Source organism: Ornithorhynchus anatinus, chromosome 6 (assembly GCF_004115215.2).
Source record: "Ornithorhynchus anatinus isolate Pmale09 chromosome 6, mOrnAna1.pri.v4, whole genome shotgun sequence".
In the NCBI taxonomy this organism is placed as follows: Eukaryota; Metazoa; Chordata; class Mammalia; order Monotremata; family Ornithorhynchidae; genus Ornithorhynchus; species Ornithorhynchus anatinus.
The window spans coordinates 19,309,080-19,451,967 of NC_041733.1; the positions used below are offsets into that span (position 1 = coordinate 19,309,080).

Sequence of the window (142,888 nt, forward strand, 5' to 3'; positions counted from 1 at the left end):
CAATCAGCTTTTAAGAGTCACTGTCAGAAGCATTGGAGTAGACTGGGTGCTCTAATCCAGATGGCCACTGTGGTTACATTTGCTCTTAATTGTGGTATGTAAATGCCAAGCACTTGTGTTAAACAAGATATATCAGACACTGATCTCACCTCAAATGGAGCTCAGTCTACGGAGGGAAAATAAATACTGAGTTCCCATTCTACACATCAGGAATTTGAGGCGCAGGGAAGGCAAGTGGCAGAGCCAGGATTAATAATGTTGGTATTTGTTAAGCGCTTACTATGTGCAGAGCACTGTTCTAAGCGCTGGGGTAGGTACAGGGTCATCAGGTTGTCCCACGGGGGGCTCACAGTTAATCCCCATTTTACAGATGAGGTCACTGAGGCCCAGAGAAGTGAAGTGACTTGCCCACAGTCACCCAGCTGACGAGTGGCAGAGCAGGGATTCGAACTCATGACCTCTGACTCCCAAGCCCGGGCTCTTTCCACTGAGCCACGCTGCTTCTTAGGATTAGAACACACGTTTGAACACTTCCACTAGGCCACACCTCTTCCATATTATTATTAGTATTTCTTAAATACCTTGGGGTATATTCCCCTCCCCTCTGAAAAAATAGTCCCTTTCAGTTATGCCCCCCTGTAGAGTGCAATCTCCTTCTGGTGAAGGAACAGGTCCTTCTCTAGACTGTAAACTTACTGTGGAAAGGGAACGTCTGTTTATTGTTGTATTGTACTCTTCCAAGGGCTTAGCACAGCACTCCGCACACGGTAAGCACTCAGTGCTGGGGAAGCAGCATGGCACAGTGGATAAGGACCGGCCTGGGAGTCAGAAGGTCATGGATTCTAATTCTGACTCTCATACTTGTCTGCTGTGTGACTTTGGGCAACTCACTTCCCTTCTCTGTGCCCAGGGATTGAGACTGTGAGCCCCACATGGGAAAGGGACTGTGTCCAACCTGATTTTCTTGTATCCACCCCAGCGCTTAGTACAGTGCCTGGCACATAGTGAGCACTTAACAAATACCACAATTATTAATACAATTGAATTAATGGGTCTACCAACTGTACTGTATTGTACTCTTCCAAGCACCTTGGGCTCAGCCCTCAGCAAGTGCGCCGTACCACTGATTGGAAGACAAACCCTGACTTGATAATCTCAATATGTAATTCTGATCTAGTCACCTCAGCTCATTCTACAATGATTTACACTCATTGTCCATTTGTGGTCAACCAGTTATATCCCTTCAAGTGCCCCTTCGCCCCTCAAGGATCCTGTGGGCTTAATTACTAACGATGCTTCTATCCATCTCCTCTGGTGGGCATAAAGCAAGTATTCTTCCAGGCAAGCATGTGGTGCTCTTTCATTTCCAAGAGGAAGCAGATTAACTACAGTGCCATTTGCAGCACGCAGGCTGCCAAATGTGTTCTAAAGGCTGCATCAAGTGACATTTGCCGAAGTGCCCATCCGCTGCAAAGTTATACAAAATAGAAAGGCTCGAAGAGCCAGCTCCTCACTGTTCCTTCAGGGTACTTGTAAAAAGTGACTAAGTACACTCAGTTCTGCTGAGTGGATTTTCACAGCACATATGGGGTAGAATGCAGAATTGGGGAAAATTCTCACAACAAAGAGTGTGTTGAAAATGGTAAAGCCAATGTCTTGAAGGGACCAAATCACAGTGAGTAACTATGGCAAGTTTTCCTTAACACTGGATTCCGGAAGAATGCTATCTGTTATAGAGAAAGTGGGTGGCTGGGACTTTGGCTTTACTTGAAAGATATGGAAACAGGAGGCCAAAGTTCCCAAAGGAGAATTTGGCCCAATGATTTGGAGCATCATGTGCTACGGTCAATTAATCACCTCCAACTGGAACTGTGTACCAATTAGGTCAGGAGTAATAAATGATGTCAACACGTTATAGGCACATTAGTTTATGTTTACCTTGAACCAAGGCTACAAATAAGAGTTACTGGAAAGTTTCAATCTCTGAATTATTAAACATATGTAAATAGTCACAGCAAAAACAAACACGAAATTATGATTTATTTTGGCAGAGTCGATTTCTTTTGCTCCTCACTGTATTATAATGAATTTAGAAGATTTAGCTTGGTCATTTTTTTACAATGAAAGCCTTGAGAACAACTATGAAATTGTCCACAAAACACTATTATTAGCAAACAAGAACTAATTGTTATCTCTTTCCTTACACATACAGAAGGAACACGGGAGGGAGCGCAGTGTATTACACAAACTCTCACCCCTGCTCCATGGCCCCAATATATTAAAACCTGAAAGACAAAGCAAACCTTGGAGGAATGACAGAGGCGACTGCTTAAAGTTAGGATCCAGGAAGCTACAGGTAAGACAAAATGACGTGTCAGTCTGGAATGGGGAGATAAATACTACAGTGTTTTCCAAACTTTGGGGGTTCATATAAATATTTTATGGGTGAGTGCAAATGCTAAACCTTCCATTAAACAGAACTGAAATTGTAAGGGGAGTTTGAGCCTCCCTTTCCCCCCAGAGACAGGTCATTTCTCAAATCTATCAACAAGTTTATTTAGCACAGTTATACTGCATTTGCTGTGAGGTTTCTTAGACTAAGAGCAGGTTCTGTACAGTAATGGAATTTCATCCAGACAATTTTATGGACCCAAAGAGATAGCAGCATTTCTAAGCATAGTCGCATTTTAACAGGAGACCAGGAGCTGCTAAATGGAAATGAAAGTGTTACCTATCCTTAAATAAACGAGTGAGAGGTAATTTAAAGTGATGAATTCACAAATTAGGGCATCAAACAACATAAAGATGCCAACAATATAAGGCCAAAGCAAACACTTTTGTTTTAGCAATTAATTGGCAAAAGTAGATTTCACAGCAGCGGTGATACATTTGGCACTGATACCAAACATGTCCAACAACTCGGTAGGTTTTCCACTTCGGGGTACTCCTGACACTGCCAGCTGATGAACAAGAATACCAGGTTCCCCTGAAACCGCAGCAGACACAGCCTCACCAATTCCACCTACAAAGAGAAGAGTTACCAATGAAAAAGAGCCTCGAGAAATGCTACCTACTTCTGTCTCCCTCTCAAGTTTCTGATCGAGGGATTCCAGGAAACTTTTCAAACACTCAAAGATGAGTTTTCTGACTGTGATTAATGAAACCTTCGGATCTTGGATTATCGCTTAGTGTAAGGAATGGGCTGATTTAATCCTAGGTGGTAGATCTGAAGGGAAGTAGTCATTTTTGCTCAAATGTGATAGGCTCTTGAAAAATAATCTCATGAGGGTGGGGGGAGGGGCAAGGGAGAGGAAAGGGGAAATGATATTGTTAAGTAACAGTGAATTTGATGCTAATTCATATCCTGAAGATTAACCATCATGGCTACCACTTTTCAATACAAATTCCTAGGAAGAAATATGGCGTGGAGAAAACACAGGCCTGGTTCTAATCCCAGCTCTGCCACTTGCCTGCTGGGTTGACCTTGGGCAGTGCCTGTTTCCTCATCTGTCAAATGGAGATTCAATACCCATTCTTCCTCCTGCTTAGACTGGGAGCTCCTTATGGGACAGGGATTGTATCTGACCTGATTAATCTAAATCTACCCCGGGGCTTGACACACAATAAGTGTGTAACAAAAACAATTATTACTGTGATTATTATGTCTACCACTACTTCCAAATAGTTAAATTTGTAAAAATTCAAAGCAGTACAGCATTTCTGTATTGTACAGTAAGGCTGAGGCATTGGAAGGAAAGTATAGCAGTATCGTACCTTAACCGATGCTAAGAGCCCAAGGGCAAACACTTTTCCTTACTATTATTCTCGTGCCAGATTGTGGATTATGCAATATCCAGAACAGACTCGTGAGGTGGGAAAAGTATTCCCTAATGCTTCTGGATTATATCCAAACCATGCAATAAAATACTGTCGTTACAGCAAGACCACCAGGTTTCAAAGGATTAAGAGAGTTCAGCTACATACCCTCTCTGTAATGGTCCTCAACTGTAATAATACGTCCTCCTGTCGCCTTAGCACTGGTGATGATGGTGGTAGCATCCAGTGGTTTAATAGTGAATGGGTCAATCACCCGGATAGGGATTCCTGGAAGACGGAGAAAAGAGACCGTTAGATTATGGGCAGGGAACATGTCTGCTAATTTCTCATTCATTCATTCATTCAATAGTATTTATTGAGCGCTTACTATGTGCAGAGCACTGTACTAAGCGCTTGGGATGAACAAGTCGGCAACAGATAGAGACAGTCCCTGCCGTTTGACGGGCTTACAGTCTAATCGGGGGAGACGGACAGACAAGAACAATGGCACTAAACAGCGTCAAGGGGAAGAACATCTCGTAAAAACAATGGCAACTAAATAGAATCGAGGCGATGTACAATTCATTAACAAAATAAATAGGGTAACGAAAATATACACAGTTGAGCGGACAAGTACAGTGCTGTGGGGATGGGAAGGGAGAGGTGGAGGAGCAGAGGGAAAAGGGGAAAATGAGGCTTAAGCTGCGGAGAGGTAAAGGGGGGATGGCAGAGGGAGTAGAGGGGGAAGAGGAGCTCAGTCTGGGAACGCCTCTTGGAGGAGGTGATTTTTAAGTAAGGTTTTGAAGAGGGAAAGAGAATCAGTTTGGCGGAGGTGAGGAGGGAGGGCGTTCCAGGACCGCAGGAGGACGTGACCCAGGGGTCGACGGCGGGATAGGCGAGACCGAGGGACGGTGAGGAGGTGGGCGGCAGAGGAGCGGAGCGTGCGGGGTGGGCGGTAGAAAGAGAGAAGGGAGGAGAGGTAGGAAGGGGCAAGGTGATGGAGAGCCTTGAAGCCTAGAGTGAGTTTTTGTTTGGAGCGGAGGTCGATAGGCAACCACTGGAGTTGTTTAAGAAGGGGAGTGACATGCCCAGATCATTTCTGCAGGAAGATGAGCCGGCAGCGGAGTGAAGAATAGACCGGAGCGGGGCGAGAGAGGAGGAAGGGAGGTCAGAGAGAAGGCTGACACAGTAGTCAGCACGTTGAGAAGCAGCGTGGCTCAGTGGAAAGAGCCTGGGCTTTGGAGTCAGAGCTCATGAGTTCGAATCCCAGCTCTGCCACCTGTCAGCTGTGTGACTGTGGGCAAGTCACTTAACTTCTCTGTGCCTCAGTTACCTCATCTGTAAAATGAGGATGAAGACTGTGAGCCCTACGTGGGACAACCTGATTCCCCTGTGTCTACCCCAGCGCTTAGAACAGTGCTCTGCACATAGTAAGCGCTTAACAAATACCAACATTATTATTATTATTATTAGTCTAGCCGGGATATAACGAGAGCCCGTAATAGTAAGGTAGCCGTCTGGGTGGAGAGGAAAGGGCGGATCTTGGCGATATTGTAGAGGTGAAACCAGCAGGTCTTGGTAACGGATAGGATGTGTGGGGTGAACGAGAGGGACGAGTCAAGGATGACACCGAGATTGCGGGCCTGCGGGACGGGAAGGATGGTCGTGCCATCCACGGTGATAGAGAAGTCTGGGAGCGGACCGGGTTTGGGAGGGAAGATGAGGAGCTCAGTCTTGCTCATGTTGAGTTTTAGGTGGCGGGCCGACATCCAGGTGGAGACGTCCCGGAGGCAGGAGGAGATGCGAGCCTGAAGGGAGGGGGAGAGGACAGGGGCGGAGATGTAGATCTGCGTGTCATCTGCGTAGAGATGGTAGTCAAAGCCGTGAGAGCGGATGAGTTCACCGAGGGAGTGAGTGTAAATGGAGAACAGAAGAGGGCCAAGAACTGACCCTTGAGGAACTCCATCAGTTAAAGGATGGGAGGGGGAGGAGGCTCCAGCGTAGGAGACCGAGAATGATCGGCCAGAGAGGTAAGAGGAGAACCAGGAGAGGACAGAGTCCGTGAAGCCAAGGTGAGATAAGGTATGGAGGAGGAGGGGATGGTCGACAGTGTCAAAGGCAGCAGAGAGGTCAAGGAGGATCAGAATGGAGTAGGAGCCATTGGATTTGGCAAGAAGGAGGTCATGGGTGACCTTAGAGAGAGCAGTCTCGGTAGAGTGGAGGGGACGGAAGCCAGATTGGAGGGGGTCTAGGAGAGAATGGGAGTTAAGGAATTCTAGGCATCGATTGTAGACGACTCGTTCTAGGATTTTGGAAAGGAAGGGTAGTAGGGAGATAGGACGATAACTGGAGGGGGAAGTGGGGTCAAGAGCGGGTTTTTTTAGGATGGGGGAGACGTGGGCATGTTTGAAGGCATGTTTGAATTCTCTTGGATTGTACTATCCCAAGCACTTTGAACAGTGCTCTGTACATTGTAAGTGCTCGATAAATACCACTGATTGACTGATAAGGCAGATTCACAAGAGGAAATAATGGAAACTGGGCCTAGTGGAAAGAGCACGGTCCTAGGAGTCAGAGGCTAGCTCTGCCAATTGCTTGCTGTGTGACTGGGCAAGGTAAGTAACTTCTCTGTGCCTCAATTTTCCCATTTTCCCTCCTACTTAAACTGTCAATTTATTTTGCAACAGGGACTGTGTCCAACATAATTAAACTGTACCTATCCCAGTGCTTAGAACAGTGTTTGACACATAATAAGCACTTAGTGAATACCATAAAAACAACAGGCCTGTCCCACATGGGATCCACAGTCAAATAGGCTAGAGAACAGGTATTGAATCCCCATTTTACAGTTGAGGTAACTGAGGCACAGAAGTAAAGTGACTTTGTCCAAGCTCACACAGCAGACAGTGGTGGAGTCAAAATCAGAACTCAAGTCTTCCAGCTCCCAAGCCTGTACTTTAATCACTAGGCCATGCTGCTTTTGACCACAGATCTGCTGTACTATTTGCTAACTAACGTCACTCGTGGAATCAGTACATTACCTTCTTTGGATAGTTCATCAGCAGCTGCTAAAGCCTCATGCAGTGTCACTCCAGCTCCAATAACCGTGACTTTGTCCATGTCACTCTGACGGACAATCTGACCAAACAACCGAAAAGAAGATGATGATGATGATGGGTATTTTGAATTCAAGTTACAGCATACCTCTCCACCCAGCCCCAATCCTTTCACCCTACAAATGTGCGCCCAGTGAAAAAGTGGACAATGTGAATAAAGCATAACACGGTATTTCTTTACGGTTCTCTAGGTAAGACAAAGTGAGTTCAATTTTGCATTAGTTGGGTTAGCTCTGACAGGCTCAGACAAAGTAATATTTAAAAGAACTCTCATGCCATCTAGTGGAAAGTAGTGCCCGACTGTGGGAAACTGCTCCTTTATTGACAAGTTTACAATGTCAAGTAGATGGCTCAAAATGTTTCATTTTCCCTACGGCACAGTTACTATGCAGAATATATTTACTGCGATGCACTGTACTAAGCACTTGGGAGAGTACAGTAAGCGACAATCTAATGGGGAATGCAGTCAGACAAATTTACACATAGTGACAGCTGGAGAGAACAAAACGTCTACGTGTTAATACCAGATTACACTACAATCATAAATGCAAAGGGGTGCTGCAGGGTTGGCAAAACCTGAGGGGTTTGAAATAAATAAATATAAAACACCTCAGGGAGTGCTCCTGGAGGTCTAGGATGACACATGTGAAGGGGAGGGAATTAGAGAGAGGGCGTGAACGAAGGGTGAGAGATGAAGGACTCAAAAGTAAGGAACAGTGAGAAGGCAGATGGTTTGCTCAGAAAAATCAATGGTTTTTGAGTGCTTACTATGTTCACAGCACTGTACTAAGCGCTTGGGAGATTACAACAGAATCAGCAGACCTCTCCTGCCCCTAATGAGCTTATAGTTGAGAGGAGACAGACATTAATACGAATAATTTATGCTATAATTTATGCTGTCAGGGGTGTGGGATGCAGGGGGGAGCCAGCAAAAGAGACAGAGAAGGAGCAGTCAGAGAGAAAGAAGGAGAATCAAGAGAGAACAGTTCACTTAGAAGGCGAGAAGAACAGGAGCTAGGACATTCAGAGGGTAAAGACAACTTATAATAATAATGATGGCATTTGTTAAGCGTTTACTATGTGCCGAGCACTGTTCTTAGCACTGGAAGAATGAGATATATTCTCCTGTAGTCTTAGAGTCTGAAGAGGTGAGCTAAATTATAAAGATGAGTATTGGGGGTTGGGAGTGGGGCAAACACCAAATGTCCAAAGGACACAGATCCAAGTGCATACATGATGCAGAAGGGAGAGCGAGCCGAGGAAAAGAGGGCTTAAATAAGAGCAGGCCTCTTGGAGCAGATGTGACCTTATTAATGCTGCGGAAGATGTGGGGAAAGGGGTCAGGGTAGAGACAGACAAGATCGGGGCACAATGAGTAAGCTGGCACTAAGGAACACAGTATGTGGGCTGGGCTGTAGTAGATCAGTGAGGTGAAGTAGGAATGGGGTGAGCTGACTGAGTACTTTAAAGCCAACAATAAGGAGTTTCTGTTTGATGTGCAGATGGATGAGCAATGACTGGAGGTCCTTGAGGAGTAGAGAGACACGGACTGAATGTTTTTGTTAACAGATGATCCGTGCAGCAGAGTGAAGCATGGCCTCAAGTGGGGAAAGACAGGAGGCCGGGAGATCTGCGAGGTGGCAGATGCAGTAGTCAAGGTGGGATACGATAAGTGCTTGGATGGAGAGGAAAGGGCAGATTTTAGCACCATTGTTAAGGTAGAACTGACGTGATTTGGTGATAAACTGAATATGTGGATGGAATGAGCAAGATGAGTTGAGGACAACACCAAGGTTACGGGCTTGCGCGATAAGGGAGGATAATGATATTGTCTACAGTGATGGGAAAGATTCGGGGAGGACAGGGTTTGGGTGAGAAGATAAGGAGTTCAGTTTTGGAAAGATTTAATTTGAGGTGACGGCAGGACATCCAAGGAGAGATGTCCTGAAGCCAGGAGGAAATGTGAGATTGCAGGGAAGGAGAGAGGTCAGGGCTGGAGATGTAGATGTGGGAATCATTTGCATAGAGATGGTAAATGAAGCCATGGAAGCGAATGAGTTCTCCAAGGGAGTGAGGGTAGATGGAGGAATAAAAGGGCACCTAGAACTGAGCCTTAAGGGATATCCTACTGTCAGGGCGGGGGAGGCAGGGAAGGAGTCAGCAAGAGGCAGAAAAGGAGCAGTCAGAGAGACAGGAGGAGAATCACGAGAGAACGGTTCACTTAGAAGGCATGAAGAACAGGGCTAAGACATTCCGAGGGTAGAGTGAGCTGTTAAGTAAGAATGATACACATTGTCCTGTAGTCTCAGAGACTGAAGAGGTGAGCTAAAAATAAACACCTCTAGCTCAGAAAGAAGCTACAAAAATATGTTGAGAATGTCCAAATCCCATATCTGAACTGAGAGAGGGTCTTGGAAAGTATCAGGTAAATTACCCAGTTTACTGTGGTAAAAAAGGCTCCGTATTTACCATTTCTCCTTGCCCCAGGCTGGGTGGAAGCACCTCTCGTGTCCAAGCTAAGTGGCTTTAAACTTTTTCCAATAGGTTAAGCATTTATAGTTCGACCACGTGAGATACACAAAGTCTTTTTTTTTCCCTTTTAAATGATATCTATTAAGCACTTACTATGTGCTAGGCATTGTACTAAGCCCTGGGGTAGATACAAGCTAATCAGGTTGGTTGGACACAGTCCATGTCCCACAGGTGGCTCCTAGACTTTAATCATCATTTTACAGATGAAATAACTGAGGCCCAGAGTACTGATGTGACTTGCCCAAGGTCACACAGCAAATAAGTGGCAGTCGAGATTAGAACCCAGGTCCTGACTCCCAGGCCTGTGTGCTTTCCATTAGGCCATGCTACTTCCCTAGGTTTTGAAGGTCATTCTTTTTCCATGGGAGTTTGGAAAGTATAAAGAGGTCCAGCAGATGCCAAATGTCAATGGAATGCTTATGTGGGTAGCCCTACTCCTGCTCTCCCTGGTATTTGCAAGCACCCTTGCTTCCGCCCACAGCTTCCACCAACATTACAAAGGCTTTTATCTTTTGGTTCAGAGCAGTAGTTGTTGCAGGATTGGAAAAAAAGGGAGAGGAAATGGAAGTGTGCTTTGGGATGGCCCAAAAGCCAGAATGATCCCCCAGGCAGTTGTTCATTTTGCCCAAATATTCAATCAGCTTTCCAAGTGATGAGCTACAGAAATCCTGCTTTCTTACCTTGGCCTGTCCAATCTCAAAGGTTTCCTGTGGGGAGTAAAGAACTGCCGTATCTGGCCTGCTGGTTCGAATGAAGCACATTCCCTAAGAAGAAAAATGAAAACCAGAATCACATTTCTGAAATCAAAATTATCCAGCATGCGTATGTCCATGTTTTTTAAGCCCTTTGCATATTTGGAAGCCTGTATTGTAAACTGAATTGGCAAGCAACAAGCACCTCAAAACCTGAAAAATTGATTTATCAATCCAGATGCCCTTCTATACTGGACAAGAAGCATAGCTGGAATTCTTTTTTGGATGCAGTTTCATATGCCCATTTGAAAAACTGTGGGTGAGTCTAGTAGAGTTAAAAGTCACTTATACTCTACACACTCCATGAAGCAGCATGGCGTAGTGGATAGAGCACGGGCCTGGGAGTCAGAAGGTCATGAGTTCTAATCCCGGCTCTACCATTTTGTCTGCTGTGTGACCTTGGGCAAGTCACTTCACTTCTCTGGGCCTCAATTGCCTCATCTGTAAAAGGGGGATTGAGACTGTGAGCCCCAGGAGGGACAGCGACTCTGTCCAACCCAATTTACTTGTACCCACTCCAGGGCTTAGTACAATGCCTGGCACACAGTAAGCACTTTAAAACACATGCTTGATGCTTGGGGATGAAGACTGTGAGCCCCACGTGGGACAACTTGATTACCTCATATCTATCCCAGTGCTTACAACAGTGCTTGGCACATAGTAAGTACTTAACGATTACCAACATTATTATTATTGTCAGTCTTCTTTGAACATACACTTCTCAGAAGAGGGAATATTTTGGGGAATTACCAAAAAAAAAATAGTGCCAGCCTAATTAAAAAAAGAGGAAAAAAATAGTTTGTTTTTTAAGAAAATGAATTTTTCCAGCAAGCATTTAGGAATTTGGTATATTCTATTTAAATTACTATTAAGAATGACTAACCTAATTCCATTTAGACATTCACTTCATGTATGGGGAAAAGGAACGATGAGGTTCTAGCAGAGGAAACAGGTGAACTGTCTGAAAGTGGCCTTTGAAGCTACCTATTTAGTCATGGGTAATAGTGAAGACATCTCAGCAGGGCTAAAAGTGCATGCCCCCTTTAATCTCTCCAGTCTGTCAGTGTTGACTGCTGAGCAACCTACTGTGTAAAGAGTGTACCAGAATCAAAAGTCCCTCAGGGGGCTTCAATCTAATGGAAGAGATAAGCAGACAGAAATTATTATTTATAGAGGGAGCAGGAGGAAGAAGATACAATGGATCATATCTAGCAAGAGTGTGAGGATGAAATAGCTGTGTGAAGATGAAATACCTGAATAAATTTCATTCATTCAATTGAATTTTTTGAGCACTTATGGTATGCTCGGCACTGTACTAAGCAATTGGGAGAGTACAATACAACAACAAATTCACTGCCCACAACCAGCTTACAACCTTGGGGTAAAGGGGAGACAGACATTTATATTTAATGTATAACTGATGGAACATACACAAGTAAACGCTAAGGCTAGGTGGTTGCAGGGCTAATGTGATTTGGAGGCATTGGATCACTGGAGAAAGTGGGATTTTAGAAGTACTTTAAATTTGGGGAGAACTGCTGTCTGGTGGATTTGAATGACAGGACTGGGGGCTGGGGGGGCATTCTAGGTGCACGTGAGGGGGTGTTTGGGAGTGAGGTCAGTGCAAGAGGGACTGGAAGAAGAACGGTCAAGAGTGATAGGCTAGCAAGTGTGCTCCAGAGGAATGAGGAACGTGAGCAGGTATGTAAGATGGTGGAGACCTTTGAAGTCAATGGTACGGGGTTCTGGCTTGATGCGGAGGGAGTAGGTGGTCACTGAGGTTTTTAGCGAGTGGAGAGATGTGTTTTACACAGCAGTATAAAGCACAGACTGAAACAAGAAGAGGCCCTGGTCCTCTCCGTAATGATCAGGATCGATTCCACCAAGTAAATTATACGCACCCACCTTGGAATACCATTTTATACATAAGCGCTCAAATGTTTTTCTAAGCATTTGATGATTTGCCCCAACTGGCCTCAACAGTACTTCTTGAAATATACCTTGGTATTGGCGGCCAGAGTAACCGCGTGCTCCGTAGAGACGGCATCACTAGGATAGAAGATTGTGCAGTCAGGAACTGTTCGGAACATGGCTAGATCCTCCAGGGCCATTTGAGAGGGCCCATCTTCGCCTGAAAAAGCAATTAAGAAGAGTCTGCCTTAACAGGGAGGTGATCATTAAAATATCTGCCGCACTCCTAACTTTCCCTCAACTTTAGCCTTTTTGCCACTAGAATGGAAAGCGAGGTGAAAGAGAGTTCGGCCCCAGCACTATTAAAGAAGTATTGACTGCTTATCACTCGCCTCAAGACGGGATTGGGGACTGGAGGGAAATGGCAAAGATACATCTAGAATCACTTGCTTCAGAAGAATGGGGGCCACCAATTTGCAAGGCTGAACTGGTGCCACAAAAAATCAATTGTATTTATTGAGCTGAGTGTGCAGTACACTGTACTAAGCACTTGGGAGAGTACAATGTAATGGAGTTGGAAGTCATGTTCCCTGCCCACGAAGAGCTTGCAGTCTAGAGGGGAAAACAGACAATAAAACCCAGACAGCACAGTGAAATATGGACTTGAGGCAGGGAGGTCAGCGAGGAGGCTGATGCAATAGAATAATACTTTATGCTCTACCCATGATATGTGGAACTGCCACACATCCTGTTATTTAGGAGTTTGATTTAAAGGCCGGCTGAATTCAGAGTTTAGTGTGGGAGGTGGGGGGAAGAAGGCTGCAAAATACTGAACAGCTTTAAGATCACACATACCAATGGAGACGCCACTGTGGGAGCCACAGAGGTTGATGTTGGTCTGAGAGATAGCCCCCATCCGAATGTGATCAAAGGCTCTGGTCAAGAAAGCAGCGAAGGTGCTAGCAAAAGCAATGGTCCGGTCACGGGTGGCACACCCCAGTGCCACGCTGACCTGCGATACAACAACATCCATCAGACTTAGTTGCCATTGTTTTTACGAGATGTTCTTCCCCTTGACGCTGTTTAGTGCCATTGTTCTTGTCTGTCCGTCTCCCCCGATTAGACTGTAAGCCCGTCAAACGGCAGGGACTGTCTCTATCTGTTGCTGACTTGTTCATCCCAAGCGCTTAGTACAGTGCTCTGCACATAGTAAGCGCTCAATAAATACTATTGAATGAACCTGCACCGCTAGCCAAAGCGTTTCCTGTAAATGTCCCATTCATTGTTGGGCTTGGCCAGAAGTGGAGAGAGCCCGGGCACTCACCATGTTCTGCTCAGCAATAAAGCACTCGATGAAGCGGTTGGGGTGCTCCTTCCTGAATAAGTCAGAAAAGGTGGAGTTTTTCGTGTCACCGTCCAGGGCAACCACTCGGTTATTTGCGTGACCCAGTTTAGCCAGGGCCAGGCCGTATGCTTTCCGTGTAGCTACCTGGAAGAAAGAAGCGGGTTCTGAGTCATAAAAGAAACAAAAAGGTTAAAATTTGGAATTGCTCCAAAATACTCAAGAGTGGGGAAGTGTAAAAAGCCACACTGCACAAAAATTCATGATTGTCCACAGTTAGCTTTCAGCATGGGGGGGAAGGGAGTGGGAAGGAAAGATACTTTTGGTACATAGTTTTAAGCAGTTCATTTTTGCCTACCTTGTCACCAATTTTGTAATTTGGTGGAGAGGACATCTTTACATTGGCAACACTGATCTGAGGTGCATCTTCTGTAGGCGGCTTGGGAGACAGATTCGTATTAGTTTGAATCTGGCTCTGGATTGTATTGATGATGGATTCTACCTTGTCCTTTGGCATAGGCTTTCCATGCCAATTATCTGCATTCTCAACACCTGGGGGTGGGGAGGGGGGAAGAGAAATTTTGCATAGATAAATCACACTATATTTCAGCTTTCAGAACTAAAATGCCTCAGAAAATTCAGGTGTCAAGGCTAGAAATTTCAAGCAATGGTACCTTGTCTATTTTAGCTCATGGAATCTCTCATACTTAAATCTAAGGGTTGGCTAGAGCTTATTCAGAAATTTCTAGCTGCCTGTGGGAACAGAAGGGGGTGGGAAAAGGGTTTTCTTGAGCAACAATACCATGAATTTTCTACAATTCTCCAGCCACTAAATCTTTCCTATCACCTCTCACTTTATCTTAACATCCTCATGAGCTAGGGAGTATCAGATTAAGATAATAAGACACAAAAAAATACACTGATTTCCCCCAAGGTGACACAGCAAGTCAGTGACAGAGCTGAGGATAGAACCCAAGTCTCCCGATTCCCAGCCCCAAGCTCTATTAGGCCACACTGCCATGTGGTCTGACAATTTTAACTTTGATGGAAAGCTCACTTCACTCACTAGGTCTTTGGCTGGCTTTATCATCCCACATGACTGACTTTTAGGGATTAGGGAGCGCGCATGATCCTGTACAAATCACTAGCACTCTCTCCCATTTTGTATGGTACTTGTTAAGCGCTTACTATGTTTCAGGCACCATATTAAGTACTGGGGTAGATATAGCTAATCAGGCTGGACATTGAGCAAGTTCCACATGGGGCTCACAGTCGTACTCCCCGTTTTACAGATAAGGCAACTGAGGCAGAGAGAAGTGAAGTGACTGGCCCAAGTCAATTCCTCTGCCAGTTGTAGGTCCTGAAGTCTTCCCCTACCCAGGCTGAGTGAAGTTCAGCCATCATTTGTGACAGGAGACTCTTATATCAAAGTCCAATTGTCATTATTTTATCAAGTACGACACAGATTTACTAACCTTTCGCCCACGTCTTGCCTCTGGCCCGGAATGCACTCTCTCTTCATATCCAACTGATGACTCTCCCCACCTTCAAAGTCTTATTTGAAGGCGTATCTCCAAGAGGCCTTCCCTGAGTAAGCCCTTATTTATTCTTCTACCTCTCTCTTCTGCACTGCCCTTCACCTTTATTCATCCCTCCCTCAGCCCCACAACACTTATGTACATATCAATAACTTATTTTTACTAATGTCTGTCTCCCCCTCTAGATTGTAAGCTCATCGTGGGCAGGGAACGTCTACCAACTTTCTTATATTGCACTCTTCCAAGCACTTACTACAGAGTGCCATAAGTCACAATTGGCCCTGTTAACGAATTCTATAGACCCTGGCTACCAACATGTAAGACTACCAAGATCAGAGCCTAGCTATCTTCGGTTTCTTCTGTTGGAGACAAAAATCACTCACCCTCGATGCCTCTGCCTTTGAAGGTCTTGGCAATAATGGCAGAGGGCTTATCCTTCACCTGAGCAGCCTGCCACAGAGCATGACACAGCTCTTCCACATCATGTCCATCCACAACATAGGTGTTCCACCTATCAACAGGAAAACACCAGATTAGCAAAGGCTCGCAATTTGGGTAAGAAAGCCAATGAGTTATGAAATTAAAAAACAGCATTTACCCAAAGGCCTCACAACGCTTCTGATAAACATCAGTGTTGTGCTGCAAAGGAGCTGCTTCACTCTGTCCCAATCGGTTCACGTCAAAGATTGCCACCAGATTGTCCAACTTGTAATGCGAAGCAAAGGCCAGGGCTTCCCAGACGGAGCCTTCTGAGGATTCTCCATCTCCCAGCAGGCAGAACACCCGGTAACTAGAACCAAACCAACACAGGCCACTCTTAAGATGCACTGATTTTGGAAGCCAGAGGCAGCTAGATAGTGACTGCCCACCAGGAAAGCAAACAGGTAAGATGCTTCCAGAAATTTTACCTGGCCTTGTCAAAGTATTTGCCGGTGTAAGCCATCCCACAAGCAGCTCCCAGGCCCTGTCCTAGAGAGCCAGTGGCTACATCAACAAACGCTAATCTCTGTTAGAGTGGAAGGGACAAAGAGAACAACAAAAAGAGAGATTCAACATCAACTGTCACATCACCCTAAAGTCCTCCATCAACTTAACTACTGTTCAGATTCATCTTCTGCAACATCCGACTTACTAAAAATGGGTTGTGAAAGCCAAAATACAGGCAATCCTACCTATAGATGTTACAAAAAGCCTCTGAAGTTCAACAGAGCATTAAATTAAATCTTGACAATACAAGACTTACTATGTCATTCTGAAGACTTGAAGTAGGCTCTGAAATTCATATTCTTATTTACCTACTTTGCCTAATACTGCAAAAGGAAACGCTTGAACTGGAGAAGACAGGATGAGAAGCAAAAAGGTCCATCTAACCTTCACTGAGGGCAGGTATTTTCTGAAAGAAAATGCTGATACTCCAGTGGCCTAAATATTTGGAATGGGTGTGGCTGGCCATTATGAGTTTTACACCCATGCCATTTATGTCTAAGCATAAAGATGCTTTGTCCCTAGATTTACCATAACAATCCTTTCGATTTTTAACAGGATTTCAAGTCAGTGTTAGGATTCCTAATCGGAATATGGAGATATCAGGGATTCCATCATCACCCCTCCCTTTCCACATTGATGATCAGTAGACAATGCAAAATAAGGTTAGAAAAATGCAGTCTAAAGTCTGCACACCCCCAGGCTTACAATATTTATTTTCCATGTGATAACTCAAATCTATGAGCTTAGGGTCAGTTCTCCCTAGAGGGTCTGAAGTTCCCTTTACTATTTCAAGCATGAGAGGTTGAACCTCTTCATTCTATTGCAATTTCACCTGTATTTCTTATTTCCCCCATCTTTCAGGTAGATTTTTACCCCCTCATGCCCTCTCCGGGGGGAGCAGTTTTAAAGAATTTGCTGCTGGTACCCTCCATTTTATTCCTAGCCCAATTTCTTCTCTCCCCTCATGATCATTCAGCCTGGGGTTCCTTTCTATGCCCCCCAGCCTCCCATCAGTGCCTTGGCACCCCAAACACTTACAGGAGTAGGGTGCCCTTCCAAGTCACAGTCAATCTTCCTCAAATTCAGGAGGTCAGATTCCTTGACATAACCAGCCTCGGCCCAAGCGGCATACAGGATCGGCGCAGCGTGACCCTGGCAGAAGGAGAGATTTCAGTTCCAACCATCATTTACGCTTTGTCAACAAAGACTAACCTGAGTCTAAACGCAAGACCAGCCACCATGCAACGGCACTGGGAAGCAGTTGATCAGTCATTATTTATTGTTTACTGGGCAGAATACTGTCCTAACCAACTGGGAGGATATAAGGCAACAACATGTTCCCTGCCCACTGGGAGCTTCAATTTAGAGGGGTGGACAGATGATAACTTTCAAAAGACAGAGAGACCTGTTCCAGAAGTTCTTCTACTTCAGATGACTTGGAAGCAGATCTTATGAATGTGGGCTGGGGAGGGGAAATCAAGCACACCAAAAAGGATATATTGCAGGATCTTTTATTTCTTGCTATCCTCTGATCTTAAACAGGTGACAGGAGGAGTTAAGATTTGAACTGATACTGCCCAGGAAAACAAAAAGCCACTGGATATCATAAAAAGTCATTCATAAATAAGCTCTCACCTTTGACAGGACAAAACGGTCATTGTTTGGATTTCCTGGATCAGCCACTTTATATTTCATGGTTTGGAAGAAGAGCACAGACATGATCTCGGCAGCACTACAGCATGATGTAGGATGACTGGAAAAAAAGGCCAAATGCTGAACTTTAAATTTTTAGATAATGCTATCCAGTGGAGGTTCTTCTGACAGCTGCTGACCCACCTTCAAAGAAACATTTTTCAACCCTTAACTGACATAGATCCCTGTCCAGGATGAATTTAGCCAGAGAGCAGCTATCGAGAGCCACTCCCTGAAAGGCCAGTAACAAACACAGGACAGCACAAAATGATGGTGACTCCTATGTAGAGCTAAAGTGACTGGACCAAACAAGCCAATCACTATGGCCACATTCATTCTGCACAAGCCAGTAGCCTTCAAGCTGTGACAGAATTCTTTCATATCAATCAATGGTATTTATTGAGCACCGAGCGTTGTACTAAGCATTTGGGAAGTACAACAGTTGGAAGGGTTGATTCCTGCCCAAAAGGATCTTACAGATTACAGGGGAAGACAGACATTAAAACAGATTAAAGAGAGGGGAAGTAGTAAAGTATAAGAATATTTACTTAAGTACTGTGGGGCTCGGGTGAGTATCAAAGTGCTTAAGGCGTACAGAGCCAAGTGCATAGTTGATGTAGACAAGAAGGAAGACGGGGGAAGAGAAAGCTTAGTCTGGGAAGACCTTTGGGAGGAGATGTGATTGTACGAGGGTTTTGAAGGTGGGGATAGTGGTGGGCTGTTGAATATGAAGAGGGAGTTCTGGGTCCAAGGGATAAGGCGGGCAAGGGATCAGTGGCAAGTTAGATGAGACTGAGGTACAGAGAGTGGGTTGGTGTTAAAGGAGCAGAGTATGTGTTAGACTGTAGTAGATCAGCAAGGTTAGGTAGGAGGGAGAGCTGACCGAATGCCTAAAAGCTGATGGTGAGGAGTTTGATGTGGAGGTGGATGGACAACAATCAACCATTGGAACTATCAACCATTCACAGTGCTTGAGCGCTCCATTATAACACATCTGGACACAACTCATTTAATAAGCAGCTTCACCAGGATCCTGTCTTGTAGGCAAAATTAACCTCTTTCAGGAGAGTGTGCACCTGAATATTTTGAAGATAAATAAGCACTGGTCCTCTTGTTATAGTATGAAATTGCAGTTTATGAATAGCATGGAATTGCTCTCCTCCTGAAAAACAACCTTCATTTAAAGAGGCAGCTTTTCCTCCAAGTGGGGGAAAAAAACAGCTTCTCCAATGAGTCAGCAGCCCCATCTTCAGCAGCTATTATGAAAGACAGTCTTGGTCTACTGAACCAGAAATCAATCAATCAATGGTATTTACTGAGCAATTACTATGTGCTGAGTACTGAGTGCTTGGGAGACTACAGCACAACAGAGTTGGTAGACAGGTTCCCTGCCCATAATGAGCTTATACTCTAGAGACCATAAAGCCAGAGAACCTTGATTCTAGACTGACTCCCTCTCTACCTTCTTAACTCAGGTTTCGGAGCTCGGCTCACCATCGTTCCTACCTGAAGGACAGGATTTTGAGAAAGCGGTGAGCATGATTAGATGCAGCTGCTCAAATCTCCCCCCCTCCCCAAAATTTAAATTATTCTGGACATTTTTACAATGCTATTTTGGATCAATACAACTTCTCCAGGACCTGCAAAACTGCTCCTCTTCATGTTAGCAATTCCAGTCCTTATACCTCTCATTGTCTGCTATGCTACAATCATGGGACAGGATCTGGGGTCCCGATCCAATGATTTTATGTCTGTCCTAGCACTCGGCACAGAACTGGACACCATATTATGATGGTATATATTAAAGTCAGTGGGGTTTTGGCTACCAACTCACTCAAATACCACTGATTATCACTCTCAGGAAATACCGTGTGCACCTTCTCTGGGGAAAGAGCTGGATTAGACCCCATTAAATAAACCCTAAAAGTTTACACCTTTATACAACAGAATCATAAATTTTTAATCTAGTTTCAGATGATAAACCTGAAAAGTTCTCTTCCTCCTATACTCAAGACCTCAAATACTGGTGGAATGCCAGTGTTTCCATTTCTCTTATGCTGTATGACAGAGGGTCATCTGTGATCGGAAGGTGGGAGTAAGAGAAAATGGTCTCCTAAATAGCCTGGGCAAAAGACAGCTCAGAGAATCACATGGGTGGTGGATAGAGTGAATAGAACAGGACAATTAAAAAGGAATTTTGTGATCTTTTAAAAGCAAATCCAACCGAGTGAGATGAAACAGTTTATAGGTGAAATATGCCTAGGGAAAGGTAATTAAAAGAGGGAAATGGGAATGTTGCAAATGGAAATTTAAATCATCCTAGACTACATGGAAAGAGTGAAACTCACTGTCCAAACAGACCACTAACTTTTCAGTTTTATCTTTATGAACTCTTTTCCAAGTCCCGATTCTTTCCATTTTCCTAAGGGCCCCAGAAAGAAAGTCACCGGAAGGGCACAGACGACCCAGGGCAGAGAACCTCTGCTGTAAATTGCTCAGAGGAAGGATGGCAGGGCATGTGTTTGTGGTGGGGAGTGTATTTGGGGGGAGAAGGAACATGGATGAATTTCACCATGCTCAGCTAAAGCTCCCATCCCACTCCCCTCCCACCTGCCCACCCCCAAAATCCCTAAGCATTCAGAAAAGCCCATTAACCACCAAGGGGAGCGAGTTTAGGATGCTGGTCCAAAATGGAGGGGGGAATCTAGAGGAGCAGGACCCAGGAAGAACTGGGGTTCTGTCACCTCAGGAAGATACTACAAGGCCAAGTCCCCTCCCTTGGGAGCGAGACCCATTTTCCCTAGGTGAAAAATACAATATACAGCAAAATATAGAGAAGTCATGGCCTAGTGGAAAGAGCACAGTCCTTGGGCAGGTTACTTCACTGGGCCTCAGTTTTCTTAACTGTAAAATGAGGATTAAAACTGTGTCTAGCCCAATTATCTTGTATCTGCCACTTGTCTGCTGTGTGATTTGGGCAAGTCACTTAAATTCTCTATGCCTCAGTTACCTCATCTGTAAAATGGGGATTAAGATTGTATTGGATTAAGATTAAGATGTGGGACAGGAACTGGGTCCAAACTGACTTGCTTGTATCCACCCCAGCGCTTAGTACAGTACCTGGCATATAGTAAGTGCTTAACAAATAAACTATTCCCCCAGTGCTTAGTACAGTGCCTGGCACATAGTTGCCATTTAACACAGACCATTAAAAAAGAAAAAAATAATGGAGCAATGCAGCACCCTAGGGTGATGAGGTTCAACGGGACCCAGGAGAGAGAGCAGGAGGTAGTGGAGAGAAAGAGCTTGTGCATAACAGGATACTCATAGAGAACAGTTTAAAATTTTGGTGTGGGAGTGTGTGGGAAAGACTGCTGTGGTCTGTGGGCCTCACTGTGAAGCCTGCAGCTTCCTGAAACGTGCACTTACTGGATGGCAAATTGATCTACTGAGCCACAATCTATAATTAACTGCCTGCTGCATCTGAGTGTTGGGGACAGCTAAGACTCTACCAAGCATTGACTGAAAATGTTTGCTTGGATATATGGCAATTAGCTGGACATTCAGTTAGAAATGCAGCCTCTTCTCTCCCACCGTGGATACTCGAGCTGAAAGGGTTCTCTTCCTCCTAAATTCAAGCCTTCAAATGCATAGACCGGAATCAGTGGCATTTATTGAGCAGTTACTAGGTGCAGAACACTGTAGTAAGTGCTTGGGAGAGCACAATGATAACAGAATTAGCAGACATGTTCCCTAGCCATAAAAGGCTTACAGTCTAGGGGAGTGCCAGAGTTTCCATTTTTCTTATGCTGTATGACAGAGGCCTGAAGGGACAGGACAGAGAATCACATGTCATTTAGCAATGACACCGTAAGTCACTTTGAAAACACAAAAAACTCCACCCCCCTAAAGAAAGAAAATAACCCATTCACAAATAATCCCCCTTCATCCCAAAAACATGATGTTCAGTCTGCAGAGGAAAACAAAAATACAGTACACTGATTTTTAACAAATATGGTTCAGACCAATGTCAAACAAATCACATCCTCTAAGGCTCTGCAGGTGTCAGGTTTCAAAAAGAAAATCTTTGGGATTTCGTATGCCAATCAATGCTCGGGGGGGGGGATTGAATATTATATTATTATTATACTTGGGGGATAAAGCATGGAAGTCTGAGGACCTGGGTTCTAATCCCAACTCCTTACTTTTTAAAAAATATATATATATATTTAAACACTTACTATGTACCATGTACTGTTTTAAGTACTGGGGTAGATATAAGTTAATCAGGAAGGATATGGTTCCTGTTCCACATGGAGCTCACAGTCTAAGAGGGAGAACAAGTCACTAGCCTACTACGGGACTCTGGAAAAGCACTGTGGTCCAGTGGATAGACTGCCAGCCTGGGAATCAGAAGGACCTGGGTTCTAATCCTGGCTCTGTCACTTGTCTGCTATGGGATCTTGAGCAAGTCACTTCTCTGCACCTCAGTTACCTGATCTGTTAAGTGGGGATTAAGACTGTGTGACGCATGTAGGACATGGACTTTGTCCAACCTGATTAGCTTGTATCTACCCCAGCATTTAATATAGTGCCTGGCACATATTACGCACTTAAATACCATTTTTAAAAAGTCACTTATCTTCTCCATGCCTCAGGTTCCTCAACCACAATATGGGGATTCAATAATATGTTCTTCCTCCTATTTAGACTGTGAGCCCCATGTGGGACAGGGACTGTATCCAGCCTGGTTAACTTGTATTTACTCCAGAGCTCAGCACAGTGCTTGACACATAGTAAGTCCTTAAAATTCCAAAAAACCCCCACAGTAGTGGGGATCAGACCTATCACTTTAATTGTCAGCAAAATATTTCTGTGTATGAAGTTTACTACCCCTTTCCTCACTATTCCTGAATGTGAAGATATTCAGTTGTCACATTACCTGCACTGTGAGCCTCTTTCCCATTTCTTTTTTCAAATACCTATTTGTTAATGACTGGATTCCCTTTAACCTTAGCCCAGCCCCTGCAAACCTCTAAGCTGGTTGTGGACAGGGAATGTGTCCGTTTATTTTATACTGTACTCTCCTGTGCTTAGTACAATGCTCGGTACACAGTAAGTGCTCAATAAATTCACTTGACTGATTGACCCCAGGGGCAGGTACCTTATCTAATTCCCAGCTGTATATTTTCTCCCAGTGCTTAGAACTATGCTCTGACTACTGTTCCTGGGCTGTATTGGCTTGACATAATTTTGTAGACTAGTTCCCAAAGTGGAAAAAAAAAAAATAGGCCTCAGTAACTACAAGTTGCCTTTATAATTTTCCTCATATCAGCCTAAGCGTTTATGGAGCATTTACAACGTGCATAATGCTGTAGGAGGCTGAGAAAACTGCTTTAAAAGGCACCTCCTGCTCGGGAGCCGAACGATGGCCTTACATAAGTCCATTTCATTCTCACCTTGTGTGACCCTGGGTGACAAGTAGCAACCCATGGCCAAGATGAGGCTCGTACAAAAAGTTCCTTTTCTCAGCCAACGGTGCACACCTCTCTGGTGTGCAATCATTCAATCTTATTTACTGAGTACTTACTGTGTGCAGCACTGTATTAAGCACTTTGGAGAATAAACTACAACAATATAACAGGCACATTCCCTGCCCAGAACGATCTTATAGTCTAGAGGGAGAAAAGCAGGGCCCAAGGAAGCTGCCATGCTTCACCTTGCGCACACAGTGATCTGGAAAGCAACCCAAGGAGAGCAGGTTAAAGTTCACCCTGGTTATCTAAAATGGCTTCGCCTGATTCAATGCTCCATGAATCAGGCACTTCGTAGAGTGCTCTGCACACAGTAAGTGCTCAATAAATACAATTAACTGACTGACCCAAGGGGCAGGGACCTTATCTAATTCCCAGCTATATATTTTCCTGAGTCCTGGTCTGGGGTTACTGCCCAGGGGGTGGTAGGCTGTCTATCCTGCAAATGAATGAGCGCAGCTATTCATATGTTCCTTTCCATGTTCTCCTCCCTGGAATGCAGGCATTCTCCCTCCTCACTGCCAGATGGCCAGGGGAGGGATCCAGGCTGAACAAGCCTCCTCTCTGGCCATTCATTCATTCAGTGATATTCACTGAGCGCTTACTGGTGCAAAGTACTGTACTAAATGCTTGGTATAATTCGAGCCCCTTCTGTGTTGGCGGGGGAATCCGGCCAAGCCAGGAACCGCGTGCAACTTCCTGCGCTCTCCACTTTCAGGTCCTCTGCAGAAGGGAAAAAGCGGGGAAAAATGGGGAGGGGAGTACAGTACTTTGCACGCTTGTAAGCACTCAATACATTCGGTCGAATGAATGACTGAATTGAGAAGCAGCGTGGCTTGGTGGCAAGCGCACGGGCTTGGGAGTCAAAGGACCTGGGTTGTACTCCCGGCTTCGCTACTTGTCTGCTGTGTGACCTTGGGCAAACCACTTCACTTCTCTGTGCCACAGTTACCTCATCTGTAAAATGGAGGTTAAGACTGTGAGCCCCACGTGGGAACATCTGATTACCTTGTATCTACCCCAGCAGAAAACAGTGCTTGGCATGTTGTAAGCGCTTAAATTCCATTATTATTGTTATCATTGCCTGGGTCAAGCCACTTCACTTCTCTGTGCCACGGTTACCTCATCTGCAAAATGGGGACTAAGCCTGTGAGCCCCACGTGGAACAACCTGATCACCTTGTATCTACCCCTGCGCTTTGAACAGTGCTTGGGACAGAGTAAGGGCTTAACAAACCATCATTATTATTACGATGATAAATGAAATAACAGACGCCCTGCTGCTTAAGGAGGGCGTTGGGCGACGACGGGCCTAGGGACTCGTTGTGGGCAGGGAACGTGCCTACCAATTGTTAGATCGGGCTCTCCCAAGCGCTTAGTAGAGGGCTCCGCACCCAATGCGCGCTCAATAAAAGTCACTAAGACTGAATAATAATGTTGGTATTTGTTAAGCGCTCACTATGTGCCCAGCACTGTTCTAAGCGCTGGGTATTTGTTGAGCACTATGTTCCCAGCACTGTTTTAAACGCTGGGTATTTGTTGAGCACTATGTGCCCAGCACTGTTCTAAGCGCTGGGTATTTGTTGAGCGCTATGTGCCCAGCACTGTTCTAAGAGCTGGGTATTTGTTGAGCGCTATGTGCCCAGCACTGTTCTAAGCGCTGGGTATTTGTTGAGCGCTATGTGCCCAGCACTGTTCTAAGCGCTGGGTATTTATTGAGCGCTTACCATATGCCAAGCACTGTTCTAAGCGCTGGGTATTTGTCGAGCGCTTACCATGTGCCCAGCACTGTTCTAAGCGCTGGGTATTTGTCGAGCGCTTACCATGTGCCCAGCACTGCTCTAAGCGCTGGAGTAGATGGCAAGATAATCAGGTTGTCTCTCTAGGGGCCTCCCAGGAAGCGTCCGAGCCGTGCCCCGGCCAGGCCCCCCGGGGCACCCCAGCAGGGAAGGAGGAGGAGGCGTCGGCCTTACCCTGAATTGGAGGCGCACGTGGCCTTAATGGAGTGGATCCGCAGGCGGTTAGCGGCGTCCCGCAGGGCCTGCAGGGTCTTCTCCTCGGGCTTGGGGTAGCTGGCCATGATGCTGCTGCACCTTTCAACGCTGCTGCACCTTCCAATGCTGCTGCTGCTGCTGCTGCTGCTGCTGCTGCTGCTGCTGCTGCTGCTGCTGCTGCTGCTGCAGCCGCTGGCGCCTGCGCAGTGGCGAGGTGGCCGCGTGCCCACGCCCCGGCGCGCGCCCGGCCGCTCGCTTAACGCCGGCTCCCCCCGCCCCCTCGAGGAAATGACCTCACCGGTCTCGCGCTCAGGGGGCGCCAGGCAGCGCGCGCGTGCGCGCGCGGGAAGAGCCACGCGACCTGAAGGGCGCCTCCCCTCAGGGAGAGGCCCAGGGGAAAACCGACCCCCCCCCCCTTTAGAATATACATATTTTACTATCATATCATATATTAACAAACACCATAATGCGCCATGGTCCTCGGTAAGGACTTGCAGTGTTCCAGGCACTGTGGTAAGCGCTGGAGTAGCAGGTTGGACCCAGTCCCACGTGCCACATGGGGGCCAAACTGGTTAAGACACCATCTGCCCTGAGGGGACACGGTTCACTGAGGCTTTAATAATGTTGGTATTTGTTAAGCGCTTACTATGTGCAGAGCACTGTTCTAAGCGCTGGGGGAGATCCAGGGTCATCAGGTGGTCCCACGTGAGGCTCACAGTCTTCATCCCCATTTAACAGATGGGGTCACTTAGGCACAGAGAAGTGACTTGCCCACAGTCACACAGATGACAAGGGGCGGAGCCGGGATTCGAACCCATGACCTCTTGACTCCCAAGCCTGGGCTCTTTCCACTGAGCTATGCTGCTTTGAAGACACAGGGTCATCAGGTGGTCCCCTGTGAGGCTCACAGTCTTCACCCCCATTTTCCAGACGAGGTCACTGAAGCCCAGAGAAGTGAAGTGACTGGCCCACAGACCCACAGCTGACAAGGGGCAGAGCAGGGATTCGAATCCATGACCTCTGACTCCCAAGCCTGGGCTCTTGGCACTGAGCCACGCTTTAGAGTGAGGGGCAGATGTGGTTTTGGTTGAATGAGGAGCTGCAGGGACTAGTAGAAAGAGCTCAGGACTGAGGGTCAGGAGACCTAGGCCCTAAAACCTGCTCAGGCATCTGCTTGTTGGGTCACCCTGGGCGAGTCACGCAACTTCTCTTTGCCTCATTTTTTTTCATCTGTAAAATAATAATAATAATGGTGTCGGTATTTGTTGATTGTTTTGGAGTGCTTATTATGCATTATTACTCATCATGAGGGACAGGGACTGTGTCCAACCTGATTTACTTGTATCTATTATTATTTTATTGTTGGTATTTGGTAAGAGCTTACTATGTACAGAGCACTGTTCTAAGCGCCGGGGTAGATACAGGGTCATCAGGTTGTCCCACGTGAGGCTCACTGTCTTCGTCCCCATTGTACAGATGAGGTCACTGAGGCGCAGAGAAGTTAAGTGACTTGCCCACAGTCACACAGCTGACAAGTGGCAGAGCCGGGATTCAAACCCATGACCTCTGACTCCTAAGCCCAGGCTCTTTCCACTGAGCCTCACTACTTCTCTGCAGTGCGGGGATTCGATACCTGTCCTCCCTTTCACTTCATGCTGGGTCGGACAGGGATCGGGTCCAACCTGATAATAAGGGCTTAACAAATACCATAATTATTATTATTATGGCTTGGCACAACGCTTGGCATATAGTGTTTAATAAACACCACAATTATTATATGGTAACTGCTGCTCTTGCTGTGCTTTGCTTCACTGGGCTGGGTTTTCCAGAGCTTGTGGAAATTCCCCGATCAGAAAGTGGGTGAATTATCACAGAATTGTTTAGGCAAATTGAGCAACTCTAACCTGAATTCTGGCCTCAAACCCCCCCAACCCTTAGAGACAACCCATTTATAGGGTCAGTAATGAGTTACCTGGACTCCAAAAGAAAGAATAGATTGGTTAAACTTTCATGGTTTATCTGAAAATGGACTGTTGTGGGAAAGAATGGACCCTCACTATTGTAAAGCTATTGTTACATTGTTTTAAGGAGATTATTGTAGCCGTTGAGTGGATTGTTAATGGCACTAGGAGGTCTAGCTTTTTCACAAATGTATACAGAATTTCCAAATTGCTTATATGGTTTTATATTGTCTTTGTAACTCCATCAGACTCTCAATCAGTGATATCTATTGAGTGCTTACTATGTGCAGAGCACTGTAGTGTACATAAATATGAGTTTGAATCAATTTGAATCGATTGGGAAGTACAGAATCGATCTGTCCTGTTTTTGTAAATTATTCAGATTAAGAAGATATTTATGTATTAAACTGTATTAAACTCAGAAAGACCTGAATTAAAACTTCCTATCAGTAATGACATTTAGGAAATGTGGGTTTTTTCCCTAGGATGAAAGCTCATATTTGTACAGCTTCTCATTGGGAATGAGGGTATTTATGATGGTTGAAGTATACATTGGAAATCTAGAAGTCAACAGGGCAAATATGAACACAAGTGGTTCAGAGGTTTTGACCTCTTGAATTATGCAACTATGTACTCAATTGAGAGAAAACAATAGAATGAAAAGACACAATCCTTGTCCTCAATCCTTGTCCTCTACAGTGTAGACATATTTAAATAATTTGCAGATTGGAGAACGGGGAGGGTGTATGTATAAAATAAAAGCCTCATTGGTTGTATTGCGGTAAGACCTGAGCAAAAATCTAGAAGCCTGGGGTGGGAAGTGGAAAATTTGCCTTCCACCTCTGCCTCTGCTGGCTGTTGTCAGTCACGCCTGCTTCTTAACCCAGGCAGCCAATTTTTGAGGTGGTAATTCCCTCAGCTTTGCTTGGTTGGCACTCTCCATAAGGAATCCATTTGCGAACTGTGCCCGTGGTATGATTAGAATGGCAGCTGCTGGCAGGCAGTTCTGGGTATGCACAGTAGCAGGAGTGAGGGGTGTGAATTCTGAAACAGTTATATGGATTAAGTGCCTGTTGAAAGATTCATCTGTATCTTGTCTGGTTTTAGTTCAGTCCCATACTTGTCATTTTGCCCGCAGCTATTCCTTCCAGTCCTTTCCAGGTTCATTATGTATATAGGCTGGGATAATATTAAAGAAATGAGCAAATCTCTCTTCTTAAAGGTACAGAAGGATTTTCTGGATTTAGATGAGGAATACAAATTCAGTTTTGACACCAAATGTTCATATTTATTTAGAGGCGCTGTTTCAACCTCAGCTGCAAAATGTAGTGTTAGAAAATAGGCACCTGAATTCTTCGGTATCTATGATATAAAAACATCTTCCAGTCAGATCAAGTTGAGGTATTCTTCACTACTCTATACTGCTCTCCTCCAAGAGTTTATTGAATGTGATATGGTGACCACATTCATCAGATTGCCAATGCTAAATTATTTCACAGGCATCTTAATCTAAATTATGGCACATTCATACCATACTAAAGTCTTGAATTTCTCTGGCAGAGGCAGTGTCACTTCTGCACCACACTGACTTGCTCCCTCTATCCATCTCCCCTCCCAGTCCCACACCACTTGCATGCATATCTGTAATTTTATTAATTTATATTTATGTCCATCTCTCTCTCTAGACAGTAAACTCATTGTGGGCAGGGAATATGTCTGTTATATTGTCATATTGAACTCTCCCAAGTGCTTGGGACAGTGCTCTGCACATAGTAAGCAATCAAATGTGAATTTCTGAAAATTAGGATTTTTAGTTTATAAATTAAGTACCTTACTTGCCTGCAATCAGATTTCTTATAAACCAAGGCAGATTATTTTTAGGACCTAGGCTTGTTTGTGAGCCTGCCTTTAAGTACCTTTTTCGATAGTAGCCACAGAAGCTCCTGACCATTGGCTCAGGCAAGTCACTTTACTTCTTGGTGCCTCAGTTACTTCATCTGTAAAATGGGGATTAAGACTGAGCCTGATATGGAACAGGGACTGTGTCCCACCCAGTTTGCTTGTATCCCCACCCTTAGCACTTAGTTCAGTGCCTGGCACAAAGTAAGCACTTAACAAATACCACAAATATTATTAGAATCCAGGTCCTTTGGCCCAAGGCCTGTGCTCTTTTCACTAGTTTAAGCTGCTTCTCCAGGCCATGCTGCTTCTCCTCTCAAGTCGATCTATTCACTTTGCCTTATTCTTGCCTCTCTCGTGGCCAACATCATACTACTATCCTCCTTTCTGCCTCACATCCGAAAGACCTCTGCTTTTCCCATCTTCAAGGCCTAACATCTCCTCCAGGAGGCCTTCCCTGATCAATCTCTCATTTCCCCCACTCTATTTCCCTCCTACTGCCTCTTTGCAGTTTGGCTTAGTGAAAAGAGCCCTGGCTTGGGAGTCAGAGGTCATGAGTTCTAATCCCGGCTCCGCCACTTGTCAGCTGTGTGACTTTGGGCAAGTCACTTCACTTCTCTGTGCCTCAGTTACTTCATCAGTAAAATGGGGATTAAGACTGTGAGCCTCATGTGAGACAACCTGATTAACTTGTATCTACCCCAGCACTTAGAACAGTTAGTAAGCGCTTAATAAATACCATCATTATTATTATTATTATTATCACCTAAGCAGTCAGTTGGGAATGCACATCCCCTCTAACTCCCTTAGCATCTGTATATATTTATATTCTATTCCTCCATTTTTGTTTACCCCTACCTCTAATTTATCTTAATATCTGTCATCCCTGTTAGGTTGTAAGGTCTTTGAGGGCAGGGATCATGTCTACTTACCCTATTGTACTCTCCCAGTGCTTAGTACAATGCTCCACACTAAGGAACTCATTAAACACTGTTGATTGAATGACTGATTAATTAGTTTTATTCTAATTTAATAACGCTAATTTGGTTGTCACTTTCTTTTGACTGAAGTACATTTTGAAGATATTCTATTGATATTGTTAATATGTGCATTTCTACAGCTTCCATTTAGAGGAATCCTCCAGGGCTTTTCAAACTGACGGTCTTTCCAGCTTCCGTTCTCTACTGAAATACAGGTAAGATTTGGAGTCTATTTAATAACTGCCTACAACACTCTAAGCATGGAGAAGTGAAGGGAGTTGAAAGGAAAAAAACCGTTAGGATGGCAGTGAGGCAAAAGCAATTTACTGGAATTATATAGACTGTAAGGGATAAAACTTTTTTCCATCTTGACTTACCTAGTTTATCAGCAGCCTCAGTCTGTACCTACTGGAACAGCTTATTGTGCCACTTGCACATTTTGCTGAAGCCACTTAATTCTTTATGGTATTTGTTAAGCACTTGGTATGTGCCAGACACTGTAATAAGCTCTGGGGTAGATACAAGATAATTGGGTTGAACACATCCCTGTCCCACATAGGGCGCACAGTCTTAATTGCCATTTTACAGATGAGGTAACTGAGGCACAGAGTAATTAAGTGACTTGTCCAAGGTCACAGCAGACAAGTGGCAGAGCTGGGATTAGAACCCAGGACCTCTGACTCCCAGGCCCTTGGTCTTTCCACTAGGCAGTGCTAACTATCCAAGAGACAGGCTATGTAGTCCTGACTCCAGCACTTAGAATCACAGAATTAGAGAATACATCCTGGGTAAAGGGAAAACAGAATCTCAGATCCCGAAAAACCTATAACTGATTTTTCTGATTTTCCCAGTGTGTGTCCTTCCAGATCTGAACTACCATTTTCTCAGCCCAACAGTGCTGTTCCACCACTCAATTTGAAATAGGCACTCTTGATCACAGATGACTTAATAATGATGTTATTTTCATTAAGCACTCACTAGTTATCAGTCCTTGATACTGGGGTCGATGCAAAATAATCATATCAGACAAGGGCCTCCCAGTCTAAGAGGGGAAGAGACTCGGCATTTCACCTCCATTTCCCGGAAGAGGAAATTAAGGCACAGAGGCCGAGCGATTTGCAGGTCACACAAGAATCCGGTGGCAGAACTAGGATTAAAACCTGGGAGTCTTCATTCTGAGGCCCATGCTCATTACTCTTGCCCACTGCCTCCCACCATATCCTTTTCCACTTGCAATGCTTCTGGTAATCAATTCTACCTAAATATTGACTGACAAGAGTGAAGGGGGGCCTGCTTAACCTACTCCTTTAGGTCAAGACACAGGGTGATCTGTTAGCGTTATCTTAATTTTAAAAGGTGGCCATGGGGAGAACTGGGAGCATCTTTTTCTTTCCTGTATTCTCCCTGAGTAACTAGCCATTAAAGGCCTACTAAACTTCTAGCGCATACGACAGGCAGGGAAGAAAAAGGCCAAATTTAGCAGAATGAAACATGGAGGCAAAGGTCAGATATTAATGCTGATTTTAAAATAATTTATGAGTGAGTCAGGTTTATCTTTTACTGAGCTTTAACTATGGTGAAGATATTAGGTGCTGGTCGTTCATTCATATCTGTCTATTTCCCTTTTTGTGCAAGGTAAGCATCTAACCTTTTTCCATCATTCAGCAGGGAGGACTTTCTGCCTTAAGCTTTGCCCTCAGCTAACTCAATCAAGTAATTAATCAATAGTATTTATTCCTTTCGCTTCCCTAGGAGGTTGAATATCTATATGACAGGTAACCTAAGAGCACTAGATTGTAAGTTCTGGAGGGCAGGGGTCATGTCTACCAACTTTACTGGCAGAGATTGTCTGTTATACTGTTGTATTGTACTCTCCCAAGCACTTAGTACAGTACTCTGCACACAGTAAGCGCTCAATAAATACTATTGTCTGAACGACTACTCTTCCAATCACTTCTGCACTCAGTAAACACTCAATAAAAAATTTATTTTTTCATCCTTCTTGACACCCATGCCCATTGCCCTTGCTAGTTGTTCCAGATATTTAACTCCCTCCGAGCCTGGGCTTCAGAGTCAGAGGTCATGGGTTTGACTCCCGGCTCTGCCACTTGTCAGCTGTGTGACTGTGGGCAAGTCACTTCACTTCTCTGTGCCTCAGTTACCTCATCTGTAAAATGGGGATTAACTGTGAGCCTCACAAGGGACAACCTGATGACCCTGTATCTACCCCAGCGCTTAGAACAGTGCTCTCCACATAGTAAGCACTTAACAAATACCAACATTATTATTATTATTATTACCCCCCCCACATCCCCCATCTCTTGCTCCTAATGACCCAGCCACTTATTTTATCAAGAAAATTAAAAGCATCAGGCATGATCTCCTAAAAAATCTCCAGTCCCTGCCTCCTCCTGCCCCTTCTTCAACTCTCCCGTCTTTCTCAGCATTATCTCAAGAGGAGGTCTCTTGCATTCTCTCAAAATCCAGCCCCTCCATCTGCACATAGGGCTCACAGTCTTAATCTATATTTTACAAATGAAGTAACTGGGGCACAGAGAAGTGAAGTCACTTGCCTAAAGTCCCACAGCAGACAGTTGCCTAAGCGTCCCTTTTTATGCCTGTCTACAGCCCTGTTGCCTGCCACATGGGCATTTGTTAAACTGCCCAGGCATAGCCAAATTGCCATCTCTGACCCAAGAGACACAAGAGTTGGAAATTATTTTCAAGTTGTCTCTGATCCCATTAAATATTAAAATTTCTGGGACTTTAGGTAGAAGGCTTTGAATAGTAATGAATTCCCTCCACTTGTCCTCAGATAACTGGAAAATACTCAGCTTGCTTCACTACATCATGCTGACACTTGCCAAATTGTTTTCCTGTGAACGGAGAATGTCAGGGAGCTAATATCCTCTGCTGTTCTACAGTCAAGAGTCTCTACTTAGTTAGGTCTCCCTACCTTCCCCAGTACACCCACACAAACAAATGCTAAGACGTTTGCATGTGACTTCCCAAAAGCTTTCACATACTTTTACGGAGCTTTCCTGCCCATTAATTTAGACACATAAATTCCTTCCTTCTTCATGCACACTGATTTATAGCATCATAACCAGGGGTGGAACTTCTGCCCAAGTAACTCTCATAAGAGAACTTGCATAGACTGGAGAATCTTTGGTTTGCCACAGCCCAGCCTGGCGGCTCGAATAGAATCAGAACCACCGAGTCCCATTTGCATTAAAATCCAAGTGGAATTGGAAGTGGGCCCAGGTTGCACTTCCCTAGGGAGTTACTGCCCATGGGTGTCACGTTTGTGTGTGTGTATGTTCAGAGATCACCCCTACTGCTGGAAACTGACCCAGTTCACAATGGTGCCAGCCACGGGGAGTGCTCCACCTTGCTCAGAATTGGGGGAATGGAAGTCCAGATACGAGGCTATTGGATTTGGGACCCATGGGTTGAGCCCCAAAGTTCAGGGCTTGCTCTCTCTATCCACGTGAGGAAGTCCACAAATAAAGATTGCCCCAACTTATTATTTTTGCCCCCTGCTCTTCAAATGTGCTTCAGGCTCCAGTCTTGACCTAGGTTGTAAAACTTGAAAGCATCCCTGCCCCCCTGGGCAGCAGTGGGTGGGGAACAAGTCTACCAACTCTGTTATATCATACCCTCCCAAGTGTTTAGTAGAGTACTCTGCACACAATAAGCACTCTGTAAATGCCACTGAGACTGAGGACTCAGTGGAAAAGTAAGCCCATACTGTTGTTCTGTTCAAGTTTTGAGCCTTGACAGTAAAAACCTGTTCCAGGAGCCCTCAAGTGGAATCACTTAAACAGTGCATCAGGCAGCCAGCCTATCATTCATTCATTTATTCAATTGTATTTATTGAGCACTTACTGTGTACAAAGCACTGTATCGAGAGCTTGGGAGAGTACAATATAACAGACAGACACATTCCTGCCTACAACGAGCTCATAGTCTATCTATGGATTATCCAGAACATCTCACATTCTTATTTACCTGAAAAGGAAAATTTGTCCATGTCAAAATTCATGCCCTTCCTAGCCCAAGCAGGTGAACTGCACCCATTTTACCAATTTTTCCAGACATTTAGTTGTCCTTTGTGCTCAGAGAAGATATCATTAATACCGACTCTGCCACTTGTCTGCCGTGTGACCTTGGGCAAGTCACTGAAGCAGCGTGGTTCAGTGGAAAGAGCCCGGGCTTAGGAGTCAGAGGTCATGGGTTCAAATCCCGGCTCTGCCACTTGTCAGCTGTGTGACTGTGGGCAAGTCACTTAACTTCTCTGGGCCTCAGTTCCCTCATCTGTAAAATGGGGATGAAGACTGTGACCCTCACGTGGAACAACCTGATGACCCTGTATCTACCCCAGCGTTTAGAACAGTGCTCTGCACATAGTAAGCACTGAACAAATACCAACTTTTTTTTGACCTTTCCTATGCCTCAGTTACCTCATCTTTAAAATGGATATTAAGACTATGATTATCTTATATCTACCACAGTGGTTAGTTCAATGCTTGGCACACAGTAAGTGCTTAATGACTTCCATAAAAAAAATAACTCCAACAACAGAGCCTGGAAGGGTTTGAAAGGGTATGAAAGAAAAATCCTAGATTATTTATAAGGTGGAAAGAAAAGAAGCCAGAAACAAAAGCCTTTGGAAGGAAACCAGCGAGATGATGTCACGCATTCTCTTGTAATATTAATGAGTGATGTCACAAAGCTACTGCAGTGAAACAGGGTTTCCTCCTTGATGCTAAGGACTGGACTCTCTAGCAGATGTCCAGGCAGACTGAGAAGAAAACCACTTGGCGTGCAGTGAAGATGAATTCTCTCTAGGCCCTAAAGGCAATCTGTAGGATGCCAGGAAGGCCTTTTCCCTCTGGCCAGCTGGTAGCCACCAGTCTCTCCGGTGATGCTCATCAGAACTGTGAAATCGGCCCAACCGCCTTCTGAATCTTTTAATGCTACCCCGGAGGAGGTGACCGGAGGGATCCGCTTTTGGCAAACAGAGCGTCAAAAGGCTACTTGCATACCTCTTGAGTGGACTGCCTCTTCCAGAGGGAGTTTATACCCAATCAACAGCTGCAAGCTGGGGCACGGGAAGAAGACCTCAGCACACCCTCCGCACCAGCCCAAGAAGTCAGGCCAGCGATCGAATGGTGCCACCTTGCATTCTTTCATCTCCGTCTCTGTGCAGCCCCGAAGGAAACAGAGTTGGCTCATCCGCATAGAACAGTTTCCACCAGCTACGCAGCATGGAAAGTCTGAGAAGTCCCATCTGGTGTTTCCAGCAGAGCAAGGTTCTCTCAAGGAAGTAAGAGCTGGGCCACGTTGGCTTCCAGCTCCAGGGGGCATCCGCCAGGTGTGTCGTTTATCTTCTCTGATGGTCAATCCATTCACTGTGTGAGCCACTCACTAGGTGAGAAGCAGCCTGGCCTAGTGGACAGAACACGGGCCTGGGAGGCAGAAGGACCTGAGTTCTAATCCCAGCTCCCCCAGTTGTCTGCTGTGTGACTTTGGACTAGTCGCTTCACTTCTCTGTGCCTCAGTTACCTCATCTGTAAAATGGGGATTATGACTTTGAGGCCCCATGTGAGACAGGGACCGTGTCCAATCTGATTATCTTGTATCTACCCCAGCGCTTAGTACAGTGTATGGCATATAGTAAGCATTTTATAAATACCACTACTTTTGTTATTTGATCTGTCAAGTGTCAAGTAACTCGTGCTTCTCAAGGTCTGTTTTTCTGCTTTTTGCTGTCTCTGCCAGTACTCCCTGTCATTGATTCAATCATATTTATTGAGCGCTTACTGTGTGCAGAGCACTGTACTATAGCACGTGGGAAAGTATAATACAACAATAAACGGTGACATTCCCTGCCCACAACAAGCTCACAATCTAGAGTGATAATAGCTGTGGTATTTGTTAAGCGCTTACTATATGCTAGACACTATACTAAGTGCTGGGGTGGAGACAAGGAAATCATATTGGACACAGTCCCTGTCCCACCTAGAGCTCTGAGTCCCACGCTAGAGCTTACCGCAGCCCCTACCTTGCTATTTAGTCACTGTAAAAGTCTTTGCTATACGATTTCTGAAACCAATTCCACACTGGCAAATTTTTTATCCTATGCCAAGACAATATCTGCCATAATTAATGGAAAATCATGGAAGTGCCACACCCATTTTTCTTCAAAATTATTTCAGTTTCTGTAAGGAATAACCTTTCACACAAAAGAAACCCCATGTAAAGACAAGAGACAGAATTTCTTTCTGTCTCTCAGCATGTCTTGGAGAGATCTAGATGTGTATATTACCGGTCTCCATCTGGACCGCTTGAGTACTATTCCTCTTCTGGTTTTGCATCCATCTGTTGAGACGCTGGCCTCCTTGTTGCTATATCATTAATTTAGAGTTGGTGCTCTTTTATGGCCTAGTGGAAAGAACATGGGCCTGGGAGTCGGAGGACCTGGGTTCTAATCTTGGCTCCACCACTTGTTTACTGAGGGACTTTGGGCAAGTCACTTAACTTCTCTGTGCCTGTTACCTTATCTGTAAAATGGGGATTAAAACTGTGTGGGACAGGGACTTGTCCGACTTGATGATTTTTTAATCTACCACAGCACTTAACAAATACCATTTAAAAAATAAACAAAAAAAAAGAAAACCTCAAAATCTTTCTGATGATCTTCCTCCCAACATCACCACACATGTTAATTTTTTAGTGAAGATTTACTGAGCCAGTTGTGGAGAGGATTTCTCTACGGAGATAACAATATGCCCAAGGTCTTCTTCGGACCATTCCATGGATGGTATTTATGGAGCACTTATTGTGTGCAGAGCACCATACTAAGCGCTTGAGAGAATACAATATAATGGAGTTGGTAGACATGTTCCCTGCCCAGAAGGAGTTCACAGTCTCGGGGAGGAGCTCACACCTAGTTCTTAGGAAATATTTTAATTGCAATCACTTCTAAACTGCTTTGATCTATTTTTATACCATCGGTCAACAATTTTCCAGTTGACTCTAATGTTTTATTCTCTCTAGCTATAAGGTTTAGTTTTATTCAGTTCTATGCTCTGTTTCTCTATTTTAGTCATTGTCTGTTCTATCCACCTCTCATTTCTCTAGCAATATACACAAATCAATACATCATTCACGTACACTTTTGTGCCTTCCATCTTTTATGGTACCCTTACAACCATGGTATTTTTTCAAAGAGTGGATCGAAGGTGCATGCAAGTTTATTAGGTTCTTTTAATGGTATTGGTCAGACTCTCAAAAATGCATCTGAAAGAGGAAAATATCAGGTCCTTGCTGTTGGATCAAAATGTAATCTCTTACTAGAACTAGAAAATGTTCTCTTTTAATAGAGTTGTTCAGTTCTCTGGGGATCCAATAATAATCTAAATAATTTATCTTTTTTCTTCTAAGAGTACCAAATGAATGTTTTATTCCCAAATTCTGTCCAAGGTATTTGTTGTCCTCGCATATTTAATCTTTTAGGTTCCTCTTTTAATTTTCCCTTTAAAAGTAATAGCTTATTGTTTTGTATGGGTAATACCAGGATTACAATTTACTTAAGCTCTAAATTACAACTAGTACCTACCTGCATAAACCTTCAACTCTTTCTCGATACATTCAAAATTTTCCTTTCTTTCTATACAACTTTAATTAATCTAAATACTAAATCTGTCATCTGCCAATTGCCCTATCATCCCCATTTATGATGATAAATTGTATAATTTCCTTCTAATGCTTAAATTGCTCTGATATTTAAGTATCCATCGTTGAAATATTATTTCTCTTGTACGATCTGAGCATTACCTCTCAGTATTCATAACCTACATCATATTTAATTTGGCAACCTATGTCTCACAAAAATCACTTCAGCTCTATTTAGCATCAGCCTTAATTATATTTCTCATCATCATGTCTGCCTTTAGGAATCATCTGTGGGTCTTCTTGTCCACTGTAAGTTGTTCAAATGGGTCAAGGTCATTTTTAATTGATTGCACACACTGTTGCTTTTGGGTTCCTGAAAGCTAGTGCAAAATAATCATATTAATTGCATCAGAAATGTCCTTTTTCAAATTCAGGAGAGCTTCTCCAGATGTGGTTGATGCCTCCCACCATCTTTTTTGCAAGTTAATGTAATTTCTACCATTGTATGTTCATGTTTTCTCATTCGATCCACCTCTGCCCATCTGTTTGAAGGGTGCTGTCTTCGTACAATGAAAGGAGAGAGAGGGAATAGATAGGAAAAACATTTAATTTCCCGTGAAGTAATATTTTGATTAAACGGAAGACCCAGATATTCCGCGAGCTGCATGAAATATGCAAACGTTTTATGCCCCAGGAGCAAAACCCATTCAGATGGAATGAACAATAATTAAGAGTGTTGTTCGGTACCCACAACTGTAGTGAAAGCTTTGTTTTCGAGTGCAGATAAGAAGGGCGGATGTGCAAAGATGCACACTGGGCATGTCAAGTGTAGCCTCCACGGAGGCTCTGGGCCACCTGCAGGTACTCAGCCCCAGCAGAGAAGAGGAGAGACAAATAAGCAGTGGAGGTATCCCTTTTCACACAGCCCCTGCCCTCCCAACCCTCTGCTGTAACCCCAACTTCTGCTTCAGCCACAAGGGATTAGTTTCTACTTGTCCTGACTCTCCAGGGCTCCAGGGATTTCTTTTTTTTCAATAGTATTTGTTAAATGCTTGTTTAAGGCAGAGCCGTGGTTAGAACCCAGCTCACCTGATGCTCAGTCCTATGCTCTTTCTAGAGCCAGAAGGAGGTAAAACCCTCTCTTTAGGTTTAGCTCACTCAGCCTAGTTAAGAGGAGTGGCCCCTACCTAACCCAAAGGGTAGATTTGGAAACAGACACCCCGTCTCACCTACACAGGAGGCAGCTTGGGTCAGACAGATCTTTGGAAACCACAGGGAATTCCATGAGCTCTCCACTGGGAGGGGGTCAGGAATTGAGAATAAGGCAAAAGAATCAAAATCCCTCCATCCCCCAGAGTGAAGCTTCCCCTCTTCCTAGCCTGAATCTATTCACCAACCATTTCCCCTGAGTCAGCTCTATCCTTTCAGAATCATTTCCTGCTCCCAAGGCATACTCTTCTGAGTTAACCTGTCGGCCAAAGCAGCTGATAAGCATTAAGAACCCCACCACCTCCCCAGCTAAGGGGCAGCCGCCATAAAGCACAGAAGTCAGGCTGCTTTTTGGAGGCTCTGACACTGAATTCACAGAGTAGCAAAAGACTGAGAAGCTAAGCTACTGCTTATTCTGTTAGCTAGGCCTAACCCTGTTGCCTCTTTAGGCCTCCCCTTACTTCTGATTCCTCAGCCTGAAGTCGATGAGAATCTGGTTGGTTCCCCATGTCATTCTATTGATGGAGGAAAAGAGTTTCAGGGATAATTGAGGAGCCAGCAAAACCCCTAGGCACTGTCGTTGAGCCATAGTTTCCGTCCTCTCGGAACATTAGGGCTCTTAGATTTTTCAAGAGCTTTAGGGAAGAGTTGGTGACTTCTCTGCTGGGGTCCCTGGCTTGAGGTTTACCCAAAATGTCAACTGCTCTCTGAGAATGCAGCTGCAGTAAGAGTTTGGTTCATCTGGGAGCTACTGGAAGGTAAGACCCAGGCACCAGCTCTCCTCTTTCTCTGAGAGATTCCAGCCTAACTGTGGCTAGGCCAATTTTATCTGCCACAGATGCAGAGACTGGAAATGCTTCCTCATTTTTTATGGTATTTGTTAGGTGCTTATTATGCACTAAACGCTGGGATAGATACAAGCTATTCAGGTTGGACACAGCCCATGTCCCATAGGGGGCTCACAGACTTAATCCCCACTGAAGATGAAGTAACTGAGTCACAGAGAAGTAAGTGACTTGCCCAAGGTCATACAGCAGACACACAGCAGAGCTGGCATTAGAATTCAGGTTCTTTTGACTCCCAGGTCCATACACAGCTTGGGCTCTTAGAACCTTCAGACACTTCAGATGATGAGGAAAAGTTGGAAAAGGGGTAAAAGAGGGTCACTCAAATGCATAGGAGTGATTACAGTGTGCAGAGAATTGTACTAAATGCTTGGGAGAGTACAATATAACAGTTGGTAGACATATTCCCTGCCAACACGGAACTTACAGTCTAGATGGAGATAGATATCTATAATTGTTCTATTTATATTGATGCTATTGATGCCTATTCACTTGTCTTGATGTCTGTCTCTCCCCTTCTAGACTGCGAGCCCATTGTTGGGTAGGGATTGTCTCTATTTGTTGCTGAATTGTACTTTCCAAATGCTTACTACAGTGCTCTGCACACAGTAAGCGCTCAGTAAATATGATTGAACAAATGAATAGGCATTAAAATAAATTACAGATCTGTATATAAGTGATGTGAGGGGGGAGTGAATAAAGAGTACAAATCCAAGTGCAAGAGCAATTTCTCGAAGGAGCTCAGGGAGGGAGTGCAGGGAAATGTTAGAGCACTTGGGGATAACTTGGAAAAGAAAGCTGGGATGACTTAACAATCTTCAAGTCTACAAAGAGAGATATTATGATAGATCTCTATCAGCATTTCTTCCTTTCAAGAGAAAAGAGCCCAAGAGAAAATGGACTTAGAAAACACTAAAATGGATTTAAATGAGATGTCGCATTATAAGGTAGGTTCATTCATTCAATTGTATTTATTGAGCACTTACTCTGTGCAGAGCACTGTACCAAGAGATTAGAAAGTACAATTTGGCCACAAATGGAGACAATCCCTACCCAACAAAGGACTCACAGACTAGAAGGGGGGAGACAGACAACAAAACAAAACAAGTAAGCATCAATAGCATCAATATAAATAGAATTATAAATACATACACAAACAAATATGCTTCTGTTAGAGGTTTTGAGTATTACAATGAGATACTAAGGGAGTCTGTGGTATGACACTTTGAGAGAGATTCAGTGCAGGCCTATTTGAAGGCAAAGACATTAATCAAAAACCTTCAAGGATGACTTTGCTAATTCTAAATGATGAAAATGATGGTGTATAAGAACATTTCCACAGCTCAGTTGAAATTCCTGCATTACAGGTCACCAAAACAGCTTACATCATCCTTAGCTACACCTTTTCTGGCTGAAGGTGGGGGTGCATGGGAGGCAGGGGTGGGGGCAGTGAGACTCAGCTGAATCCCATCAGTAGATTGCTGCTGATATAGATGGGCAGCACTTGCCCCTTGGTGGCCATTTCTGTTTTACATGGGTAAGGTACCCAAATAGGTGTGAGGACCTGCGGGGGTGCGGGCCATAAAGATGGGGCAGGGTCTCTAGTGAGCAGCACTTCTGCAAAGTAGACAGACCCAGAGGTCTGCCCAAAAAACTGTAGGGACAAGATCATTAAGCAGGGCAGGCAGCCACACATCAGCACTAGTTTTGCCCCCACAGAACCCAATTCCGTGAGCAGGGAAGGTCCCTCAGGTACCCCAGACCCTCCCTCACTCACCCACCTTCCGCCTAGGCAGGGGACAAAAAGTACCCAGTGAGAGAGTGGAAACATGATTAGGGAGGTGTAATTTTGGGGATGCTTGAAAGGAGAGGATCCCAAGAGTCACATTCCTTCAGTGAAAAATATTAAATGAAGTCCACACCAAAGCAGCAGGGAATTAAAGAATTTATCCCCAGCTGGAGGTTCCTCGATTTAGCACTCTTTGCCCCTGCTTCTGGCCAGCGGCTCACTGACACAGGCTTCCTTCAAGAATACCATTTTTTTTTGAGACCTCATGACTGAGGAATTGATTGTAGTGGAGAATTGTGTGTGTGGTGCTACTTGGCCTTTCTTCCATTCGTGTTCTGGCAGGGTTGTGGAATGTAAGGAGCAAGTAGGCGGACGTGGGGCAACACACAGTGAAATACCTGCAGAAGCAGCGTGGCCTAGTGGAAAGGGCACTGACCTGGGCTCTAATCCCGCCTCTGCCACTTGTCTGCTGTGTGACCCTGGGCAAGTCACTTCACCTGTCTGGGCCTCTATTTCCTCATCTGTAAAGTAGGGATTAAAATCCTTGTCCCTCCTATTTAGATTGTGAGCCCTATGTGGGATAAGGACTGTTTCCAACCTGATTATCTTGTATATACCCCAGTGCTTAGTGCAGTGCTGAGCACAAAGTAAGTGCTTAAAAAATACTAAGCATAGTCAGTGCCAGTGCTAAGCCTCAGCACCGTGACTCAGGCAAGTGGACGCCTTGGTAACTCCTGGGGTCTTTGCAAGTCAATAATGTTTATTGAGTGCTTACTGTGTGCAGAACACTGTATGAAGGGCTTGGGAGGGAACAATATAACAGACACATTCCCTGCCCAAAACAAACTTACAGTCTAGAGTGGGAGAAAGACATTAATATACACCTACTTTCCCACACACCTTTTGTCAGGACTCCTTCTGGAACACCCTGGGTGGCTTTTTGAACAGAAAACTTCACCACTGATAGAGTTCACTGTGGGCAGAGAAAATGTCTACCAACTCTGTTATATTGTACTCTCCCAAGTGCTTAGTACAGTGTTTTGTACTCAGTAAGCAATTAGTAAATACAACTGACTGATTCCCAGAACAGTGCTCGCTTCACTGGACCAACAGCAGGACAACCCACCAAGGAAGTTTTTATCTGCAAAGGCTAGAAATCCTATCCTTTTTCTTTAAAATTGTTTCAGTCACTGGTCTGGACTGGAATGTTGGAACAGCCTGACCCTTAGGAGAGCCCAAGAGATCAATCAATGGAATTTATTGAGCATTTATTATGGGTAGGGCACAGAGTTGATAGTTTTACAGAGCCATAATTTATATTAATGCCAGTCCTCCCTCTCTAGACTTTAGGCTCCTTGTAGGCAGGGAACATGCCTACCAACTCTGTTATTTTGTATTCTCCCAAGTGCTTAGTATTGTGCTCTGCACTCAGTGAGTGCTCAAAAAATACAATTGGCTGATGTGATCCCTGCCCACAAAGAGCTTATGGGTTTACTTATGACAAAGAGGAGGAGCCATCAGAAAGTTAGTCACAGAGGGGCTCCTCTATAACCCTTTGGAGAGTTACCCTGAGGAATGGAGTCAAGACTCATGAGCTTACAGTCCGCTAGACCGTAAGCTGGTTGTGGGCAGGGAACCTGTCTACCAACTCTGTTATATCGTTATGTCTGTTACTCTCCCCTCCTTCAAAACCTTATTGAAGGCACATCTCCTCCAAGAGGCCTTCCCTGACTAAGCCCTCCTTTCCTCCTCTCCCTTCTGCCTCACCCTGACGTGCTCCCTTTGTTCATCTTCCCTCCCAGCCCCACAGCACTTACATACACATGTGTCATTCATTTATTTATATTAACATCTGTCTTCCCCTTTAGACTTTCAGCTCATTGTGTACAGGGAATGAGTCTATTGTTATATTGTACTCTCCCAAGGACTTAGTACAGTGCTCTGCACACAGTAAGTGTTCAATAAGTACAATTGAATGAATATTAAATACTATTGACTGAATATCATAGTTTCCCATGCACTTAGTACAGTAAGAGCTCAATAAATACCATGGATTGATTGTGTGTGGAGGCAGCTTTGAAGCCACACAAGTAGGTCATTGGGGCTTCCACAAAGTAGAACCGTCAACCTAAGGGATGCTGTTCTCTGACATCTTTTTTTCCACCTTTGTAGGCAAAACCCATGAAGAGTCCCAGCCCAGGCCTGCCTCCTGATGACCCTTCACTCGTTCCCCGGTCATCCAGGACGAAGACCCCCAGCATCCGCCACCACAGTGCCAACGCGGAGGTCAACCGCATCCTTCAGGACAGCATCAAACATCGGATCTTGTACCTGTCGGAGCAGTTGAAGGTGGAAAAATCTAGCCGGGATGAGAACATGGTGGGCTACCTCAAGCTGGTTTCCAAAGCGGATCGGCATCAAGCTCCTCTCATCAGGCAGGCCTTTGAGAAAGTGAACCAACGCTCCTCTGCTACCATCGGCCAGATAGAACGCAAACTTCAGCAGAACTACCGGCAACTCCAGGAGCTGGAGCTGGCCGTCAGACCCAGGAGCTCGACCTTGAATGCAGATGCTTCCTCTCCAGAGACTGAGCAGCCCACTGAGCGGGTTTTAAGGTGCGAGTACCCCGAGCCCGAGGAGACGGGACCCCCGCCAGCCAACGTCACGTGCCCCTCTCTGGAGGATGACTTTTCTGGTTCCCAGCAGGACCAGACTTCCAAGTCGGGCAGCTTGAACAGACAGGATGACTTGGCCGTCCAGAAAATGAATGACCAGCTGGATGTTGTAAAAATGTTCTATTCTAGCTTGGAAACAGACTTTCAGAATCTAAAGGAAAAGTACCTGTCTGAATTGGAACAGATAGTGGAATGCCTACAGGAAGAAAAATGCAGGTAAGGAGTCCTCTCTGCCTTGGCTTCCTGAGTTCTAGGTTAAAGATGCATTCAAGCATTCCTTCTTTTTGCACCTACACTGGCAAATGGTGCATCTACCAATCAGAGGTATTTACCGAGTGCTGTACTCTGTGCAGGACACAGTACTAAGGGCTTGGGAGAGTAAAGTGCAACCAAATTGTACATAATGAGCTTACATCTATTCTTCTATAATCCTTTCCCCAACCTACTCCCTCTCCTGACTGCAACACCTGGGAATTTAGATCTAGTCCCTAAGCCCTTTGATACTCCCCTTTCCCCCCCACCCGGAGCTCTCATGGACATATCCTTTTACTTTCCTGTTTCCCTTGTCTCTGATTTATTTAAAAGCCTGTCTTCCCTACTAGACTATAAAATCCTAGAGGGCAGAAGTCAAGGCTACTTAGGCTACTGTATTCTCTACCTATCAATGGTATTTATTGAGCGTTCACTGTATGCAGAGCATTGTACTAAACAATTAAGCTTCCAGATACTTAGTACAGCATTCTGCATACAGGCTGGTGCTCAATAAATGCCACTGATGGATTGATTATTCCAGAGACCCATTTCCAAACTGGGTTTGAAACATATTGATCGACTTATTGAAAAAAACTAATTGACCTGAATCTGCTTGGCAGTAATTTGCACCATAAACCCCAGGTGTCTTTCTGATCCAATACACATCCATTTGTAACTACAAATTTCATCAGCAAATGAAACATGGGACTGGAAGTCAGGGGACCTGGGTTCTAATCCTAGCTCTGCCGATTGCTTACAGTGTGACCTCGGGCAAGTCACTAAATTTATCTGTCCCTCAATCATCTCATCTGTAAAATGGGGATTAAATCCTCTTCCCTCCAATTTAGACTGTGTCCAACCTGATAAGCTTGTATTGACCCCAGTGCTTAAAACATCTCCGCCCCGTCCTCTCCCCCTCCCTTCAGGCTCGCATCTCCTCCTGCCTCCGGGACGTCTCCACCTGGATGTCGGCCCGCCACCTAAAACTCAACATGACCAAGACTGAGCTCCTCATCTTCCCTCCCAAACCCGGTCCGCTCCCAGACTTCTCTATCACCGTGGATGGCACGACCATCCTTCCTGTCTCTTGGGCCCGCGATCTCGGTGTCATCCTTGACTCGTCTCTCTCGTTCACCCCACACATCCTATCCCTTACCGAGACCTGCCGGTTTCACCTCTACAATATCGCCAAGATCCGCCCTTTCCTCTCCACCCAAACGGCTACCTTACTGCTACAGGCTCCCGTTATATCCCGGCTAGACTACTGTGTCAGCCTTCTCTCTGACCTCCCTTCCTCCTCTCTCGCCCCGCTCCAGTCTATTCTTCACTCCGCTGCCCGGCTCATCTTCCTGCAGAAACGATCTGGGCATGTCACTCCCCTTCTTAAACAACTCCAGTGGTTGCCTATCGACCTCCGCTCCAAACAAAAACTCCTCACTCTAGGCTTCAAGGCTCTCCATCACCTTGCCCCTTCCTACCTCTCCTCCCTTCTCTCTTTCTACCGCCCACTCCGCTCCTCCGCCGCCCACCTCCTCACCGTCCCTCGGTCTCACCTATCCCGCCGTCGACCCCTGGGTCACGTCCTCCCGCGGTCCTGGAACGCCCTCCCTCCTCACCTCCAACAAACTGATTCTCTTCCCCTCTTCAAAACCCTACTTAAAACTCACCTCCTCCAAGAGGCCTTCCCAGACTGAGCTCCTCTTCCCCCTCTACTCCCTCTATCACCTCTCCACAGCTAAACCCTCTTTCCCCCCCCTTTCCATCTGCTCCTCCCCCTCTCCCTTCCCATCCCCTCAGCACTGTACTCGTCCATTCAACTGTATATATTTTCATTACCCTATTTATTTTGTTAATGAAATGTACATCGCCTTGATTCTATTTAGTTGCCATTGTTTTTACGAGATGTTCTTCCCCTCGACTCTATTTATTGCCATTGTTCTCGTCTGTCCGTCTCCCCCGATTAGACTGTAAGCCCGTCAAACGGCAGGGACTGTCTCTATCTGTTGCTGACTTGTTCATTCCAAGCGCTTAGTACAGTGCTCTGCACATAGTAAGCGCTCAATAAATACTTTTGAATGAATGAATGAATTAACAAATACCATAAAAAAAATCCAGATTCTAGGGTGGTTGCAAGTAAACCAACTGGCTCTGTCAACAAAACCTTTGGGAATATAAACAAGGCCAGTGTGTCCCATTCCAAAGAACACTTGAAGGAGTGGGGAAGGACAAACATTTTGGAGGTGGTTTCTATTTTAGAAGGGAAAGTGCAGAAAGGTCAACTGAAAAGCCTGGTCTTCGGGAGGAGGGGAAATCTGTGATTGGTTCCGAATTTGACCCTGGCCAAGTGTAGTTGAGTGCCAATCAGGAGAATGTCCAGACCCTCTCCTGCCACTATAAAAGTCCTAAGCAGCCTTGGGACCTTTTCTACTGGGTCCTGAAAAGCAAAGCAGCATGGCCTGGTATATAGAGCACAGACCTGGGAGTCAGAAGGACCTGGGTTCTAATCCCAGTTCCATCACATGTCTGCTATGACCGTGGGAAAGTCACTTCTTTGTGCCTCAGTTGCCTCATCTGTGAATTGGGGTTTAAGACTGTAAGCCCCATGTGGGACAAGGACTGTGTCCAACCAGATTAGCTTGTATCTATCCCAGCGATTAGCACAGTGCCTGATACAGAACATAAAATGTACTTCCTGTATCTATGTTTAGGGAATATTCCAGGCATGAGAGAAATGATCCTTTGGGGTTTGCTGCCTCTGTTTCTGCCCAGCAATTTCCTTACATAGCTTCAAAAGCAGCTAAAGACAATTGCAGGCAGGGAGTGGAGGAGTCTCTCCAGTGTGACCTCCTCTTCAGGAGGAGCAGAGGATAGTGTGATACTTATTGTAGGGGGACAAAATTTGAGAGTTTCCAATCAGGGTTGAAAAGCTCCAAAATCATGAATTTCTGGCCAGGTGTACTCTGAGGCTTATCTCTTCCCAGTCCTGTTCCCACCTTCCCCGTCCCTCCCACTCTCCAAATCCATCCTCCTTTAATGTCCACATACTCAAAATGAAAAGTTGGCACCAAATCCAAGTTATTGTTATTCTGCCCCATGGCATTCAGCACATTATGGGGGCTCTGAAAATAGAAGCAGCATGCATGCAGAGAAGCAGCGTGGCTTAGTGGAAAGAGCATGGCTCTGCCACTTGTCTGCTGTGTGACCTTGGGCAAGTCACTTAACTTCTCTGTGTCTCGGTTTCCTCATCTGTAAAATGGGGACTAAAAGTGTGAGCCCCACGTGGGACAACCTGATTACCCTCTATCTACCCCAGCGCTGAGAACAGTGTTTGACATATAGTAAGCGCTTAATAAATACCATAATTATTATTATTACTATTATGTATATGTATTTTATGGTTCTTCAACTAGATAATCCCGTTTCACCCAGCCCATTTATATCTTGAAAATACACCATTTGTACGCATGTATTTATAAGGGAATGAAAGTATCAGCGGAGAGGACTGAAACCACGACTTTGAAACCCCACTTTTCAGTGCCTCAGTAGGTCCTAAGGGTAAAACGATCAGGCAACCAGACTTGCTTCAGCTTTCTATTGGGCATCCTGAGGTTGAGACCTGTATGGAGATCACAGCAGAGAGGAAAAGTTGGGAGCCGTAAATACAGAGACAGTGGGGCGAAGGCTGGAAGGGTCTTAAATTGAAGTTGGGATTTTTTTTCCCTCCTTTCTCCTTCTCAGTAACCAGTCTCCACAGAATGAATGGCCCTGAATTAGGCACTCTGGCCAAGGGGAGAGAGGGAGAGGAAGTCTTAATTCTTGCCCAAACTGAGCTTACCCTCTAGGTAAAGACCAACAAATGAAAATATTCAGTAAAGCTCCATCTAGCACAGCGACAGATGTGTTCTCCAAAACATGACTCATTTCAATTCTGCTAGACTGTAAACTAGACTTTGGGCAGGAAACAGGTCTATCCACTCTTGTTATAGTGAGAGACAGTAAGCCTACTCCCGGCTCAGGATCGCACCCAGAGAGTTTCCAGTACTCTACCAGTCTCAGCTACGGGAGGGAGAGTCAAGCCATTCCTAGCTTGGAGAGTGGCTAGCGAGTGGCAGGCAATCCGCTACAAGTCAACACTCACCTGTGCTGGGCAACAGCAGCACAGGAGAGAGTCGAGGGTGGAGACTCAAGTTGATTGCGCAGAAGAAGACAATGGTAAACCATTTCCGTATTTTTACCAAGAAAACTCTCTGGATGCACTACCAGAATGGTTGCAGATGGAGGTGGAGCGTTCTGGGAGAGATGTGTCCATGGAGTTGCTATGGTTCGGAGATGACTCGACAGCATAAGACAAGTGTGCCCTTGGAAGGAGTCTGGGCCTAGGAGTCAGGTCCTGGGTTCTAATCCCGGCTTCCCCTCTTGTCTGTTCTGTGACCTTGGGCAAGTCACTTCATCTTTCTTGGCCTCAGTTTACTCATCTGTAAAATGGGGATTATGGCTATGAGGTCCATGTGGGACAGGGACTGTGTCCAACCCGATTATCTTGTATCTATCCCAGAACGTAGTAAAGTGCTGGCACACATTAAGCATTTAATAAACACTACAATTATTATTTTTACTATCCCAAGCAGTTGGTACAGTGCTCTGCACACAGTAAACACTCAGTCAATACCATTGATTGATTGTAACTATACCACACCCCAGGATGAAGGCTTGGGCAAAGAACACTCTTTGGGAGTTGAGATTGAAGGCAACAGGAGTAGGAGCTTGAAATTTGGAGAGAAATAGCATTGAGATGCTTCCAAATTCTCCCCTTCATACTTATTTGTACTGAAGTGTCAGTCCATTGCCAATTAAATCAAAAGTAATTTTTTCAAATGAGAAAATCTGAAATCTTGAGAATTAAAATATTTTCCCATTCAAAAGTGATTTCATAAGACTGCTTTCCAGAAACTCAACTGTGGTGCTCTATGGGATTTTACTGAACAGGTTAGTTACAGAGGTGCATGTATATAGTGGGTAAAGAATACTGGCTAAGTTGGACTAATTTGAATTCTCACTTACTTGGTCTGCAAAAGTTCTGTGGAAGAGATAGGTTTTGAACTGCATTTGTAAAGAGGAGAGAGAGGTTATTTCAGACAAGGAGAACTCTTCTCCGAATAAGCTCTTGCTTCTAGACTGAAAGCTCATTGTGGGCAGGAAATATGTTTGCCAAGTCTGTTTTACTGTACTCTCCCAAGCACTTACTACAGTGCTCTGCACACAGTGCTTAATAAATACCATTGATTGACAGCTGTCCTTTTCTCTTTTGCTTCCAAGACGCAGATTAATGGAAGAACAGGTTAATGACCATATGCAGGTACACCTGGATGAGATCTTACGCCTCAAGCAGGACCTGGCAAGCACTGAAGAGAAAATGGTTTATCAGTCCTACGAGAAAGCAAAAGAAATATGGGTGAGACTCTTGAGGGGTGGAAGGTAGGGCTGCTTTGAGGTGACTGGGAGGAATGCAGAAAATATGATCTCCAGTAGTTCAGGGTATGGTAACCAAGTTGGCCCAAGATACCTGGAGAGAAAACCGTTACACGTGTAGGCTTCAGGGTAAAGGTCAAGCTTATTTGTGGGTTGATCTAGTTAACTCCTAGAGGAGTAGTAATAATAATAATGTTGGTATTTGTTAAGTGCTTTCAATGTGCAGAGCACTGTTCTAAGTGCTGGGGTGGATACAGGGTAATCAGGTTGTCCCATGTGAGGCTCACAGTCTTAATCCCCATTTTACAGATGAGGTAACTGAGGCACAGAGAAGTTAAGTGACTTGCCCACAGTCACACAGCTGCCAAGTGGCAGAGCCAGGATTCGAACCCACGACCTGTGACTCCCAAGCCCGTGCTCTTTCCACCAAGCCACACTGCTTCTGCTATCTGGCCTTTGGATTTATGTGCTACTGGGTTGATTCCCTCAGTTCTTCTGCTCTTTTTCTTTTTTAAAGTAGAGGCATACAATAAGAAATTGTCATTTAATGTTAGCTGGACCCAATAAGCACCATGTTTAGCCTCCATCTTAACCTCCTGGCCAACTAAGAGGCAAATTAATGCTTAAGATTCCATGACAGTACGGCAACTTTTATTTCTACTTGTATCTCTACATGCCAAGAAGCAGTGTGGTCTAGTGGACAGAGCACAGGTCTAGTAAGAAGAACCTAGGTTCTAATCCCTGCTCTGCCACTTGTCTGCTGGGTGACCTTGGGCAAGTCACTCGACTTCTCTGTGCTTCGGTTATCTTACCTGTAAAATGGGGATTCAGACTATAAACCTCATGTGGGCTCTGACTGGGTTCCAACCTGATTATCTTGTATCTATCCCAGTGCTTAGTTCAGTGCCTGGCACGTATTAAGCTATTACCAAATACCATAAAATAAATCCTCCACTACTGGCATCCTCAGGTAGTAACCAGGTAAATTCCCTCAACTTCTCCCCAGTCTGGCCTCAACCCCTGTTTTAAAAATTTCCTCCTTCCCACACCATTTTTTTGGTTCCCCTCCCCACCCCACCCAGTACCATTTATTTATTGATGGTTTGATCATCAGGGCTGGTTCCTCCCCTCACTTCTGGCACTGCCAAAGCCTGGGAGACCGGGTTAGGTGGGATGGGGGAGGAGACCCCTGCTGTCCTCCCTGGTCCTGCCTGGCCTTTTCCTGAAACTTTGGCCACCCCAGAAGCAGGGTGGCAAGTCAGGGAAGGGACCAGTCACACCAGCAAAAATGACAAAAGCTAAAAATGTCACTGGGTGAGGGGAGTAGAGGGTGGGGAAACAGATTTGGGGATGTACATGGAGTACAATCAACTGTTCCTTGTTATTCCAGTGATAACCTAAGAACAGAGTAGCAGCATGTCATAGTGGAGAGAGCATGGGCCTGGGAGTCAGAAAGTTGTAGGTTCTAATTCTCCCTCCACCACTTGTCTGCTGGGTGACCTTGGGCAAGTCACTTCTCTGGGTCTCAGTTACCTCCCTTGTAAAATGGGGATTGAGACTGTGAGCCCCACATGGGACAGGGATTTTGTCCAACTTGATTTGCTTGTAATAACCCCATCACTTTGTACAGTGCCTGGCACATACAAAGCTCTTAACAAATGCCATCATTATTATTAACTGCACTTGAGCTGCAGGTGTAGAGATTAAGGATAGAAATGAAGAACATCCTAACTGGAAGAGCTATTAAAAGGGAGACTGTGGAAACACACTCTCTGCAAGACTTTAAAAAAGGGACTGAACTCCCTGAACCCTGTGCCCCAACTCTGTGGAGTTTTGGGGGTCAGTGCTCTTGCTTTGAGGCAGAAGGTTAATTAATCAGCCTTGCAGATAGGATCAAAAAACCATCAGTCAACAGAAATTTCGATATGTTCTTTCCACACTGAGCAATGCTACAGCCATATCGGATTTGACAGCGGTGAGTTCCCATGACCCCAATAAGTGCTGAGCTCCATTCCTACAGTTTTGTTTTAAGTAGAAGTTTTATTACTCAAAGTCTCATTTCTTTCTAAGTTTGAGCCTGTGGACAGGTCTGAAGACTTGGTCCATTCATTTCATTGATCCCATGGATCCTGGAAGGGGACCTTTGTATCCTGATTCCACTCCCCGCCTCCAGGCAGCTGACTTGTCTAAGAAACCAGCAGAGATAGTTAAACCACTTTATTTTTAAAGGTTTCCAGGAGTGGTATTCACAGCCTCCCTTGGTATAGTCTGTTTCAGTGTTTAAATCACACTTAGTCAGGAAGCCCTGGCTCATCTCTAACCTCATCTTTGTAGCTTCGTAGACTGCCTTTTTGGGAAATGGTGTTTAAGACGGAGAGCCCTGTGTGGAACAGCGACTGTATCCAACCTGAATAGTTTTTATCTACCCCAGTGCTTAGTACAGTGCCTGATACATGCCATTTTTTTTAAAAAAAGACTTCCTGTGTCTATCTTTGGGAATATGCCCACTTTCTCCTTCCACTTAATCATGTCGATTCCTTTTCTCTAGATTTGCATTTGAAATGTAATCACCTCACCTCAACATGAACACAGTTCTGACAAAAGTGTGTGTGTGTGTCTCATCCTCAGGAGGTGATGGAAACCTTTCAGACCCGCATTTCCAAACTAGAGGCTCTGCAGCAAACAGCGCAGCCGGAGATGGTGGAGAAATGTAAAACCCAGGCCCAGGTGTTCCTGGACAAGTTCATGAACCTACTCGTCACTTTGACCAACATCCTCCTGGTCTGCATCACTAGCATGTCCTGCTGCCCCTTGTCTTTGATCAGGAGCCCTCCGCGCATTTTAGCCACCCTCATGGTGATTATCCTGGGAGCAGTCGCCTGGCAGAACTGGCAGGCCAGACCAGACATGGACTGGCATGCTTGGCTTTCCTCCAAGTGGAAAGAGTAATGTAAGGAGTCATGGGCGCGGTCAGTTTGAATGTAAAAGGGCCAGGAGGACGAAGCTCAGCAAGGGATCTTCCCTGGTAGCCCCGTCCTTTTTTCGGTACAGCAGGGCACTTCTGCAGCCCCCCTCCCGAGTTTGCCCCGTCTCTGCTCCTCTCAGTTATTTCTTTGCCAGCGAGGTTTCCAAATACCACCGACCCACCCAACAAATGTCTTGCCCATCATTCCTCCCGGCGGTGGCTTGCCTCCTACGTTAAATGACGATCCGCCACTCAGGGCGAGAGAGAGACCAATGCGCTGCCTGTCAGAGTGTTTGTATATTAAAGGGGGAGGTGAGGGTCTCTCTTGGCGCTGCTCCCTAGGGCTGTTCCCACCTCCAACAAGTCAGGCTGGCCTGGGCAGGCAGTGTGCCAGCTGAAGAAAGAAGAGTCCTGTCAGGTGGGCCTTGGGGGAGACTCCCCCGTGCTGTCCCCAGAGAGGGAAGAGCCAGCTGACCTGCGACTCCTAGAAGGCCCAGACTTCTCGTTGTGGGGATCAATACTGAATCTAGAAGGCAGCAGCCGTTAAGCTGGTGGGAACATCCTTCCTCCCTGGCCCCTGTTCTGTGTTTGTGCCTTCCCCTCAGTCTGAGGAAGAATCTGGAAGCAGCAGCTAGATTGGGGGGCACAGAAGAGATAGGGGAGATATCGCTAGAAATGCCGATCTTTCCTTTCAGATTCTGCCCTGGGCCCAGGTTCCAACCTGGCTCAGGCCTGAGGGGAATGGGAGAGGCAGCCCTCTCCTGCAGGGGAGGTTAACTTTGGAATCTGCCTATCTCTCATAGATTCATTCACACACTACCCCCTCCCACCCACCCTGAAACTAGAAAATAGAAAAAAGTCACCTACCCCTGCACAATCTGTTCCACCAGGCAGTTCTCCAGATGCTGGAAGATTAAGGCCACTCTGGCTCCGGAATTAGCTCTGATGGGTGGAGTTGAGTGGAAAGGACAGGGCAAGTTGCATTGGCTAAACCTAAACACCTTATGGAAAGAGGAATGAAAACCGTAAGAAGAGATTCCTCAGGCCCAGGGAAAGAGTGTGGCCTTACTTATAGGATGGTTTTGAGTTTGGCCCCTCTGGAAAACATTCCTTTCAACACACCTCGTACAGAAGTTAGAGAAACGTTTATTGCTATTTGGAACCAGCATCTTAGTGTTCCCCTACTATGTTTCTCGTGAGCTCCTTGCTACCTATTTACAAGTCGAGGGCTCCTCAAGCGTCATTACAGTTCACAATTACCCAGTATCAAACGCTACTCTGCCAAAATGGCTAGTTTTAGTCTAGTCCCTAAGTCTGAACTTCTCAGTGGGACATCACTTCACTGCATCAGAGGTAGCCAGCTGTACCGCTTGCCAGAGAACCTTGACCAGAAGCATGGAGTCTGAGGCCTGGCCTTTCTTCTGGCTTTGGTCCTCGCCTCAGGGTTCAGGTTTTGCTTGCTTGACCTAAGCTAAGAATGAATAAAGAACTTAGGGAGAAGCCGGGCCCTCTTCCTTTTCCCTCCAATGCTGTAGCTTCGTTTCTGGGAAACGGAAGATCCCGAAGTTCAGACTTGGCTAACAAGAAGGGAAGGAAGCCAAAGCCGTGAGTGTTTTTTTCTTTCGGGGCTGAGTGAATTCCAGTTGCCCTGCTGAGGCAGAGGTGAAGCTGGGAGGTCAGGGGCTCTACCCACTACCCAGTGCTCCTCCCTGGAGGGAAACCTTGTGTTCTGCTCAAAAGCAGTTGGCACTCACTGCATTTTCTCACCATCAAAAGGACTAGGTGGCTGAGATGGGGCAATTGGGGAGTGGGGCAAGTGGGCTTTTCCTTAGCTGTGCCCTGGGCAAAAAAGGGTCTCTGGGTCCATCTTGACACACCCCGATGGACATTATATAACCTTGCTTCCACCCCATGGGGGCCACATAAGGTGCAGGGCCCTAGGCCAGCTAAGTGGCAAGGGATATAGGCAAGAGCTCCTCTAATCCTGCTGCACAGTACATGGTTTCTCAGAGAACTTCCTCCTCTTTCTCTTCCTTCTCCACTTCCTTTTTCTTCTCTTCCCCCTCTTCTTTATTCTCCTCTTCTGTTGTTGAGGACCCCGGTCCCCTCTAAAGGAGGGAACTGTGATCCCAGATGACTGGAAAGCAGAAGGCCGAAAAGGAGCCTAAGAAGTCCTACGGTGTGGTTAACTGGGGAGAGGGACCGTGTTCCTTTGAGGTGACCGGGGATTGGAACTACGTTTCCATGGAGGCGGAGGTGGAGGAAAGGAAGGTGATAAAGGCCGGAGGCCAAGATGGCTACGTGGGGACAGGTGACTTGATTTCTTCAGGAGACAGCATTCTTGATTCTCCTGGGCTGGTGACATTTAGGCAGGTGATACAGAGGAGACAGAAGAGACCTCTGTCCTGGAGGTGCTGGAGAGTTCTGAACCATCATCCACCTTCTTCCCAAAAAGCTGCATGATGCAGTTACGAAACTAGAAGAAGAGAAATCATTAGCCAGTGGAGAGGAAGTGACCATTGTGGTATACAGCACTTAATGTCCAAAATTAGAGAAGCAGCATGGTTTAGGGGATAGAGTACGGGCCTGGAGTCAGAAAGATCTTAGTTCTAATTCCAGCTCAGCCACTTGTCTGCTGTGTGACCTTGGGCAAGTCACTTGATTTCTCTGGACCTCAGTTACCTTATTTGTAAAGTGGAGATTAAGTGTGGGAGTCCCGTGTGGGACATGGACTGTGTCCAACCTAATTAGTTTGTAACTACCCCAGTGTTTAGTACAGTGCTTGGCACTTAGTAAGTGCTTAACAAATTCCATAAAAACCCGATTAGATTAGACACAGTACCTGATCCACACATGGCTCACAATCTAAGAGGGAGGGAGAACAGGTGTCTTCTCTCCATTTTACAGCTAATAATAATGGTACTTGTTAATCACTTACTACGTACCAAGCACTGTTCTAAGCACTCTTCTAAGCAGTGGGGTAGATACAAGTTAATCATGTTGGACACAGTCCCTGTCCCACATGGGGCTGACAGTCTTAATCCCCATTTTATAGATGAGGTAACTGAGGCCCTGAGAAGTGAAGCTACTCGCCCAAGGTCACACAGCAGCCAAGTGGCAGCACTGGGATTAAAACCTAGGCCTCCTGACTCCCAGCCAGGTGTTTTTTTCCTCAGTCAGAGTAGCCAGAAATGATGGCAGTCAGGGGGACGAGTTCTAAAATGTATATCTCCAGCTATTAGAGTACATCTGGTTGGAAGAGAGTGTTGCTTAAGGGCCTTCCAAGCATTTCATACAAGTTTTGCTTTCTGTATTCCCATCTCTCCCAGTTACTTGTAAAGGAATGAAAGAGGAAGTAGGCTTGTCTAAGCCAAATAGTTTTTAATGGATCTGTACCTATACCTATACCTATAGATCTCTTTCCTAATCCCTGTGAAGATCTGGGAAGCATTAGTAGTTTTGTTTCTCTAGCTAAGGCCCTTAATTTCACTGAGTAACCCCGATGCATTAAAATAAAAAACCTTAGGTTTCTTCTCTGCTCTTGTGTTTTGATTTTTTTTTCTAATGGTATTTATCAAGTGTTCACTATGTGCCAGGCACGGTTCTAAGCATGGGGCTAGATACAAAATAAGCAAGTTGGACACAGTCCGTCTTACTCCCCATTTTACAGATCAGGTAACTGAAGCTCAGAGGAAGTGAAATGACTTGTCCAAGGTCACCCAGCAGACAAGTGGCAGAGCTGGGACACCCTGCCCCCGGCCCCGACCCATGTGCTTAGGACACCCTCTTGTTTAGATCACCCCCATTGGGTGCTTCTGACATGAGCCCTCCTGGGGAGGGCTCCACTCACCTGCCTGTTCATGAAGACGTAGATGATCGGGTTGTAGATGGTGGCGCTCTTGGCAAAGTAAGCAGGCAGGGCCGCCGCCAAGGGATGAAAGGCGTAGCCAGGGTTGGCTGCTGCAAAGCAGGCAAAGATGGTGTAGGGTCCCCAGCAAAAACAGTATGCCAAGATCATGACCACCACCATGCGGGACACTTCCTTCTCGGCCTTCTGGGTGGACTCGGACTCTTTCTGCTGCTTGGCTACCTAGAGGAGGAAGGCAGAAGGAGATAGTCATTCCCCCGAGGATTTCCAGAGACGGTTGAGATCTTGCTCTCCAGGGCCTCACGGTGAACTCTGCCTCTCAAATCCCAGTCAAGTGACCACTCTATTCAACATTAGCAAGGCCTATTCTGAAGTGCTACAACAGGGTTCCTGTAACCTGAGGTGTAGATCACTTGGGGCAGGAAGAGTAGAGCTGATTAGGCAAGGCGAAGGGAATGAGATTTATTTAGCCTAGAACAGAGAAGATGAAATCGGAGGAGAGTTAATAAGAGCCGGTTGTTTGGAGAGACACCGAAGAGTAGAGAAAAGCTGGTCTGGGTTTCAGCGCGGGGAGAACAAGAGAAAAGGTTCGCAGGAGAAGTTTCCGTAGGGGAGGCTCACCGCTCGGATGGCCAACCACACTTGAAGGTAGCAGAGGACAATGATGCTCAGAGGAAGGATGCAACACGTAGACATGAGGACAATCATGTAGGACTGCACCCCAGGGTCCGAGCTGCCACTGAACACATCGGGACCACAAGACGTCTTCAGGCCATGAGGCCAGTACCTGGAAGGGGAGGAAAGGTAAATGGGAACGGGGACCGGAACTGGGCAGTTATCTCTCTTAGGTCTTCGTCTCCTCCGTGGACAGTAGTTGTTTTTTCAGTATTCACGTCATCCCCGGAAGCTAGCCGTTGCCCATTTCGGAGGAGATCCCATGACTCAAATCCTTCTTGCCACGCAATCCCATTCCCTCTCAGGGAGGCTGGACAAAACTATCCCTGGTGGACCCTGGGCTTAGGCTTGCTTCTGCTATTCTGCAAGTGTTGGGGATGGAAAGGAATATCCACTGGATTGCAAATTCCTGGAAGGCAGGGATCGTGTCTACTAACTCTACTACATTCTCTGAAGCACTAAACGCACAGAGTATTCGGTCAGTAAATCCTACCGATTGTTTGAAAAGAGGGAAAAGGAGGCTTGTCCCTCCAAAAGGGCAGGTTCCCTGGGATGGCATATTCCTCCCTTGGATGCTTGACATAACTCAATGGTGACGGAGTGGCCTGTCAGCCCAGTCCCAAGCCAACTGAACTAGTGTTGTGACCATACGTAAACCCCTGACGAATGCAAGCACTGAACTCAGTCCTAAAGAGCAATGTGGGATGAGAGCTCACAGATGGAGAAGAACAAACACCAGGGAAAGATATGTGGCCTAATGGATAGATCGCAGGCCTGGAAGTCAGAAGGACCAGTGTTCTACTCCTGGCTCTGCCACTTATCTGCTCCGGGGCTTGGGCAACTCACTTCACTTCTCTGTGCCTCATTTCCTTCATCTTGTAAAATGGAGATTGAGATTGTGAGGAGCCCCATGGGGGACATGAACTGTGTCCAACTTGACTGGCTTGTATCTATCCCATTGCTTAGTACCGTGCCTGGTACATAGTAAGTGCTTAACAGATACTTTTTTTTTTTAAAGATTCAGGGACAGCTTGGCTGGGAGTCAGGAAACCTAGGTTCGAGACCGAGTTCTACCCCTGGTCTATAGTGTGACCTTGGACGAGTCACTTAACCTCCCTAGGCCTCAGCTTCCTCACCTGTGAACTGTCGATAAGATAGACTGTTGATGCCTCTGTCGTTCTTGCTTTTGTTTCTTCACGTTTCCGATTTTTGCAAAAGATTAGAAAACCCAACCTTAACTAAGTCCCCGTGAGTGTCTCCTAACAGTTTACAGCATGGGTTAGGACACAGTGGTGTCTGCCAGAGAATGTTTTACTGAGCGCTTACTATGGGCAGAACACTGTACTGAGTGCTTGCCTCCAAGATGTTCTAGTCCATGACTGTAATCTGACTCTGTTCTCTGGCAGCCTGGGCCAGGGGCCCTGGGAAGAAGGCGTGAGAGAGTGCAAGAGACCGATAGATTTTCTCAGTGATGTTCATGGATACAGTCTCATCAGCTGCCTTGCCTTAAAACCCAAGTACAGCTGTACTGTTTATGGCAGAAACACAGACTAGCCCAACTTCTCTTACTTCTTCTTACTAGGGAAATAACATGGCCTAGTAGAGCCCAGGAGTAGGAGTCAAGACCTGGGTTCTAAAACCAGCTATGCCACTTGTCTTCTGTGAGAACTTGGGCAGGTCTCTTCTCTGGACCTCATTTCCCTCATCTGCAAAATGGGTGTACCATACCTGTGCTCCCTCTTTCTTAGAATGTGAGTCCCAAGTGGGCCCTGATTACCTCACATCTACCCCCAGTACTTAGCACATGGTAAGCTCTTAACAAATACCATAATGATTATTATTATCATTTTTATTATTAGTCCTCTCTCCAAAGAGAGGCCAACTCCTTTCCCTCAGCTCTCTCATGGAGGAAACAACTGCTGGAGCCATTGCAGACCTTGATTCATGGCCAGGACAATGGGCTCCAGGTGATCTCTGGAAAGAAACTGAGACCAACTGGAAAGAGCCCAGACCTTGGAGTCAGAGAATGTGGTTTCTAATCCTAGCTCTACCACTTGTCTGCTGTGTGACCTTGGGCAAGTCACTTCACTTCTCTGTTCCTCAGTTTCCTCAACTGTAAAATGTGGATTACATACCTCTCTCCTACTTAAACTGTGAGCCCCATGTGGGACAGGAACTGCGTCAGACCTGATTGACTTGTACCTACCCCAGCCTTTAGAAACAGTGTTTGACCAATAAGAGGCGTTTAACAAATACCATCAAAAAGTCCTCTCCTCTAGCCCTCGGGCACTTACCTGCTCCAACCAAAGATGGGAGGGGCAGTCCAGACAGCAGCCCAGACCCAGGAGAACACAATGCCGACCATGGCCAGTTTGGCATCAAATTTCACATTGCCAAAAGGTTTGCATACCACAATCCATCTCTCCCAGGATATGATGGACAGTGACCAGAGGCCTGTGATACCTGGAAGATGGATGAGATAAAGGGTAGGGTCAACAGGGTCATAAGAAGGAGATGCTGACAAGAGTCACTATCTCCTCGAAAGCCAGAACCTGAAGCTCTGAGGGCTGGGAGTGACCTGAAGAGATCCAGGCCATCTCCCTGCCTCCAGGCAGGTCTCAAAGAGACCTGAAGAGAGGTCGGCCCTCTCCATGCCTCCAGGAAAGTCTCAATTTAAGAGTCCCAACAGATGTCCTTAGAGATCTCAGGGAAGAGACAGTCAGCTCATTGTGAGAAGGGAATATGTCTGTTATATTGTTATATTGTACTCTCCCAAGCGCTTAGTAAAGTGCTCTGCACACAATAAGCACTCAGTAAATACCACTGATTGAAGAGACTGCTCACCCCTCCACCATGGCTTAGGACAAGCTAAATTCTCAAAAGTTTTTCCATTTCCAAATAGCACCTGGACAAGATAGGAAACTCATTTCTATGTTTCTTTCAAGCATGTTTCCTTCTTCTCTGTCTCCTATAATTCTGGTTTTCTTTCTCTCCTCCAACTCCCACCTTCCCTAGGGGTTCTACCTCTCTCTCTTTTAGTTTCCCTCTTGTTTTTCCCCCTTATAGTCTCTGCTTTCTCTCCTTCAGGTCCACTGGAGTCCCCTGCCCAGGCAGTCCCTCACACCTGTAAGTCCCTTTTTCAGTGAGAGGGAAAAGGAAGTGGGATAGTTCGTGTGATATTTCCATTGGAGAAACAGGAGAATGGGAAGACTTACTTTGTCTGTCACCTTTCCCTGCCATTCCCCTACACTATTTCAGGCTTTAAAAAAAAAGATATTTGTTAAGGTCTAAGTGCCAGGCACTGAGGTAGGTTCAACTTAATCAAGCTGGACATAGTCCCTGTCCCAAATGGGGAATCAAAGTTTTTATCCCCATTTTACAGATGAGGAAACTGAGGCATAGAGAAGTGAAGTGACTTGTCTAAGGCCACAGAGTAGACAAATTGGCAAACTGGGATTAGAACCCAGGTCCTCTGGCTCCCAGGTCCATTTTTTATCCACACCTGAAACCCCAGCCTAGTATTAGGGCCCCTTCAGCACCTCACTTAAAAAGGGTAAAATAGACCATGACAGCTGGCTGGGGGGAGCAGGAGCAAATTCCTGTCAGTGATACCTTGCAGAAAAAACGGGCTCTAGAGCAGCTCACTGACCACATCTCCAACTTCTTTCTCTCCCAGTTTCTCCCTTTCTCAAGCATATAAATCCTTCAGCGAAAGGCAGTTTTCAGTATTCACAGCTCCACCCTTCCTTGTGGTTATTGCTGGCTGGTATTATTATTATTATTAACAATAATAATGATAAATGTGGTATTTGTGAAGTGTTTACTATATGCTAAGGCATACAGGGGCAAATACAAGATAATCAGGTCAGATACAATCTCTGACCCACCTAATCCACTGTAGTCTATAAACTCCCTCTAGACTCTAAGCTTTCTGTGGGCAGGGAATGTGGCCTTTTTTTCTTATAATGTACTCTTCCAAACGCTAAATACAGTGCTCTGCACACAGTAAGTGCTCAATAAATACAACTGACTGACTGACACCTGTCAGGGATTTGAACCTACGTCTGCTGACTTCCAGGCCCTTGCTCTTGTGCTCTTTTTATATGATGCAGTGGATAGAGCACAGGCCTGGAAGCCAGAAGGTCATAGGTCCTAAACCCAGCTGCACTACTTGTCTGCTGTGTGAACTCGGTCAAGTCACTTCACTTCTCTGTGCCTCAGTTACCTTATCTGTAAAATGGGGAATAAGACTGTAAGTCCCCATGTGGGACAAAGACTTTGTCCATACTGATTAGTTTATATCCACCCCACCCCACACTTAGTAGTGTGCTTAGCAAATGCCATCTTCATCATTATTATCACTATTATTACACTAGGCCAGGCTGTTTTTCCCTGTGATTCTCTTCCTTCCCCTTTCTCCTAACCCATTGCTTAATACGGTTCTTGGCATATAGTAAGTCCTTAACAAATGCTACAATTATTATTCTAATTTAGTAATAGCAGCCGCGTTTATTGACTGCCCACTCGGTTCAGGACACTGTACTGTGTGTTTGCGAGGCTGAACAACCAAGCATCTATTCCCAGCCACCCAAGGAGTTTCCATTCCAACAGGGAAGATAAAAATAAAACCTGCAGCTTCCCATTCTAAGCATTCCACTTTCACATCAGAATCTAAAGAATATGTTCAAAGTTGGTGTACTGGCAGCTGGGCCGAGTACCACCTCTTTCTTATGTGGGCTACTTTGACTGTTAATACAAACCTGCTGCTAGTCCAGAGGAAAAGAGCAAGGCTCTAGGATTCAGTAGACTCAGGTCCTAGTCCTGGTTTTGCAAGAGGACGTATGCTTGCTGAAGCTATTGGTAAAGCAACGTGGCTTACAGGAACGAGCACAGGCCTGGGAGTCAGAGCACCTGGATTCTAATCCCACCTCTGCCATTTGTCTGCTCTGTGACCCTGGGCAAGTCATGTCACTTCTCTGTGCCTCAGTTGCCTCATTGGTAAAATAAGGATTGACTGCAAACCTTACATGGGATATGGACTGTGTCTATCTTGACTACCTTGTTTACCTTGTATCCCAGCATGTAGTAGAGTGCCTGGCCCATAGTAAGCACTTAATAAATACCGTAAAAAATGTTTCTGGAAGAAGAACCACTGAGGTGCACAGATCCACCAGGGATGTAATAATAATAATGAAGAAAATAATAGTGGGAGTTGTTAAGCACTTACTATGTGTCAAGCACTACACTAAGTCCTGGGGTAGATACAAGATAATCAGGTCCTACGTGGGGCTCACAGTCTAAGTAGGAAGTAGAACAGCATGGGATCCCCATTTTGCAGATGTGGTAACTGAAGTACAGAGAAGCAAAGTTACTTGCCCAAGGTCACACAGCAGACAAGTAGCAGAGCCAGAATTAGACTTCAAGTCCTCTGACTCCAAGACCTGTGCCCTTTCCACTAGGCCACGCCACCTCTCCAGAGATCCCGAAAAAGAGCTGGCTATTGTGGGTGCTGAGGTTTACAGCAGCACCAAGACAACCGCCTGCTGGCTTATGATCCTAAAACAGTGGGCCCATGGGCACCATCCTCCACTCATTTGGGCCATAAATGGGCCCGGCACGTGAAACACCTTCTCTGGGACTTGTATAGAGGTGGTACCCTTCTCTGTTTATTCATTTGCTGCCCCTGCAGGGAACACTATTGGCAGGGACCAGTAGAGAAGCAGCATGGCCTAGTGGAAAGAGCACAAGCCTGGTAGTCAGAGGACCTGGATTCCAACTGTGACTCTGCCAATTGTCTGTTATTTGACCTTAAACAAGTCACGTCTCTGTGCCTCACTTACCTTATCTGTAAAATGGGGATTAAGACCGTGAGCCCCATGTGGGACAGGGACCGTGTCCGACCTGATTACCTTGTGTCTACCCCAGTGCTTAATTCAGCGCCTTGGCACATAGTAAGCACTTAACAAATACCATTTAAAAAAAAAAGACCAGAGAGGGCAAGTGGGGCCGAACAAGTCACTAGTAATAGAACTAATTCCTCCGTGAAAGTTCTCAGTCTTCCCTCCCGACAGAGGATTCTGTCATCATCATCATCTCAGGGTCCTGGCTGGGAATGGGTGGGTGTGAGCTGCTTGTTGTGAGGAAAATGGTGACCAGTAATTCTTCCCCTCAGCTAAAGATGGAACCTGGGGAACAGGCTGAAAATACAGCAGGGAATATTGAGGAGGAACTTCCTGACTGTAAGGATAGCATGAGGGAAACAATACATTTCCACCTCTTGGGATAAACACATCACATGAGACTTAAATACTGGCTTAGACCATAGGTAGGATCCACCCCAGTATTCTACCTGAGAACTGAGACGTTAAGAAGAACCTCATGACTGAGGATGTTTCTTTTTAATAATAATAATAATGTTGGTATTTGTTAAGCGCTTACTATGTGCAGAGCACTATTCTAAGCGCTGGGCTAGATACAAGGTAATCAGGTTGTCCCACTGTGAGGCTCACAGTCTTAATCCCCTTTTACAGATGAGGGAACTGAGGTACAGAGAAGTGAAGTGACTTGCCCACAGTCACACAGCTGACAATATCTCTAACTTTCCTCTCTAATAATTTCTAATATCACTGTCTAAGAATCTGTGTAATCCTTAAGCCTCCCAACTCACCCAACTTTTTCCTCTAATATCTTTAACTTTTCCTCCTAGTTAAACCTATTTTGGACCTCTCCTCTGATTTCATCCTACCCCTTTATAAACCTATGGCTTTATCTGCTTCCCCAACTTCCTGGGCTCAAGAGTTCCATGCATTTCCTATCCCTTATGGGTCATTAAGAGTTTCCTTTTATTTACCTTAAACCCTTCACCTGCAAGCTTCCCTGGTCCCTCCTAATTCTGAAGTGGGATTTGGTGAAAAAACAATCCCTACCCTTGATTTTACCTTCAATTATGTCCTTCTCAACTTTCAGGTTTTTTAAAATAGGACAAATGACCACTTGTACCAGATAAGCTGAAGCTGGCCAAGATGGGTCCTTTGGTTATGTAAACTGATCTGGGAATCTTCCTTGGGGACTTCAAAGTCAGCTCCAGTCAGTCCCTTCCCAGAGAACCTTCCCTAACATTGCTTGAGAGTCTTCCTCCGAGTGAAGAAGGTAAATGAAGGTGGAAGGTAAAATGGGGTGTTTCTCAGGGGAGAGGGGACCATTGTCTGGGGATCCATCAACAGGAAAGGACTCGCACTTCTGGTTGCTGTGCTGCTCTAGTTTCAGATAGCTTCATTCAGGACTCTCAGACCCAGAGCCCATTTCTGCTCCTCAATCCCTTCAGCAGTGCATGAGGGGCCCTCCCAGGAATTCAGAAGGTCAAAATACAGGAATGGAGGCCCATAGGGGCCTGCATCGGGTGGGCTGGGTCTCTTGAGTGGGAAAGGAAAGGTGAGAGCGGGGTGAATGGGAGTAGTACAGGGCCCCTCCTAATCTTTCCTATTGAAATCTGGCTTACCACAGAGTGACACCGTGTAACCTTCCAGTACACACATGGGGTGGCCCAGGATGAAGTAGCCGAAGATCTGGTTGATGACGCTGATAGTGCTGGCAATGAGGGTCTCCCCCAGGTCGGCAACGGCCAAGTTCACCAGGATCCAGTTCAAGGGGTGTCGCAGCTTCTTGAACTTCATGGTGGCCACCAGCACCAGCCCATTGGTGAAGACGGATGCAATTACAACGAAGATCATCCAGAGGCTGGTGACATTGTAGGCCCAGCGGGGCGCAATGTGGTAGTTGGGACCTTCAAAGGGGTCTGAAAGTGGAAGGCAAGAAGGGAAGCGGAGAGCAGAAAACGAAAAGGTCAGCAGGAGGGGAACCCTAGGCTCTACCAGAGGCTTCACTCTCTTCCCCTCCCATGCTGATGGGCCTCCCTGAGAAAGATGGTGCTTCTCTGAGCTTCTCCTTTCACTGGCCCTCACTTTCTGTCCTAATGTATATGTATCGCTTCTTTACTTTCCTCACCTTGCCTTTCTTCTTCGTTTTCTCTCTCTCTGCCTCTCTTTTTCTCTCGCTCTGCCTCTCTTTCTCTCTTTCAATCTCCCCTCCCTCCTTTCCAATTCCTTCTCTTTCTTTCTTCTGTCTTGAGGCACCAGATACAAGATGGAGAAGAGGGTAAACTGACTTGACTGGAAGAGTTCCCTAAGGGAAGGGGGAAAAGGGATCAGTTATGGAAGGGGTGTGAGAATGTGCGAGAATGTACCAGTAAGGGCACAGTAAATCCTAGTGATTGATGGAGAGCGGAGCCTGCCTTGTTGTTGGCCTCCTCCTGCCTGACTCCTCCTCTGGGGTCCGCCCAATAATCATAATAATGATGGTATTTATTTAGCGCTTACTAAGTGCCAGGCACTGTACTAAGAGCTAGAGTGGATACAAGTGAATCAGGTTGGACACAGTCCCTGTCCCATAGTGGGCTCACAGTCTCAATCCCCATTTATAGATGAGGCAACTGAGGCACAGAGGAGTAACCTGACTTGCCCCAGGTCACACAGCTGCAAGTGGCAGAGCCGAGTCACGGCCGACAGGCTCCCCAGCCCGGCCCGCGGGGACTCACCCCTCGTGTTGTTGCTGTTGGTGTACACAAAGACGCTAGTCCTGGTGGTGTCTTCCTCATCCTCAAACCGCCGCCGGGCTGCATACACCCCAGAGTTCCACGCTGGCGTCATGACCCTGCACGGGTCCAACCACAGACCCTCTTTGCCGCCCCCTTTTCCCCTTCTGTGGGCTCTCATATGCCGACTCCCCCTCCCTTATTGTTGGGGGGCCTCCCTTGCCTGCACGCCTACTACCGTTATCTCTTGGGGTCCAAGACGCAGCTTGGTTTTATACCGGCCTTACTGGATTAGCCCCGGCACTCACCATGAGCTCAAAAACCCTTAAACTTTTTATCTCTTAATTGGGACAGGGGCTTAGGTCTCTCCTCCCCCTCCCCTTGGAGCTCCCAAGGAGAACCATAAGTCAATGGCAGCTGCTCAGAGTGACTTTACTGGACACTCCAGGTGACTGAATTGTTGGCCCTCAGAAGTGATTAGGAAAAGAAGGCTGCATAAAGGGAGAGAGAGAGAGTGAGAAAATGAACCCAGAGCTCCAGGAAAAGCCTGGGAAATCTGTAACCTTGTTCTCATCTTCTCAATTTCCTGCCAATTCCTTAATGCTCTCTTTAGTTAAATAGGGCATGATCATTGGCCCAGTTTTTCTCTTTGGGGCAGCTTTCTGTGCCCCAAATCTGCCACTCCCGTCGGCCTCGAGGGAGCCCCTGTCTCTTCTGGGAGGGGATGAGCAGGATTTGGTTTCTGCCAGTTCAGGGACAGAGGGGGCTCTGGGGTTCCATCCTCCTTATTTCCAGACCCCCAAGAGGTTCTGGGACAGCCATCACTGTGGCGATCCAATCCCCATGTCGGGTCTTGTTATAATATGTCCAGGCTCATGGGATCCCCAAACCACAGATCTCCAGCTATGCCATGAACACCCCTAGGGTCTCCCTGCAGCTCTCACACACTCTCAGCCATATCTGTCCACTTTCTCCACAACTAGTCATCCCCCACTGGTGACAGTCTACTCTGCTTCCCCGGCCAGGCCCTGCTCTCCTTCCCCAGATGGTGCCAGCTCTGCATGGGATTTGAGAAGCAGCATGGCATCGTGGATAGAGCACAGGTCTGGGAGTCAGAAGATCATGGGTTCTAATCCTAGGTCCTCCACTTGTCCGCTGTGTGGCCTTGGGCAAATCACTTCACTTCTCTCTTCCTCAGTTACCTTGTCAATAAAATGGGGATTGAGAATGTAAGCCCCACATGGGACAGGGACTGTGTCCAACCCGATTTGCTTGTACCCACCCCAGCGCTTAGTACAGTGCCTGGCACATAATAAGCACTTAACAAATGCCACCATACCACAATTATGGGGTTTCCTCTGAGGGCACCCGTGGGGGTGAAAATATTACCCTTGTCCGCTGCTCCCCACAAGAAAAAGGCCATTTTGGAGAGAAGTCTTCTCTTAGAAAATTCATACTGGTCAGTAGCAGAATTAACACTATTAAACGTATCTATTCAGCACCTACAGAAGGAAGGATACAATTCTGCCTTCAGTCAGTTAATCATATTTACTGAGCACTTACTGTGTGCAGAGCACTGTAAAAAGCACTTGGTAGAGTACAATATAACAATAAACAGACACAGTCCCTGCCCAGAGTGAGCTTACAGAGTGAGCTTATAGGACTGTAAACTCCAAGAAACTTACAGTCTAGTGGGGGAAGATGATAGTCACAGATTGATGGATGACCCATAAATGAGAATGCAGGAGAGCTACAACTAGGCATAGGTGGATAATTAGTAAAATAAATAAATAGTGGGTAAATCCATGAGGGCTCAGGTGGCTAAGGGGATGGCATTCCCAGAGAAGTTGTGGGGATTCATTAGGGAAGGTCTCCCAGAGTCTCTGTACAGGCAGAAATTGCAGGTTTGGACCAAGCTGGGGCTTTTACATGTTTATGGGAATGCTGAGGGAGTTTAAAAATAAATATGTAAAGGCTACAAGTGGCTGAGCTTTCTTTTATTGTGCTCTCCCAGTGCTTAGTACAGTGCTCTGCACACAGTAAGAGCTCAACAAAAATGATTGACAGAATGAATGAATGTGATTTGAAAAGTTGGAAGCCTGAGAAGCAGCGTGGCTTAGTGGAAAGAGCAAGGGCTTGGGAGTCAGAGGCCGTGGGTTCTAATCCCAGCTCTGCTACTCATCAGCTGTGTGACTTTAGGCAAGTCACTTAACTTGTTTTAACTTAACTTGCCGTTTACTTGTTTTGATGTCTGTCTCCCCGCTCTAGACAGTGAGCCAATTGCTGGGCAGGGATTGTCCCTGTTGCTGAATTGTACTTTCTAAGAGCTTAGTACAGTGCTCTGCACACAGTAAGCGCTCAATAAATACTATCGAAGGAATGAATGACTGAACTTCTCTGTGCCTCAGTTACCTCATCTGTAAGATGGGAATTAAGACTGTGAGCCCCAAGTGGTACAGCCTGATTACCTTGTATCTACTTCAGTACTTAGAACAGTGCTTGGCACATAATAACTACTCAAAAAATACCATCATCATTATTAAACGGGGATGTCTCTCAGAAGAGATGGGATTTTAGGAAGACTTTGAAAGTGGGGAGAGCTGAGGTCTGTTCAATCAATCAATAAATTAATCAATAATATTTACTGAGCACTTACTGTGTGCAGACACTGTAGTAAGTGCTTGGGAAAGCACAATTCAATAGGGTTGGTAGACCTGATCCCTGCCCTCAAAGGGTTTTACAGTAATTGGAGAGAAAGGGTGCTTCAGGCTGGGGAAACAGCTCGAGTGAAGGGGTTGTGAGGGGAAGCTGAGAGTGAGGTACAGCTAGAAAGTTAATTTGGAGTAATGAAGGTGAAACTGGTGAAGAAAACTGATATGTAATCAAACAAGTATATTTATTGAGCACTTACTGTGTGTAAAGCACTGTATTAAGTGCTTGGGGGAGTACAATATAACAGTTAGTAGCCATGTTTCCAGCCCACAAGGAGCTCACGGTCTAAAGGGACAAGAAGAGTTGGTGGATGGCTTTGAAGCCAATCATAAGGAGTTTTGGCTTGAAGCAGAGGGAAATGGGAAGGCTTTGGAGAGGTTTGAAGAGTGGAAAGATGTGAGGTGAATGACACTTCAAGGAAATGATCTGTTCAGGAGGGTGTAGTGCAGGTTGGAGGGAGGAGAGGCTGGACCAAGGTGGTAGTGTGTGGATGGTGAGAAATGGGGGATAAGGGAAATATCTAAGAATGTTTGAGAATCAGCATGGCCCGATGGATAGACCCTGGGCATGGGAGTCAGAGGATCTGGATTCTCAGGATCTGTTGTGTAACTTTGGACAAGTCACTTCACTTCTCTGTGCCTGTTACCTCGTCTGTAAAATGGGCATTAAGACTGTTAGTCTTTTGTGGGTCAGGGACGGGGTCCGACCTGAATATCTTGTATCTATCCCAGTTAGTGCAGTGCCTGGCAAATAGTAACCTCTTAAAAAATTCCAGTAAAAACAAAAGCCACATTTCAGTCATTTTCAGTCCCCAACCCTGTTGCTCTGCCACATTTAGGGAGTCCTTTAGCAGTCCACACAGTCCACATAGGTGGCAGTGGGGTGAAAGGAATAGCAGCTATTCTCACAAAGCCGCTGGCAATCTCCCACCCAAAATACGTGGTTATGATTATCATTAACTTCTTGGTGCCTTAGTTATCTCATCTGTAAAATGGGGATTAAGACAGTGAGCCCTATGTGGGACGGACTGTGTCCAACCCGATTATGTTGTATCTACCCCAGCACTTAGGACAGTGCCTGGCACATAGTAAGCACTTAACAAATACTATTATTATTAATATTATAATATTTGTTAGGCACTTATTATGTGTCAAGCAACCAAATGAAAAAAAAATTCAAGTTTCAGCTCAAGTCCTAAATAGTATTCTGGAATTTACTGATTGCCAATCTTCTTTGGGTGAGTGTTAAAAAGAGCAGATCATGGGAGTGTTAAAAAACCCTTGGGTTTGGGATTTTCTGTCACTTATCTTAATGTCTATCATCCCCTTCTGTATATAAGCTCTTTGCGGACAAGGGTGGTGTCTTTCTACTCTATTGTGTTGCACTCTCCCAAGGGCTTAATACAGTGCTCTGCACACAGAAAGCCCTCAATAAATACCACTGATGGATTGATTGATTGATTGATAGGGAAGAAAGTTGTGGGGTCTCACTTGCCTGTTCATTCCCTGGATCCTCCCACTGGACATGATGATGATAATAATAATGTTAATGACATTTGTTAAGTGCTTACTATGTGCCAGGGAGTGTACTAAGTACTTATCTGTCCCAGTGTTTTGAATGGGGCCAGTGTGGAGGGGTGTTGGGGATTTTCCTTGGAGGTAAAATGTGGGGAAGAGAGTGGTTGTGGAGTCTTTACCTCTTCTCAGGAGACACATGTACCCTCATATCAGTATATCATTCAATCAATCCGTATTTATTGAGCACTTGCTGTGTGCAGAGCACTGTACTAAGCACTTGAGAGAGTACAGTATAATAGAGTTGGTAGACACATTCCCTGCCCACAGAAAGCTTACAGTCTAGGGTGGTGAGACAAGATGTGAATATAAATGAATAAATTATGGATAGGGACATAAGTCATATGGGATTGGGGGGGTGGAAAAAGGGAGCAAATCCAAGTGGAAAGGTGATGCAGAAGGGAGTGGGAGAAGAGGAAATGAGGGCTTAGTCAGGGAAGGCCTTTTGGAGGAGATGTACCTCATACTTACAATTCCCACCCATGAGAAGTCTCTAACCCCTTAAGCTGCTCAGGGGTCACAGGATTTCCTGAGGCAGATCAGAGCTATTGGTCATTTACCCCAAATGCCTTCTTCCTAAAATAGACCAGTGGTTCAGCCTTCTTGCCCCTCAGGGCCACTGCCCAGGGCCTCTGCAGCAGCCATCACCCAAAACTTTGGGAAATAGAGACCAGTCTAAAATGGCACTGTCCTTGAGTTCCAAAGGTGATTCAGTCAGTGGTTTCCCTCCCAGGGTACAAACTGAGGCCAGTCAGGCAAAAATATGGTTGGCAGTCCCTTCTGCTTGGATCAAAACACACTTATTCTGCCCCTTACCTAAGAACCGTAACCCCATTTTCCCATCTTTTTTGTGTGCAATTGATTCCCCCAACCATTATGCAACTAGAGAGGTTAAATGATTTGCTCAAGATCACCTAACAGAACCAAAATTAGAACTCATAGTCAAGAATACCAAATTCTGATTAAATGTCCTGGAGTCACGGTGTCACTCTACGAGGCTCTGAGAGAACTTTTTTTTTAAATGGTATTTGTTAAGCACTTACTATATGCCAGGCACTGAACTAAATGCTGGGGTAGATACACTCTAACCAGATAGGACACAGTATGTCCCATATGGAGCTCACAGTCTCAATCCTCGTTTTACAAATGAGGTAACTGAGACACTTAGAAGTGAAGTGACTTGCCCAAAGTCACTGCAGACAAGTGGTGGAGCCGGAATTAGAACCCAGGTCCCTCTGACTCCCAGGACTGTGCTTTACCCATTAGGTTAACCAGCTTCTCACCTTAGCCAGTGAGATCAGGTTATTCATTCATTCATTCAATAGTATTTATTGAGCCCTTGCTATGTGCAGAGCACTGTACTAAGCACTTGTAATGTACAATTTGGCAACAGATAGAGACAATCCCTGCCCATTAATGGGCTGGTTAGGGTTCCAGTCAAGGTAATAGCCTTGATTGGTGGAACAATTTTCGTTTCTAAAGTGTTTTCACATAATTATGTCATTTATTCTCACAACTTCTCTGTGAGGTAGGGAATGGCAAACCTTAGTATCCTCATTTTACTGGTGAGAAAACTGAGGCACAGAGAGGTTAAGTGGCTTTCCTGAGGTCACCCAGCAGACCAGTGGCAAAGCCGGAGCTTAGGCCCCAAATTTCCTGAGTCTCAGACTTTTGCTTGTTCTGCTAGGCCAAGCTAGCTCTAACTTATTTTATCTCAATTCAGTCTAACATTTCTCTTAAACCTACTTTTGTTTCTGCTTCCACTTTTGGGGGGTTGTTCTTTCTATATAAATCCACTGACCACATAGCAAAGCTGCCTTCCCTTCAGGGGTCATTGTGGGAGCAGTAAGTACAAACTCCATCCTCTTTCTCGGACAGAAGAAAAGTTCTGACTAATGGGGGTGAAGCTAAATTTCTTCCCACGCTCTAGAGCTGAATGCTCTGCACATAGTAAGCACTCAATAAATACTATTGAATGAATGAATGAATTTGTGGTGCTCTGCACTCAATAAGTGCTCAATAACGATTATTTAATTGATTGACCTAGCTAGGCTGGGTGGCACCCCTGAGGATGTTAGTAGATGGCAGGTCACCCAAACAGCAGCTGAATGGTGATCTGAAACTGGGCAAATGAAAATGAGGGGGACGCAGGAAAGATTTCAAGGGGGTATTAGAGTGCAAGCTCGGGCAATCGATCAAACAGTGGTATTGCTGAGCACTTACTGTGTATAGAGCACCCTACTAAGCCCCTGGGAGACTACAGTACAACAGATTTGGCAAACGTAGTCCCCGCCCACCAGGAATTTACAGTCTAGAGGGGGAGATGATCCCTGCCCACCAGGAATTTACAGTCTGGAGGGGGAAACAGACATTGAAATAAATTATAGACAGGCCAGATGGCATCCTTGCCAAACACCGAAACTGCTTCAGCAGGCAGACCAGCTAGTTTCACTACAATCAAGAACGGAGCTGCTCTTTTTGAGCCGTAGCTTGGAAAGGATTAGGAGACAAAGGGCAAAAGTGAATGTAGTGCCCAGAGCAACAAACTCAAAAATAGCAACAGAAAAAGCAATCTTTGTGTGTACATGGGAGGCTAAGCTATCAGTCCAGCACTGGCCTTTTCGCTCCTATGCACCTATAAATGAATTTCACTGCGGCAAAATCGGAAAATATCAAGCCAACCAAGTAATAGTAATTATTAAGTGGCTACTGTGTGCAGACCACCATACTTAGCCCTTGGGAGAATACAGTAGAATTGGAAGACACAATCCCTGCCCTCAAGGATTTTACAATCTACTGACAACACGCAGGCCAGGATAGACTGTACTTGTGGCATTTTTTCTATAAATAATAATAATTGTATCTATTAAGCACTTACTTAGTGCCAGATAATCAGGTTGGACACAGTCCCTGTCCCACAAGGAGCTCTTAGTCTTAATCCCCATTTTACAGATGCGGTAACTGAGGCACAAAGAAGTTAAGTGACTCGCCTATGGTCACACAGCGGACAAGTGGCAGAGCCGGGATTAGAACCCAGGACCTTCTGACTCCCAGGTCTATACCCTGTCCACTAGGCCAAAGATGAGACAGCTTAGGTCTCTCATGTCACCCAGGGAAAAGGGAAGCAAGCATGAGTCTGGATAGAATGATGTTGTAGTCGTGGGAGCGGAGAAAATTGAGCCAGAGATGAGTTGCGGAGATGGCCAGCTGAGCTGTCCTCTCACCCAATATAAATAGAAAAGGTATATTGGCAAATGGAATGTTAATTGATGATTAGGGACAGTGGGAGATCATGACCCGCATTAGTGTAAGGCAGATTAGAAACACAGAACAGAAATTTGCTACAGAGAGGAACGCATATATATGGATTTGAGTGCATGTGTGAGAGACAGGGTATTTAAAACTTCCAGTTTTGGAAACAAATTCAATGCTTTCAGAGTAGGGCAGCTCTGTTCAGCTGTAGTCCTCCTCAACTTCCTCATCCTTCTCATCCTGTCCTCCTCATTCTCCTCCTCCTCCTCCTCCGCATACTCCTCCTTCTCCTAGTAGTCCTGCTGTGTGACCTGGGACAAGTCACTTAACTTCTCTGTGCCTCGGTTCTCTCACCTGCAAAATGGGGATTCAATACTTGCTTTCCCTCCTAATTATAAGTAAATAATAAAGGTATTTGTTAAGTGCTTACTACGTGCCAAGTACCCTTCCAAGCGCCGAAGCAATAAAGTCATACCTGGTAGCTTGAACCACCAACCTTTCGGTTGTAATCGAAAGCACACTGAGACCCCCATGAGGGACCTAATTATCATGTATCTACCACAGTGCTTAGTACAGTGCCTGGCACGTAGTAAGCACTGAAGAGCTACCACTATTATTTTTATTACTGTTATTGTTATTACTAGTATTATTATTCCTGGTGGGCCTGTCCACCTCAGTGGTGCTGCCTCCAGAAACTTTTCTATGGTATTTGTTAAGTGCTTCATACGGTACTTGATAGATAGTAAGCGCTTAATAAATACCACAGTTATTATTATTACTTCCAGAGTGGACGTGGGACTAGTAAGTGCAAACTCCATCTTCTTGACTGGAAAGGAAAGATTATTTGGTTAGGAGATTATTTGGTTTGGAGACTGAAACTCGTTTTCTACCCAAAATCTAGGGCCAAATCGGGGTGAACCTGGTAAAATCTGACAAATGAGTATGCTCTGTATGACTGGGGAAGGAGTTTTTTCTGAATCCTCAATCAATCCATCAGTGGTATTTACTGAGCACTTACTGTGTACAGAACACTGTATTAAACTCTTGGGATAGTACAATACAGTAGAGTTGGTAGAAAATCCCTGACCCTCATCTCCATCCAGGCCATTACTCTGCCCTCAACTTGGTTGAATCCAAGTTAGCCCCAACCGAAGTTGAAAAAGAACCAGTTTAAAAACAAAAAACAATAGCTTCTCCTCTCCCCTCCCCTTCCAAGTCAATTCATTTCCCAATCCTCCAAAGTTTCCACACCCTCTTCTTCCAAGGGCATCAAAGAAACAAAGAGAATTCCTGGCCACTCACTAGGAATTGTGACTCCCCCAAGGAAGCAGGGAAATCTGTCATTGTCCAGGTCCAAACCCAGATGTTCTCAAACACCCACCTGACCTCATGCCTGGTAGGGAAGAGCAGTGCATTTCTGTCTTGGTTTTAGATGATGCCACTCAGATCAGTCGATCAATCCGTAATATTTATTAAGTGCTTTCTTGTGCAGAGCACTGTACTGAGCACTTGGAAGAGTACAATCCAACAGGGTTGGTAGAAATGATGCCTGCCCACAACTAGTTGGTTCTTGACCAATGACCTGTACCTCCCTGAAGGCCTTATTGTGGGAGGGGATTAAAAGTAAGTACTTCAGAATGGAGAACTAAATCAGCCAGTCAATAGTGTTTACTGAGCTAAAGCAACATTTACATAGACAAGCTAATCAGGAAGTAAATCTTTCAATGAATGAATTATCAATCTTTAACAAACAAAGGGGCCTTGGCTTCTCCTAGTAAATCATAAACTCTAGCGTCTTGCCCGAGTTCTGCCTCCTGTGCCAGTAAGGACCACTATGACACTGGTATCACTGGTTAAAGATCAGTGGTGAAAAGATCAACAACTGCCATTTGCAAGAAATCTGGCTCACTGGGTGGGCCTCTTCCAATCAGTCAACCACTTGATCGATCAATGCTATTTTTCCAGCAATTACTATGTGCAGAACACTGTACTAAGCAACCAGGAGAGTACATACAGTACAACAGAATTAGCAGACATGTTCCCTGCCCATTTCGATGGGATTGTTGTTATAGACGATTTGCTCTGAGCCCTACCCTTTCTCGGAGCTTGACAAGGGATTTAGGAGCCCACCAGCTGCTCATGCTCAGTCGGGCAAAAGTCCCCATGGAACAGGAGCCATATTCTGGACAAAGGGAGCAACTTCCTCTAATAACAATCATTGCCATATAGGCTAAGCGTTCAGCTAAGCACTGGGATAGATAATATATAACCAGACTAGATAGTCAGTGGGACTTATGAGTCCCATAAGGGGCTCATGGTCTACAGAGAAGGGAGTACTGAAATCCCCATTGTACAGATAAGTGACTCTGAGAAATGAAATGACTTGTCCAAGATCTCATAGCAGTCAAGCGGCCAAGCTAGGTCTAGGAGCCGGGCATCCTGACTACCAAGCCAGTGCTTTTTCCACTGGGCCACTCGGTCGGGAAAGGACTTTGAGAGTTGGTCGTTTCCAGTTAGCTCCTTGTGGGCAGGGAACAGAAGGTGTCTGCCAACTCTGTTCTGTTCTTCCAAGAACTAAGTACAGTGCTCTGCAAACAGTAAGAGCTCAGTAAATTCCATCAATTGATTCAGGAAGACCTCCAAAAAAGAGGACTCCCCAGCCCCTTTTTTAAATGATATTTGTTAAGTGCTAACAGTGTGTCAAACACTGTTCTAAGCACGGGGGTAGATACAAGTTAATCAGGCCAGGGACAGTTCCTGTCCCACATGGACCTCACTTATCAGGTAGGAGGGAGAAGAGGTATTGAATCCCCATTTTGCAGTTGAAGAAGGTGAGGCACAGAGAAGTTAAATGACTCTCCCAAGGTCACACAGACAACTCCTTCTGTTGCTTGTTCCAATGTCTAACAACACATCTATCAGTTAGTCAATCAGTGGTATTTATTGAGTGTTTACCATGTGCAGAGCACTGTACTAAGCCCTTGGGAGGGTACAGTATAACAGACTTAGCAAGCGTGTTTCCTGCTCATAATGAAGGAACAGTGAGCCCAAGTGAATAGATCGAGAGTCTGGAAATCAGAAAGATCCGGGTTCTAATCCCAGCTCTGCCACTTGTCTGCTATGTGACCTTGGGCAAATTACTTAACTTCTCTGTGCCTCAGTTGCCTCATCTGTAAAATGAGGATTAAGACTATGAGCCCCATGTGGGACACAGACTGTGCCCAACCTGACTATCTCATATCTAACCCAGCATTTAATACAGTGCCTGGCATATAGTAAGCGCCGAACAGATATAAAAAAAATGAATTTGCAGTAAGTTCCTCTTTATATCTAATTTCGATCTCTCCTGTTGCTGTATAAATGGAGCCCTCCCCCTGCATGCCCTCCAGCAGTACTCAGTGGCCTCTCCAATGTGTTAGGCGTTGTACCTTCCTGCCTTCTCTGGGTGGGGGCCTTGGAGGTCCAGGCCCACCTCCTCCATGAGTTCTCATGCCTCATCTCCAAAAGAGCCTGGCCTGAAGAGCCCACCACTTAGCAGGATAAAAACAGTCTCTGACAGGTGCCCATCAGCTCATCCCTCAAGCTGCGGCCCAGCCTGTTAATGAGCAGAGCTCTAAAGCAGCTAACTTGCGGGCTGGTGGGGGAGACGCAATTCCTGCCCACCGTTGTCCTGGAAGGCCTTTGGGGGTGGGGGGGGTGCAGCGACTCAAGCCAAGCTTGATGCATAGTGACACCCTGCAGCCCTTGATTTCCTAATCCCCTTTGGGATTTCGGTTCATGCCAGGGTAGGTAGATTAAGGCAAATTTGAAATTTTAATCTCCAAGCCCGGAAAGGGGGAGGGCCCTGGAGGAGAGGTAGTATGGGGGGCTCCAAGACGGAGGTGGGCAGAACACTTCAGAAGGTGCCAACAGAGGTGTTCGGGTGGTGGCTAGAGAGGCCAGGTTGTCTTGGACGGAGGGCCGACTGCTTCTCAGGATCGAGGAGAGGAGATCTAGAGGCGGGCAGAGATGGACAGTCCTGAGCCAGAGCAGGTATTTGGGGGGATCCCCTTCTTTGAAGAGTTCCAGGGGTCCTGGGATGGGGCTCTTCCAGACCCTGTCCCCAGAGGTCTCGTCCTTCAGGAGGAGATGTCCAGCCTGGAACTCGAGCTAATGCCCTGCTCAGCAAGTGGTGGCCTAGAGGAAGGAGAGGGGGTGGGCACAGGGTGGAGAAGGTCTGAGAATTTGAAGAAGAAAAACCATTTCTGTTGAAAGCCTAAAGGCTTCAGGTGAAGAGGGCTAGCCATGGGCTCAGAGGACATCCTAGCAGATCTGCGTACTTGAGGGTGCAAATGAGGAGAAAAGGGGTTGGAGTCCTCCAGTTCCCTGGAGGAGGAAGAGAGAAGCAGGATGGCCTAATGGAAAGAGCGCGGGCCTGGGAGTCAGAAGGACCTGGGATTCTAATCCTGGCTCCGCCTCTTGTCTGCTGTGTGACCTTGAGAGTGTCACTTAACTTCTCTGTGACTCGGTTACCTCATCTATAAAATGGAGGTCAAGACTTTGAGCCCCATGTGGAACAGGGACTGGATCCAACCTGATTATTTTCTATCTATCCCAGTACTTAGTACAGTGCCCAGCACAGAGTAAGCGCTTAATGGATGCCATTAAAAAAAAGAGGAGGGGAAACCCCTCAAACTCTGAAGAAAAGCAATCTGGAGTGCTGGCTAGGTGGGGGCTTGGCTACCCCAGTAGAGGATGGTGCCACTTCTGGGCACTGCCCTAGGTCTTGGGGTGTGGGTTTCACCTGGCTGGGCTAAGCAGGGGTGGTGGGAAGAAGGGAGAGAGGGAGAGTGGGGAGGGGGAATGAGTCTCTGCCTGTATCACTGGTGTGTGGCCCTAATTAGTCCTTGCTCCTTACCAAGCTGGAAACTCTGAAGTCGGTAGCCCTGTCCCTAGGAATCCCTGAACTTCAGTCAATTAACGTGATTTATTGAGCACTTACTAAACTGTACTAAATGCTTGGGAGAGTACAATATAGCCATATAACAGATCTGGTAGACACCCAAGTGTTCAGTCCATCTCTTCCCAACATCAAGCATCCTCTTCACCTGCCACAGGAGAGGGCTGGAAACCAGAGTGGGAGGAGCAGCAGGAATGTTAATAATGTTGGTATTTGTTAAGCGCTTTCTATGTGCCGAGCACTGTTCTAAGCGCTGGGGGAGATACAGGGTTATCGGGTTGTCCCATGTGAGGCTCACAGTTAATCCCCATTTTACAGATGAGGGAACTGAGGCCCAGAAAAGTGAAGTGACTTGCCCACAGTCACACAGCTGACAAGTGGCAGAGTAGGGAGTTGAACTCATGACCTCTGACTCCGAAGCCCAGGCTCTTTTCCAGTGAGCCACGCTGCTTCCCCACTTACTATGTGCAGAGCACTGTTCTAAGCACTGGGGAAGATACAGGGTCATCAGGTTGTCCCATGTGGGGCTCACAGTCTTAATCCCCATTTTACAGATGAGGGAACTGAGGCCCAGAGAAGTGAAGTGACTCGCCCACAGTCAAACAGCTGACAAGGGGCAGAGCGGGGATTCGAACCCATGACCTCTGACTCCCAAGCCCGAGCCCTTTCCACTGAGCCACGCTGAATGTTATCTGTCTTTTGGGGGTGGAACAGAAGGAGAGTGTTCCTCTAAACTGTAAGCTCACCGTAGGCAGGTAATTTGTCTGTTTTATTCTTATATTGTACTCTCCCAAGCACGTAGTACAGTGCTATGCATACAGTAAGTGTTCAAAAAGTATGATCGACTGACTCACCCTACCCCCTGGTTGGTTGGGAGAGGCAGCTTTCTAATAATAATAAAAATGATGATGTTATTTGTTAAGTGCTTACTATGTGCCAGGTGCTGTACTAAGAGCTGGGGTGGATAAAAGAAAATCAACTTGGACACAGTCCCTGACCCACATGAGGCTCAAGTCTCAGCCCCCAGGAGCGGGGCTTGAGAGGAAGCAGGCCGATTCAGGGAAGGGGGCTGGGATAGAGGAAACATCCTGTGAGATGCTGGAGGGAATCTTTCTGTCAAAGTTATGTTTGCAGACTCCCATTCCCAAAATCCTCTGGCCCAGGGTGGGCCTTCTGGATACTCTGGGTGAGGCGGGGGGAGTGTCAGTTTTTCTCTTCCTCCCCTCATCAATCTCATCATTCCCTCTTTCTGCCTTGGTCTCTCTGTTCATCTGTGGTGTTTCTACCCCTGTGTGTGCCTATGTGTTGTGTTTTTCTCTCTCTCATTACCTACAGAGATGCTGATTCCAAGGTTCTTTTCCTTTAGTGGATGAGATGGCTTCCTGTCTGGGTAGGGGAGCAAAGAGCCACAGGAACACCACTGTCGACTGCTATCCCTCCTGTTCTCCAGCTCCACACAAGGTTAGGTACAGGTGCGGGAACCGATAGGGCCTGGTTGACCAGACGGGGCCCGGCCATGTGGCCCTCTGAATGACACCCATTTGAGGGCCCAGGTATTTCTGAAATGAAGTCTGGTCTGCTCTCAAAGCTGGACAGGGTGGAGGCCAAGAGAATGGAAGTCCACCACTCATCCCCCAAACTTCCTGGAGACAGTAATTTCACCCTCCTCCTTCCCCTCCTCCTTCTCAAATCTTTTTCCAGAACAGATGTCAAGCAGGAAAAATATCAGGCTTGCATCGCCCCTTCCCTCTCTCCCTTTCTCTGTTCTGTGCTGTGGAACAGGGAGATGGCTCCAAGATGGACAGCTCGGAGAGGAAACTTCCAGGAGCATACAATCAGATCCTGCAGCGTGGAGAGCCTGGGTGTGGCCAGGTCGGTTAGCAGGAATCTTAGATAAACTGGGTTTCCAGGTGGCTGGGGTGGGAGGGCCTGAAGAGGAGAAGGGGGACTGGGATGGGGAAATTGTTATTTATGCACAGCCAGAGAAGTAAACCTGGATCAAAACCACCATCTCTCTCACCTAAGATGGCCATTTGTTTTTAATGGTATTTGTTAATCAGTGGTATTTATTGAGAGTTTACTCTGTGCAAAACACTGTTCTAAGTGCTTGGGAGAGTACAATACAAGAAAATCAGCAGACACATTCCCTGTTCATAATGAGCTTACAGTCTAGAGGATGAGCTTAGTCTAGAGGCGCTAACTATGTGCTAGGAACTGTACTAAGCACTGGGGTAGATTTGTCTAGGTTTATACTGGGCAATCTGATTTTCAGCTGACGTATCCTCTCTCTCTAGTCCTGACATGGCACAAGTTACTTCTATGTCCCAATTTATTTTAAATGGTATTTAAGAGCGCTCTGGAGTAGACACAAGCTAATCAGGTTGGACTCGGTCCCCGTCTCACATGGCGCTCACAGTCTTAATCCCCATTTTACAGATGAGGTAACTGAGGGCCAGAGAAATGAAGCAACTTGCCCACCGTCACCCAGCAGACAAATGGTGGAGCCAGAATTAGAACCCGGGTCCTCTGACTCCCGGGCCTGGGTTCTATCCACGAGGCCACCCCGCTTCTATGTTTATTTTTAAAAATAGAATCTACTGCCACCTCAGCTCCAACTGCTGAGTCTCCCGGCTCAGTAGCGGAGGCCCTGGCATCTGGGACTGGGAGTGGCCTGAGAGCAGAGCAGGGATGGGGTTAAGGGTTTCCTGGGACCACAGTCTAGGTTCTGTGGATTTCCTTGAAAGGGTTACTCTGCACAACTCACTTAACATGCATGACTTTAGGTATGTCTGTTACTTCCAGGTCGGCAAAGATGTGTCTAATGCCTCTAGTGCCACCAGGGATCACCCCACTTTGTCTCCCACTGCTCATTCCCACCACCCCTACAGACGCAGCTGTAAGAGATGGGAACCTGTGAATGAGACACATAGAGGGGAGCAGAGTTTGTGCAGATGAGAGTAACCTTGGTTAGGGGCTTCCTGAGAAGGAGACATGCACATTGGGTATCCTAGTGGTTAACAGTGGACGAAGGTTTTCCCTGAATGACGAATGTGTGCTGTTGTTGTTTTTTCCCTATGGTATTTAAGTGCTTACTATGTGCCAGGCACAGTTCTGATTGCCGGAGTAGATCCTTTGGCACACACTCCGTGTCCCACATGGGGCTCACAGTCTCAATCCCCATTTTACAGATGAGGTCACTGAGGCACAAAGAAGTGAAGTGACTTGCCCAAGGTCACACAGCAGACATGTGGCGAAGCCAGGATTAAAACCCAGGTCCTTCTGGCTCCCAAGCCAGTGTTCTATTCACTAAGTCACATTGCTGGTTGAAAGAGGAGTCTGGGCATCCTGACCCTCCCAGGTACTCTTTGGGAATTCCACTAGTTCTGAACCCTGCCGAACCCTGTGAGAAGCAGTGTGGCCTCCGAGGCCCGTGCTCTATCCACCAGACCATGCTGCTTCTCAGTTTGGGTGAGTGCTCACTAGCTCCACTGGGTTACTTCCCAAGAACTCTTCAGGTCTGTCACCCCCTTCCCCATCAGGCTTGTCTTCCCTGTCCATCCTCGAGCCAGGGGACAAGGTTAGCAGCACTGTAGGCTCCTAGTAGATCCTTCAGGACTATGATTAATTCTGTGGGTGTCATCATCTCATAGCCTCACAGTGACTGGAGGAAACTTGTTGCAGCCCCGTGATCAGGCTTTGGAGGAGTCCGTGCAAAGCGTGGGATGTGAACCGTTCGATCAGAAATGAAGAATATTGTTCCCGGCTGGACGGACCAACTAGGTGAGCAGCCAAGCGAGAGCAGGCCTCTGGACTGTGATGGCTAAGCAGCGTGGCTCAATGAAAAGAGCCCGGGCTTGGGAGTCAGAGGTCATGGGTTCGAATCCCGGCTCTGCCACTTGTCAGCTGTGTGACTGTGGGCAAGTCACTTAACTTCTCTGTGCCTCAGTTACCTCATCTATCAAATGGGGATTAACTGTGAGCCTCACATGGGACAACCTGATTACCCTGTATCTACCCCAGCACTTAGAACAGTGCTCTGCACATAGTAAGCGCTTAACAAATACCAACATTATTATTATTAGCCCAGGCAGGACCCCTCATTCTACCTCCGCCCCGGTTTCAGCAGGACCATCGCCTTCCTGCCTCCAAATGGGGGCACCAACTCCCGACCTGTTGCTCCCAGGGCGGGCATGAGCTGAAACTAAATCTGGAGCAGACTTAAGAGCAAAGAGATTCCTTAAATCAAGGATGTCAGGGCTTAAGCATCTTTTTTGAGCCTTTCAACTCACTGCACCCCATCCCCACTTATACAGGCAAGAGCACAGGCTTGAGAGTCAGAGGATGTGGGTTCTAATCCCAGCCCTGCCATTTGTCTGCTGTGTGACCTTGGGCAAATCATGTCACTTCTCAGACTCAGTTCCTTCATCTGTAAAATAGGGATTAAGCCTGTGAGCCCCCTGTGGGAAAGGGACTGTATCCAAACTGATTACCTTGGATCTAGCCTAGCACTTAAAACAGTGCTTGGCACACAGTAAGCCCTTAACAAATACCTTAATTACTATTAATTATTATTACTTTTACTTTAAAAGGCTCCACATCCACACTACTGAGCCCAAGACAGACATCTCTAGCCTGTGTCCTCAACAGGGCCTGGCCTGGGGCCAAAGGCAAGAGGGAAGTCCAAGACAGAGGGTAAAGATTGGTAAAATCATAATGAGATTTTCTCTCTCCTTATTCTCATTCCCCTTGAACATTTGTCCCAAATCCCCAGGCAAGAAACAAGCTCTCTCCCCTAAAATACCTCTGCTCTTAGGTAAGTATCTCCTGAAATGCCAAACCCACCCAGAGATGGAAACTACCTCAATTTATCAATCATATTTATTAAGCGCTTACTACATTCAGAGCAATGTACTGTGCACTTGGGAGAGTACAACAGAAATAGCAGACACGTTCCTGCCCATAACGTGTTTACAGTCTAGGGGGAGAGATACAATATGAATAAATAAGTAATTTGTAATATATAATTTAAAAATATGTACATAAGTGCTGTGGGGATGGGTGTGAGGTGAATATCAAATGTCCAAAGGTCACAGATGGAAGGGCGTAGAGGACGCAGTAAGAGAACTCCAGTGAGAGAACCTTGATAGAGTGAGAGAAGAGGAGGAGTTCTGTATTCCCAATTTGGAAGGGTAGTCCTTCCGGCAGACAGGACCTGGACCTGCTCCGCCCAAGAATCCTGGCCTGATGGGACCCAGTTAGAGCCTGCATCTTTGTCAGGTGCCAGAGTAGGTCCATGGGTAACCTTTGGAGGAGCTGCCCGGGTTCTCTCTCACATGAGGCAGGCAGTTGGTTTGGAATCAGGCTAGGTGTCGGCCAGGAGGAACCAGAAGAGTCTGGGGGAAGAACCCTTGACCCATCTGGGCCTAGGGAGGAGCCTCTGAGAATTGGAAGTTAGAAATTCCAGTTGGAGAGCTGACAAAAGCAAATCTGTCCATTTTGCTATAGAGGAGAATTAATTAATTCAATCATATTTTTTGAGTGCTTACTGTGTGCAGACCACTGTACTAAGCGCTTGGGTGAGTACAATACAACAATAGTCAGGCTCCAGCCCTCACCCCAACCCAATTCCTATCTCTTCTCTTTTAAGAAAGGAGATCTCTTCCCTGGCCTCTTCAGGCCTCTCTGACCCAATCACCTCCAACAGGATTTTCTCAAGGACAGCATTCAGGCAAAGGAATTAGCTGACTTGGCCATCAATTATTTCAGCATCATTTGCATAGATCTTCGGATATTCAGTTCAGGCTCAGGGCCAACATTTTCAAGGAAGAAATAGTTTCTTCGATGGTCAGAAGTGTTTACTTTTTTTGTTTTTTCTCTATACTGTTCATTCTCATCCGGGCTTTTTCCCACAGCCGCTCCCTTCACCTTTCATTCATTCAAGCAGCGGTATTTATCGAGCACTTACTGTGTGCCGAGAACTATACTAAGCGCTTGGGAGAGTGCAATATAACAATAAACAGACACATTCCCTGCCCACAGTGAGCTGCACCTGTCCCACTGTGACCCACCTCCCTCAAGAATGGAGAGTAGAGAGCCAGTAGGCACAAATCAGGGGACGTGATGGTGATCAAGATGGTAGTTCAACTTATCTAAGAAGGGGAAAGGACAGTGCAGAGGGGGATCTCTGACGGGAAGAATTTAGGAGAAGCAGCATGGCCTAGTGGATAGAGCACAGTCCTGGGTTCTAATCCCGGCTCCGCCATGTGTCTGCTACGAGACCTTGGGCAAGTCACTTCACTTCTCAGCCTCAGCTTCCTCATCTATAAAATGGCGATTCAATACCCATTCTCCTTCCTTCTTAGACTGGGAAAATTATGTGGGCCTGGAACTGTGTCTGAGCTGGATACCTTCTATCTACCCCTAAGCTTAGTAGAGTCTTGGCACATAGTAAGTACTTACCAAATACCACAGGTAGTATTATTACTAGGTGGTAGCCTTTTCTGCCACAGATCAATTGTGTCTGCTTCTGACCGTTCAAAGGCCAAGAAAGTTCCTGCATGATGAGCTGTTGCCCTTCAACCACAAACTGCATATGACTAAGTGAGGGGGTTAGACCGACATGGCGGGCCAGGCCGGAGGGCTCTCGGGGAATTTGTGTCCGGTGGATCCCCAGGACCCTTCTCCCTGTGACCGAGGTGCAGGCTTCAGGGTCTAGGTGCCTGAGAGGGAAGCCCTCAGCTTGGGGACTTGACCTGCCTCACCCCAAGTCTCTGGACTCAGGAGCTGACCCGGCCTTCCCGAACCTGTTGTCTGAGCAGAACCTACCAGACTGTTTGCTGGCGAGGACGGGGAGCATGGAGTGGGCGGGGGTTGGGGGGGCAGAGGAGAAGAAGTGCGCTCTTTATGATGAAGAGCCCGGGAAAGCTGTGTGGTGCCAGGGTGTTAACGGGTGAGGGCCCCCTCTGAAAATCAACCCAAGGTGACATCTGGAACCGAAGAGCTGCAGGTGGCACCGCCTGTTGCTATGCCGGGGAGACCTGGCTGGAGGAGACAGAGGAGACCTGCGTGGCCTGAGAGCTGCCTGAGATTTCGTCCTCATCCCCAAAGGGGCTCTTCCCACAGAAGACGAGCTTGAGCATGCAGGAGCGAAACTGTAAGAGAGGACAGAGGAGGGGCTCTTAAGATCCAGATCGCCCCTGGCCCAGGGTGGTGGACAGCTGACAGGTCACAGAGAGGGTGGTGATAGAGCTGAATAACCCTGAGCGGGGGCCCAGACCTGAGACCACTGAGAGCGCCTCGTCGAAGCACCCTGCAGCACCGAGGCCAGAGGGCTCTCAGGGAATTTGTGTCCAGTGGACCTTTGGGCCCCTTCTCCCTGTAGTCGAAGCACAGCCTTCAGAGTCTGTGTGCATCCTGATGGAAGCTCTCAGCGGAAGGACTTGGTCCCATGCCAACCAGAGGTGCTGGGCTGAGTCGGGGTGGGAGCCACAGGTGCCTTCCCCAAGAGTTTCACTTCTGGGCCTGAGAGTTTGGTGACTAAGAGACCCCTTGTGAATGCCTCCAGAGACCCTTCCCAGAAACCCCCGGTCTCTGCAAACCAACCCAACCTGAATTATTTCTCAATTACCCTCGCCTCAATCCCAGATGCAGTATAGCAGGTCAGAGCATCGTTTCCACCTCCACCTGCGATGCCAAGGTCCAGGGAAAGACCCGATAAACTCCCCCGTCATCTTGCCCTCCCCACCCACCAACCCACCCTGGGCTCGACCCACCCCCAGGGCTCCTCGCTCCGCCTCCGGGTTCCAACCTGCTTGTTCATGAAGACGTAGATGATGGGATTGTAGATGGTGGAGGCCTTGGAGAAGACGGAGGGGATGGAAGCCATGCGCAGGTCAAAGACCTGGCCCTGGTTGGTGACCACCCAAAGGGAGAAGGAGGCATACGGCAGCCAGCATACCAGAAATCCCAATACCATGACGATCACCATCTTGGTCACCTCCCTCTCTGCCTTCTGGGTAGTGGCCGATTGCTCCTGCTGCTTAGCCACCTGGAAGACAGTGGTAGGAGGGCTGCATGGCAGTTGGTGTGGTCTCCTTTCTGGTCAGGTATGGTTGGGCTGGGCCTCACTGTTAAGGGCAAACTAAATGTTCTCCTGGGGAGCCACAGAGGGAGCAGGGCCCTGAATGCTGTGGAGAGATGACATGTTTGGAGCGGGGGATGCTGGGAAGAGCAGAAGGCTGGGTCTCTGACCAGGTTACAGTATTAGGGATAAAATCTGCCCCTCCCCATCCAACTGTTCTCCTCCTGGAATTAAGGAGCTTATCTTCCCTTCTCTGCCTCTGACCGCTTGCCCTCAGGACTGGAATCTGTTGGCGTGTGTCTCCAGCCGGAGGACTTACGTAAAGTGTCTCTGGGCAGAGGGTCAGCGTGGCAGTCACAGGTTGGAGCCAAATTCACTCACTGATCCATCTGCAGGCAGTTAAGGCCCACCTGAGTAGGAGTCATTCCAACACGCGCCCAAACACACAGGGGCCCAGCTCACACACATCGTCACACTCTTGGACTTCTTGCTCTGCTGATCTCATTCAGGTACATATTTGTTCATTCATTCATTGACGTATTTATTGAGAGCTTACTGTGTGCAGAGCACTGTACTAAGCGCTTGGGAAAGTACAATGCAACAATAAACAGTGAGATTCCCTGTGCACAATGAGCTTACAGTCTTGGGGGTTGAGGAGGTTACAGACATCTATACAAATAAATAAAATTATTGATATGTACATATGTGCTGTGGGGCTGGGAGGGAGGAAGAGCAGCGGGAGCAAGTTAGGGCGATGCCAAAGCGTGGCTTAGTGGATAGGACACAGGCCTGGGAGTCAGAAGGATCTGAGTTCTGATATCAGCTCTGCCACTTGTCTGCTGTGTGGCCTTGGGCAACTCACTTTAATTCTCTGTGCCTCAGTTACCTCATCTGTAAAATGGGGATTCAGACTGTGAACCCCACATGGAACAGGGACTATGTCCAACCCGATTTGCTTGTACATCCCGGCACTTAGTACATAGTAAGGACTTAACAAATACCACTATTATTATTATTATTGTAAGACTCAGGATTAGAATCCAGCTCTTCTGCCTCCCAGGGCTGTGCTTTTTCCACTAGGCCATGTTGCTTCTCATGAATGGAATGCCTGAACTCCATGTGGTGCTGGCTTTCTCTGCCAGGAGGGAGGGGGCTGGCAAGGGGCATGAAGATTGATGTGGAGCAGCTACCAGCGTCCTGGTGGCTTCTCTCTCTCTCTCACCCTCCCACCTGCTTCCCAGCCCTTCTCTTTCTTACTCAGCCAGAAGAGAGACTCTGTCACATAAAGTCGGGTGGTGCCAGGAAATGCGGTCTTCCCTCCCCTGACTCATTTTCCCCGTGACGAGTGGTCTACAGTGCTCTGCACTCAGTAAGCGCTCAATAAATACCATTGATTGATGGATTGATTGATTGGCACGAGGACCCCGAGATCTGGAGCTGCAGCTCTCCAGGGTCACCCCCTCCCCCCCCCCCCCGGGGATCCTGAGTCTGGACGGAGGGAAGGGGAAGCACACACTTACAGCCCGGAGGGTGAGGAGGAGGCGTCCGTAGGAGAAGATGATGATGGATAAGGGGACCCCAAAGCAGAATGAGAAGAGGAAGATCACGTAGGATTCATTGTTCCACTTGTTGTTGGTCGTGTACCAGTCAGGACCGCAGGAACACTGGAGACCTTCGGGAATGTACCTGGGTAGAGTGGGTAACCATAGGTGGAGCAGCCTGCTGAGACGAGAGTTTGCCCACTTCGCTCTCCTTCCCCCTCCTGCTCTAGACCACCGTCAGAGATGTTTTGACAGCCACTGGGACCCCTCAGCTCCCAGACTGCCCATCCTCCTCCTCCTCCTCCTAGAGCGGCCCCTAATCCATCTTTTTTTCAAGGTGTTTGTTAAATGCTAACTATGTACCAGACACTGAACCAAGTGCTGGGGTAAATACAAGTTAAGCAGGCTGGACAGAGTCCCCATACTACTTAGGATTTATGGTTTTAATCCCAATTTTACAGGTGAGGGGACTGAGGCATAGAGAAGTGAAGTGACTTGTTCAAGGTCACACAGAGGACAAGTGGCAAAGTCAGGATTAGAACTCAGATCCTCTGACTTCCAGGCCGGTGCTCTTTTCACTAGGCCCCACTGCTTTTCATGCCAACCGGAACGGGGTCCTCGGTCCTGAATGCTCCACCTGAATGTGTGGACAACACCCACTGTTCTGGGCACCTCGCCTCAATCTTCCCACCACAACTACAGCCTGAGGAGGGGGATCCCCATTAGTACAATGAACTGGGGCTATTTATTTGCCACTCAGCGAGTGAGAAGGGATGGAGAATTGTTCTCTGTTGCTATTATGGGGAGAACAAGAGGATGTGGGATTTAATTTAATTTAATTCAGACTGAAGAGAAACTTCCCGATTGGGAGAGTTCTTACAGGCTAGATCAGGTGACTCAGGATAGTTCCTCTAACCCCGGCCACACCCTGAGCCGCAGCTAGTGCCCAGAAGCAGGAGAATGACTATGTGTCTTTTAGCGGTTCTGCGGAGACCTGGGATTCTTTTCCTCCTTTCTCCTGAAGCCTCACTACCCTCCTCAACACCTGGGTTGTTGTATGGATGCCAACCAGTTGGCTGGTCTTCCCCAGCCAATAGTGTTTCCCTACCTGTTTTGGAGCCACCCTCCCCTTACCCGCCCACCCGATTTTGGATGACATAAGTCCGCCCTCTGACATACATGTCAGCTGGAGAGCGACCCTCTATCCCGGGAGAGGGAAGGGATGTCCGCCAAGGTTGGCACCTACCTGCTCCAGCCAAACAGGGGCGGCAGGGACGCGGCTAGCCCGAACACCCAAGTGGCGGCACAGCCGAAGATAGCGTGAGTGCCCCGGAAGGACAGATTTCCCAGGGGTTTGCAAATGACCAAGAACCTCTCAAACGCGATCACCGCCAAGGACCAAAGGCTCACCATCCCTGCAGAGGGTGAAAGCGGGGATGGGAGATGAGGACATCTGGGATTCTGCCCAAGTAGGCCCGCCTACTGCTCCAAAACCTACTTGGGATGGGATAGGGAGAGGCAGAGACTGAGGAGGGAGGGGGCAATTGGGAGCCTAGAGGGAAGCCAAGCAAGGGATAGTAGAAAGGGGAGATGGAGGGATGAAGAGAGAGAGAGAAGTTAAGAGGGAAGGAGAGGAACAGAGTCATCAATCAGTGGTATTTATTAAGCGCTTTATACGTGCAGAGTCCTGAAACAGCAATTGGGAGAGTACAACATAACAAGATGAGCGGATGCGTTCCCTGCCCATAATGAGCTTACATTTTCCCAGTGGCCATTAGGGAAATAGAGGGCAAGGAAGAAATGGAAGAGAAAGGAAGTAAAGCAAGGAGAGGACCGATGAAGGAAGACGATGTGGGGGTGAAATGGGCAGAGGGGAGAGTGAACAGAAACCAGGAAGAAAAGTTCTGTGCAGAGCAGGTTTCTGATTGGGAAGCTTCACTGTATCTTCTTCTCTTTGGCCTTGAAGCATCCTTGCTGGCATCTTCATCTTCAATTCTCACCTCCCCTGAAGTCTCCCACCCTACTTCGGCCTGTTTCCCCCAGGGGTAGAGCTGGGATGGAAGGGGGCTGCCTCCCCACCACCTGCAAGCTGGCCGCTTCCCCTTCTACATTGATGGGGAGCCCCACCCGTCTCTCCACCCCAGGTGAGAAAGTGCTCCTCCCCGATGGCCTCAGCTCCGGGATGGAGTTACTCACCCCCCAGCGTGGCCGCAAAGCCCTCGATTTTGCAGGCAGTCGGGCCCAGGACGAAGTACATGTGGGCGAAGCTGTAGAAGGCGGTGGCGGAGCCCACGCAGACCACCAACATGTTGGAGACGGCCAGGTTCACCAGGATGTAGTTGAGGTGGGAGCGCAGCTTCTTGTACTTGATGGTGCAGATGACGGTGAGCAGATTGATAGGGAAGCCCAGGGTTATGAGGAGGAACATGAAGGCCGCCAGGCTCATGAAGATCCCCGACCCTCCCAGGTGGGTTTGGGGCACAAGGAAAGGACTCAGAGAGGTGATGTTGTCCGTGTCCAAGGGAAGGGGGATGAAGAAGTCTTCAGGAAGCTCATTCTGCAGATTCCTGTGAGTTTTATGCATCATCAATGTTGGGTGACAAGAGGGAGAGAGATGGGCCCAGGGAGAGAAGATGGGAGGCAGTCTAGATTTCTGAAGCCAATGTCAAACCCCACCTCACGCCCAAACCAGAAAAGAATAGTTGAATAGAAAAGCCCCTGAATTTTCTCAGCATCCCAAGAGAAGCCGGTCACCGAACGTCTAACTCAGGGGCAGCGGTGCCATGTTTTGCGGGAGTTCATGTGGGTGATTATATTTGAAGGACAGATGGCATGGGCTCCTTTTATACCCTTGGGTTGGGAGCCGTGAGAGAGGCCTTGGCACCGTCCCTGGGGCAGGTTTTTCCTTTTCTTTTGTATTTTAATCGTATTTAAGGCTAAGACGGTCTTATCCGCACCGAGCAAGACTCCGCCGCCACTCCCAACAGGCTGGGAAAGGTGGGCTTGTCCAGGAAGCCAATCTGCTTTACAGTACAGGCTCCTAATCACCACCCAGGGACTCTAATCTCCGCTTTGGAAGATCATAGGATTGACTGGGGGGGGGGGGGGGGCGCTGAGATGGGGGAAGGGGGAAGAGCGGGAAGGTAAGAGCTCTTCCCATGCTTTCATAGAAGCCGAATTTAGGAACTTCAGGAACTTCAAACTTCCTGGGGAAGGAAAGCGACACGTGTTCCCTACCTCCATGGCTCTGGTCAAATGGTCAGACTGCCTCTCCCTTTAATCAACCCATAGTATTTATTGAGGGCTTACAGTGTGCAGAGCAGTAATAATGTTGGTATTTGTTAAGCGCTTACTATGTGCAGAGCACTGTTCTAAGCGCTGGGGTAGACACAGGGGAATCAGGTTGTCCCACGTGGGGCTCACAGTCTTAATTCCCATTTTACAGATGAGGTAACTGAGGCACAGAGAAGTTAAGTGACTTGCCCACAGTCACACAGCTGACAAGTGGCAGAGCCGAGATTCGAACCCATGACCTCTGACTCCAAAGCCCATGCTCTTTCCACTGAGCCACATTGCTTCTCCAATGTATTAAGCATTGTAGTGTAAGAGCAGTGTATTAAGCGCTCGGGAGAGTATAATGCAGCCGAGTCAACAGGCTGCCAGAGCATGAGCTTGATTTATTTCTGCAGTAATGGTGATGTTTTGCCTAGACTCATCCATACAGTGCTAAGTGCTTAGTACAGCGCTTAAGAGCTTACTATTGTGCTTTGCACATGGTAAGCGCTCAATAAATACGATTGAATGAATGACTACTCTCTTGCCTCGTCCCTCTGTGTCCACATCACAATCAGTCAATCATACTTATTGAGCCCATACTGTGTGCAGAGCACTGTATTAAGCGCTTGGGACAGTACAAAATATAAAAATATAGCAGACATATTCCTTGCCCACAATGAGCTTACAGTCTAGAGACATACTGCAAGATGGCCAGCCGCGGGGGGTGTGCAGTTCATGGTCATTGAACAGACTAACTCCCTGAGACCACATGGCTAGTAGACCCTGCCTTGCCCTCAGCCATTTTTAGAAGTTTCTGTTCAGTGAGCGCTCAAGTTGACTTTGCATAGAGTTGGGGGTCATTTTCCATTTTCTCTGCTGCCCTCCAGTTACCTGGATCTGGGGCTGCTTTCCTTATAAAGTGGTATCACGCTGAGTAATACATTTGGGGTACAGAACAATCAGACATCTAATTACTAGCTTCTCTTGCTCCAGAATTCACTGCAGCCTTCAGTCAGTCAGTCTGTAGTATCTTCTCAGTGCCTTTTGTGAGAAGAGCACTGTACTTTGGACTGGAGAGAGTACAAGAGACTTTAAAAACACAACCCCTATTCTCAAGGAGTGTACACTACAGTGGAGAGGAGCTAACCTTAAAGCTTGGATTTTTAAGGAGTCCTCTTACCCGCTTTCTTCTCCCAGATACTAATGTCGGTATTTGTTAAGCACTTACTATGTGCAGAGCACTGTTCTAAGCACTGGGGAAGATACAGGGTAATCAGGTTGTCCCACGTGAGGCCCACAGTCTTAATTCCCATTTTCCAGATGAGGGAACTGAGGCCCAGAGAAGTGAAGTGACTTGTCCACAGTCACACAGCTGACAAGTGGCAGAGTCGGAATTCAAACCTATGACTTCTGACTCCCAAGCCCATGCTCTTTCCACTGAGCCATGCTGCTTCGATCCCTACTCCCTCTGTGGTGCTGGAGCAGGACTCCTGCTAGGTTCCAAAATCTTCCTTGCAACAGAAGCTCAGTTAAAGTGCCCTCACCCCTGATGGTCCAACTGGCTTTTCAAGTGGTGGTCTGGCTAAACTGGGGGCAATGGTCAGGACTGGGAGCTCCTCCTCCACTGAAGTTCATGGGTTCTATTCCCGGCTCAGCCACTTGTCTGCTGTGTGACTTGGGAAAGTCACTTCACTTCTCTGGGCCTCAATTACCTCATCTATAAAATGGGGATTGAGACTGTGAGGCCCACATGGGACAGGGACTGCATCCAACTCGATTTCCTTGTATCCACCTCAGCGCCTAGAACAGCGCCTGGCCCATAGTATTCATTCATTCATTCATTCATTCATCCATCCATCCATCCATCCATCCATCCATCCATCCATCCATTCAATAGTATTTATTGAGAGCTTACTATGTGCAGAGCACTGGACAAAACACTTGGAATGTACAATTCGACAACAGATAGAGACCATCCCTGCCCAATGACAGGCTCACAATCTAATCGGGGGAGACAAATGGACAAAAACCGGACAACATAATCATGATAAATAAAATCAAGGGGATGTATCCCTCATTAACAAAATAAATAGGGTAATAAAAATATATACAAATGAGCACAGTGCTGAGGGGAGGGGAAAGGAGCGGGGGAGGAGCAGAGGGAAAGGGGGCTTAGCTGAGGGGAGGTGAAGGAAGGGGGAGGGAGCAGAGGGCGGAAGGGGAGTAGAGAGGGAGCAGAGGGAGCAGAGGAGATGTTTGATGAGAAGCAGTGTGGCTTAGTGGAAAGAGCCCTGGCTTGGGAGTCAGAGGTCATGGGTTCTAATCCCCGCTCTGCCGCTTGTCAGCTGTATGACCTTGGGCAAGTCACTTCACTTCTCTGTGCCTCAGTTCACTCATCTGCAAAATGGGGATGAAGACTGTGAGCCCTAAGTGGGGCAATCTGATTAGCTTGTATCTCCCCCAGAGCTTAGAACAGTGCTTGGCACATAGTAAGCACTTGACAAATACCAACATTATTGTTATTATTATTAAAGTAAGCGCTTAAAAAATACAATAAGCAACGTGGCTCAGTGGAAAGAACCCGGGCTTGGGAGACAGAGGTAATGGGTTTGAATCCCTGCTCCACCGCTGGCCAGCGGTGTGACTTTGGGCCAGTCACTTCACTTCTCTGATCCTCAGTTCCTTCATCTGGAAAATAGGGATGAAGACTGTGAGCCCCACATGGGACAACCTGATCACCTTGTATCCCCCCCCCAGTGCTTAGAACAGTGCTTTGCACATAGTAAGCGCTTAACAAATACCACCATCATTATTATTATTATTCACAAGGGTCGGGGCGCTAGGTCACTCGGGGGCCCCGAGGGGCAGTGTGCGGAAGGAGCCTCTAGGTGGCACTGTGGGACCATCCCCGTCTTGGCTTCTGCCGGGGCCCCGCGGAGCGCGCGCCGGGCAGGCGGGGCGCATGCGCGCGGCCCTCAGGCGCGGTTGTCCGTCCGTCCGCCCGCCCGCCCGAGGGAGTGCGCGTGCGCAGACCTCCGTTCCTCCGCGGCCGGAGAAAGGCCTCCGCCACGGCCTGCATCCGGGTCCTCGGCCCCTGCGCAAGGACCTGGGTTCTAATTATGCCCCACCCCTTGACTGCCATGTGGCTTTGGGCAAGTCACTTCACCTCTCTGTGCTGCGGGGACCTGATCTGTAAATAATAATAATAATAATATTGGTATTTGTTAAGAGCTTACTATGTGCCCGAGCACTGTTCGAAGCGCTGGGGGAGATACAGGGTCATCAGGTCCCACGTGGGGCTCACAGTCTTCATCCCCATTTTCCAGATGAGGTCACTGAGGCACAGAGAAGTGAAGTGACTTGCCCAAAGTCACCCAGCTGACAAGGGGCAGAGCTGGGCTTGGAACCCATGACCTCTGACTCCTAAGCTTGGGCTCTTTCCACTGAGCCACACTGCTTCTGTAAAATGGGGCTGGACTGTGAGCACCCTGGGGTGCAACCTGATTAGCTTGCATCTCCCTCAGTGATTAGTTCAGTACCTGGCACAGAGTTAAGTGCCCAGCAAATGCCTTAAAAAAATAATGCCCCAACGCGGGGCACGTTTGACCATCCAGAGCACCCCTGTGAGCAAAACCCCGGGCAATGCTGATGCTGACTGGGAGGAAGGTCTGGAGTAGAGTTAGGGGACTCACTGAGGAAGAGGATCTCCCAAAGCTCCACCACTTGCCTGCTGTGTGACCTTGGTTAAGCCACTTAACTTCTCTGGGTTTCAGTTTCCTCATCTGTAAAATGGGAGGTGAACACCTCTCCTCTCCCTTAATGGAATAGGATCAGTGTCTGATCTTAATGAATTGTTTCTAGTGCACCACCTAGGATTGTGCAAGGGACGTTTTCAGCTTAACAAAGACCACGGTTGTTATTATCCGCATTTGAGATACCTTAAAGGAGCAGAGAGAAAGGAAGGAGAGACAAAAAAAGAAAGACTGGGTTAGGATTATTATTATTATTAATAATAATAATGTTGGTATTTGTTAAGTGCTTACTATGTGCAAAGCACTGTTCTACGTGCTGGGGGGATACAAGGTGATCAGGTTGTCCCACATGGGGCTCACAGTTTTAATCCCCATTTTATTCATTCATTCAATAGTATTTATTGAGCGCTTACTATGTGCAGAGCACTGTACTAAGCGCTTGGGATGAACAAGTCGGCAACAGATTGAGACGGTCCCTGCCGTTTGACGGGCTTACAGTCTAATCGGGGGAGACGGACAGACAAGAACAATGGCACTAAACAGCGTCAAGGGGAAGAACATCTCGTAAAAACAATGGCAACTAAATAGAATCGAGGTGATGTACAATTCATTAACAAAATAAATAGGGTAATGAAAATATATACAGTTGAGCGGACGAGTACAGTGCTGTGGGGATGGGAAGGGAGAGGGGGAGGAGCAGAGGGAAAAGGGGAAAATGAGGCTTTAGCTGCGGAGAGGTAAAGGGGGGTTGGCAGAGGGAGTAGAGGGGGACGAGGAGCTCAGTCTGGGAACGCCTCTTGGAGGAGGTGATTTTTAAGTAGGGTTTTGAAGAGGGAAAGAGAATCGGTTTGATTTTACAGATGCGGTAACTGAGGCACAGAGAAGTTAAGTGACTTGTCCAAAGTCGCACAGCTGGCAAGTGGCAGAGCGGGGATTAGAACCCATGACCTCTGACTCCCAAGCTCGGGCTCTTTCCACTGAGCCACGCTGCTTCTCTATTAGTAGTAATAATGATATTAGTGTTATTTATTGAGTAGTTAGAATTGAGCAGGGTTGGGCAAAGGAAGAGAGGAGGGAAAAATTAGTCAGTGATATTTATTGAGGGCTTACTCTATGCAGAGCACTGTATTCATAATAAAGGTAATTGTCAAGTGCTTACTATGTGCCAGACACTATTCTAAGTGCTGGGGTGGATACAAGCTAATCAGGTTGGAAATAGTCCCTGTCCCACATGGGGCTCACAGTCTCAATGCCCATTTTACAGATGAATTAACTGCAGCCCAGGAAAGTGAAGTGACTTGTCCAAGGTCACACAGCAGACAAGTGACAAAGCCAGGATTAGAACCCAGGTTTGTGCTCTATCCACTAGGCCATGCTGCTTCTCACTGTACTAAGTTCTTGGGAGAGTACAATAGAGTAGATAGAGACAATCCTTGCCCATGAGGAGTTTACAGTCTAATGGATGTAAACAGTAAAAAGATAATAGAAGTATTTTTTCTTGATTGGCAGAGCGGAAGAGGGAAAAGGGAAGACAAGTAGTTAAAATGAAACATCGCTATCAAGAATAAGCCTCTAGGAACTCCTGAGCATCCAAATGCAGAGGCCCACAGATTCATGAGATCAGAATATCGACAGGAGGAAAAGTGCACATGTGAGTGAAAAGGTAGGTGTCTGTCTTTGTGTGTGTGTCTGTGTGTGTGCGACTGTGTTTTATGTGCAGAATGTGTGAGTGTTTTCGATCTTAGCTAAGTAGCTGATCCCCAAAGGAAACAACCCACATCCAGCTTCCTTCCAAGGCAGTGAAAAATGAATTCAGCAGCCTCAGTGCCACATCTGATCGCACCAGAGGGAAGGTTTATAGGGTCTCCTTGGCTTGGCTTATGTTGTGGAGTCGTTTCCGACCCATAGCAACTCCAGGGACACATCTCTCCCAGAACGCCCCACTCTCCATCTGCAATCGTTCTGGTAGTTTATCCATAGCGTTTTCTTGGTAAAAATACAGAAGTGATTTACCACTGCCTTCTGTGCGGTAAACTTGAGTCTCTGCCCTCGGCTCTTTCTCATGCTGCTGTGGCCCAGCGCAGGTGAGTTTTGACTTGTGGCAGATTGCGCTCCACTGCCGCTGTCCGAGCTAGGAATGGAATGGGTTGGCCTCTGCTTGACTCTCCCTCCCGTAGCTAAGACTGGTAGAGGACTGGAAACTCTCCAGGTTTGATTCTGAGGGGATAGGGTGTCCTGCTCCAAGACAATAATACTGGCAGTGACCTAAAAACAGTCTCTTCCACACAGTACGCACTTAAAAGATAGTGAGGGAAGGTACCTTTTCTAACCTGCCACGGTGCTCAGCTCCACCACCTCTTCAGAAGCTTACGGACCAAGATCAGCCTGTGCATTCACATGTCACTGTAATGTAGCATTGGCATGAAGAAGAGGGCTGGGAGGAGACCATCTTACTTTCAGCAGGATATGCATTTAATTTCTGTTAGTTGTTTATGGTATTTTTTACGTTCTTACTATGTGCCAGGCACTGAACTAAGCACTGAGGTAGGTACAAGCTGATCAGGTTAGACACAATCCATGTCGCACATGGGGCTCACAGTCTAAATCCCTATTTTACGGCTGAAGTAGCAGAGAATTTTGTTTGATTTTTTATTGTATTTTTGAAGTGATGTTCTAAGCTCTGGGGTAGATACAGAGTAATCATAGTAATTTGTTAAGTTCTTACTACGTGCCGGGCACTGTACTAAGCACGGGGGTGGATCCAAGCAAATTAGGTTGGACACAGTTCCTGTCCCACAGCTCCCAGTCTCAATCTCCATTTTATAGATGAAGTAATTGAGGCCCAGAGCAGTGAAGTGACTTACCTAAAGTCATGTGGTGAAAGCAGGGATTAGAACCCATGACCTTCCGACACCAAGGCCCATGCTCTATCTACTACACCATGCCGCTCCCAGCCTGAATACCGTCCAGATCCCACATGGCCTCATGGGCTTAATCCTCATTTTAGAGATGAGGTAACTGAGGCATAAAGAAGTTAAAAGTGACATGCCAAAGATCACAAAGAAGACAAGTGGCAGAGCCAGGATTGGGACCCAGGTCCTTCTGACTCTCAGGCCTGAGCTTTATCCACTAGGCCACGCTGCTTCTCTTTAGTAGTGTACAGAAAGAGCACAGGCCTTGATGACGGAAAGTCACGGGTTCTAATCCCTGTTCCACCACATGGCTCCTGTATGACCTTGTGCAAGTCACTTCACTGCTCTGGGCCTCAGTTCCCTCATCTGTAAAAAGGGGATTGAGATTGGGAGTCCCACGTGGGACAGGGACTGTGTCCAACCCTATTTGCTTGTATCCACCCCAGTGCTTAGTATAGTGCCTAGCACATAGTGAGCACGTAACAGCTACTATTATTTTTAGTAGTAGTATTATTAGATACACTGTAGTAATGAGAGCTTGCTCTGAGCCAGCCACGCTCCATTACTCTGTTCCCATGTGGTCGCCAGTATACATTGCAGAGGAGCAGCGTGGCTCAGTGGAAAGTGCCCGGGCTTGGGAATCAGAGGTCATGGGTTCAAATCCCGGCTCTGCCACTTGTCAGTTGTGTGACTTTAGGCAAGTCACTTCACTTCTCTGTGCCCCAGTTACCTCATCTGTAAAATGGGGATTAAGACTGTGAGCCTCATGTGGGACAACCTCATTACCCTGTATCTACACCAGCACTTAGAACAATGCTCTGCACATAGTAAGCACTTAACAAATACCAACATTATTATTATTATTACTGCAAGAATGCTGGTAGGGATAGCGGTGAGAGGGTGGCTCGTGGTGGCTAAACTGAAAATTTAGCACTATAAATGGCCGGACCCTTATTCATTTCCTAAACGGTTGTTGAATGCGGTTCTCATTATAGCTGTCTGAATGAGATTGAGTTTCAATCAATGTAGGTAAGCATGTCACACCCCAAATGGTGACATGTACTTAGGATGTACTTAGGAAAGTGTGGAACGCAGACGATGAGGAGGAGACACTGGATCACCTTGAGGGAGAGGATTATTTCTAAATCAGGAACATGTGGTTTGAGGATTAAGGCCAGTTGGTACCTGCTGCCAATTAGATGAACCCCTCCCCCCGACCCCAAACACATACAAACACACACACACACACTCCCTCCCTTAGAAATCTTTCCCCAACCAACTCATGTCTGGCATTGGAAAGCCTCAGTTGGCCTGAATCAAATATATGTTGCCCTGCCCGGAGGAAGAGAGATGAACTTGATAAACCCTAGAGCTCTCCCTCCATCCAGAGATTCCACCCTCCAACACCCTGTAGGCAAAAATAAGGAAGTGCTGGTGTGTGGCAATAGGCTCAAAAATCCTTGGGCACAGAGGGAGGTGTCCACGGGAAAATGCCCATTGGTGCATCTACCCCTTAGCAGGCTCTGTGCTCAGATTCCACCCAATACTCACAGTGAAAAAAAACCATGGCCAACAAATACACCTAGAAGGAGCAACTCCTTGGCTTTCCATGGTATGTTTCTTCCAAAGAACACAGTCTTCTCAACTACTCTCATCTTCTTCTTGGTAAGGGCTTACTTTGTGTCAAGCACTGTTCTAAGCATGGGGGTAGATATAGGTTAATCACTTTGGACACCGTCCCTGTCCCACTTGGGACTTACAATCTAAGTAAGAGGGAGAATGGGTATTTAATCCCCATTTTACATCCTATTCTCATAACATGCCTGACATTGAGAAGGCAAGAAATGACCCCATCTTACTGTTGTGTTCTGACAAAGATCACCCACCTAGCACCGCTTGGACTAGGTCCCAGGTTTCTTGACTTCTAGCCCAGTTCCAGGCTGCCTCATCATCCTCAGAGACCTCTGGAAAATTGGGCCCAGTGTTTATGATGTCGTGGGGTGATTTCCTTATAATAACGATACTGCTCGTCTTGTGGACTGTAAACTCGTTATTGGCAGGGAACATATTAGCTAACTGTGCTTTATTTTAATTTCCCAAGTGCTTAGAACAGTGCTATGCACAGATTAAGCACTCAATAAATACCATTCATTGATTGATTAATTGTATTTATTAAGCGCTTACAATATCCTCTATGAGAGTCCCTGTCCCATGCGATACTCACAGCCTAAAAAGGAGAGCACGAAATCTTCTGCCCATTTTATAGGTGAGGAGATGGTGGCACAGAGAGGTTTAGTGATTTGCTCCAGGTCACACAGCAGGAAAGTGGAGGAGCCAGGACAAGAACCCATGTCTCCTGACCCCAACATCTGAGGCTTTCCATGAGGCATGTTTTTAGGTCTGACGCTGGCTTCAACTTGTTTAATCTCTTCTGTTTTGTGATTCTGACCTCACATCAACATCGTCATGTTCAATGTGCTTATCAAGAACCTATCAGGGTCTGGGTACTAGACCAAGTAATTATATTGGACACATTCCAGCTATTCTTGAAGCCAACACTTTATGCAGCAGGTGTAAAGGGTGCTTTCGAACTACTGAATCAACCTTGAATATGGATCCAAATTAACCTAAGAAGGTATTTCTATTATGACCAAGAAAAGGGGTAAGTGAATTTTGTTGGCTCAGGAGTCGATGGCATTTTGGAGAGAAAGGATTTTGTTAAATCCATTAAGGAGCTGCTTGAAAGTAGTTATGAGTTGGAGGAGCAATTTGATCTTAAAGAGCATAAGCCTGGGAGTCAGAGGACCTGGGTTCTAATCCCGACTCTACCACTTTTCCACTTTGTGACCTTGGGCGAGTCACTTAACTTTTCTGTGCCTCATCTACCTCATCTGTAAAGTTGGGATTAAGGTTTGTGAGCCCCATGTAGGAAAGGGATTGTCTCCAACCTGATTAATTTCCATCTACCCCAGGGCTTAGTACAGTGCCTGGAACATAGTAAACACTTAACAAATACCATAAAATAAAAAGAGAGACAGAGAGATCCTGGAGGAATATCTTTAAATTATAATTTATTTATATTAATGTCTGTCTCCCCCTCTAGACTGTAAGCTTGTTTTGGGCAGGGAACGTGTCTGGCAACTCTGTTATAGCGTACTCTCCTAAGCACTTAGTACAGTACTCTGTACATAGTAAGTGCTTACTAAATACCATTGATTGCCTCAGAATTGGATTCTTGGGGGCCACTGGCAATTGTATCCCAACTTTGGCAGCCTGGAGAGTGGGGAAGAGGTGTACACTGGCATAAAGTGTTACATTTTGCGGGATTCCCAACCTATTTAAAGTTTATATAATATGCTGATAAGTGGCAGTCTGGGAAACAGGTGGTGTTTTGGGTTTTTTTTTTTAGATTCTTCAAGATATCTTAGAAAGGCAGACTCCTAGAGCATCCCTGCCTGGTATCTTGAGGTTGGTGAGTGCACTTCACTCCCTAATTTTATACCCGACCCCCTTTAGGTTGCGTGCTGAGAAATGATAGTCTGTGGAAAAGGGGATGTTTTTTCAGTCAAATTTCCAGGTATCCCCCAAATTGACAGGGCTTTCTTTTAAACATTTTTACTGGTCCAGGGTTCACGGGTACATCTTCAATTCCAAGTTGGTGAAACTACCACTTCTTAAGTCCTACTTCTAAGTCTTGAATGGTATTTTTATGATGCCTTCTCAGTGCTAAGAAAATGAGAGACGAAGGCAATTGAAATGGAGAGGGGAAGCAGTGCCCAAACTGAGGTGCCTTCCCAGCTCCCTCCCATCCCCACAGGCACATTTCTCTCATCTTTCTCAGCCATCTCTTAAGAGGGGAGCTCCTGCCTGCTTTCAAAATCCCTCTATTCCTTTACCTGTGCCTCTGACCGTCTAAACACACTGGGGCCACTCTTCTTCCCTCCCTGGCTGCCATCTTTACCCACTGATGATACCTTCCGCTCTGCCTTCAAACCCACTCTTGCCTCCCCTAACCTAAAAAAACCCATCTGGTTTCCACACCAGGCCATTATGGTTCCATCTCCCTGCTCCCATTCTCTTTTCAGTTCCACGAATGCGTTATATCCACCCACTGCTTTCACTTCCTCTCATTCAACTCCCTTTACGATTCTCTCCCGCTCTCCCCAAGACTACCCATGCCCTCCTTATTAAATCTAACTGACTCTGTTCGAATCCTCCACTAGCTCTCCTCTGCCTTTGAAAATGCTGACCACTCCTTTCACATTCATTCATTGTCGTATTTACTGAGTGCTTACTGTGTGCAGAGCACTATAATAAGTGCCTGGGAAAGTATAATACAATGTAAACAGTGACATTCCCTGCCCACACCGAGCTCAGAGTCTAGAGTGGGGAAATGCTCTCTAACCTTGATTTTACTGCCTCTCTTCTGGTCCTCATAATAATAATAATAATAATAATGTTGGTATTTGTTAAGCGCTTACTATGTGCCGAGCACTGTTCTAAGAGCTGGGGTAGACATAGGGGAATCAGGTTGTCCCACGTGGGGCTCACAGTCTTAATCCCCATTTTACAGATGAGGGAACTGAGGCACAGAGAAGTTAAGTGACTTGCCCACAGTCACACAGCCGACAAGTGGCAGAGCTGGGATTCGAACTCATGAACCCTGACTCCAAAGCCCATGCTCTTTCCACTGAGCCACGCTGCTTCGCTGCTTCTCATCATCTCTCTGTCTGCTTCTTCTCACTCTTTCTGCCGACTCTTCCTCTGCCTCCAACCCTCCAACTGTGGGTGTCCTTGAGCCTCTGTTCTGGCTCTCACTTTGCACTCTCTCCCTTGGGGAGCGTATCCCTTTGATTTCCACCACCACCTCTAGGCAGATGATGTCCACTTTTTTTAATGGTGTTTGTTAAGTGCTTACTATGTGTCAAGTACTCTTTTAAGCACTATGGTAGATACAAGCTAATCAGGTTGGATACAGTCCATGTCCCACATGGGGCAGTCAGTCTTTATTCCCCATTTGACAGATGAGGGAACTGAGGCACAGAGAAGTGAAGTGACTGGCCCAAGGTCACACAGCAGACAAGTGGCAGAGCTGGGATTAGAAGCCAGGTCTTTCTGACTCCCATGCAGGCCCATACTCTATCCACTAGGCCATGCTGCTTCCCCAGGGGAAGGAGCTCAAGGTACAGGAGGCTGATTCTCCCAGAGAGTCCTGTAATGTTAATGCATGCTGTAATAATTATAATAATAATAATGGTCCTTGTTAAGTGCTTACTATGTGTCAAGGACTGTTCTAAACCCTGGGGTGGATACAAGATAATCATGTTGGACCCAATCCTTGTCCCCCATGAGGGAGTTAGGATGTAATCCTCATTTTACAGATGAGGAGTCAGAGGCACAGAGAAGTGAAGTGACTTGCCCAAGGTCACACAGAAGACAAGTGGCAGAGCTGGGATTAGGACCCAGGTCCTTCCGACCTCCAGGCCCATGGTCTTTTCAATAGGCCATGGTGCTCCCCAATGCCCAGTGTAGACCCTAATGCCCTGATTGGCAGCGGGACAGAGCACACTTGGGAACCGGAGGGGGACAAAGATGGCACAGGAGGGAGGAGTTCAGATCCCCAGCTCTTTCACCGATGGGAGCTCATCTACTGTAGAAATAGGGACATTCGTGGGGTGGGGAAGGAAACAGCACCGAAACGCTTAGATGGAATGACCTCAAGTACCCAGGTGATGCAGAAGAAAGGGCAGATGGGATGGCGAGATGAGAGATGAATCTGGCAAGGCTTTCTGAAGGAGCTAGGATGTTGGTAAGGCTCTGAAGATGGGGCGAGTTCTGGCACGCACAAGAATTGGTGACCCCAGTGCCACCAGATTGACTTGTTTCCCAGGGCCCTGGGTTGGATGAACCAAATGGTCCTCTTTGAGACTGGAACCGCCCCCACGACCCCACACCCTAGCAGCCAGGAAGCCCCAGGCAGAGGAGGGGCTATGCTGCCTCCAACTAGTCTCCCTGTGGGAAGTCCCTTTGGGGCTGGCTGGTACCTAAGCTGTGCCTGAGTTGCCAGGGCTCTTCCCTCCTCACCTCTCCTGGCTCTCCTCACAGTCTCTTCTTGATGATAAGCACTGTGGCCTAGCGGAGAGAGCCCGGGCCTGACTCTAATCAATAATAATCATCATCATTATTATTACGATCCAAAGGTCCCCAAGAAGGCAAACAGTTTCCTCTCAGACAGAGCCACAGAAGCTGCAGCCAGGTTGTTCTCCCCATCCTGAAGAGATGAAATAATGCTGCAGAGCCCTAGGATAAAGTCTGGCCTCCCGATCAAGCCCCTGAAAACCATCTGGGTGGGCTCCACAGTACTTACTATGTGAATTCGCCTTTTAAAGAGGAATTGGGATCTGGAGGACCCTCTGGCAAAGTGACTTTTCAAAGCTATTGATTCTTAGACGGGGTTGCGGCCGGGCGGCAGGAGAAAGAAAGGCAGGAACAAAGCCCCGGCTCAGAGGTTTCATTTTCAGAGAGATAACTACTTCCTGCAGTCTCCTTCCTTTTGGATCTGGTCTCGTTCCTTCCAGGCACGTTACTAAGTGCGCAGTTGGCCGGAGGGGAGGCAGCGCAAGAGAGTGTGGCTGACTGGCCCGTCCAGGCCGATCCATCGCCGCTGTTTTGAAAACAGGCCCCGGAGCCCGTGTCCATTGAGAGTAGAATCCCTTTTTCTGAAATCCTATGCGAATCGGGGCCCTGGGATATCGGTGAATGGTCGCACCGTCATCTCCCGGCAGCCCGAGTGAGCGTTTAGGAACGCACTGCTCAAACCACGAAGCGTTTGAAAAGGTGCTTGAAAATTGCCTGCTCACCCAAACGAGGCTCATCAGGAATACGGCTGTTTTTGCTCATCCCCAGGGTGTAATTTAGACAGATAAGAAGAGTGAGGCGATTCCAACTGCCGCAACCAGTGACCGTAATCACAAACTCAAAAAGCCTTCAAGCTTGCGGTGAGGAATCGATCCATCCATTGTATTTACCGAGCACTTACGGTGTACAGAACATTGTCCTAAGCGCTTGGGAGATACTGGAAGATAGATGTGTGTGACCTATTGAATTGAACCTGTCCTTCCAGTGAGGTGAGTAGTGCTCGTAGTGAGTTGAGGTCCCCATTCGGGTCTGGGAGTCAGAAGGACCTGGGTTCTAATCCAGGATCTGCCACATCTCCTGTGTGACCTCAGGCAAGTCACTTAATTTCTCTGTGCCTCAGTTACCTCATCTGTACAATGGGGATGAAGCCTGTGAGCTCCCTGTGGGACATGGACTATGTCCCACTTGATTAGTTTGTACCAACCCCAGTGCTTAGTAGTAATATTAATAATACTAATGATGATGGCATTTGTTAAGCACTTACTATATGCCAAGCACTGTTCTAAGCGCTGGGGTAGATACAAGGTGATCAGGTTGTCCCACGTGGGGCTCACAGTCTTGATCCCCATTTTACAGATAACTGAGGCCCAGAGAAGTTAAGTGGTTTGTCCAAAGTCATACAGTTGACAAATGGCAGAGCTGGGATTAGAACCCAAGACCTCTGACTCCCAAGCCCATGCCCTTTCCACTTCTGGCACAGAGTACACGCTTAACAAATACTATAAACAAACAATATTTGTGTCCCATTAGGAGCCTCTTATGGGCCCGGGAATGACATGGACCATTTTTTGTGTACTCCCCCGCCTCCCATCCCGCCCCTGATATCGAATGTGCCCAAGAACATTTGTCTCGTAGATGCTCTGCGACCCAACCTAATTAAAGAGCGAGAGAGCATGCAGGAGAATCCAGAGAGAATTGGTGAGGGAGACCTCTCCTGTCGTTAACCAGCGAGTAGCTCACAGCCCTTCCTGGCACATTGTGCCGTCTGGTCCCGATCCCCTTAAGTTTTAAGCGGGTCTCTGAAATCTGAAACACAGTCCGGAGAGGGACCAGAGAGGGAAGTACAATCAGCAGGATTGATGGGTTTTATTCTCCTTAATGCTTAAGTCACTCTCTGGCAGTAAGGCGCTTAGGGGAGAGCATTTATTCTCTCTTTGCACTAGTAATACTGTACTCTAAATGGGCCCCAGGTGGCCTGAAAGAGTTAATGCTCCTCCCTAAGTGTCTAATTTATAGTACAGTGCATAGTATATAAACACATAGTATAATGATAGTAATAATTACGGCATTTATTAAGCACTTGCTACGTGCCAAGCGCTGGTAGAGATAAAAGGTCATCAGATCAGACACAGTCCCTGTCCCACGTGGGGCTCATAATCCATCTTAATCTCATTTCACGGATGAGAAGATCGAGGACCAGAGAGGTTAGATGACTCGCCCAAGGTCACCCAGCAAGCCAGGAGAAGCAGCATGGCTCAGTGGAAAGAGCATGGGCTTTGGAGTCAGGGCTCATGAGTTCGAATCCCAGCTCTGCCACTTGTCGGCTGTGTGACTGTGGGCAAGTCACTTCACTTCTCTGTGCCTCAGTTCCCTCATCTGTAAAATGGGGATTAAGACTGTGAGCCCCACGTGGGACAACCTGATTCCCCTATGTCTACCCCAGCGCTTAGAACAGTGCTCGGCACATAGTAAGCGCTTAACAAATACCAACATTAAATTAATTAAATCAGTCCCCGAGCTGGGACTGGAGATTGATCCAAGTCCCTCTCTTTCCACGAGGCCCATACGGTTTGTGGTGAAGAGGATGCCAATGATGGGGCAGCCTGATCCTGTGTGCCCTTAGAAATACAGACCCCACCATTACTTGGTCAGAACAACGGTCCACCCGACCCAATATCGGGCTTCTAACCATTCATTCATTGTCGTATTTATTGAGCACTTACTATATACACAGCAGTGTACAAAGCGCTTGGGAGAAAGGGTCTTTTAAGAAGAACTTGCAACTGGCCCTTCTTAACAACTTGCCTCATGGCTAGGGATATGGCACCTCACATTCCTAACTTTTTCTTCCAAAGCTCTACCTTTCCCTTCTGTAACTATCATGGAGACCACAAATTCATCCAAACCTTTCTTGAACCCGCTGAGAGTTTCAGTCTGTCCTACTCCCTGTGATTATGAACTCCACATGCTCACCTCCTATTGGGTGAAGAGGAGTTTCCTTTCGATGATGATGATATTTGCTGAGCGTTTACTAGGTGCCAGGCAGGGACAGTACTAAGTGCTAGGGTGGATACAAGCAAATTGGGTTGCACACGGGCCCTGTCCCATGGGGGGGCTCACAGTCTCAATCCCCATTTTGCAGATAAGGTAACTGAGACCCAGAGGAGTCTAGTGACTTGCCCAAGGGCACACAGCAGCAAAGTGGCAGAGCCAGGATTAGAACCTATGACCTTTTGACTCCCAGGGACGTGTTCTATCCACTACGCCATGCTGCTTCCCTTTTGTCATTTTGAACCTACCACCAAGCTTCAACGGTAATAGTTGTTAAACACTTACTGTTTATTTAAGTGCTGGCTATGTGCCAAGCCCTGAGGTAGACACAATACGGTCAGATCAGACAGAGGCCTGTTCTTCTGTCCCACATGGCACTCACAGTGCAAGGAACGGGGAGAACAGGTATTGAATTCCCTTTTTACAGACGAGGAAGCCGAAGCACAGATAAATGACTTGACCACGGTCCCACAACAGGCAAGTGGCTGGAGCCGGGATTAGAACCCAGGATCCCCAACTCTCAAATCCTTGCCCTTTCTAGTAGGCCACGCTGCTTCTCAGTAGGCACCCCGCTCATTCTGGTGTAGGATTTGATGAACTCCACATTCACCCTGTTTCTGTATGACCCCTCATGGCCTTTATTTTTCCCCCTGAAGATGCCCAATCTTTTCATTTTAATCTCATATGGAAGCGTCTCCACTCCCACATTTCAAATAATCGATCAATAATTGGTATTCATTGAGCGCTGAGTGTGTGCAGAGCACTCTACTAAGCACTTGGGAGAGAAGCAGCGTGGCTCACTGGAAAGAGCACGGGCTTTGGAGTCAGAGGTCATGGGTTCAAACCCCGGCTCTGCCACTTGCCAGCTGCGTGACTTTGGGCAAGTCACTTAACTTCTCTGTGCCTCAGTTCCCTCATCTGTAAAATGGGGATTAAGACTGTGAGCCCCACGTGGGACAACCTGATTCCCCTGTGTCTACCCCAGCGCTTAGAACAGTGCTCGGCACATAGTAAGCGCTTAACAAATACCAACATTATTATTATTATTACGCCATGCTGCTTCCCTTTTGTCATTTTGAACCTACCACCAAGCTTCAACGTTAATAGTTGTTAAACACTTACTGTTTATTTAAGTGCTGGCTATGTGCCAAGCCCTGAGGTAGACACAATACGGTCAGATCAAACAGAGGCCTGTTCTTCTGTCCCACATGGCACTCACAGTGCAAGGAACGGGGAGAACAGGTATTGAATTCCCTTTTTACAGACGAGGAAGCCGAAGCACAGATAAGTGACTTGACCACGGTCCCACAACAGGCAAGTGGCTGGAGCCAGGATAGAACCCAGGATCCCCAACTCTCAAATCCTTGCCCTTTCTAGTAGGCCACGCTGCTTCTCAGTAGGCGCCCCGCTCATTCTGGTGTAGGATTTGATGAACTCCACATTCACCCTGTTTCTGTATGACCCCTCATGGCCTTTATTTTTCCCCCTGAAGATGCCCAATCTTTTCATTTTAATCTCATATGGAAGCGTCTCCACTCCCACATTTCAAATAATCGATCAATAATTGGTATTCATTGAGTGCTGAGTGTGTGCAGAGCACTCTACTAAGCACTTGGGAGAGAAGCAGTGTGACTTAGTGGAAAGAGCCCGGGCTTGGGAGTCAGAGGTAGTGAGTTCTAATCCCAGCACTGTCACTTGTCCGCTGTGTGACTTTGGACAAGTCACTTAACTTCTCTGTGCCTCAGTTACCTCATCTGCAAAATGGGGATTAAGACAGTGATCCCCATGTGGGACAAGCTGATAACCTTGTATCTATCCCGGCACTTAGAACAGTGTTTGGCACATAGGGCTTGATAAATACATCAGCATTATTATTATATAATATAACAGTATAACCGAGTTGGTAGACACGTACCCTTGCTCACAGTGATTTTCATTTCCCCACACCTTCTCCAGCTCCATTATGTTTTTCCCCAGATGTGCTCACAGAATTCCCGATATGGACAGACCCCATCTCTTATTCCCCCACTCAGGATCAGTGGCCAGCAAGTGGAAGGCAATCTGCTACAAGTCAAAACTCAAGTGTTCTGGGCAGCAGAAGAGGCGTGGGAGAGAGTCAAAGGTGGAGACTCAAGTTGACTGTGTAGAAGAAGGCACTGGTAAACCACTTATGTATTTTTGCCAAGAAAAATCTATGGGTACAGTACCAGAACGATTGCAGATGGAGAACGGGGGTGTTCTGGGGGGATTGTGTACATGGAATCGCCGGGGGTCGGAAATGACTCGACAGCATAAGGCAAGACAAGACATCTCTTATAGTCTATCCCCTACCTGCTGATGGTAGCATTAGTCAACGTTTTTGGCTGTCCCCGTACATTGAACTGGTGGCTTAAAAATTCTAGTCCGCAATGATTCCGAGATCCCTCTCCTGAGTTGTGACTAATACCTCGAAGCCTCTCCTTACGTAATTGTAGTTTTGCATTATTTTCCTCAGGTACATCGCCTGGCACTTGCTCACGCTGACACTCGTCTGGCAATTTCCAACCCACTCACTCGGCTTTATAAATTCTTCCTGTGGTTTATCCACATGTGCATAGAGTTTCACCAACCAGAAGAACGTAGTGTCAGCTACGAACCCGGCACACTCCCGCTTCGAGCTCATCTGTGAAGTTAATCAAAATTGGTCTTAGCACAGATCCCACTCTTTACATTTTTTTCACCCTGAAAAACGCCCTTTTCTCTAACATTTGTTTCTTATTTTTAGACAATTTTTTTAAATCAATGACTGAACATTCCTTGCGATCACTCTCCATTTGGAAAAAAAAAAGACCTTTCTGAAAATTCATTCATTCATTCAATCGTATTTATTGAGCGCTTACCGTGTGCAGAGCACTGTACTAAGCATGTGGAAAGTACAATTCAGCAATAAAGAGAGACAATCCCTGCCCACAACGGGCTCACAGTCTAGAATGGGGGAGACAGACATCTAAACAAGCATCAAGCATCAATATAAATACAATTAGAGATATAGACACATCAAAAGAATTAAACAGGCATTAATATCCGCCCCCAGACTAAGCTCAATATGTGCAGGAGATGTCGGCCAACTCTGTTATAGTGTACTCTCCCAAGTGCTTAGTACAGTGCTTTACACATAGTGAGCATTCAATAAATACAATTGACTGACTGAAAATCAAAACATCTTCTGTCTTCTGGTTACCTTCTTTCCCCTGGCTTATTAGCATTTTCAGAACTCGTTGAGAGTGAGGCATGACTTCCACTTACAGAAGTCATGTTGCCTTTCCCCCAACAGGCTGTCTTTATCTAAGTGTTCACTGATCCTAAACTTAATTATAGATTCTACTGATTTGCCAGTTACTGAAGTGGGATTCATTGGCTTTTAATTCCCAGGATCCCCTTTAGAACCATTAAAACAGGTGGAAGTTACGTTAGTAATTCGCCGGTCCTCTGGCACAATAGTCATTTGTAACAGTTTCCCCTCCAAGTTCCTTCAGAAAGTACAGGTGGCTGCTACCTGATCCCAGTGATTTATTTACATTCAATTACATTAATTATATTTAATTTTAATTTAATGTATTTACATTTCATTTACGATTTACACGTCCTGTGTGGTCATCGTAATTCGATTCGGCCTTCTGCTCCAAAAAACAATCTGCATGTGGGAATTTGTCTAACGTTCCTTAGTACAAACCAAACTGTAGAATTCACTGAGCCTCTCAGCTATTTCTTTTTCATCCCTGAGCACACCTTTTATTCCATAATTGTCGAATGGCCCCGCTGATTCCAATCGATCGATCAGTGGTATTTATTGAATGCTTACTGTGTGCAGAGCACTGAACTAAGCACTTGGGAGAGTCCAATACAATAAAGCTGGTAGAGTTTACAGCCTATGGGGAAGGAGGGCATCAAAAAAATTACAGATAAGGGAAATTATAGTAGAGTATAAGGATATGGAAGCAGTGTGGCTTAGTGGATAGAGCACAGGCCTGGGAGTCAGAAGAACCTGGGTTCTAATACTAACTCTGCCATGTGTGCTATGTGACCTTGGACAAGTCACTCAACTTCTCTGAGCCTCAGTTATCTCATCTAATCCCAGCTCCTCCATTTGTCTGCTGTGTGACCTTGGGCAAGTCACTTAACTTCTCTGTGCCTCAGTTCCCTCATCTGTAAAATGGGGATTAAAACTGTGAGCCCCATGTGGGACATGAACTGTTTCCAACCTGGTTTGCCTGTATCTACTCCAGCACTTAGTACAATGCCTAGCACATAGTAAGCTCTTAACAAACACCATAAAAAAATGAAAAAACCTAAAGGGGACACCAGAATGGATAAAAAAAAAATGTTGGCAGCAAGTGTATATAAATCCATTCAAAGAGTCTGGTATTGAATGGTTTTGTAAGACCTGCAAATACAGTCCACTCAGGTCTCTCGTCATACAGGGATTTCACTCTTCCAAAATCCTGTGTTAAAGAAAACTCTATATAAAACTCACCTGTTCAGGCACCACATGCAGACGCCCAAGAGCCATTTCTTCCTACACCACAGCACACCGCATTCAAAAAAAACCAGGTTTGCAGTGATGAATGTATATTCCCTAATTTCCAAGTCCCGTTAGAACCAAAATGTGTTGGCAAAGACGTGCTGTGGCAGAACAGAGTGTATAGCGGTCTCGGGGTGGCTCCCTTCCCATCTCTCGAATCTGTCGGACTGCAAGATCATTTTGGTTTGGCTATGTTTTGGGCTGACGGCACAGTGGAATTTAGGTAAGTGTATGATTGACTACTGTACTAGGGTGTGGCAGCCACTGGGAAGAAATAAGGCCATTCATTCTGAAATTAACGACGGTAAACTCATTGTGGGCAGGGAATGTGTCTGTTTTATTGTTACTGTGAACTTTCCCAAGAGCTTAGTACAGTGCTCTGCGCAGAGTAAGTGCTCAGTGAATACGATTGACAGAGAAGAGCTGGGTAAGGGGAGGGGGAGGAAGGAAGAGAATGGGCACTATATTTTTACAACATTTCAGCTTCCGAATGATCTGAGGAAGGGAAGATAAAAAGCTGAGAGCAGAACAGCACAGAAATTATTTGAGGAACTTAGGAACCTAAGGACAATAAGCTTAGATTTTGAAAAAAAGAGTGAGACCAGTACTCGCTTTTTCAAAGGACTAAATGTCAACACCCGACCCAACCTCATTAATAAGGATTTTACGTCCAGTGATAACCTGTAGCAACGCCTGCTAAGAAGAGGTGATTAGCTCTAAAGTTGAAGACTATATAAGCGCTGCATAGATGCCCAACTGCATTGTGGTTTTGTTCCTCCTCCTTCTGAAGCACCGGACTTTGGCCACAGTGGGAGATGGATTAATGAACGGCTAGTCACTGGACTAGACTGACTAATAATCTGATTGAGTGGGAAAAAATATCTAATCTCTTAAAAACCACTGTGCCTGAGGCTAGAGTGGAGATCCAGCAGAACAAACAGACAGGATGAGAGATACATCAAGTTGTCCTTGTGGAATGGAAAGAACGATGACTCAGAAAAATCCTAATCACTAGCGGGAACGTCAAGGAGGCCTTAGGTACCATTTGCCAATCTTGTGTAACAAAACGACGGTTTTAGAGTCGGGTCACAAAACCAATCCACACTGCCATCGTGGTTGAAAGAAGACGTTACCTTCTTCGCTCATTCCTTCAGAACATGGTAGAGGGTGGATTACGACTCTCTTGTCTTGTTTCATGCTCTGACTCCATGGACACATCTCTCCCAGAATGCCCCACTCTCCATCTGCAATCGTTCTGGTAGTGTATCCATAGAGTTTTTTTGGTAAAAATACAGAAGTGGTTTACCATTGCCTTCTTCCATACAGTCAACTTGAGTCTCCACCCTTGATTCTCTTCCATGCCGCTGCCACTCGGCACATGGGAGTTTTGACTTGTAGCAGATTGCCTTCCACTCGCTGGCCGCTGCCCAAGCCAGGAATGGAATGGGTATGCCACCGCTTGACTCTCCCTTCCATAGCCGGGACTGGTAGAGTACTGGAAGCTCTCCAGGTGAGATCCTGAGAGGGGAATTGCAACTGTTTCTGAGCATAAAGTTTTCTGTCTTTCGGGGGTTCTCGCTCCTCGTGAGAAGCTAATGCAGTTTCGTACCGAGGCCCGGCAGAGCGCTGGAATAGGAATTAGGGGACCACGTTCTGCCACCTACTCACTGGGGGACCCTGTTTTCATTTCATTTCTCTGTGCGTCTCCCTCCCCTTGAAAATGGGGATAATTAGTCTTCCCTTTCATTTCAATTTCTTTGTATGAAAGGTGCAATATAAATGATGAGTGTAATTATTATTGTAAATGCTAGTGATGATGATAATAATAATAATGATAATAATAATAAGTAGGCCCTACAGAATGGGCACAAGAATAAATAGGAGATACTGAAGCCGAGCACAATATAGTAATTATAATGGCAGAGCTGGGAACCAGGCTGAATCCTCTCAGCTGCCAGGCGGAGATGTGAAAATCAGTTTAAAGCGGATGCTTAGCGCAGTCTTAACATGGCTACGGTAATTTCGTCTTCTGTATGCGTGGTAATCCTCGTATTAAATTGCTGCCTCTGTCCTCGAATCTATGCCTCATTCTACTGGTGTGCAGAATGGAAAGGGCCAATCCAGGGGGAGTGAGAGGCGTTGAACGATTAGAAACAAGGTGCGATCAAAACAAAACAACAAAAAAAAAGGATCAGAGCCTCAGAGAGGGAAAGCCATATGAGGAGAAACAACAGGAAGGAAATGAGGTAAAAAAAGAATGGATAGAGGATGAAGTAAATATTGCCTTTTATGCTGAACTTTGTGCGTTCACCCTTTCAACTGCTAAACACATCTAGCCGTGACAGCATTATCATTCACCCACGCACATTACAGCCCTACTGAGGAATCACGTCACTCTCATACTGGGGTCGAGAGTCGGAGCCTCAACCAAAATCTTGATAAAAACAGTTCTTCCTACCCAGCACATGACAGCGGTACAACGGTTGGTTTGGAGAGCCCTGACCGAGGAAAGCTCCGTGCCATTTACCGGCCGGCTCCAATTAGCGTGATTCCAACTTTAAAGTTGAGAGCCGGCCTTTCGAGTCTTCAGTTTTAATGATCACGCCAGCAGCAGTATGCCACCCCGCCAGCGTGCCAGCCGTAACACATGGCACCGTTAATATCCTGGAATTCCACCGCCTCTCCTATCAGAAGAAATACGTAGAAACGCTGCCACGTCACCAGGCCAAAGTCAGCGGGGGCCAGCAGCTTCACAGAAGCTTATTTGATCCAAAGCCAGGAGCTCTGCCACCAAAACCTCGAGGTGCTGATCTCTAAGATCCCATTTCAGTGATGACTTGAATTTAGAGGTGGGTTTGGACAGATTTGTTTCATCTCTGTGTGGGCCACCACCCTTCTCTCTCTACTCTGAGGGTCCCGCTTACTGCTGCTGTCTCTCAGTCCCCGCCGGTCATGTTGCGCGCCGGTTTTTTTGGCTCTGAGTGTGACTCGGCCTCTTCCTTCTTCCCTCTCCCCAGTCCCAGGTTTGCCCCGGTGCTCAGCATGAAAAAGTGGCAAAATGAACGAGCAGGCTGGGCAGATGTCAGGCCGCTGAGTGAAATATTTAGGAACAAGGCCTCTGGGGACTGGTGATGACAGATGTGCCGTCACTTAGCGAATAACAATAATAACAGTAACAATAATAACGGTATTTAAGTGCTTACTGTGTGCCAAGCAATACTGTGTGCCAAGCAAAACACTAGTGCTGGGGGAGGTACGAGATAATAAGGTCCCACATGGGGGTCACGGTTTAAGTCGGAGGGAGAATCAGGTATTGATCCCTCATTTTACAGATAAGTGAACCGAGGCCCAGTGAAGTGAAGTGACCTGTCCAAGTCACACAGCAGGTATGTGGCAGAGCTGGGATTAGAACCCAGGTCATCTTGACTCCCAAACCTGTGCTCTATCCATGAGGCCACACTGCTTCCCTGAAAGAGACTGCGGTCCCCTTCTTGGCCCTGAATAGGGCAAAAACTGCAGCAATCAGTAATACCATTATAATAGCAGCAGCAATGGCATTTATTGAGCACCAGCCGTGTGGGGGGCACTATGCTAGCCCCTTCAGAACAAACATCCTAAGGTGCTGGAACTCAAATTCCTGATATGTGCTGCTTGGTATTGAACTAAATTGTTAGTCTCAGTTATCCCATCAGAAAAAAGGCCTCATTTTCAGAAGTATTGTTTAGCTCAGTGCCTGAAAGATGCTTTGAAGGTGTTACAGGCTAGATTCATGCTAATCCCAGAAGCTATAAACATCTTGTGAGCAATAACTGCATCTACCAAATTTATTGTATTGTACTTTCCTAAGTGTTTAGTCCCCTCTCAGGAGGGCACCTGGAGAGTTGCCAGTACGCTACCAGTCTCTGCTACAGTCTAGACGGGGACAGGGGAGAGGATAGACAGACATCAATATAGATAAATTACAGATATGTAAATAAGTGCTGCAGGGATGGGCGGGGGGGAGAGTCAAGCAGAGGCAAACCCATTCCATTCCTAGCTTGGGCAGTGGCTAGTGAGTGGAAGCAATCTGCTGTAAGTTAAAACTCACCTGTGCTGAATAGTAGCTGCATGGGAGAGAGTCGAGAAAGGAGACTCAAGCTGACTGCGCGGAAGAAGGCAATGGTAAACTACTTCAGTATTTGTACCAAGAAAACTCTATGGATACACTGTTAGAACCATTGCAGATGGAGAGTGGGGCGTTCTGGGAGAGATGCGTCCATGGAGTCGCTATGGGTCGGGGACGACTCGACAGCATAAGACAAGTTTAGTACAGTGCTCAGCACACAGTAAGCACTCAGTAAGTACTGTTGATTGATGTATTATAGGCAGAATCTGGGGATGAGTCATGGCATTTAACCTAGCCACAATTTCTGGGCCTCAGAGAAACCTGGGGTAGAATTAAGTGAGGGAAGTAATAATGTTGGTATTTGTTAAGCACTTACTATGTGCAGAGCACTGTTCTAAGAGCTGGGGTAGATACAGGGTGATCAGGTTGTCCCACGTGAGGCTCACAGCCTTAATCCCCACTTTACAGATGAGGTAACTGAGGCACAGAGAAGTTAAATGACTTGCCCACAGTCACACAGCTGACAAGTGGCAGAGCCGGCATTCGAACCCATGACCTCTGACTCCCAAGCCCGGGCTCTTTCCACTGAGCCACGCTGCTCTGTTTGCCCAGTTGTCTTCCCTCCCATTTCCACCTGTGGAGACTTGTTTGGGTCTGGCTTGACCCAGAGAGTCTGCTCCATTGCCAAAAGGGCCAAGGGTGGCTGGATCTAGTGTGGGTTACTTCCATCTGAAAGACCAAGGGCTTACATCTGAGAGTGCCTTGTGGGCTTGAGGCTGCTCTGGGATGGTGGGTCAATCAGCCAATTGTATTTATTGAGCATTTGCTGTGTGCTGAGCACTGTACTCAAAGCTTGGGAGCGACAGTACAACTCTCCCTGCCCAGTCGAGTCAGGGCCGGAGTAGGAGGGTGGGAGAGGATGGTCAGACATCAATATAGATAAATTACAGATATGTAAATAAGTGCTGTGGAGCTGGCCGAGGGGATGAATAAAGGGAGCAAGTCAAGGCAATACAGAAGGGAGTAAGAGGAAAAGAGGGCTTATTCAGGGAAGGCCTAGCGATCCAGGTCAGAACCAGACTTACAGGCCTGTCCTAGGGGAACCCAGGAGGCCTTCCAGCCTCAGGACAACCCCAAATCGAGGGTGACCCTGGCCCAAGCTGGCCTCTGGTTTGAAGGCTTGAGGGGAGAGGCGAGGGAAAGAGAGGGCAGGGCAGGTGAAAGTCCATTCACCTTCCTCATTCTGTATCAGTGGTTCATTTGGGACCCTACATTGAAAGACTAATGGCCAAGTAGAGTATTCCAGGGGTTATTTGACCTAGCCCGTGCACAGTAAGTGCTCAGTGCAATGTGGCCTAGTGGATAGAGCACAGGCCTGGGAGTCAGAAGGATCTGGGTTCTGAGTCCCCCACCTATCTGCTGGGTGACCTTGGGCAAGTCGCTGCACTTCTCTGTGCCTCAGTTCCGTCATCTGGAAAATGGGGATTAAGACTGTGAGCCTTATGTGCGACATTTAATGTAGCCAACCTGATTATCTTGTATCTACCCCAGCACTTAGTACAGTGCCTGGGACATAGTAAGCACTTAACAAATACCACAAAAAAAAAGAGAATGGCATTGATTGATTGATAGCCCGTTCCCCTAGGAATTAAACCCTCCTGGGACCCACAGGTACGGATCTCCTTTTGGCCAAACCAGTCAGGTTGCCCAAGATCTTTTGAACTTCTCCTCCCACTTTGCACTCACTTCTCCCCAATCCTAGTTCTCTCTGAAAGCAACAATGGGCAGACGTGGCTCATGTAGCCCACATAAGAGAGACCCCCCATCTCACTCCCACCACCGTTGATTACTCCCCTAGGCCCCACACACGGCTATTTTATAAAACAGAACCATACGGGACATCATCTCTTCTGCCCCTGAGATCCCGCCCTCGGCCCTCTCCTCCCCTTGCCCTCCCCCTCTAAGTTTTATTTACACAACCGAGGATGGGTAAATACATGATTCACATGGAGGGATGCGAAATCAAATGCCAACTGGAGGCCAGTGGGGCTGCATTCTTCACCCTCACCCGGCATCTGGTTCAAGTCCACGCAGAGTGCTCTCCTGGCTCATCCTCACCCACCTGGTTTAGTTGTGCTGCTTGGCCCAGTGCAATGGACAGTTTCGGCCTGGTCTGGTGGAATCAGGAGTCTGCAGGGGGGTGACGTTAGGCGAACGGACAGCCCTGCTGGGCTTTGGGGATAGTTAGTGGAAAATATGGCTCCTAGCTGGAGTGGCCTACTCGTCCTCTTTTCAGCTGGTCTGTCCCCAGCCCGGAATGGCAATGTCACTGGATGCCTTTGTGTCTGGTATTTTTATTTTTAGCCCCCAGTTTCCCTCTGCCTCAGCACCCGCTGTGGCGGGCCGTGGCTTGGAAGCAGAAGACCCGAGAAGGGAATGCGGTGGCTCTGGAGGAGCGGGAGCTCGGGGATCCCACAGAAATACCCCAAACCTGGGCGGATTAAGCCCAGGTATCCAGTATCGGCTGTCCCTGGCCACCATGTTCCTTCACCCCTCGGACCCCAAACGGTTCCGAATAATCCCTAAGGAAATTGGCAGTTAGACTAAGAGCCCTCATTGGAGACCACAAAACCTAATTGAGAAGAGTCTCTGGGGTAATCCTTCCCATCCCATGGATGAGGCAGCCCTCAGTCTTAGGAGGAGAGAACCAGCATTGCCTAATGGGTAGAGCACGGACCTGGGAGTTGGAAGGAGCTGGGTCCCGGCTCCGTCACTTGTCTGCTGTGTGACCTTGGGCACGTTACCTAACTTCTCTGTGCCTCAGTTACCTCATCTGTAAAATTGGAATTAAGACTGTGAGCCCCAGGCGGGACAGGGACTGTGTCCAATCTGACAACCTTCTATCTGCTCCAGCGTATAGTACAGTGCCTGACACATGGTAAGTGCTTAACAAATACCATTGAGAGTGAGTTAATTGTTTTCTAGAAAAAAAATGTTTGGTGAGAAATGACTTTCCTTTCTCCCTCTTATCACAGCTGCCCCACCGTGAGGATCAGCCATCTACATTTTCATCTGAGAGCTGGCGGAAGAACTCAGACACGAAGGCTATTTCCCTCTGGAGCTAGACATGCATCCCTCATACTCCTGAAGTGATTGCCATTTGCCACTCAGAAGAGCAAAGTGAGCCAAATGCAGCATCCGACCTGGACTAGGCAGCCTGAGGTTTGTGGGGTTCAGAGTCAGGAGGAAAAGCCTGATCCATCCACATCCCTCTCCATCCCCCAGAGTCATAAACTCCTGGTCCCGGAACTTTCAAGACTCTAGGAGCCTCTTCACTTAATCCATTGCCTAATAATAATAATAATGATAATAAAAAAGGGGTGTTTGTTAAACACTCACTAGGTGCTAAGCTCTGCGGTAGGTACAGTGAAATCTGATTTAGATTTAGAGCCCTATGTGGGACTGTGTCCAACCCGATAAACCTGTATCCAAGTGCTTAGAACAGTGTTTGAAACACAGTAAGTCCTTAACAAATACCATTAAAAAAATCAGAGCAGATACAGTCTTTATCCCACATGGGAGGTCACAGTCTAAAGAGGAGAGAAACAGGTATTGAATGTACATTTTATAGATGAGGAAACTGAGGCACAGAGCAGTTAAGTGACTTGTCCAAGGTGGCACAGAAAGCAAGTGGTGAGTAGTAGAGTACCTGTCTTCCTACCTTCCTACCTTCATCACTACAGTCCCGTTTCTGGTAATAACTTGATCAACTCTGAGCAAGATCTTATTTTCCGGGCACGAAATACATCCTGGGAAGCATTTGTCTTGTTAGTGGCATCATTTCAGAAACATTTAGGTGATGGAAGGAGAAGGAGAATAAACTCCTTTTTGAACAATTTTTGCTGATAGAACTACTGAGCCAGGGACCTACGTTCTGCCCGAATGTAGAGGTCGGTTTGGCACTTCCCCAGGTTCAGAACTGCCTTCCTCTGGAATGGAGTGATGGGTAATAATACTTGTCGGGTTGACAGATGGGGTCCAGCTTTCAGAATTCTTCCTTGATAGGGTCTACCGGCTAGAGCGCCTTATTGGTTCCAGATCCTAGGCCCTAAACTGGACGATTCCAACTCCCCACTGAACTGGTTTGTTCTGCAGATTTCAGATCTTAACATCGTTTGGACTCCGTGCCGTGTTACAGGCCACTCCATTAACAAAAACATGGACACATCAGCCATTCACCTGGAAGAAATGAAAGCATAAGGTCGGAGAACAACATTACAAGGCTGAGATAAGCTGCTAAAGGGGAGCAGTGACCCCTCCCCCAAATCTTCTCATCCCCTAATTATACCTTCCAGCAACTCCGTAGTTCAGTAACATTAAAGATGTACGCGAGAAAGACGATCCCATGGCGGTGGCCGACGTCTGGGTCCAATTGCTTCTCTGTTGTTGATATTCCCCTTCCACCTTCCCTTCCCCTTTGTAATAAGTGCTAATGATAACTGTGGCATTTTTAAAGTGCTTCCTATGTACTAAGCGCCGGGGTGGATACAAACAAATCAGGTTGGGCACAGTCCCTGTCCCATGTGGGGCTTGCAGTCTTGATCCCCATTTAACAGATGAGGTGAGGCACAGGGAAGTAAAGTGACTTGCCCAAGATCACATAGACAATTATCGTGGCTTAGTGGAACGAGCATGGGCTTGGAAGTCAGAGGTTTTGGGTTCTAATCCCAGCTCCACCACTTGTCAGCTGTGTGACTTTGGGCAAGTCACTTAACTGCACTGTGCCTCAGTTACCTCATCTGTAAAATGGGGGTTAAGATTGTGAACCCCAGGACAACCTGATAACCTTGTATCTATCCAGCACTTAGAACAGTGCTCAACACATACTATGCGCTTAACAAATGCCATCATTATTATTATTATTATTACCATTAAATAGTGGAGCCGGGATTAGAACCCATGACCTTCTGACTCCCAGGTCCGTGCTCTATCCATTATGCCATACTGCTTCTCTAATTAGTTAATAACCAGCAAGGGCCAGCTGATCACCGTGGCCATTCCAACTAGAGAGGGAAGGCGAGTGGCAAAGATTTTTCCAAGAAGCATCATATCTTGAACTTTGCAAGTAGGACTCACCCATCACCGTGGATTTCGGCCTCTGAAGTCCCAGATCAGGCAAGAGCGAATGGAAGTCATCCCTAAGGTCTGCTTTAATGGGGCAAGGAGGTAGGTGACTAAGCATGATGGTACTGTTTGGATGAGGCTAGGTCATATTTCAAAATGCGTGGGTCCGTAGACCCAGAATGTTTTTTCTGGGAGCTGCATTCTCTCACTGTGTGGCCTTTTTGGAGTCACAGTTAGTACTTTCCCAAAGGCCTTTAGTTTCTAAGCTCATCCTCTAGACGTTAAGCTCCGCACGTGGACAGGGAACGTGTCCACCCACTCTGTTACACTGTACTCTCCTAAGCGCTTATACAGCGCTCTGCATACAGTCCGCGCTCAGTAAATACCATTGATTGATTGACGTCCCAAGTGCCGAGCGGCAGCGTTCTTAAGAAGCATCAAGTGTTCCTGAAGTACAGTGCAGCACAGGGAGTGCCTGGTGCCCGCCGCGTGTGCCCTGGCACTTCAATCACATGAACTGGGTACCGAGCGTGCCGCGTGACCCACTTTCACTGTGTACCGCTGAGCCGGGAGTGTGAAATGTCCCCGGTGCCTGGTAGGCAATGCGATACCAGGAGCTTTATGCACCAGGTGCCCACTGTGCCACATGTTGCAGAGAGGACGTTCTATGTCTTATGACTGATATGTCACACGGCGCTTGGCGTGTCCTAGGTGACCCGGGCTTTTGCATGATGTAGTGCCAAAAGACCATTCTGCTCCTACAATTCCACGTAACAGCAATGGAAACACTAAGGCTGTTAAGCTTTCTTATTCTCTTTCCCACATTGTTAAGCCAGAAATATATTTTTCCCGCATAAACCGATGCCTCAATGATCGCCACCTGCTCAGGTCACTCTGGCCAATGACCACTGCTAACTAATATAGACCCACCAAGGGCAACTTCATCTGCCCTCCCGGAAGATCGTAGCCTCATTTATTTTTCCGGTGGAGTTCGACTCTAGCTCTTTGATTTCTTTTACGCTTGGATTTAATTCATGATTCAGAGACCCATTAAATTACCCTCGGTGTCTAAGCTGAGGGGTTGTGCCATGTTTAAAAGATCGGGCCGGTGATACAAATGGATCAGGATTATATTCCGATAGAATGATTTGCCATCACTGCACGAAACATTTCACTGGTTCTATAGAAAGGATGTCGTCATCATCATTATCATCAGTGGTATTTATTGAACACTTGGGAGGGTATGATACAACAGCGTTGTTATTGACTTGGGAGACGTGTTCCCAGCCCACAGAGAGCTTACTGTCTATAGGGAAAGACATGACTATAAATTAAATAATTGATAATAGATAATTTACAGATTTGTCGATGAGGTTTGGATCACCATCTCTTAGTGGTGTATGGGGGAGTCACGTCAGAGCTAATGTATCAAGAGTTTGTTTCAGATTCACTTCAACCCCGTATTCTCGCCCATAAGATACTGATTATGTTTAAATACAGCTTTTCTAGGCTTGCAGGATTATGGATTCCCGGGCAGGTGAGACGCTACTTTTGATGTTTTCTCTTAAGTCTGTGATTGTGGGACCAGTCTAACTTTGTTCACTCCTCAGAATTGTGTATTTGCTCTCTGCCCGACCTGGTCCCTGAGCACTGGCAGCTACATTGCGAGTTGGGTAGGACAGTTATTCATTCATTTGTATTTACTGAGTGCTTACTGTGTGCAGAGCACTGTACTAAGCGCTTGGAAAGTACAATTCAGCAGTAGAGACAATCCCTGCCCACCTCGGGCTTAGTGGTTAAGGTTGCCTGGGCATTGATTGAAAGGTCGGTGCTGACGCCACCATCAGCATGTCGGGGATAAGTATTGGCCGAAACTGCACTGTGGCCCATGCTGGGACTACCTTTTTTTAAAAAATGGTATTCGTTAAGCGCTTCCTACGTGCCAGGCACTGTACTAAGCGCTGGGGCAGACACAAGCTAATCAAATTGGACACAGTCCATATCCCACAGTTCACAGTTTTAGTCCCCATTTTACAGATAAGATAACTGAGGCCTAAAGAAGTGACTCGCCCAAAGTCATAGACAAGTGGAGGAGGCGGGTTTAGAACCCAAGTCCTTCTGACTTCCAGGCCCATGCCCTATCCATTAGGCCACGCCTTGCATGCGATCTCTTGTGATGCGAGACAATTTTATAAAATCCCTGGGTCACCATGTGACATAGAGAAGCAGCGCGGCTCAGTGGAAAGAACACGGGCTTGGGACTCAGAGGTTGTGAGTTCTAATCCCGGCTCCGCCACTTGTCAGCTGTGTGACTGTGGGTCAGTCACTTCACTTCTCTGGGCCTCAGTGACCTCATCTGGAAAATGGGGATGAAGACCGCAAGCCCCACATGGGACAACCTGATGACCTTGTATCTCCCCCAGCGCTTAGAACTTTGCTCAGCACATAGTAAGCACTTAACAAATACCAGGATTTTATGTATTTATTTATGAGACAAAAATGCCACGTTTAAATTCCCTCCACAAACTTTCGACTTCCTACGAATGTTAAAGCTGAGCAGAACGCCCCAGCTCTAAACCCACTACTGAAAAATAGACAACTCTATGTGTATATCTTATTACAATGGAAAAATAGCGTGCCGAAACCCGGAGTGAATGCCACTTTGGCTGATGACTTTAGATGAATGTGACTTAATGAGTGGGGAAGGGCACGGTAATAGCCACACTGAAGCTGGGGGCTCCTAGCGTGTTGGCATATCATTTAGAGAAGCGCGTGGCTCAGTGGAAAAATCACGGGCTTGGGAGTCAGAGGTCATGGGTTCAAATCCCACATCAGCCGCTCGTCCCCGATTAGACTGTAAGCCCGTCAAACGGCAGGGACTGTCTCTATCTGTTGCCGACTTGTTCATTCCAAGCGCTTAGTACAGTGCTCTGCACATAGTAAGCGCTCAATAAATACTATTGAATGAATGAATGAACTGGGTGACTTTGGGCAAGTCACTTAACTTCTCTGTGCTTCAGTTACCTCATCTGTAAAATGGGGATGAAGACTGTGAGCCCCACTTGGGACAACCTGATCACCTTGTATCCTCTCCAGCACTTAGAACAGTGCAGAAGCAGTGTGGCTCAGTGGAAGGAGCTCGGGCTTGGGAGTCAGAAGTCAGGGGTTCGAATCCTGGCTCAGCCACTTGTCAGCAGGGTGACTGTGGGCAAGTCACTTCTCTGTGCCTCAGTTACCTCATTTGTAAAATGGGGAATAAGACTGTGAGCTTCACGTGGGACAACCTGATTACCCTGTATCTACCCCAGTGCTTAGAACAGTGCTCTGCATGTAGTAAGAGCTTAGCAAATACCAACATTAATTAGTGAGCCCCTAACAAATGTGATCATCATTATTATTAAATTTGAACGAATGGCATCTCTGCCACCGCATCTCAGGGTATTGTGATTCTGGATGGGAATGCCATTTTGGCATGATGTAGTTGACTCAGCACGTCACATTTCCACAGTGCGGGGGCAGAACCAGGTTGTTGGAATCCTTAGGCGGACACGACGACAGCTGGAGGTCTTTTAGAAATATAAGAGAGAAATAGAAAAATATAACACCTCCACGTTCAACATGTGGCGGTCTAATCGAAATCTAGGCAGGCCACAGGAAGGGAGGCTTGAGGTGAGACGTTCTCAGCGGTCCTGGATGTAGAGGGGATAAAGGTTTTCCTGATCCTGGGGGTGGGAAGTGCGAGGTTTCTGAGGGGGAAGGAAAGCAACGGGTCCCCGCTCAGAGAGGGGCAGCAGGACCGCCATCCTTCAGGGCCTAATGGGCCCCGACTGCCCCAACAGCTCCTTAAAACCGTTAAGATTCAAATCCCGCCCGCTAGACCGGCCCCCGAGCCCCTCCCTCCCTCCAACGGATGGAGGCGAAATCCAATCGGGGCGGCCGGGGCGGCCATCATAGGCCAATTAGCCGAGAGGAAGGACTTCTAACCGCCTTCCTCCCCCCGTCCCCTCCCCCCCCAGCCGTAACTGACAGGAATTCCCGCCAATTCTAATCGCGGCTGCCGGCGTCCCGCCCTCCCCCCCCCTTGCCGCCTCCGGGGCCAATCAGGCTGCGGGGACGTTGGAGTGACGTCTCCGAGGCCCAATCGGGAAGGAGACGGGGGGGGGCGCCTCCGCCGCGGGGGTGGGGCGGGGACGTCGGGGCGGCGCGCGCGTGCCCAAGGTGTCGGCGGCGCGCGCGCTCCCTCCTCACAGAGTCCTGTGGTAAAAGCCGTTCGGAAAATGGCCGCCGCCGCCGCCGCGCCGAGCGGAGGAGGAGGAGGAGGCGAGGAGGAGAGACTGTGAGTGGCGCCGCTGCTGCCGCGGGCGGGGGCATCCCCGCGGCGGGGGCGGTGGTGCAGGAGGGGCCCTCGGGGGGTCGGGGAGGCGATTAAGGCTGTGGATGTCGTCGTCGTCGTCGCCCCCCCTCCCCGCCCCCTCCGATGGTGCCCCCCCTCCCCCCGGCTTCTGCCTCTGGCGGGCGCGCGCGCGCTCCAGTTGTCGCGCAGCCCGGCCCGGCCGGCCTTTTCCCTCCACCCGGCATCCGGCCCCTCCCCGCTCCTGCGCGCGCCCCGTGCCTCGAGGCCCTCCGGCCAGCTCACTCTGAATCGCCTCGTAGCGCGGGCGCGCGGGCGGGCGCGCGCGCCCCCCCCCCGGTCCCCGCCTCGCGCCGGGCTGCGTCGGCTCCCCTTTTCCCGCGCTTCGGCCCGTCTCTTGCTGGCGCTGACCCCTGGTCTGCGCGTGCGCAGTCCCCTCCCGCCGGGAGAGTGCGCCACAGCGGCTCCCCTCGCTTCCTTCCCGGCTCCCGCGCGTGGTCGCCGCCTGCGCGCCCCCGCGCCTCCCGCCCCTCATCCACGTCCCCCGGCAGCCGAGGCCTTCTGGTCCACCATCCCCACCATGACAGGGAAGGATGGGTCAGAAACATCCTTTTCGCGCAGAGGCGGAGGGTACATCCCCTTCACAGCCTCGCCAGGCGGCCCGCACACAGGGAGGCTACAGCCCATCTCATTCTAGGAACTCTGAGGGGGAGTGGTCACCTGCCCTCGCCCCTCTTTTCGGTTCCCTGCAGCAAAAGGGGGCTTCCTCCCTCTTGCACATTTAATCCTGCCCTGAAGGATCCTCGGAGAGGAGGAAACCCTTCGTGGATAAACACTTCATGGATTTACAGCCCCCCCCCCACACACCCCCTTTAGCTCCCAGATTTCTCCATTACATAAGAATGATGATCCATGCCCCGTGGAAATGGGATTGAGGTTGTAATGAATGTCGTCACTGGTAAAAATCACAAGATAACACCTAGTTCAGCATTTATGGGGGGGCAGAAGGGGGAGTAAGGGGGTGCCACGTCCACGTTTGCCCCGAGTTTGGTTTTGACTGGACACCAAAACTGAAACCCAACGAGAATCACCACGCTGTGAGTCAAAACAAAGAACTTCGTATGAAACTTGGACCCAGCCTACCTAAAATAGTCACCGACCGATATGACTTGCGGGCCTCGGGAAGCACCGTGTGATTTTCTCTTTTTTGGTGCCCCCGGGGTGAAGAGTTTCAGGGCCGGTGGTTGGGTTACTGAGCTTTGAGAAGTTGGGAAAATTTGCCAGCATCCATCTTGTAATTTAGTCCTCCAGTAAAGGGGCCTTGACAGGTATATGCAGATGAGTTGGCGATTATCGGGGAGAAGTTAATTGCTTGGAACACTTAGAAAAATCACACGGATTTTAATCCTCTCCCTTTCTATGTGAATTGCTTCCCAGTTCACCGGGTGATTGTAGACTGCTAATAACGGAAGGGCTTCCCAAGTTTCGGAGATGCCATTCACATAAACTCCAGCGCGGCTATAAAACGAAGCTTACTCACATCGCTTAGTCACATATTAAAATTAAATTGAACTTTTGTGAGAGGGCACATTCAGGTCCTATTTAGCCCGAGGCCTTTCAGCCGAGTCCCAGAATTTTGATCAGTGACAGCCGATAATGAAACCCCCGGTTGAAGGAAAATGCCATGCCACGTAAGGGGACGGGGACTTGGTTTTAAGGTCTTATTTGAAAGAGAAGGACTAAATATATGAGGAATAGGAATATCCACATGGGAATCCCAGCACACCCTCTTCCAGTCTTCCATAATGTGCTTTTCTTTCACTGGTGGCGTGCTCCTCGGTCCTGCCTAGAAATTAGCAGTGGTCGTTTTTGCAGCATCTCAAAAGAAAGTTACGCAGATGGCGACGTAATTTGTAGATTCAAAAATTATTGTTGCGGAGTTCGTCTGAATGCAAATAAACATGTTTCAGAAGCTTTTCAAAGCTCACTTAGGAAGTCTCATTCACAGTAGTGTAGGACCATTTTAAACACATCTGCCCGATATGGGGGGAAACTGCCAGTGTCAATAATTAATCGTTTTATAATAAACCAGCGAGTCTGTTCTGTGTCCCGAAAGGGTAGACTCTGTTTCCAAAAGATTCGGGACAAACTTTTCGGGCAGAAGATTTGTCTACGCCGCTCAAAATAAAGACCTGTTAGTGCCTCCGCTAGACTAGTTCTTTCACTCGTGTCCAGCTTCTAACTTCAGCAAATCTTTCCTTGACAGTTTTAGTGGCACTTTACATGCCGTTGGAATCTTGATGCCTCGTGGTAAAGTAGGCACTGAATAGAGGATTGTAATTGGGTTAAGACACTCCCCATTGTGCCGATGAGGGCAACCGGTCCCGGTCGGCTGTCCTGCGGAAAACATCATAAAACACTTCGTCATAATAGGGTTTGACTTCCCACAAGATTCATGACCCTGCACTAAAAGCACCGCTGAACTCTACCAGGTAGAGAGGTTGCAGACCCTGCCTCTAGAAACATACGTCCTAGAAAAGGTTTATTCGCCGAAGAGCTCTTCACCGGTAAAGAGATCGGCTCTACAATTTGGGACCGGCCCTTATGGCCGCACATAGTACCCCCGAAGACTAGCCGTGGGTCACCATCCTCGGCTTCCTCCCAGAGAGTCCGGCACTCTTTAAGGACAGTACAGGACTCAGAAGACGCAACCACGTCTCGAATACTAGCAGTTTCCGTCAACTGCAGATTCTGCCAGCCGCCTTCCTTCATATTACCATTAGGCAGAACTTACGCTGTCTTTCCAACAGTAGTATCTAATGAGCGCCTTCTGAGTGCCGAGCGCTGTATTAATCTTTGCTGTGTGACCTTTTGCTCACCTGATAGGTTTTACTGTGCACATTGTACAAAAGTTATTTTAGGCTGAAGTATGTCAGGTTTGTTTCCTGCGTGTCATTGTTTGCAGAATGTTGGTTTGGGGTGCTGATGAGAGTTACGGAAGAAGGTGTCAAGAGTATATGAGAATCTACTGCGTGCACAGTGCGATACAATTAATAGACACAATCCCTACCCGCAGGCTGCTTATAAACTAGTGGGGGAGATGGACACCAGAGTAAGTTACAGATAGGGCAGGATAGTGTATATAAGATATGTACGTAAGTACAGCAAAGCAGGGTGACCTAGTGGATAGAGCACGGGGCTCGGAGTCAGAAGGACCTGGGTTCTAATCCCAGTTCTGCCTCTGCTCTGTGACCTTGGGCAAGTCACGTAACTTCTCGGGGCCTCAGTAGCCCCACGTGGGACAGGGATGGTGTGCAATCTAATTAGCTTGTATCTACTGCAGTGCTTAGTACAGTGCCTGGCACATAGTAAGCACTTTACAAATACCATAAAAGAGCGCTGGGAGGGCACTGGGGGTACTTCAGTGCTCGTGTGGAAATTGTGAGGAGAATAGAAATGAACTGGGGAGAGCCTTCTGGAGTAGATGAGATTTTAGAAGGGCTTTGAATATGGGAAGAGAGGTGGATTGAAGTGGAGGGCACAAGTAAGAGATCTACAGCAAGAGAGATGAAAAGACGTAGGGGATAGGTTGGCTTGAGAGGAGCGAAGTGTGTGAGCTGGGGTGTAGTGGGAGAGGAATGAGGATAGGTAACGGAGAGAGCTGACGGAGCGCCTTAAATTTCTGCAGGATACAGAGAAGAGTGGGCAACCTTTGGAAGTTTTTAAGACCTACGTCAAACGAATGGCATTGTGAAAATTCCACAAAGTTTCTGCCATAAAAGAGTTTACAATGTAATGGTGAGAAGAGGGAGGAGCAGGACAAATTCATACTTAAACCACAAATGCCAGAAGCCTAAAATCACAAAAGATGCGTAAATATATAATTTCGGAGCACATAACCAGAATTCAACAAATACTTATCTACTCAGTGCCAGTTTGAAATCCAAGTTGAGGAGTGGGTAATCTTATGTTTAATTAGCAGATTGCTACCTGCTAATAGCAGGAGGCCCAGAGGTACTGAGCTATGACCTCAGGCAAACTGAAACAGACAGACAAGTGGATAAGCCTAAAATAGCACCCCAGGCAAAGGCCGAGGGCAGCCGGAGAGTGGAATTTTTCTTTGTCGGCCTTAGCCAACTTTGGTTACCTTCGGTACCTGCGGGGCTACTGAAATAATCGGAGTGACTGAAGTTAACATGGATTGTTCTGGTATAACTTCACGAAGGATTTGGGTTTTTAAAGGAGAGGAAGGACCCCAATTAATAATAATAATAATGTTGGTATTTGTTAAGCGCTTACTATGTGCCGAGCACTGTTCTAAGCGCTGGGGTAGACACAGGGGAATCAGGTTGTCCCACGTGGGGCTCACAGTCTTAATCCCCATTTTACAGATGAGGGAACTGAGGCACCGAGAAGTTAAGTGACTTGCCCAAAGTCACACAGCTGGCAAGTGGCAGAGCCGGGGTTCGAACCCATGACCTCTGACTCCAAAGCCTGTACTCTTTCCAGTGAGCCACACTGCTTCTCTGCTTTCCCAATTGGGAACTGAGAGTCGGGATAGCATTTCAGGTGGGGGGAAAAGCATGGAGGTGGGGAAGTCTTAACTGTAAGCTTTTTTTTTATGGTATCTGTTAAGCTCTTACTATGTGCCAGGCACTGTACTAAGCACTGGGGTAGAGACAAGCAAATCATGTTGGACCCAGTCCCAGAGTCCAACACTGTCCCTCTCCTTAGGCTGGACACAGTACTTCTCCCACATCAGGATCACAATCTTAGTCCCCGTTTTACAGATGAGGTAACTGAGACACAGAGAAGTGAAATGATTTGCCCAAGGTCACGCACCAAACGTGGCGGAGTCAGAATTAGAATCCTGTTGTGGGCAGGAAACGTGTCTACCAACTCTATTATAGTGTACCCTCCCAGCGCCTCGTACAGTGCTCTGCACACAGTAAGCGCTCAATAAATACGGTTGATTAATGGATTGGCTAAAGGGAAGAAAACAGATTTGGTTGGCTGGAATGGAGAACCTGGCATGAGATGGGAATAACGAAGTGAGAGAGCTCAGTCGGAGCAAGGCCTTGAAGTGGGTGTTCAGGAGCTTCAGTTTAATGCCTGTTCACCTGAGAGCCACCGTTGACTTCTTTGCAGGTCCACATTGGAGCGAAATTTCTGTGATCGAGCCTTTGTGTCCCGTGAAGTATTTGCAGATTTTCCCGTAACGCAGGAGTGACTTTCTCCACTGAACCCCAGAAAAGTCGTGTTACAGGAAAAGTCGCGTTATAGTATTGGCCACTCAACTGTGCACAACCATTGCTTCCGATGTCGCTTTGCATTAATAATAATGTTGGTATTTGTTAAGCGCTTACTATGTGCAGAAAACTGTTCTAAGCGCTGGGGTAGACACAGGGGAATCAGGTTGTCCCACATGGGCTCACAGTCTTAATCCCCATTTTACAGGTGAGGTAACTGAGGCCCAGAGAAGTTAAGTGACTTGCCCACAGTCACACAGCTGACAAGTGGCAGAGCCGGGATTCGAACCCGTGACCTCTGACTCCAAAGCCCGTGCTCTTTCCACTGAGCCACGCTGCTTCTCCGCGTTCTGTCCAAGAGTGCTGCCTAGTTCTCCAGCAGCTTGCTGTCAAAAAAGGATAGGGTTAGGTTTTGAATGTGATCCTTGAAGCAGGGTTTTTCCACCCAGATGGAAGTTTGATCAGGATTGCTGTCCTTTATTCATGCTTTTTTGTAATGGTATTTGTTAAGCACTTAATATGTGCCAAGCACTGTACTGAGCTCTGGGTTAGAAAGGGCTAATTAGGTCCACATCCCACGTGGGAATCAGTCGTAATTCTCATTTTACAGATGTGCTAATTTAGGCCCAGAGAGGTGAAGTGATTTGCCCAAGGTGACAAACGGCAGAGCTGGGATTAGAACCCAGGTCCTTCTGACTTCCAGGCCCGTGCTCTATCTACTAGGCCATGCTGCTTCTCGGGGGATTTCATCAAGGATAGCCTCTAGTCTCATTTAAACTTTGTGTCCAGTGAGTTCATTGAGGTTATGTAGGTGCCTGGTCAATCCATACAGTGATTCAGCTTGTATTTGGCGTTATAATAATGTTGGTATTTGTTAAGCGCTTACTATGTGCAGAGCACTGTTATAATGCACCTAGTGTATATTGAACTCTCCCAAGCACTTAGTAGAGTGATCTCTACACACAGTGAGGACTCAAATACCATTGAAGCCCATGGCTATCCAGCATAACTGGAGATTGCTAAGTTTTACAGGCCCTGAGGGATGGAAATTTTCTCTACCCTTTTGCAGGTCACTCATTTTGCTTTTGTCTCTACTAAGTTGTGCAGTAGTTTGCATCCAATTCCGTGAATGCTAGGATTTTGTTGGTGTGTATTTGGCCTTTAATAGTGTCTTTATTTCAGGTAGATGAGAGTTCTTTACTGAGATGAGTCTTACTTAACAGTTAATAGCCGTACATTCCATTACCCATTAGAAAGAATCTTTTTCTTTCCACTCCAGCGGAAGGGGCAAGCATGGCTCAGATTGGAATAGTCTCTCCTCTTTATGGATTTGATAAAACAAAATCACCCCAGGAACAATTTCCAAACAGTAGGTTCCTTTTTCATCTACAGGTAGAGGTGATATGCATTTGGATTGTTCAGGGGCCCAGGACATTTTTGTTACTATTAGGAAATGAGATGATGGATCTTTAGTTATGACCAAAATTAGTGTTATAAAGGAGGCCTAGCCTAGAATTAGCCTCCTTAGCTAATTGAAGAATGGAGGGTATTTCTCACATTATTTATAGAGGAGTGATCAACAAAGTATCTTGAGAGGCGTAAAAATGATCTTGATGAACTATAAACTGTTTATTTTGGAGGAAGATTGAGAAGCACTGTGGCCTAGTGGATAAAACACGGGCCTGAGAGTCAGAAGGACTTGGGTTCTATTTCCGTCTCCACAATTTGTCTGCTTTTTGACCTTGGACAAGTCACTTCTCTCTGCCTCCTTTACCTCATCTGTAAAGTCGGGGTTAAGACTGTGAACCCCTTGTAGACATCTAATGTGTCCAACCTGATTTGCTTATTTCTATCTCAGTACTAAGTACAGTGCCCGACACATAGGAAGTGCTGAAGAAATACCTTAAAAATATCTATATTTCCCAAGTCTCTATCACCACGGGCAATGGTGGTTACTTGTGATTTTTTATTAGAGGTCAGTTCTTTTCCTCCTTCCATATGGAACGCCCTTAAATAATATAAACAAGACCCGCTTGTGTAAATGCCACTCTCATGCAGTTCCCCACTGTTTGAAAAAATAAGGGACGCTTTGTCTTCTGATTTAGCATGTTCCCGTTCCATGAGGAATTCCTTGATATAGCATGCTGTCTTGAAGATGAATTCACTCACAGAATGTTTGTCTGACATATGCCCAGTGGCAAGAATAAATGCCAAGATTGTCACCAGTGTTCTGTCTTTAATGTCAAAATGCTGTGCCATCGGTAATAAAGCTGGTCACACTGCCAACGTTTAATGAGAAGGATGAATCCTCTTATTTTTGCAGTATGCACCTTATGCTTCAAATAACTTGGGATCAGCATTTTGCAGTCTGGTAAAGGTGACTTGAAAGTCTTTTATCTGGGAGTTTCTTTTTAAGTAGATACCCCAAATAGCCGCGGATAAGAAACTCACAGGGGTTTTCAACTATATTTTCCAGAGCCTAAAACAAAAAGTATGGTTAGAGAAACACCAGTTCTTGCTTTTATTAACTCCCCGCACACACCATATGGCCCTGGAGCAACTTCAGAAGGATTCTGAAGCTATAGTAGCTGGACTCTTTTTTTTTTTTTAAACCAACACATATAACCATTATTTTTTTTTAAATCATATATCATTATTGGGCCCTTGCTTTTAGAAAAGAAGCACCCTAAAAACTTAAGATAGGCATCTGATCAGATACACATCTGAGTGTCATTTAAACAAAAAAAAGATCATTCATTCATTCAATAGTATTTATTGAGCGCTTACTATGTGCAGAGCACTGTACTAAGCGCTTGGGATGAACAAGTCGGCAACAGATAGAGACAGTCCCTGCCGTTTGACGGGCTTACAGTCTAATCGGGGGAGACGGACAGAAGAGAACAATGGCACTAAACAGCGTCAAGGGGAAGAACATCTCGTAAAAACAATGGCAACTAAATAGAATCGAGGCGATGTACAATTCATTAACAAAATAAATAGGGTAACGAAAATATATACAGTTGAGCGGACGAGTACAGTGCTGTGGGGATGGGAAGGGAGAGGTGGAGGAGCAGAGGGAAAAGGGGAAAATGAGGCTTTAGCTGCGGAGAGGTAAAGGGGGGATGGCAGAGGGAGTAGAGGGGGAAGAGGAGCTCAGTCTGGGATCACTTCTATAGGTTCTGCTAGACCAATTTTTGAAGAGTTCCTTAGTTAATTCTACTACTAATAATAGTAATGGTATTCAGCACAAGCTATGTGCTTAAGCACAGTACTAAGCCCTGGGGTAGGTACAATGTACTCAGGTTGGAAACAGTCCCTGTTCCACAGGGGGAATCCCAATTTAGGTGGGAGGGAGAACTGATATTGAACCTGTATTCTACAGGTGAGGAAACTGAGACAACAGAGAAATGAAGTGACTTTCTCAAGTTCACCAATGGACAAGTGGTGGGCCCGGGTTTAGAACCTAGTTGTTCTGGCTCCCAGTTTCGCGTCCCTTCCAACTAGGCCAGACTGTCCAGTTGCATTGCTTTTGCTCTGTTGATTCAGCCTGGAAATTGGCGATCCCCAATTTCAAATTTACCCTTTTGCACAGACCATTAGCTTCAAGAAATTTTAAAATTTAAAGGCGCTTATTGCTCAGATGGTGGTGGAAATAGCAATAAATGTATTTGAGTGCATTGGGTGCAATCCACTGTACAGTGTGTTTGGGAAAGAAGAGCAGAAGGAAATGCTACCTGCCCACGAGGAGTTTCCACTCTAGTAGGGGAGATCGACACTGGCGTAGTTTACAAGAAGAGTAATCCGATGTTCAGCCTGTGGTACAGTCATGTATGTGTAAGCATACACAGATAACATGTTTAGGTATTTGCAGGTGGTCTTGAATCGGTGGTCTGTTTGTTTTTTTCTAACGGGAATTGGTGTGACAGCTACTCCTCTAGAGGTCACCGATTTATACCTTTTTAAGTGTTCGTGGGGTGAGAAGGGCAAACAGGGTTTAACAAATGCCATAGATTAAGGATGCTAATGGAAAGTGGCTTTTGAAAAGCTGGGTGTACAAGCCATTCCCGATCCAGGATATCTGTGGCAGATAAAACTGGGTTTTGTTGATTTTGGCACAGTGGCGTGGATTATATTTTTGCAAGGCTGTTCCTCACCAGTTTTTCCACTGTCTTAGGACCAGGGATTTTTCTTTTTAAAATATCAACCGTTATGCCACTTTTGGCATTTTAAGAAATGGCATTGTATGCCTCCCACCCCCCGACCTGTCTTTGAATTTGTCCATTTAGCTGCCCCAGAACTCTGAAAATCTCCACAAAAACCAGCATATTTACCGGCTTGTTTTCTTCCGTTCACGGGGCGTACACAAATGTTTCCAGTGCATCGAAAGACATCTTGACGCAGACTCAGAACCAAAAGCAGCAGTTTAAATCCTTCACTCTTTATGTGTTGTGTGGTGGTCTTCCAACCTAGAAACGTTTTGGAAATCTGTTAAAAGGAGGCAGACGTGGAGAAGCTATTGCAGGGCAAAGTTTATACTGAGATGAATGTACTGTGTTGGAGAAATAAGCGGATTTTTTTTTCTCCCTCGAAGCCCAGTTTTGGTTGAGCTTTTGATTCAAACGATCCGAACGGTTATTCACCCCTTCCGTTGCTGTGGGATACACTGAGCTCAGGGCCCAGGGCTCGTTCTCCATTCTGAAATTCCCTTTCATTCTAGTGGCTAATGCTCTGCGTGTGGCTTCAGACACCGTTAGGTGTTCCAAAGTAGCAGGGTGAGTGACTCATTTTGAACTTACATTTCAATGTTATCATTATTTTTCAAATTGTTAGTCAAATAGTAAAAAGTGGGCAGTTCTGCTATTTCGGGATTTTCCCCCAGGGTTTTGGGTAACGGAGGTAAGCCATCAAATCTCGTATTGTGAGTTGGGAGTGCACCTTGTGCACTTCAAACAACTCTAAGGTGGGTTTTTTTGGGTAGCTTTGTTTTTTTGTGTGTGATTTATTTTTAAATGTTGCTTGATTTTTATGCTAGGCAAAGGAATTCCTGAAGGCCAAGCACCCCTCCTCTGTTCCTCCACTCCCGGCTATAGAAAATGGAAGCTTCAAAGCTTGTTGGTGGAAATTCTTTGGCACATATTAAGAAAAATAGCATATAAAAACTAAATGATTTTTGTTATGTGGGGAAGGGGCTACCCTTAAGGATTTTAAGGATTTTTAAAGTAATCTTGAATCATACTGACTTCACTAATATCAACTAATGTGTCATCTGAGTCCATATTGGCGATGGGAAGGCAGTTGAAGGTAAATATTGGTTTACCACTTGCAGGGCTGACTTGTGGGTTTTTTTAATATGAAGTTTTGTTGGAGCCATTAAAAAATCTCTTGATTTAAAAACCACTTGAAAATGTGTTCCATTCCGGTGGTTGGTTACCTCAGCTAGAAAGCGGTTTGCCTTTTTATTATGCCATCAATTAAAAAAAAAAAATTATTGCCTAGAAAACCATTAACCCACCTGACTTCTGAAAATCACCATCTAGATAGATGAATCGAGTTTATTTTTCAGTCTAAGGGTGTGGTTCTCAATCTTTTTTGTTCCATGATATTCTCAGGTGATTTTTGTATTTAATATGATGCCTCTTTCCTTTTCTACCATATTCCTTAAAAAATCACATATGTAAATTTGGTCTTTATTTAAAGTCAAATTTCACATTTCTTTATGTAAAATTAATGGGATGGAGTTATTTTAATTTGATATGTGTAGCAGGAGAGTGCTACTGTCAAAACTTGATCTTTAATCTGACCCCTTCGAGAGGTGTTTTCCTTTTCTTTTGATGAGAATGCAAACTGACTCGTGATTTGATCTTCAGTGGAAACTATTGAAGCCCTGTTGATTTTTCAGCTTTATCTGGTAGATAATCAAAGTTCAGTAATAATAGAGGTGACGATTTCCTTCTGTGCTGCAACCTGTTCTCTGTATTTTGGTATGTGGAATGATTCAGTTTAAAATTCAGAGTAGAGAAACTTTCTGTAGAAATAAAGAAAGGCTTTGGGAACAAATAGAATTCATTTTGAACCTCTTAAGAAACAGCCGATCCGAAGTCCTGGTCTGAGTCGGATTAAAAATGTTCTTCATTAAGGGAAGAGGGAGGGAGATTTATTTATGATCTGGAATCATCGGCTCTTTAAAAAAAAAAAAAAACCCTTGGCTTTTTAATTGCCATTAAATTCCTACCGTTAAATTGATAATCCCGTAGATTTATGACTGTAATAGCATTCACCTGATGTGGAGATAAGGGAGCTGTTTATCAGGCACAAATGACAATATATTTAGCGACTTGCACTAGAAAGCATAGCTATTCGACCTCAGGTGGTGGCTGTGGTGGTGGTCTGAAGGACCGTTTGGCCTTAGGAATGGAGACTTTTGGCAACTCCTCATTTGTAGATGTTGAGGAAAAGTGAGTGAGCTAATAAAGGGTTCTAAACCGCAGTAACCCTGGGGCTTTGAGATGAAGAACATCCCGACTTGGTAGATATTCTTGAGATATTGAGAATCTAGTATTTGATTTTTTAAAAAATTCCGATGTCTGTCTCCCCCTCTAGTCTGTAAGCTCCATGTGGGCAGGGAACATCTCCGTGAACTGTTGTATTATGCTCTCCCAAGGGCTTAGAACAGTGCTCTGGGCACACTAAGTGCTCACTAAATTCCTGTGACTGAAGATATGTCTCCATAAGCAAAAAGCAAAAAGTACTCAGAACCAAAGCCACTTGATGCTGCAGCTTCTTGTTTAAGATTTCATTTCTGTGGAGGGCTACAGAGCATCTAATTTTTTTTGGCAGTGTTTTAATGGGTATGAGTTTAGGGGGCAGGGGAGAATGCACTTTTTTTGACTTTCACTCCCAGTACCCAAGGTACTGAGGCTGGAGGCTATATAACCTGTTAAGCCCCTGGGCATATCAGAAATCAAGTGTTCACCACATGAAATTACACAAAACTTTGTGGGGTTTTTTCTCTTTTGAATCTTATGGTTTGAAACTTTTCTGTTTTTTTATGTCACAATTTATCCGTGCTTGTTTCCTCATCTGTAAAAACAGGAATAAAATACATTTTCTCACACCCACTTAGGCTGTGATCACCTGGTGTCAGGGACTGTATCTAATCTGATGATCTTGTTTATCAGCCTCAGAGTTTGCCACAGTGCTTGGCACACAGTAAGTGTTTAATCAATACCACAATTATGAAAATTAGGAATAGTGTTATTCTTCATCTTTATTGATTATGCTCTGGTGGAATTTTAGGAAAATGGGGTTGTCATTATTCACTTCTACCCCTCTAGACTGTCAAGTGCCCTGTAGACTGAGGGTCACTGAGGTGCTGAGGGCAGGGAACTTGTCTATCCACTCTGTTATATTGTGCCCTTCCAAGTTCTGCACACCACGGGCCTGGGAGTCAGAAGGACCTGGGTTCTAATGCCGGCACTGCCTCTTGGCTGCTGTGTGACCTTGGATGGGTCACTTCACTTCTCTGTGCCTCAGCTTCCTCCTCTGTATGATTAAGATCATGAGTCTCCTGTAGAGAAGGACCCAACCCGATTAGCTCCCATCTACCCCATTCAGTGCCTGGCGCATCATAAACGCTTAACAAGTACCGTTAAAAAAAAAAAAGTAAGTGTTCAATAAATACGATTGACCGCTTGGTTATCTCCATTTTTGAAGATGTGAATTGGTCCCGATCCCAATCAGGAGTGCCAGGTTTTCCCTGTGGGGGCAGGGCTACGGGGAGAAGGGGTCGGTCCCTATGTGCCCGTCCCGTGCGGTGGCACCCCCCTGCCGGCCTCCCGCCGCAGTATAGCCATCGGGGCAGAGCTCTCAATCTATTGTAGTGGATGGAGGTCATCAGCTGTACAACGGGAAGTGACAGGCATCACCCCCTTCCTCCATCGCTCAATGAGAAGCAGTGTGGCTCAGTGGAAAGAGCACGGGCTATGGAGTCAGAGGTCATGGGTTCTAATCCTGACTCTGCTGCTTGTCAATTGTGTGTCTTTGGGCAAGTCATTTAACTTCTCTGTGCCTCAGTTACCTCATCTGGAAAATGGGGATTTAGACTGTGAGCCCCACATGGGACAACCTGATCACCTTGTATACCTCCGAGTGCTTAGAACAGTGCTTTGCACATAGTAAGCACTTAACAAATACCATCATAATTGTTCCTAATGAAGGAACAATTCATTCATTCATTCATTAGGAACCAAGCTCTGGTACTAGGCAGGGATGTGGTCGGTGCCCCCCGTCAATCAGTCATGGCCTTGGAAAGAGCACGGGCCCGGCACCACCACATGCCTGCTCTGTGACCCTGGACAAATCAATTTGATATATACTGAGCACTCACTGCGTGCACAGCACCATCCTAAGCGCTTAGGAGAGTACAATACAACAGATTTGGTAGACACATTCCCTACCCAAAGCAAGTTTACCTAACTTATCTATGCCTCAGTTTTCTCATCTATAAATTCACTCATTCATTCAGTTGTATTTATTGAGCGCTTAGTATATGCAGAGCACTGTACTAAGCACAATTCAGCAACAAATAGAGGCAATCCCTACCTACAACGGGCTCACAATCTAGAAGGGGGGAGACAGGCATCAAAAAAAGAAAACAGGCATCAGTAGCGCCAATATAAATAAATAGAATGATAGATATATGCACAATCAAAAATAAATAGAAATGTAATTATAAATATGTACATATATACAAAAGTGCTGTGGGGCAGGGAGGAGGGTAGAGTAAAGGGGCAATGGGGAGGGGAGGGGGAGCAGAGGAAAAGGGGAGGGAAGGCCTGTCACATACCCGTTATGAGCCCCATGTGGGTCAGGGGATGTGTCCGACTTGATTGTCTTATATGTGCCCCAGGGCATAGAACAGTGCTTGGCATATAGTAAGTGCTTAGCAAATACCACAATTATTATCTGTGTTATTGGTGGTGTCTTGGGTCACTTGAATATATGAACACTCATCAATCATACCTATGACTTAGGAATACTTATTATTGTATGTATTCACTGGGGGGTTATTCTACAACAAGCACTTTAGTAAACACTGAGGTGAATAAAAACTTAACAGCGAACGCTCGTTACCTATTCCACAAATGCCACGCAATTCGGGAAAGGGAAGACGTATATAGAATAATAAGAAAAAAATGCCCACAACAAATTAGAAGGAATAATTTAGAGCAAATTAAAAAAAAATCCAGAGAGTACCTGGAGCTCCCATTTTTATGGGGTCTGTATGATCAGGTCATTTGTCATCAGGTGGCTATTAAGACTTGCATTATGGGTGAGTAATCTGTGTTTACATACCTGTATTAGTTCCACTCCTACTCACCTCTGGATTTCAGGGTGTGGTTTGGCGACCACAAGTCTGGGAGGCAGAATGCCTGGGTTCTTGGCCAGCTGTGCCACTAGCCTGTTGTGCGATCTCAGATAAATCACGTCTGTGCCTTTAAATGCCTCAATTTTCTCATCTGTCAGCTTTGCTTTACAGTTGAAGCGTCTCTTAAACCGTGAGCCTCATGTGGGACAGGAGCTGTGTCCAACCCAATTATCTCATATCTACCCCAGTGCCTAGAACCATGCTTGACACATAGTAGGTGCTTACCAAATACAATAATAAAATAATAATAGCCATTAGATTGTATCTCCCTGAGGGCAGGGATCATGTCTACCACTTCACTAATCTCCTCATTCATTCATTTATTGTCATATTTATTGAGCGCTTACCGCATGCAGAGCACTGTACTAAGCGCTTGGAAAGAACAATTCAGCAATAGAGACAATCCCTGCCTACACCTGGCCTATAGTCTAGAAGGGGGGAGACAGATATCAAAACAAGTAAACAGTATCAATATAAATAAATAGAATTATAGATATATGCACATCAAAACAAGTAAACAGGCATCAATATAAATAAAAAGAATTATAGAGCTATACATATATACATAAGTGCTGTGGAGGCGGGGGTAGAGGGAGCGAGTTGAGATGACACCAGAGGTGGGGAGCTGAGGAAAAGGGGGGTTTAGTCTGGGAAGGCCTCTCAGTCGTATTTATTGAGTGCTTACTGTGTGCAGAGCACTGTACTAAGTGCTTGAGAGAGTACACTGTAATAAATAGACACATTCCCTGCCACAACAAGTTTATTATCTAGAGGACTGTAAACCTGCTGTAGTCCAGCAGCCCATATGCTTTGCTCTTCGGACGCCAGCTTACCCACTGTGCCCCAGTACCGTCTGTCCACCGACCGCTTTACCACATCCTTCTCCTGACCTGGAACTCCCTCCCTGTCCATATATGCCAGACCATCACTCTCTCCACCTTCAAAGCATTGTGAGGGTTACATCTCCTCCAAGAGGCCTTCCCTGATTAAGTCCCTTCCCCCCTGCCCCTTTTCCTTTCTGCAGCATCTGTGCACTAGAATCTGTGACCTTTGAACATGTTATATTCGCTCCACCCTACAACAATTATGTACATATCTTTAAATTATATATTATAAATGATTATATTAATGTCTGCCTCCCCCTTCACACTCTAGGCTCATTATGGGCAGGGAGCGTGTCCGCTCATTCTGTTGCATTGTACTCTCCCGAGCACTTAGTAGTGCTCTGCCCCCCTTAAACACTCACCAAATACCATTGATGGTTTGAGTGGGTGTCTTGCTTCTGCTGTAATCTCCCAAGTGCTTAATAAAGCAGGACCCCCTGAGCAAGACACTCCTTAGATCCGTGGAATGCAGTTTCCGGACCCACGGGACTTTGTTCCCAATAGGGTATTTGTGAGCCCTCACTGTGGGCTAAACTCTGGGCTAAATACAAATAAAATGGATCAGACGCAGCCCCCGTCCCACATGGGGCTCACAGTCTAGGTGGAGGTAGGTGGTTAAAGACAAGGGTAACAGTGGATTGCAAAATCATCAGTCAGCCAGTGGTATGTATACAGCATGTACTGTGTGCAGAGAGAGCACTGTAGTGGGAAAATAGAAGCAGCATGGCTTAGTGGATAGCACACGGGCCTGGGAGTCAGAAGATCATGGGTTCTAATCCTTGGACAAATCATTTCACTTCTGTGCCTCTGTTACCTCATCTGTAAAATGGAGATTGAGACTGTGAGCCCCGCATAGGACAGGGACTCTGTCCAACCCGATTAGCTCTTATCAACCCTTGGCGCTTAGTATGGTGCCTGGTCCATAGTAAGTGGTTAACAAATGCCATCATTATTACTATTAAAATACAGTCCAATAGAAAATGACAAAGTCAAGGTAAGAAAAATAATAGATTTTGCGGGGTGGGGATTCTCCGACCCCCCACTTATGCAGGTAAACAGTCTTTAGTTCAGATGGCCACGTCGATGAAGAGCCAGCATCCTTGGGGGTCTGTATAGCCCCTACTTGCTATTGTAACTCTCTTCCTGAAGGGTCAATGACCAGAAATGGGTCCTAACTCTGTTTAATAGGCACAGTAGCTCTAATACTCACCCACTCGGGAGCAATCTCATCGACAGAGGTGACATTTTCGAAAACAAAGGAGAGCCCACTACGGGGCTGCCTACTCCCGGAGAACGTGGCCCACGAGAGTGGGTCAGGGAGGTGGCTCGCCAGGACTATTTGGGGAGGTGGGCCTCACTGAGGCCAGGTGGGGCCCAACTGCCTCCATCTCCCGACGATTCTGTAAATACTAATCAAGGTACATTAGCACTGGGTATTTTTAACCCAGAGAGGGGAATTTAATAGATTTCTCAGGGAGCTGTGAACAGCATAAAATCAAGCATACTGATTGAAAGCGCTGTGGTTTGCGTTTACGCTCTTTTGTCTCATTAGACCCTGAGAGAAAGTAATTTTTATCTCCTGCGCATTTGGGAACGGATAATTTTAAGGAAAGAGAGGCCAACAAGGTGGCCAGTTCTTACAGCGACCTAATTATTGCTCATTGCCCTCGGTTTTGAAAGCAGAACCTCCACGGTGTCTTCGTCCATTGGGTATAATTCCGTCCCGGAGCTGGGCACTTGTGGTTGCTTCATGTCACCACCCACAGGACTTTCATTCACTTCTTTTCTATATTGTTCCCAGAAAGTGCCTTGACAATACTTGGTTACCAATTAGCACCACTTTCTATATCTGAGATCTTTTGAGAGATCTCAAGTAGGTGAGTGAATTCA

At 46.6% G+C, this 142,888-nt stretch overlaps 4 protein-coding genes, 1 long non-coding RNA gene and 1 other non-coding gene across 10 annotated transcripts; 2 read left to right on the plus strand and 4 right to left on the minus strand.

The window, feature by feature from the left end:
* Window positions 1–1,912: 1,912 nt before the first annotated feature.
* TKTL1 (transketolase like 1) lies at window positions 1,913–25,372 on the minus strand. The gene is made up of 14 exons (XM_029067362.2): window positions 25,193–25,372; window positions 17,630–17,747; window positions 17,033–17,146; window positions 15,916–16,013; window positions 15,606–15,797; window positions 15,391–15,518; window positions 13,828–14,021; window positions 13,452–13,616; window positions 12,983–13,139; window positions 12,217–12,347; window positions 10,145–10,228; window positions 6,858–6,954; window positions 3,985–4,104; window positions 1,913–3,022 (listed from the first exon to the last, which is right to left on the minus strand). The coding sequence occupies exons 1-14, from the start codon at window positions 25,297–25,299 to the stop codon at window positions 2,850–2,852; spliced, it is 1,878 nt and encodes a 625-aa protein (XP_028923195.1). The 5' UTR covers window positions 25,300–25,372; the 3' UTR covers window positions 1,913–2,849.
* TEX28 (testis expressed 28) lies at window positions 2,269–54,437 on the plus strand. 5 transcript variants are annotated; one of them, XM_029067363.2, is made up of 6 exons: window positions 2,269–2,356; window positions 19,162–19,218; window positions 30,194–30,268; window positions 43,749–44,467; window positions 49,820–49,955; window positions 52,601–53,210. In XM_029067363.2, exons 4-6 carry the CDS (start codon window positions 43,758–43,760, stop codon window positions 52,919–52,921), a joined length of 1,167 nt encoding a protein of 388 aa, XP_028923196.1. In that variant the 5' UTR covers window positions 2,269–2,356; window positions 19,162–19,218; window positions 30,194–30,268; window positions 43,749–43,757; the 3' UTR covers window positions 52,922–53,210. The 5 variants fall into 5 exon arrangements, with proteins under 5 accessions (XP_028923196.1, XP_007667852.1, XP_007667851.2 ...); XM_007669662.4 differs by lacking the exons at window positions 2,269–2,356; window positions 19,162–19,218 and adding an exon at window positions 25,667–25,726 and having other exon boundaries at window positions 52,601–54,437; XM_007669661.4 differs by lacking the exons at window positions 2,269–2,356; window positions 19,162–19,218; window positions 30,194–30,268 and adding an exon at window positions 34,805–35,430 and having other exon boundaries at window positions 52,601–54,437.
* Window positions 54,438–55,302: 865 nt separating this feature from the next.
* Window positions 55,303–66,185, minus strand: OPN1MW3 (opsin 1 (cone pigments), long-wave-sensitive). Its single transcript, NM_001127625.1, has 6 exons — window positions 66,074–66,185; window positions 64,979–65,275; window positions 59,775–59,943; window positions 57,427–57,592; window positions 56,788–57,027; window positions 55,303–55,413 (listed from the first exon to the last, which is right to left on the minus strand). The coding sequence occupies exons 1-6, from the start codon at window positions 66,183–66,185 to the stop codon at window positions 55,303–55,305; spliced, it is 1,095 nt and encodes a 364-aa protein (NP_001121097.1).
* A 19,384-nt stretch (window positions 66,186–85,569) lies between these two features.
* Window positions 85,570–90,752, minus strand: OPN1SW2 (opsin 1, short wavelength sensitive 2). The gene is given in 5 exon segments (NM_001127626.1): window positions 85,570–85,698; window positions 86,355–86,594; window positions 88,148–88,313; window positions 89,415–89,583; window positions 90,365–90,752. Coding segments are annotated over 5 exon segments (1,092 nt in total).
* Window positions 90,753–95,751: 4,999 nt separating this feature from the next.
* On the plus strand, window positions 95,752–120,357 carry LOC114812896. The gene is made up of 4 exons (XR_003760518.2): window positions 95,752–95,791; window positions 96,706–96,859; window positions 118,999–119,185; window positions 120,119–120,357. It is a non-coding gene; the product is annotated as an uncharacterized LOC114812896 (long non-coding RNA).
* Window positions 113,249–113,386, minus strand: LOC114813012. Its single transcript, XR_003760623.1, has one exon. It is a non-coding gene; the product is annotated as a small nucleolar RNA SNORA7 (small nucleolar RNA).
* Window positions 120,358–142,888: the final 22,531 nt, after the last annotated feature.

Bases quoted from the DNA above. Each gene is read 5' to 3' on its own strand.
- TKTL1 (XM_029067362.2), bottom strand. From the start codon at position 25,299: ATGGCCAGCTACCCCAAGCCCGAGGAGAAGACCCTGCAGGCCCTGCGG. The intron at 16,014-17,032 runs GTAAGTGTTTGG...CCACTCTAACAG, and splicing joins TGGAAGGGCACCCTACTCCT to AGATTAGCGTTTGTTGATGT. The intron at 14,022-15,390 runs GTGAGTGATTTT...CCCCACCCCCAG, and splicing joins CAAAGGCAGAGGCATCGAGG to GTGTTGAGAATGCAGATAAT.
- TEX28 (XM_007669661.4), top strand. From the start codon at position 34,981: ATGCTCATCAGAACTGTGAAATCGGCCCAACCGCCTTCTGAATCTTTT. The intron at 35,431-43,748 runs GTGTGTCGTTTA...CCACCTTTGTAG, and splicing joins CTCCAGGGGGCATCCGCCAG to GCAAAACCCATGAAGAGTCC. The intron at 49,956-52,600 runs GTGAGACTCTTG...TCTCATCCTCAG, and splicing joins AGAAAGCAAAAGAAATATGG to GAGGTGATGGAAACCTTTCA.
- OPN1MW3 (NM_001127625.1), bottom strand. From the start codon at position 66,185: ATGACGCCAGCGTGGAACTCTGGGGTGTATGCAGCCCGGCGGCGGTTT. The intron at 59,944-64,978 runs GTAAGCCAGATT...TCCATCTTCCAG, and splicing joins TTACACGGTGTCACTCTGTG to GTATCACAGGCCTCTGGTCA. The intron at 57,593-59,774 runs GTAAGTGCCCGA...CTCCCCTTCCAG, and splicing joins CCCATCTTTGGTTGGAGCAG to GTACTGGCCTCATGGCCTGA.